Below are 144,179 nucleotides of genomic sequence, written 5' to 3' on the forward strand. Positions count from 1 at the left end.
TTTTTATTTTTGCCAAGTGGATGGACAAGAATGCCTAAGAACCTTCTCTAGCTATCTATGCTTTTCTCGTCTCAAACTCTATTCATGCTACATCACAAAATTTGATCAAGTCAGATTCGAACTACTCTGTGTGAGGAGCACTCGGAGTCCCCGATTCGTCATAGACTTAAACTTCCAAACTTCTTTGTGATTCTCGGTCTGACCGATTCCTCCATTTCGGTCCTACCGAGATCACTAAGTCGATCTAGGTTTTCAATCTCGGTGCAACCGATTTGAACTTTTTGGTCACACCGAGTTGCTGTAACTGTACACAGTTATGCATCTCGGTGCCACCGAGTTGTTCCACTCGGTCACACCGACAGGGTCGGGCTATATTTAGTCACAGGCAAAAATTTGGAAATTTCTCCGAACCTCTTCGCCCGTGCAATAGCTCGCTCTGCCATCAGGGTCTCTGGATCGTCTCCTCATCGCCAGCCGCCTCCTGTCGCTGGTCCCCGCCGCCGTCAACGGATTTCACCCCCGTCGTTGCCGCCGTAGCGAGTTCATCGCCAAGCTAGGGTATGGACTCGATCACTGTGCTATCCTCGTCCGATTCCTAGCACATTGTGTTCTTATTGATTCTTGCCACGATTGAAATGATCCTATCCAGTCAATGCAATCCTTAGATTAGATGAGATTCAAAATTTTAGGGTTAGGTTTCCGCCGAAACCATCTCGGACCCACCGAGTTGAAAAACTCGGTCCCACCGATTTGGCTAACGCCATTGCACTAGTGACTCTCGGTCTGACCGAGAATTGCTAATCGGTGACACCGATTTTAGGACTTTGTGAAACCCTAGCAGTCTCGGTGCCACCGAACTATGACTCGGTCCAACCGAGTTCATCAGTTTAGGTTCCAAAACTGCTTCGGTATCACCGAGTTTGAAAATCGGTTGATCCGAAATGCTTTCTTTGGAAAACTAAAACTGAATTTTTGAATCATTCTTTTGCAAAAATATCTGCATTTTGTGATGCTCATCCACTCTATCTCATCTATAACTCTTCACAGGGTCAGCAGTCAGTGTTTGCAGCATGTCAGACCAAAGTGATAGCCAGAATGGAGAAGAAGAGCAGATTCACATGAGTGAGGGCACTAGTCCCTCTAGCACTTCAGATGAAGGCAGCAGGAGCACCCCAAGCAATCTGCCTAAAGCTGCCACTAGGACAAGGAAGAAGAGAACCTCAGATTCTAAGGATGAGGATTATAGAGCAGAAGAGGATGAGGCTACCTCCAAGAAGGTAGTGCTCAAAAATGAGTATGCCTCAGCACAAAACACTAAACCGGGACTCAATAGGAAGGTTCCTGCCAAGAGGACACCTATGCTGAAGGTCACAGGATCTACTCAAGTGCCTGAAAAGTCTGAACCCAAAGAGGCACCTACAAAGAGAGTCACAACTTCCAAACCCAAGAAAGTTCCCACTGGAGAAACTATGAAGTTTACCATTGAATCAGAAGATGAAGCTGCTCAGGATAAGAAGAAGAAGAGAGCCAGAACCACTACTGCCCAGGTTCTTGGAAATCCCTCAATGAAGAGAGACTCTGAAGAGGAAGAAGAGGTTGCTGCACCAGCACCCAAGGCACAAAAGCTTATGGGTGATGTGAGATCAGGGGCTGCAACATCAAAGCCCAAGGAAGCACCCAAAGCTGCCCCCAAGCCCAAGCTTGCACCAAAGAGGAATACCAGGAGTATTCCAGCTGCTGAGAATAACAAGGCCCCAGTGCCTGAAGTTGCTGATGAGGAAGATGAAGAAGGACAAGTTCTGAGGAAGCTCAAGCCCAAGATACCAGACCACAATGATGCCCATCATGTGGCTGAGGACATGAAAATCAGAAGAGACTCAGGGTTGAGGCTATGGAGGATGACAGATCCATATGCCACAAGGAGAAGAACTGCTGTTGATTACAGGTTCCATACAAAGGAATAGAAGGACTTCTATGAGACAATCTTGTTGGAAAAGAAGCCCATAGTGTGTGATATGAGGTGGGTCGACTGGACCTACATGAAAGACAATGAAGAACACTATCCTAGAGTGCAAGACAGTTTTGTTGCTTGTGGAGTTGCAGATTTTGTTGGGCAAAAGCTCACCAACTAGAATGATGAACTCATTATGCAATTCTACTCCACAGCACACTTCTATCCAGATGGGAGGATAGTTTGGATGTCTAAAGGTACAAGGTACCAGTCAACAGTTGAGGAATGGGCAAAACTGATCAATGCCCCAAAGGAGAGTGAAGATGACTTGGATATCTATGCCAAGAAGAAGATGGACCACAATTCCATGGCACACATGTACAAGGAGATCCCAGACAAAGCTGTAGAGACACATAAGTTTGGGTCAGTCCACTTTCTTCTGTCGGGGCTGCCAACAATCAACTGTATCCTAAGGCACACTCTTTTGCCTAAGTCTGGTGACCACAACATGATTAGAGGGCATGCAATCAACATGTTGCATTTTTTGATGTGCCACGGAAATTCAAGGTCATGAGCCTTATGGTAGAGACCATTAAGAGGACTGCAGCAGACCAGAAAAGAAGTTGTGGATATGCCCCTCAGATTCGGGAATTGATTAACTCAAAGATGGGCACATGCAAATATCAATTGGATAAGGAACATTTTACTCTCTATCCAGACTTTGAGGACAATTAGGTTGTCATGAATGAGAATGAACCATCATCAGTACAAGCTCAAGAGAAGAAGGAGAAAGCAAGGAAAGAGAAGGCTGCCAAGATGCCAACTCAAGAGGAGGCATCTGAGTACTTTTTGAAGAACAAACAGGAGCAGCTTGGTTACTTGATAGCATCAACACTGAGGATTGAGAAGGGATTGGCCACCCTCACTCAAAATCAGCAGAGCTTGGAAAGAATCATGGAACTAAAATTCCATGATCTAGATGTCAAAGTAACTGAGATTTAGTCAGTTGTGGAGCAGCTACAAGATGACATGCAGGAGAGGTAGGGCAAGACTACCACTAATGTATTTGCCAAAGTGCCTAGAGCTCAGAGGTCAGCTACAGTGCCTGTGACAGACACCAGGGCCACATCATCTGCACCAGCTACAGCTCCAGTGCAACCAGCTCCAGCACCAACTCCTCCAGCTCCATCCACTTCAACTGAAGCCTTCGTTCTTGGAGTTATCCGGACACCACCACCTGAAGATCAAGCCTGAGAGTCGATCTAGCACTATGCATTTTCTATGAACTTTTTGGTAACTTGTTGCCAAAGGGGGAGAAAATGTATAGATCATAGGCTTCGAGAGAGAGAGTGTTGCTTTTGTTCTCTCTTGCTTTGTTAGTTAAACTTGTTTGCTTTTGATTGCTTGAGATACTATGATGTTTTTGTGAGACATTGATGATCATGTGTTTGATCATAAGCTACACTTATGCATGTTTGATGATATTATCTTATCTATCCATATGTGATCATTCACTTTGCTTGGTGATGAGTGCATGTATTCAATCTTTTATCATTTTGAGCGATCCACCAAGATGTTTGTGACATGGAAGACTAACCCATGAGCCTAATTCCTTGTGCATTTGCAGTCCAAAGCAAATCTTAAACTATGCACAAATTTAGGGGGAGCTCTTGCTTATCACATACTTCTCAAAGCGACGAGTTGTTCAATATTATTATCATTTGTCGAAGCTTTGATCTATATGTTGTCATCAATTACCAAAAAGGGGGAGATTGAAAGTGCAAGTATCCCTAGGTGGTTTTGGTAATTCATAACAACATATAGCTCATTGAGCTAATGTTATTCCAAGACTATTATTTCAGGAAAGCTCAATGAATGGCATGGCATGGATGATGAAAGTGGATCCCTCAAAATACTAATGACAAAGGATTGGCTCAAGCTCAAAAGCTCAAGACTCTTCATTTTACATTTTAGTGATCCAAGATCACATTGAGTCTATAGGAAAAGCCAATACTATCAAGGAGGGATGAGGTGTTGCTTAATGATCCTCTTGCTTCATGTGCTTGGTGATATGCTCCAAAAACCCTCAGCTACTTTCTCACATCCACAAATGACCTAAACCTAAAGCCAAAATCGGTCACACTGATTCTTTCTATCCGGCGCCACCGAGTTCAAATGTCATACCCACTGCCACAAACCCTAGGCAAATCGGTCTCATCGATAGGGATCTCGGTCTCACCGAGATGGGATTGTAATCTCTCCGTTTCCCTTCATAACGTTTTGGTCTAACCGAAGTGAGCGATCGGTCCCACCGAGATAGCAATGTAAACTCCCTGTTTCCTTTTTGTAACATTTCGGTCTCACTGAAAAGAGCAAACCGGTCCCACCGAGTTTACCTGACCAACTCTCTGGAAAGCCTATTACCAAAATCGGTCTCACCGAGTTTGCGTGATCGGTCTTACCGAGATTACATTATGCCCTAACCCTAACCGAATCGGTCCTACCGAGTTGCATGTCAGTCCCACCGAAAATCCTAACGGTCACTAGGTTTACTAAATCGGTCTGACCGAGTCTGTTGAATTGGTCCCACCGAGTTTGGTAAATTGTGTGTAACAGTTAGATTTTGTGTGGAGGCTATATATACCCCTCCACCTCCTCTTCATTCGTGGAGAGAGCCATCAAAACAAACCTACACTTCCAACTTACCATTTCTGAGAGAGAACCACCTACTCATGTGTTGAGGCCAAAATATTCCATTCCTACCATATGAATCTTGATCTCTAGCCTTCCCCAAGTTGCTTTCCACTCAAATCTTCTTTCCACCAGATCCAAATCCTATGAGAGAGAGTTGAGTGTTGGGGAGACTATCATTTGAAGCACAAGAGCAAGGAGTTCATCATCAACGCACCATTTGTTACTTCTTGGAGAGTGGTGTCTCCTAGATTGGCTAGGTGTCACTTGGGAGCCTCCGACAAGATTGTGGAGTTGAACCAAGGAGTTTGTAAGGGCATGGAGATCGCCTACTTCGTGAAGATCTACCGCTAGTGAGGCAAGTCCTTCGTGGGCGACGGCCATGGTGGGATAGACAAGGTTGCTTCTTCGTGGACCCTTCATGGTTGGAGCCCTCCGTGGACTCGCGCAACCGTTACCCTTCGTGGGTCAAAGTCTCCATCAACGTGGATGTACGATAGCACCACCTATCGGAACCACGCCAAAAACATCCATGTCTCAAATTGTGTTTGAATCCTCCAAACCCTTCCCTTTACTTTCTTGCAAGTTGCATGCTTTAATTTCCGCTGCCTATATACTCTTTGCATGCTTGCTTGAATTGTATGATGATTGCTTGACTTGTCCTAAGATAGCTAAAATCTGCCAAACTCTAAAATTGGGAAAAGGTTAAGTTTTTAATTGGTCAAGTAGTCTAATCACCCCCCCCCCTCTAGACATACTTCAAGGTCCTACACAACTGGCGAAAAGTTTACAGCGGTTAATCTCTACTACGCGTGCCCGCGCACAGCTTTGGGCCTGGCCCTTCTACGCTTTGCACTTATGTGTGGCCCAGGCCTGGGGGCTCCTGTTGGTGTACAAAAGTATGGGCCTTTCTATACCCCTTACTTGTGCACAGCAGTCATAGCCATGCCCGCAGCAAGGCTTGGCAGGGCAGAAGAAGGCAAAACACAAGACTACCAAGACAACATTCAAGCCAGTAAACAAAGAGTAGAAGACTAGCTGGACCTCCCCTGGCAACACCTTTGCCGGGGAGGCTTGCGTAGCCCCGGCAAGGACCTCGCCGGGGCAGCTTGCGAAGCACCAGCAAGGCCATCGCCCCTGAGGCTGAGAACTCTAACATCATCGACGATGTCGAGTCCAAGACTTAGGGGGTGCGTGCGTAGTAGTATGCAGATCTTTGTGAAGACTGGTGGCCTGCCAGTCTACATGGAGACCAGAGAGCGAAGACTCCCGGCAAGATCCTTGCCGGGGGCGACAGGGAGGCCCCGGCAAGACCCTTGCCGGGAACAATTGCGGGGCCACAGCCAGGCCTGCACCCGACGAGGTTTCGCCACCTCGCTACAATCCCGGCGCGACGACCAGCTTGCCAACTACGCAGGCGCGCATGGCAGCATGCAGATTCTAGGTCAACTAAACAAGCACCTGCGTGGTGGCATGCATATCTTCGTGAAGGCCCTGCCACCGTGCCAGCATAGCAGCTAGCCAGCCAGCCTGGCACTACATGCCTCGTCAGCCTGGACACGTGTCAAGACGGGGAGAGGCGGCGACGGACAAGACGGTTTCTGTTGCCATCCTCGATAAAGTTGGAGGGCATGTAGGCATCGCATTAGATGTGTTTGTCCTATGACGCCAGGCATAAACTTGTACACTATAGATACTTTCCATCTCCTGTGTACCACTGTGGCGACCCCTTTGACATATAAAAGGAGGCCCGAAGCATACTGGAGAAAGATTCAGACTTTTTGGACTGGACATGCACTGCAGCTAGTCTAAGGACTCAAGAACACGAAATATACACCAAAAAGCAGGACTAGAGTTTTACGCACCATTGTGGCACGAACCTGGGTAAAAGCCCCTCACGCTGATCACCAGACCTGCTCTTTGCACAACTCTTCTCCCCACCAACCGTAGAAGGGATCCTCGTGGTCCCATAGGTGTTGTTTCCCAATAGTGATCAAAGCATATGGTTTTATACAGACTTATGTTAAAGCCTGTATTTACAAGAAAGTGAGTGGCAGCTCTATTACATTTCTAATATTATATGTGAATGATATATTATTGATTGGAAATGATATAAAATTTCTAGATAGCATAAAACGATACTTGAATAAGAATTTTTCAATAAAAGACCTCGGTGAAGCTGCTTACATATTAGTCATCAAGATCTATGGAGATAGATCAAGACGCTTGATAAGATTTTCAATGAGTACATACCTTGCCAAGATTTTGAAGGAGTTCAAAATGGATCGGTTAAAGAAGGAGTTCTAGCCTGTATTGTAAGGTGTGAAGTTCAGACTCAAAACATGACCACGACAGAAGATAGAGAGGGAATGAAAATCATTCCCTATGCCTCAGCCATAGGTTCTATAAGTGACATGTTGTGTACCAAACCTGTTATGTGCCTTGCCATGAGTCTGGCAAGAGGGTACAATAGTGATCCAGGAGTGGACCACTGGACAGCGGTCAAAATTATCCTTAGAGAACTAAGGAAATGTTTCTCGATTATGGAGGTGATGAAGAGTTCATCGTAAAGAATTACGTCGATGCAAGCTTTAAACACTAATCCGGATGACTCCGAATCTCAATTTGGATATGTATTGAATGTGGGAGCAATTAGCTAGAGTAGCTCCATGCAGAGCATTGTAGACATAGAGATTTGCAAAATACATATGGATCTGAATGTGGCAGGCCCGTTGACTAAACCTCTCTCACAAGGAAAACGTGATCATATCTTAGTACTCTTTGGGTGTTAATCACATGGCGATGTGAACTAGATTATTGACTCTAGTAAACTCTTTGGGTGTTAATCACATGGCGATGTGAACTATGGGTGTTAATCACATGGCGATGTGAACTAGATTATTAACTCTAGTGCAAGTGGGAGACTGAAGGAAATATGCTCTAGAGGCAATAATAAAGTTGTTATTTTATATTTCCTTATTCATGATAAATATTTATTATTCATGCTAGAATTGTATTGATCGAAAACTTAAATACATGTGTGAATACATAAACAAATACCATGTCCCTAGTACGCCTTTACTAGACTAGCTCGTTGATCAAAAGATGGTTAATGTTTTCTAACCATAGACATGTGTTGTCATTTGATAACGGGATCACATCATTAGGAGAATGATGTGATGGACAAGACCCATCTGTTAGCTTGGCATATTCATTGTTCAGTTTATTGTTATAGCTTTCTTCATGTCAGATACATATTCCTTCGACTATAAGATTATGCAACTCCCGGATACCGGAGGAATACCTTGTGTGCTATCAAACATCACAACGTAACTGGGTGATCATAAAGATGCTCTACAGGTATCTTCGAAGGTGTTTGTTGAGTTGGCATAGATCAGGATTAGGATTTGTCACTCTGAGTATCAAAGGGTATCTCTGGGCCCTCTCAGTAATACACATCATAAGCTACAAGCAAATGACTAGGGAGTTAGTTACGATATGACGTATTACGGAACAAGTAAAGTGACTTGCCAGTAACGAGATTGAACTAGGTATGAAGATACCGACGATCGAATCTCGGGCAAGTAACATACCGATGGACAAAGGGAATTACGTATGTTGTCAGAATGGTTCGACCAATAAAGATCTTCGTATAATATGTAGGAGCCAATATGAGCATCCAGGTTCCGCTATTAGTTACTGACCGGAGAGGTGTCTCGGTCATGTCTACATAGTTCTCGAACCCGTAGGGTCCGCACGCTTAACGTTTGTTGACGATATAGTGTTATATGAGTTATATGATTTGGTGGCCGAATGTTGTTCGGAGTCCCGGATGAGATAACGGACATGATGAGGAGTCTCGAAATGGTCGAGAGGTAAAGATTGATATATAGGATGATGGTATTCGGAAATCGGAAGAGTTTCGGGATGCACCGGGTAGTCATCGGGTCACCGGAAGGGGTTCTGGACACACCCCCAGTAGGTGTATGGGCTTAATGGGCTAAGGAGGGGACTAACCAGCCCATAAGGGGCTGGTACGCCCCTCTCCCTGGCCGACCAGCCCTAGGGAAGAATAGCGGGGAGGGCTAGCCCCTCCTGATTTCCCCTTCTCATGCGAGAAAGAAAAAGGGGGCGCCTCCCTCCCCTGCCTTTCCCCCACACCTATACATGGCAGGGGGCGCCACTTGGGAGGAGACCCCAAGTAGGATTCGGCCTACTTGGGGCGCCCTCCTAGCTGCTCCCTCCTCCCTCCCACCTATATATATGTGGGAGGGGGGAGCCTAGCACAACACAACATTGTCTTAGCCATGTGCGGCGCCCCCTGCACCATTTGCACCCCCGGTCATTTTTTTGTACTGCTTAGGCGAAGCCCAACGGAGATCACTTCACCATCATCGTCACCACGCCGTTGTGCTGCCGGAACTAGGCCTAGGCATTCGGTTAAACCGAACCAATCGGTTCGGTTTATTCGGGTAATATAAAAATCGGTTTTCCATTTTTGTTGACCGATCAGTTTTCTGAAATATCAATAACCGAGTGTTCGGTCCAACAAGATTTCGGTTCGGTTTACTGTTTAACCGAACAAGACCGAAGCTATGTTTGCAAGTAGCAGGCATCGCTAGAGATCTCTGGAAATTGAAGCAACCCCTTCCCGAATTGAACAAGAAATGAAACAAACAGAAAAGTGAACTCTCGCGAAGGGGCCAGTGTAATTTTATAAAATCATATTCCGAACAAACCAATCTTGCGGAGTTTGACAAAAGGAGACAGAGAAAGACAAGGATTTACAGTGTAATTGGAAGGGAGGGACAAACAGAAAAGAGACTGGAGCGAGCGCCGCCGCCGCCGCCGCTGACGGCCAGCGAAGGGAGAACGCCTGGGGCTGGGGCTGTAGCAGAGAGGCGGCTACGTCAAGGAATCGGGTGGTTCACGTGGTGCTGCTGGATCGAGGATATTAGTTGTTAGTTGGGTTGGGGCCTTGGGGGATCGAGGGAGTGGATGGGTGCTTCACGTGGTGCTGCTGGCCTGCACACATAAATGGGCCTAATGCGAAGAAGCCACTTACATGTAATGGGCTGGGTTCTTCTCAGATTTTGGGCCACGTGCATAACATCTTGATTTTATAGGTTATTTCGGGTTACTGAGTGCCACGACCGAAACATCCGAAGTAAATTCGGGTTTTGAGAAGTGGCGACCGAACTAACAATCGAAATAATCGGTTTCGGTCTGTTCGGTGCCGGTCCCGGTTCTTTCGGTCCGGTACTTCGGTCCTCGGTTTATATGCCCACCCCTAGCCAGAACTCATCTACTACCTCGCCATCTTGTTGGATCAAGAAGGTAGAGGACATCACCAAGCTAAAAGTGTGCTGAACGCGGAGGTGTCGTACGTTTGGTAGTTGATCGGTTGGAGCGCGAAGAAGTTCGACTACATCAATCGCGTTGTTAAATGCTTCCGCTTACAATCTACGAGGGTACATAGACACACTCTCCCTTCTCGTTGCTATGCATCTCCATGGATAGATCTTGCGTGTGCGTAGAATTTTTTTTGTTTTCCATGCAATGTTTCCCAATAGTCAGCGTTCACACGACACCACTAGAGGAAGAACAATATAACACATTATCAAAACATTGAACAAAAACCAACTTCACATGATTACTTACAATAAAATTTCTCCCATGTCCTCAAGAACAAACGGAACTACTCACAAATAATACTCATGTTCATGATCAGAGGAGATAAATATATGATTAACAATCTGAACATATGATCTTCCGCCAAATAAACCAACTAGCATCAACTACAAGATGTAATCAACACTACTAGCAACCCACATGTACCAATCCGAGGTTTTGAGACAAAGATTGAATACAAGAGATGAACTAGGATTTGGAGATGAGAAGGTACTAGTGAAGATATTGATGAATATGAGTCCTCCCATGATGTGAGGAATGTTGGCGATGACAATAGATTCGATTTTCCCCTCCTAGAGGGAAGTCGCTTTGCCAGAGAGCAAAAGTGCTCCTACCTAGGTTCCGCCTCAAGGTGGCAGCTCTTTGTTTCGAAAGTATTCTCTTGATTTTTTTTCTAGGGAAATGGCTTCATATAGGAGAAGATGGGCCTTAGAGGCCTACTGTGGGCCCCACAAGATCAGAGGGTGCACCCGGGGGCGCCACCTGAGCTTGTGGCTCACTAGTGGGTCCCCTGTAGATTTTTCATCCAATATTTTTTATATATTCCAAAGTAAATCCCCATAAATTTTCAGGTCATTTGAAGCACAGGAGAATGGCTATCTCTGTTGTTGCTCTTTTCAGGTCCAGAATTCCAGCTATCGGCAATCTCCCTCTTGTGATGTAACTTGCAATTTAAGAGAGAAAAGGCATTGGAATGGCACCTAAAAGTCAAATATAACTTTAAAACAATGAATATAATAGCAAGAAACTGTGATGCAAAATGGACATATCATTGGTCCCTGCAACCAAGACTTCTTAGGAAAAGACCCTCTTTAGATTAAAGACCCCTTAGGGGAATATCCATCCATGGATGCAAGCCCATCTCTCCTAGAGATTTGGGAAGACAACCCTGTGACGCCCCCAATTCAATCGTACACTAATCATGCACGGAAATGTGTACGATCAAGATCAGGGACTCACGGGAAGATATCACAACACAACTCTAAAAATAAAATAAGTCATACAAGCATCATAATATAAGCCAGGGGCCTCGAGGGCTCGAATACAAGTGCTCGATCATAGACGAGTTAGTGGAACAAGTTGGGATACAGATCGAAAGAGGTGCAAGCCTCTTGCCTGGGATCCTCCTAACTACTCCTGGTCGTCGTCAGCAGCCTGCATGTAGTACTAGGCACCTCCAGTGTAGTAAGAGTCGTCGTCGACGGTGGCGTCTGGCTCCTGGGCTTCGGCATCTGGTTGCGACAACCAAGTAGAAGGGAAAGGGGAAAAAGAGGGAGAAAAGCAACCGTGAGTACTCATCCAAAGTACTCACAAGCAAGGATCTACACTACATATGCATGGGTACATGTGTATGGAGGCCATATCAGTGGACTGAACTGCAGAATGCCAGAATAAGAGGGGGGGTAGCTAGTCCTATCGAAGACTACGCTTCTGGCAGCCTCCGTCTTGCAGCATGTAGAAGAGAGTAGATTGAAGTCCTCCAAGTAGCATCGCATAGCATAATCCTACCCGGTGATCCTCCCCTCGTCGCCCTGTGGAAAAGCGATCACCATGTTGTATCTGGCACTTGGAAGGGTGTGTTTTATTAAATATCCGGTTCTAGTTGTCATAAGGTCAAGGTACAACTCCAAGTTGTCCTGTTACCGAAGATCACGGCTATTCGAATAGATAAACTTCCCTGCAGGGGTGCACCACATAACCCAACACGCTCGATCCCATTTGGCCGGACACACTTTCCAGGGTCATGCCCGGCCTCGGAAGATCAACACGCTGCAGCCCCACCTAGGCACAACAGAGAGGTCAACACGCCGGTCTAAATCCTATGCGCGCAGGGGTCTGGGCCCATCGCCCATTGCACACCTGCACGTTGCTTACGCGGCCGGAAGCAGACCTAGCCCCCATAATACAAGAGCAGGCTTACGGTCCAATCCGGCGTGCGCCGCTCAGCCGCTGACGTCAAGAAGGCTTCGACTGATACCACGACGTCGAGTGCCCATAACTGTTCCCGCGTAGTTGGTTAGTGCGTATAGGCCAGTGGCCAGACTCAGATCAAATACCAAGATCTCATTAAGTGTGTTATTATGAAGCAACCACGGACGCCGACCAGGGCCAGGCCCACCTCTCGCCTAGGTGGTCTCAACCTGCCATATCGCTCCGCCATAAAGATCCACACACAGGGCCGTCAGGACAAACGTCCTTTCAGCCCCCAATCCGTGAATCACTCGCGGGTACTCAACGAGCCGACCCGACTTTAGTCACCATCTGTATAGTATGTATATATGTATAGTATATACCCGTGATCACCTCCCAAGTGATCACGGCCCAATAGTATAGCAAGGCAGACTGACAAGAATGTAGGGCCAATGATGATAAACTAGCATCCTATACTAAGCATTTAGGATTGCGAGTAAGGTATCAATGACTGTAGCAACAATGACAGGCTATGCAACAGAATAGGATTGCGAGTAAGGTATCAAACAGTAACATGCTACACTACTCTAATGCAAGCAGTATAGAGAAGAATAGGCGATATCTGGTGATCAGGGGGTTTGCCTGGTTGCTCTGGCAAGGAGGGGTCGTCAACTCCGTATTCGAACTGGGCAGCAGCAGCGTCGGTCTCGTAGTCTACCGGAGAGAAGAGGGGGAAGAAACAATGAATACAATGCAAATAGATGCATATCGATGCATGACATTACAAGTAATGATTCTAGGTGTGCCCAATCGCGGTAGTAGGTGATACGACGAAGGGGGGAAACATCCGGGAAAGTTTTCCCGGTGTTCCGCGTTTTCGGACAAATGAACCAGAGGAGGGAAAGTTGGGTGTTTGCTATGCTAGGGATGTGTGGCGGATGAACAGGCTGCGTATCCAGATTCGTCTCGTCGTTCTGAGCAACTTTCATGTAGAAAGTATTCTCATCCGAGTTACAGGTTATTTTATATGATTTTCTAAAGATTTAATCATTTTCTGGAATTTATTTAATTAATTTAAATCAACATTATCCAGAATAGTATGGGATGACGTCAGCATGATGTATGTGTGATGTCAGTAGTCAACAATGCGGTTGACTGGAGTCAAAACTCACTTGTGGGTCCACTGGGACCCACCTGTCATTGAGCCAGAGTTGAAACAGGCTTTGTTTTAAATTAATTATGATTAACTAATTGTGGGCCCCATTAGTCAGTGACTAATTAGCCTAGATTAGTTAACTTATCTAATTTAATTGGCTTATGAGGTGGGGGCCACTGGTCAGCTGCTGGGACCAGCCCAGTCAGCAAGTTGACCATGGTCAACAGGGCCAGCCGGGCCCTTGGAGCCACCAGGTAGTGACCCAGATGGACCCCAGCGGCATGCCACGTTGGCGGGCGGCGGAGGTTCACCGCCGGCGACCGAAAATGTGGCGGAGGGGCGCGGACCTCGCTGGAATCACGCCACGGTGGCCCGTTTGGGGCGTGCTTAGGCTCGCTCGGTCGAGCGCGAAGAGACGCATCTAGTGGTGGCGGTGGCTCGACCGGAGGAGGGCCGCAGCGTCATCGGCGATGGGCGGGGCGGACGCCGAGGCTCGGCGAGTGCGAAGGTGAGGCTGCGGGGTTGGGTTCATCGCGGGGCTGGGTTCGTTCGAACGCAGAGACAAAGCCGCGTCGAACGGTAGGGATACCGCGGCCAGAGTTGCCGTGTAGCGACGGCGGCGAGTGGCGCGGCGGATGCCGGTGTTCGGCTGTGAGAGGAAACGGCGCTGCGGCACGTTATTCGGCAAACTGAAGGGCGGGGCGAGGCCTATGTGTGTGCGCGAGCACAACTGCACGAGCCCGGGACCAAATGGTCACCGGAGACTCGTCGGCGACGAGCTCCGCGGTGCGGCGTTCGGGTGTTCGGCGACAACTAGGTAGGGCGCGAAAGAGAGAGAGGAGGGCTCACCGAGCGGCACACACGGTGGCCCTTGGTGGGTTTAGTAGCTGCAGGGGCGTCGCCGGAGTTGGAGAAGAGCGGCGGCGTAGCTTGTCGAAGCAGAGGAGGAAGACGGCGGCGTCGTGGGTGCTACGGTGGCTCCGAGCTCCAACTGCGGCCACCGATCGATGAGGAGGACGAAGGCGGAGACGAACGACACGCAAACGAGGCGAGGCGAGGGCTGTGACCGCGCGTTTCATGGTGGCGGGTCCATGGCGGCGTCGGATGTGGTGGGGGAACGAGGAGGGAGCGAGGTGGATCTGAGGGGAGAGGGAGAGGCGCAGGGACCGAGGGCGAGAGTGGGGGCGAGTGGGAGGCGGGATCGAGGAGGCGGGGGCGTGGCGACCTTATCCCCTCCTAGACATCGGCGAGGGGGTCCAGTGGCGACGCGCCCCTGTTCCGACCCTGGTCGGGGGAACAGGGAAGGGGAGGGAGCGACCGAGGGAGGCGGGCCAGGCCGGCTGGGCCGGTCGGGCTGGCTGTTGGCTAGTTGGGCCCTTTGGCCCAGGGGGAAGGGGTTTCTTCTTTTCCTTTTCTTTTTCTTTTTTTCTTTGTTTTGTTTTTTGTTCTATTTATTTTAGGGCAATTAAGTATTTTATAAAATTGTTTCTTCTACACCTTAATTACCTATGTCATACTTGGCACTGCCCGAACATTTTTGTTTCCACTTTTGAAACTTTGGGCGTTTGTCACTAATTCATTTTTTGAATTTGAAATGTTTTGAACTAACATTTGATTAGCAACAGTAACAGAGATGACATGGCATCATTAGGAGAGTTTTACTGTAGCCTAATTATCCGGGTGTTACAAATCTCCTCCACTACAAGAAATCTCGTCCCGAGATTTAGGAGGTAGATGGAAATAGTGCGGGGTATTCTTCGCGCAGATGATCCTCATGTTCCCATGTGGCTTCATCTTCAGAATGGTGCGACCACTGAACTTTGAGGAACTTGATCGCCTTCTGATGTGTGAGGCGTTCAGCTTGGTCGAGAATGCAGACTGGATGCTCTTTATAGGAGAGGTCCTGTTGCAATTCGAGCACTTCATGATCCACTGCTCGCATTGGGTCCTTGAAGCAAACGCGAAGCTATGACACATGGAACACATCGTGAACCTGAGAAAGGTTCGGCGGAAGCTCCAGTTGATATGCCACTTTTCCACGACTTTCCAGAATAGTGAATGGACCAATATAGCGAGGAGCTAGCTTGCCCTTGATCCCAAAGCGGTGAGCACCCTTCATTGGTGTAACTCGAAGGTAAGCCTTTTCGCCAGGTTGATAGACCATGTCTTTATGATGACGGTCATACTGACTCTTCTGACGTGACTGAGCAGTCTTGAGATTCTCGCGAATAATGTGAACTTGTTCTTCGGCATGTTGGATAATATCCGGACCGAAGAGTGGATGTTCCGCAGTTTCTGACCAGTTCAGAGGGGTTCGGCACTTTCGTCCATATAACACTTCGAAGGGGGCCATCTTCAGACTAGCTTGATAGCTATTATTATAAGAGAACTCAGCATACGGGAGAGATTCCTCCCATTTCTTGCCGAAGGAAATAACACAAGCTTGAAGCATGTCTTCGAGAACTTGGTTGACACGTTCAACTTGCCCTTGCGACTGAGGATGAAAAGCAGTGCTGAAAGACAGATGAGTGCCCATAGCTCCTTGGAAACTTGCCCAGAATCTTGAAGTGAATAAGCTGCCACGGTCTAAACTGATTACCAATGGAATACCGTGAAGCGAGACAATTCTGGACATGTAGAGGTTTGCCAGCTGACTAGCAGTGATCGTTTCCTTGACAGCCAGAAAATGTGCAACTTTAGAAAGTCGGTCAATGACGACAAGAATAGCATCGTTACCTTTCTGCGATTTGGGGAATCCAGTGACGAAGTCCATTTCAACATGGTCCCATTTCCATTCAGGAATAGAGATAGGTTGCAGAGTTCCAGCAGGCCTTTGATGCTCTGCTTTGATACGACGGCAAACATCACATTCAGCAACATAACGAGCAATGTCTTGCTTCATATTAGACCACCAGAATCTCTGACGAATGTATTGGTACATCTTGGTGCTACTGGGATGAATAGACAAAGGCATATCATGAGCTTCTTTCATAACCCTTGGAGTCAGATTCAGGTTTTCCCTCGCACATGGCACCACTAGGAGGCCTTTGAAGTACAAGGCGCCATCATCGGCAATAGTGAAGAATGAGGGCTTTCCTTCTGAGAGATAGCGTTTAATCTTCTCGACTTCAGAGTCATAATGTTGAATAGTCTTGATATCGCCCACGAGATCTGGCTCGACAGCGAGGGTATTTAGAGAACCCTGAGGAACAACACGAAGATTCATCTTTTCAAACTCTGGGGGAGGGGGAGCGAGTGCACTAGGAGGAACAATATGGAGGTTCAGCTTTCTGAATTCTTCAACAAGCGAGGGCTGAACTTTGTGAACCTGGAGGTGGTTGCAGTAAGACTTGCGGCTCAAGGCATCAGCCATTACATTAGCCTTGCCTGGGGTATATGAAATACCCAGGTTAAAATCTGCAACAATCTCCATCCATCTCTGCTGACGGAGGTTCAGATCTGGTTGAGTAAACAGATACTTCAGACTTTGGTGGTCGGTGAAGATCTCGCAACGATTACCAAGAAGGTAATGTCGCCACTGTTTTAGTGCGTGTATAACAGCAGCAAGCTCGAGGTCGTGAACTGGGTAGTTCTCTTCGTGAGGGCGCAATTGCCGAGAGGCATAAGCAATCACTTTACACTCCTGCATTAGGATAGCTCCTAGGCCTTAACGTGAAGCATCACAAGAAATGACGAAGTCCTTCTTAGTATCTAGAGGAGCAAGCACTGGGGCAGAGGTCAACTTGTCTTTGAGCGCCTGGAAACTTTCCTGACACTTTTCTGTCCACTCAAACTTGACGCCCTTATGAAGCAGGTTAGTCAGAGGTCTAGCGATCTTGGAGAAGTTCTCGATGAATCGACAGCAATAGCTGGCGAGTCTGAGAAAACTTCGGACTTGCTTGACATTCTTCGGAGGAGTCCAATCGAGAATAGCCTGAACTCGTTCAGGGTTGATGGCAATACCATCCTTAGAGATGACATGCCCAAGATAGGTTACTTCGGGAAGCCAGAATTCACACTTGGAGAACTTGGCATAGACTTGATGCTCTCGTAGCTTTTCCAGAACAAGACGAAGATGTTCAGCATGTTCTTCTTCATTCTTGGAATATACAAGGATATCATCCAGATAAACCACGACAAATTTGTCGAGGTATTCCATAAAGATATAGTTGATCAGACGAGAGAAGGTGGCTGGAGCATTGGTTAATCCAAAAGACATGACGGTGTACTCGTATGATCCATAGCGAGTCACATGCGGTCTTCGGGGTATCTTCTTCACGAACACGGATCTGGTGGTAACCCAACATCAAGTCGAGTTTAGAGAACACTGACGAACCAGCCAGTTGATCATATAGATCATTGATCCGAGGAAGAGGATATTTGTTCTGAATGGTTGTCTGGTTAATAGGGCGGTAGTCTTGGACCAATCGGTTTGTCCCATCCTTCTTCTTGACAAAGAGAGAAGGTGCTCCCCAAGGAGAGCAACTTGGGCGAATGAAACCACTTCGAAGAGATTTGACGATTTCCTCCTTAAGCTCAATGAGTTCATGCGGCGGCATCTTGTAAGGTCGTTTGGCTATAGGAGTGGTGCTTAGTTTTAAGTCAATGATGAATTCGACAGCTCTAGTAGGAGGAATCCTTGGAAGTTCTTCAGGAAAGACGTCTTGGAATTCGCGAAAGACAAGAATGTTTTCAATGCCCTCAAGTGGTGTAGCGTTCAATGCATTCAACGCATAAAGCCTTGCCTCGGCATTGTGAACCAGACGAGCATTGTAGCTAATTATTTCATCATAAGGGTGGAGCAGATGGACGGTCTTAGTGGCGCAAACTATAGAAGCAGTATGCGCTTTCAACCAATCCATACCCAGAATGAGGTCGATGTTAGACAACTTCAGGATAATGGGAGAGGCATAGAATTCCAGCCCTTCGATTTCAACAGGAATGTCGTGACTAACCATAGAGGTTTGACACTGGCCGGCGGGGTTTTTTACCACTAGTGGAGTGTTTATGACCTCACATTTAAGGTCGTGCTTGTATGCAAAATCTTCTGACATGAATGAATGCGATGCACCAGTATCAAATAAAACGGATGCTGGTACTGAATTTACGAGGAGTGTACCCATCACAGTAGCAGGCTGGTCTTGAGCTTCATTGAGGTCAACGTGGTTGGCATGAACACGACCATAAGACTTGGCATTGTTGTTGCGGGGTTGATTGCTTCCACGGCCAGCTGCGGGAAGGGCCAGTTGGTTCTGATTCTGATTGCATGTAATGCCCCGGATTCGATGTGCCAGGTGTCTGCCAGTTATTCGCCGTAGTTGCCTTGTCATTTGCTTGCGTGTTGCATTTTATCATGTCATCATCTGCATTTCATATCATGTCATCATGTGCATCTCATTTTGCATACATGTTCGTCTCATGCATCCGAGCATTTTCCCCGTTGTCCGTTTTGCAATCCGACACTCCTATGTCCTCCGGCGTTCCCCTTTTGTCTCCTGTTGTGAGCGGGTGTTATACTTTCTCGGAATTGACCGAGTCTTGCCAAGTGGCCTTGGTACACCACCGGTAGACCGCCTGTCAAGTTTCGTGCCATTTCGAGGTCGTTTGATACTCCAACGGCTAACCGGGTAACCGTAAAAGCCCTCTTTGTCTTGCAGCCCAACAACCCTCCAAAGTGGCCCATAATCCATCCTAACCCCCTCCATGCTCTCGGTCGTTCGATCACAATCGTGTGGGCGAAAACCACTCCTCATTTGGAGTCTCCTAGCTCCCTCTACCTATAAATATGTGATCCCCTCCATTTTTCATGCAGTCCAAACCGTAGCCCTGCTTCCCTCGCACCACCGGACAAAAACCCCGCCGCCGAACGTGTTCGCGCCGCCGTCCCCGACGAATCCGCCGCCGCCACGTCACCCCGCCGGCCTCCTCTCTCTCATCCCACCGCCGCGGCCCACCCAGCCCACGGCCGGCCCGCCCCGGGCCGCGCCGGGCCCGACCGCGCCCCCCCACCGCGCCGCCCGCTCCCTGCCGCGTGCCCCACCGCCGCCCGCGCGCTCTGCCCGCCGGACCTCGCCGCCCGCGCTGCCGCGCCTCGCCGCCCCGCCGCCGTACCTGATCGCCGCTGCCGCCGCCCGCGAGTTCCTTTTGGATAGGGTCGCATATTGGGCGTGACAAGTTGGTATCAGAGCATCGACCGACCCTTGGAGCCCCCTTGATTGATCGTGTAGTTTGGCCGTTGTTGAGTCTAGAAGAAAACTAATTTTCAGAGTCTAGTTATATCAGAGAGTAGGAATTCTTTTTACTCCTCATCCCCTTCGTCGCTCTGGTGAGGAATCTTGATGTAGGTGTTTTGAATTACTCCTCTTCCCCTTCAATTTTTTTCTTTAGGATCACGTGGTTAGTTTCGCGAGTTGTCCAGCCTCTTTTGTCCGGTGCATCTCTCGTCAAGTCGACTCGAACCTCTTTGTCTTTCGCGAGATCAATCCTCAGTTCTTCCTCCGACGTCATTGTTTTTCCCTGTCTGAAGTTGTCTTTGTTTTTCCCACCCGCCCTCCCTTCTTCTTCTCGGAACAGGAGTCCGTAATCGAGTATCCATCCTACTCATGCGAAGTTGTTGCTTTTTTCCTCAATGATTTCAACCGGTGTCTTCTCTTCAAGTTATTCAATGGTTTTTCTCCTTCCAAGTTACCTTTGTTTTCCCGCCCTCCCATGCTTTTCTTCCCGGAGCCTGAGTCTTTTTCGACCATCAATTTCATTCGTGTGGAGCCTCTTCAGTCCTCCCTCAATTATTTCAACTGGTGAATTCTCGCCTAGTTCGTCATTGTTCGTTTTGGTTTCTTTTCCGATGGATTCAATTCAAGTTTTTCGTTGTCGATCGTATTCTTTCCCTCAGCTCAAATATTTCCCTTTGCTCGTTCGCCTCTCGCCAGTTTATCCTTCCGGAGTGTTCAAGACAGCTCAGGAGATTCGTCTGTATTCAAATTAATTCGAGGTTGTCACCTCATTCAAATATTTCAATTGTTCTGGTGCATCATCTATTTGTTCAACAATCCTTTCCAACGATGTTTTTCTTTTAGTGGGCCCTAACCCACAGGTATTTTCCCAGGATCTTACCTGACTCTACTAATTTCCCCGGGGTTATTCTCAATTCTTTTCAAGTATGACGTAAGTATGAATTACATCAGTCACATGCCTTCTCCAAGATCGCTTTCAAATCATTTTCATTGTTGACTCAACCTTTTCGGTTTTTCATTCTCCTGGAGTATCTCAGTAATTTTGGTGGTGTTTCTCATCATCATTTGAAGATTGAAGAAGAGTTCCTCTTAAATCTTGCCCGTTCTCTCGAAGATTCGTGGTTCTAACTTCATATTATCCTCTCGATTTATTCCGTTTTTCAAATATTCTTTCTTACCCATCCAGAGTATGTCGGGAGTTCTTTTTCTATTTCTTTTCATCGGAGGCCATCATTCTAGTTATCGTTCTCTATTTATCCCGGTGCTTCGTTCAAGTGTTCTTTAATCAGCTCATGATCTCTTCGTTCTTTTGCATCTAAATCCCCTCAATCATATTTGTTCTTGTAATTCTTCCCGGTGATTCATTCTCTTTCATCAGTCATTTTGAATTCTTACGGTGGTTCGTTCAAGATTCTTTTTCCTTCATTATCATTTTTAATCCATTCGTTCTTTTCAATCCTACCGGTGGTTCATGAAGACCTTCTATTGAAGTGGAGTTTTGCATTTCTTTGTTCTTCTAAGCTATTCAATCTTTTCCATTTGTGGCCGGTTATCACCTTATGATCTTGAGATGTTATCTATAAGACCACAACAAGCTTATTCTTTTCGTTGTTGATTTTCTCAACAACTCCGTTTAAACCTTCCTTCCAAAGATGCTTTCAATTTCATTCATGGCACAAGTTGTCATCTTCTTCTCCGTTCTTTTCATTCAACTCTTTCAATTCTTTCCGGAGGTTTTGTGTCACGTCTTCATCAAGTATCATTCCATCCTCTCAAGCTCGTGTTCTATTCCTCCATGTTCTAGCCGGAGTGCTGCCTAAATCCTTTCAATCTTAGTCGTCACTTATCTCGTTCTAACCGGAGTGGTTTCATAGTCTATCTGATTCTGTGAGCTTTCGATTCTCGTCAGTCTCGTCATTCCTCTCTTCCTCTCGAGTGCTCTCGATTCTTTGCTTATTCTCTAGAGTTTTTAGTTTCACGTCATCCTTTCCCTTCCGTCTCGGTCCTAAGATCTCTGGACGAGATATCTTGTTAGTGGAGGAGAGTTGTAACGCCCCGGATTCGATGCGCCAGGTGTCTGCCAGTTATTCGCCTTAGTTGCCTTGTCATTTGCTTGCGTGTTGCATTTTATCATGTCATCATCTGCATTTCATATCATGTCATCATGTGCATCTCATTTTGCATACATGTTCGTCTCATGCATCCGAGCATTTTCCCCGTTGTCCGTTTTGCAATCCAACACTCCTATGTCCTCCGGCGTTCCCCTTTTGTCTGCTGTTGTGAGAGGGTGTTATACTTTCTCGGAATGGACCGAGTCTTGCCAAGTGGCCTTGGTACACCATCGATAGACTGCCTGTCAAGTTTAGTGCCATTTGGAGGTCGTTTGATACTCCAACGGTTAACCGGGTAACCGTAAAAGCCCTCTTTGTCTTGCAGCCCAACAACCCTCCAAAGTGGCACATAACCCATCCTAACCCCCTCCATGCTCTCGATCATTCGATCACGATCATGTGGGCGAAAACCGCTCCTCATTTGGAGTCTCCTAGCTCCCTCTACCTATAAATATGTGATCCCCTCCATTTTTCATGCAGTCCAAACCCTAGCCCCGCTTCCCTCGCGCCGCCGAACAAAAACCCCGCCACCGGACGTGTCCGCGCCGCCGTCCCCGACGAATCCGCCGCCGCCACATCACCCCGCCGGCCTCCTCTCTCTCCTCCCACCGCCGCGGCCCGCCCGGCCCACGGCCGGCCCGCCCCGGGCCGCGCCGGGGCCGACCTCGCCCCCCCCCTTGCCGCGCCGCCCGCTCCCTGCCGCGCGCCCCACCACCGCCGGCGCGCTCTACCCGCCGGACCTCGCCGGCGCGCCTCGCCGCTCCGCCGCCGTACCTGATCGCCGCCGCCGCCGCCCGCGATCGACCCCGCCGCCTCTCCTCCACGCCGTCCAGTCGGCCGACCCCGCGCCCCGCCTCTCCAGCGCTGCCCCGCGTGTCCCCTTCACACCGCCGCGTCGCCTCCGGCCCGATCCGGCCAGGAGTCGCCGGATTCGGCTTCCTCCCGTCTTCCTCGCCCCTCGCTGGCCTCCTCCGCTCGCCGGAGTTCGCCGGAGCTCTTCTCCGGCCAGATCCGTGAAGGTGGACAAGATCCACCGGTCCATCCATCCAAACATGCCTCCCCACGCCCGGATCCTGCCGTCCCGTCCCGGGTTGACTTTTCGGAGGGTATATTTGTGTGTCCCTGTTTCAGCAACATTTTCATGCCATGTTCATCGCATCATAACTTGCTGCATACTGCTCCGTTTCATACGTGTAATATGTCAAATTGTTCGACTCAACGAGTACTTCATTTCATTCCATTGCATCATGTTCATTTGAGTCCATCTTGATGCCTGAATCATCGTTGCAAGAGTGTTATATGATGTTAACCTGCTGAAACTGTTATGACTTGGTGATTTGTCATTTTTGTTGCATTTGATGTATGCATCCTATGAGCATGAGCTCTACATGAGTTTTGTACTATGATATGCCATCTTTACTGTGGTGTCATCCATGTATTTTTGTGAGTCATGTACTGAGTGCATCAAGCTTGTTAAGTAGGATACTTGATGTTGCTGTTTTGCTAGGTTGTTTCTATTATATTTTGTTGCGATGTAAACTTGCTGCTTCAAGTTATTCCATGCATAATCTGGAGATGTTCACTAAGAATGTTTTGTTATACATGTCGTGCTCCATCCATTCATTCCCCTGGTTGCATTTATAGCCTGCTGTAACATGTTGTTATCTTGCCCTCAAAACTGCTAAATAATGTTGTTGTCTGCCTGTTAACATTAAGTTCAATGTTGCCATGATTGTTGCTAGTGATCCATACACCCTATGAACTTTCTCTTGCCATGCTTAGCTTCATAAACATGTATTCTTACTGTTGGTTGCCTTGCCATGCCATGTATTGCTCTTTGGTGAGTGGATCAAGCTCACCAACATGCCTACTTATTGTTGTTCCTGCCATGTATGAATCTGTCATATAACTTGCCATGTTTACATGGGTGCCATCATATCTTCTATGCCCTTTTGGCTCATGATCAGTAAGGGACTTTTGTTATATGCAATTAGTAGTTTCATGCCATGCCTTTGTTTGCCATGATAAGTTCCTGTAACATGTTGTTTAATAGCTCTAAACATTGCAACCTGATGTTATTTCTGCAAAGCCTGAAACTGTTAATATATGCTATCTTGACATGTCCTTTTGAGCATGTTCTAGTGAATTCTGGAGATAGCTCAATCATCATGTTTTGTCATGCCTTACATGTACATCAATCCATGCCTTTTGTTGTTATGTTGAGATGTTGTAGCATGTTGTTTTGGTGCTTGCAATATGCCTAGTTGCTGTTTTGGACAGCTTGTCTTTTAAACTTGTATAGAGTGTATGTGTTGAACCGTTGCTCCGTTTCTAGCGTGCTCTATATGAAACTTGCTTGATTTTGCATGAGGTTTCATATTATCATGCTGCATCCTTGTTTTGAGGTGTTTGCTTGATGTTTGTATGCATTTTGCATCAATGCCATGCTTAACTTGTTTTGCTCATATCTTCTAGGCCATAGCTCCGAACTAAATGAACTTTATATGTAACTTGACTAGAATTTCGTGTAGATCCTCTTGGTGCTCTTTAACTTGCTGTTTAACAACTTAAACTTAATGTTTGCTCAGATCTGGACCAACTTTGAAACTTGCATATGAGGACTTACCGGAATTGTTATATGTTGTTTCCGGCCTCATTTAAACTTGCCTTGATGTGTTGTTCTTGTTTGCATCATCTCTTGCCATGAGTAGCCTCATCTACCTTTCTCATGCATCATGTCTTGTCTATGTGTGGCGTGTTTACCATGTTGTGTGCTTCTTCTCGATAGTTCCCGTTTCATTGCGATCGTGAGGATTCGTTCGTCTACGCTTGGTTCGTCTTCGTGGCTTCATCTTCTTCATGGACTCGTTCTTCTTCCTTGCGGGATTTTAGGCAAGATGACTGCTACCCTGGATCTCACTACTATCATTGCTATGCTAGTTGCTTTGTTCTATTGCTTTGCTGCGCTACCTATCTTTTGCTCTTCAAGCCTCCCAATTTGCCATGTCAGCCTCTAACCTTTGTCACCCTTCCTAGCAAACCGTTGCTTGGCTATGTTACCGCTTTTGCTCAGCCCATCTTATTGCGTTGTTAGTTGCAGGTGAAGTTGAAGATTGCTCCATGGTGGACAGGATTTTGTTGGGATATCACAATATCTCTTATTTAATTAATGCATCTATATATTTGGTAAAGGGTGGAAGGCTCAGCCTTATGCCTAGTGTTTTGTTCCACTCTTGCCGCCCTAGTTTCCGTCATGTCGGTGTTATGTTCCCAGATTTTGCGTTCCTTACACGGTCGGGTGATTTATGGGACCCCCTTGACAGTTCGCTTTGAATAAAACTCCTCCAGCAAGGCCCAACCTTGGTTTTACCATTTGCCTCACCACCACCTACTTTTCCCTTGGGAGTAATTAACCCAAGGGTCATCTTTATTATAGCCCCCCCCCCCCGGGCCAATGCTTGTCTAAGTGTTGGTCCAAACTAGAGCACCATGCGGGACCATCCCTTGGCAACTTGGGTTACGTCGGTACCTGTATGCTTAGCTTATCCGGTGTTGCCCTGAGAACGAGATATGTGCAGCTCCTATTGGGATTGTCGGCGCATCGGGCGGTCTTGCTGGTCTTGTTTTACCATTGTCGAAATGTCTTGTAAACCGGGATTCCGAGACTGATCGGGTCTTCCTGGGAGAAGGAATATCCTTCGTTGATCGCGAGAGCTTATCATGGGCTAAGTTGGGACACCCCTGCAGGGTATAAACTTTCGAGAGCCGTGCCCGCGGTTATGTGGCAGATGGGAATTTGTTAATGTCCGGTTGTAGATAACTTGACACCAGATCCGAATTAAAACGCATCAACCGTGTGTGTAGCCGTGATGGTCTCTTCTCGGCGGAGTCCGGGAAGTGAACACGGTCTTTGGGTTATGTTTGACGTAAGTAGGAGTTCAGGATCACCTCTTGATCATTGCTAGCTTCACGACCGTTTCGCTTGCTCTCTTCTCGCTCTTATTTGCGTATGTTAGCCACCATATATGCTTAGTCGCTGCTGCAACCTCACCACTTTACCCCTTCCTTTCCCATTAAGCTTTGCTAGTCTTGATACCCATGGTAATGGGATTGCTGAGTCCTCGTGGCTCACAGATTACTACAACAACAGTTGCAGGTACAGGTTATGCGATGATCATGACGCGAGAGCGATGTTTGCTTGTTTTGGAGTTCTTCTTCTGCTTCTTCTTCGATCAGGGGATAGGTTCCAGGTCGGCAGCCTGGGCTAGCAGGGTGGATGTCGTTTGAGTTTCTGTTTGTGTTTCATCCGTAGTCGGATGGTGATCTTTTGTAAGAAAATATTGTATTCGTGTGGCATTGTATGCCTTATGTATGTATCCCCATCTATTATGTAATGTTGATGTAATGATATCCACCTTGCAAAAGCGTTTCAATATGCAGGTCTATCCTTGGTGGGACCTTCGAGTTCCTTTTGGATAGGGTCGCATATTGGGCGTGACAAGTTGGTATCAGAGCCTCGACCGACCCTTGGAGCCCCCTTGATTGATCGTGTAGTTTGGCCGTTGTTGAGTCTAGAAGAAAACTAATTTTCAGAGTCTAGTTATATCAGAGAGTAGGAATTCTTTTTACTCCTCAGCCCCTTCGTCGCTCTGGTGAGGAATCTTGACGTAGGTGTTTTGAATTACTCCTCTTCCCCTTCAAATTTTTTCTTTAGGATCACGTGGTTAGTTTCGCGAGTTGTCCATCCTCTTTTGTCCGGTGCATCTCTCATCAAGTCGACTCAAACCTCTTTGTCTTTCGCGAGATCAATCCTCAGTTCTTCCTCCGACGTCATTGTTTTTTCCCTGTCTGAAGTTGTCTTTGTTTTTCCCACCCGCCCTCCCTTCTTCTTCTCGGAATCGAGTATCCATCCTACTCATGTGAAGTCGTTGCTTTCTTTCCTCAATGATTTCAACCGGTGTCTTCTCTTCAAGTTATTCATCGGTTTTTCTCCTTCCAAGTTACCTTTGTTTTCCCGCCCTCCCACGCTTTTCTTCCCGGAGCTTGAGTCTTTTTCGACCATCAATTTCATTCGTGTGGAGCCTCTTCAGTCCTCCGTCAATTATTTCAACCGGTGAATTCTCGCCTAGTTCGTCATTGTTCGTCTTGTTTTCTTTTCCGATGGATTCAATTCAAGTTTTTCGTCGTCGATCGTATTCTTTCCCTCAGCTCAAATATTTCCCTTTGCTCGTTTGCCTCTCACCAGTTTATCCTTCCGAAGTGTTCAAGACAGCTCAGGAGATTCGTCTGTATTCGAATTGATTCGAGGTTGTCACCTCATTCAAACATTTCAATTGTTCCGGTGCATCATCTATCTGTTCAACAATCCTTTCCAACGATGTTTTTCTTTTAGTGGGCCCTAACCCACAGGTATTTTCCCAGGATCTTACCTGACTCTACTAATTTCCCCGGGGTTATTCTCAATTCTTTTCAAGTATGACATAAGTATGAATTACATCAGTCACATGCCTTCTCCAAGATCGCTTTCAAATCATTTTCATTGTTGACTCAAACTTTTCGGTTTTTCATTCTCCTGGAGTATCTCAGTAATTTTGGTGGTGTTTCTCGTCATCATTTGAAGATTGAAGAAGAGTTCCTCTTAAATCTTGCCCATTCTCTCGAAGATTCGTGGTTCTAGCTTCATATTATCCTCTCGATTTATTCCGTTTGTCAAATATTCTTTCTTACCCATCCAGAGTATGTCAGGAGTTGTTTTTCTATTTCTTTTCATCGGAGGCCATCATTCCAGTTATCGTTCTCTGTTTATCCCGGTGCTTCGTTCAAGTGTTCTTTAATCAGCTCATGATCTCTTCGTTCTTTTGCATCTAAATCCCCTCAAGCATATTTGTTCTTCTAATTCTTCCCGGTGATTCATTCTCTTTCATCGGTCATTTTGAATTCTTACGGTGGTTCGTTCAAGATTCTTTTTCCTTCATTATCATTTTTAATCCATTCGTTCTTTTCAATCCTACCGGTGGTTCATGAAGACCTTCTCAAGTTTGCGATATGTCACTTCTCAATCCTTTTCAAGAGGAATAAGTAGTATGTAAAATCCATTGCTTGTCATCAATTTAATTTGATGAAGGATAAGCATACAATAAATCTTATTCTTATTTCATCCAAGTGAGTAATCCCTTTTCTTCAGAGTTTGTTCGTGAGGATTAAATTCTAGTTCTAAGCGTTTTCATCTTTTCTTTTCCGGAGTTCAAATTTCCTCGGTCATTTCGTCGGAACCTCCACCTAAATCACCGCAAGGCTTTAATCTTTTTCTTTTCATCCTTCATTCTATCTCATCATCCTTTTCGTTACCGGAGTTCTTCATGGTGGTTCATCATGATTTAATTCATTCTTCAAGAGCTCATCAAGATTCTTGTCGGTGGAGTTCAAGTATCTTTTCCTCTTGCGTCTCGAAGTGCAATTAATTCTCCGTATTCTATTGAAGTGGAGTTTTGCATTTCTTTGTTCTTCTAAGCTATTCAATATTTTCCGTTTGTGGCCGGTTATCACCTTATGATCTTGAGATGTTATCTATAAGACCACAACAAGTTTATTCTTTTCGTTGTTGATTTTCTCAACAACTCCGTTTAAACCTTCCTTCCAAAGATGCTTTCAGTTTCATTCATGGCACAAATTGTCATCTTCATCTCCGTTCTTTTCATTCAACTCTTTCAATTCTTTCCGGAGGTTTTGTGTCACGTCTTCATCAAGTATCATTCCATCCTCTCAAGCTCGTGTTCTATTCCTCCATGTTCTAGCCGGAGTGTTGCCTAAATCCTTTCAGTCTTAGTCGTCACTTATCTCGTTCTAACCGGAGTGGTTTCATAGTCTATCTGATTCTGTGAGCTTTTGATTCTCGTCAGTCTCGTCATTCCTCTCTTCCTCTCGAGTGCTTTCGATTCTTTGCTTCTTCTCTGGAGTTTTTAGTTTCACCTCATCCTTTTCCCTTCCGTCTCGGTCCTAAGATCTCGGGACGAGATCTCTTGTTAGTGGAGGAGAGTTGTAACGCCCCGGATTCGATGTGCCAGGTGTCTGCCAGTTATTCGCCGTAGTTGCCTTGTCATTTGCTTGCGTGTTGCATTTTATCATGTCATCATCTGCATTTCATATCATGTCATCATGTGCATCTCATTTTGCATACATGTTCGTCTCATGCATCCGAGCATTTTCCCCGTTGTCCGTTTTGCAATCCGACACTCTTCCTCCGGCGTTCCCCTTTTGTCTCCTGTTGTGAGCGGGTGTTATACTTTCTCGGAATGGACCGAGTCTTGCCAAGTGGCCTTGGTACACCACCGGTAGACCGCCTGTCAAGTTTCGTGCCATTTGGAGGTCGTTAGATACTCCAACGGTTAACCGGGTAACCGTAAAAGACATCTTTGTCTTGCAGCCCAACAACCCTCCAAAGGGCACATAACCCATCCTAACCCCCTCCATGCTCTCGGCCGTTCGATCACGATCGTGTGGGCGAAAACCGCTCCTCATTTGGAGTCTCCTAGCTCCCTCTACCTATAAATATGTGATCCCCTCCATTTTTCACGCAGTCCAAACCCTAGCCCCGCTTCCCTCGCGCCGCCGAACAAAAAACCCGCCGCCGGACGTGTCCGCGCCGCCGTCCCCAACGAATCCGCCGCCGCCACGTCACCCCGCCGGCCTCCTCTCTCTCCTCCCACCGCCGCGGCCCGCCCGGCCAACGGCCGGCCCGCCCCGGGCCGCACCGGGCCCGACCGCCCCCCCCCTCCCCCGCCGCGCCGCCCACTCCCTGCCGCGCGCCCCGCCGCCGCCAGCGCGCTCTGCCCGTCAGACCTCGCCACCCGCGCCGGCGCGCCTCGCTGCCCCGCCGCCGTACCTGATCGCTACCGCCGCCGCCCGCCTCGGGCGCCGCCCGCGACCGGCCCCGGCCCGGCGCCCCTCCGCCGGCCCCGCCGCCTGCGTCGTCCTCGCCGGCTCCGGCCGCGCCGCCCGCCGGTCCGCCATGGCTCCTCCACGCCGTCCAGCCGGCTAGCCCCGCGCCCCACCTCTCCAGCGCCGCCCCGCGTCTCCCCTTCACACCGCCGCGTCGCCTCCGGCCCGATCCAGCCAGGAGCCGCCGGATCCGGCTTCCTCCCGTCTTCCTCGCCCCTTGCCGGCCTCCTCCGCTCGCCGGAGTCCGCCGGAGCTCTTCTCCGGCCAGATTCGTGAAGGTGGACGAGATCCACCAGTCCATCCATCCAAACACGCCTCCCCGCGCCCGGATCCCACCGTCCCGTCCCGGGTTGACTTTTCGGAGGGTATATTTTCGTCTAAGTCCCTGTTTCAGCAACATTTTCATGTCATGTTCATCGCATCATAACTTGCTGCATATTGCTCCGTTTCGTGCGTGTAATATATCAAATTGTTCGACTCAATGAGTACTTCATTTCTTTCCATTGCATCATGTTCATTTGAGTCCATCTTGATGCCTGAATCTTCGTTGCAAGAGTGCTACATGATGTTAACCTGTTGAAACTATTATAACTTGGTGATTTGTCATTTTTGTTGCATTTGATGTATGCATCCTATGAGCATGAGTTTTGTACTATGATATGCCATCTTTACTGTGGTGCCATCCATGTATTTTTGTGAGTCATGTACTGAGTGCATCAAGCTTGTTAAGTAGGGTACTTGTTGTTGCTGTTTTGCTAGGCTGTTTCTGTTATATTTTGTTGCTATGTAAACCTGCTGCTATAAGTCATTCCATGCATAATCTGGAGATGTTCACTAAGGATGTTTTGTTATACATGTCGTTCTCTATCCATTCATGCCCCTGGTTGTATTTATAGCCTGATGTAACATGTTGTTATCTTGCCCTCAAAACTGCTAAATAATGTTGTTGTCTGCCTGTTAACATAAAGTTCAATGTTGCCATGATTGTTGCTAGTGATCCATGCATCCTATGAACTTGCTCTTGCCATGCTTAGCTTCATAAACATGTATTCTTACTGTTGGTTGCCTTGACATGCCATGTATTGCTCTGTGGTGAGTGGATCAAGCTCACCAACATGCCTACTTATTGTTGTTCCTGCCATGTATGAATCTGTCATATAACTTGCCATGTTTACATGGGTGCCATCATATCTTCTGTGCCCTTTTGGCTCATGGTCAGTAAGAGACTTTTGTTATATGCAATTAGTAGTTTAATGCCATGCCTTTGTTTGCCATGATAAGTTCCTGTAACATGTTGTTTGATAGCTCTAAACATTGCAACCTGATGTTATTTCTGCAAAGCCTGAAACTGTTAATATATGCTATCTTGCCATGTCCTTTTGAGCATGTTCTAGTGAATTCTGGAGATAGCTCAGTGTTCATGTTTTGTCATGCCTTACCTGTAAATCATGTCCATGCCTTTTGTTGTTATGTTGAGATGTTGTAGCATGTTGTTTTGGTGCTTGCAATATGCCTAGTTGCTGTTTTGGACAGCTTGTCTTTTAAACTTGTATAGAGTGTATGTGTTGAACCGTTGCTCCGTTTTGAGCGTGCTCTATATGAAACTTGTTTGATTTTGCATGAGGTTTCATATTATCATGTTGCATCCTTATTTTGAGGTGTTTGCTTGATGTTTGTATGCATTTTGCATCAATGCCATGCTTAACTTGTTTTGCTCATATCTTCTAGGCCGTAGCTCCGAACTAAATGAACTTTATATGTAACTTGACTAGAATTTCGTGTAGATCTTCTTGGTGCTCCTTAACTTGCTGTTTAACAACTTCAACTTAATGTTTGTTCAGATCTGGACCAACTTTGAAACTTGCATATGAGGACTTACCGGAATTGTTATATGTTGTTTTCGGCCTCATTTAAACTTGCCTTGATGTGTTGTTCTTGTTTGCATCATCTCTTGCCATGAGTAGCCTCATCTAGCTTTCTCATGCATCATGCTTGGTTGTGCATCATGTCTTGTCTATGTGTGGTGTGTTTACCATGTTGTGTGCTTCTTCTCGATAGTTCCCATTTTGTTGCGATCGTGAGGATTCGTTCGTCTACGCTTGGTTCGTCTTCGTGGCTTCATCTTCTTCATGGACTCGTTCTTCTTCCTTGCGGGATTTCAGGCAAGATGACTGCTATCCTGGATCTCACTACTATCGCTTTGCTGCGCTACCTATCTTTTGCTCTTCAAGCCTCCCAATTTGCCATGTCAGCCTCTAACCTTTTGCACCCTTCCTAGCAAACCATTGCTTGGCTATGTTACCGCTTTTGCTCAGCCCCTCTTATAGCGTTGTTAGTTGCAGGTGAAATTGAAGATTGCTCCATGGTGGACAGGATTTTGTTGGGATATCACAATATCTCTTATTTAATTAATGCATCTATATATTTGGTAAAGGGTGGAAGGCTCGGCCTTATGCCTAGTGTTTTGTTCCACTCTTGCCGCCCTAGTTTACGTCATACCGGTGTTATGTTCCCAGATTTTGCGTTCCTTACGCGGTCGGGTGATTTATGGGACCCCCTTGACAGTTCGCTTTGAATAAAACTCCTCCAGCAAGGCCCAACCTTGGTTTTACCATTTGCCTCACCACCACCTACTTTTCCCTTGGGAGTAATTAACCCAAGGGTCATCTTTATTATAGCCCCCCGGGCCAATGCTTGTCTAAGTGTTGGTCCAAACTAGAGCACCGTGCGGGACCATCCCTTGGCAACTTGGGTTACGTCGGTACCTGTACGCTTAGCTTATCCGGTGTTGCCCTGAGAACGAGATATGTGCAGCTCCTATCGGGATTGTCGGCGCATTGGGCGGTCTTGCTGGTCTTGTTTTACCATTGTGGAAATGTCTTGTAAACCGGGATTCCGAGACTGATCGGGTCTTCCTGGGAGAAGGAATATCCTTCGTTGATCGCGAGAGCTTATCATGGGCTAAGTTGGGACACCCCTGCAGGGTATAAACTTTCGAGAGCCGTGCCCGCAGTTATGTGGCAGATGGGAATTTGTTAATGTCCAGTTGTAGATAACTTGACACCAGATCCGAATTAAAACGCATCAACCGTGTGTGTAGCCGTGATGGTCTCTTCTCGGCGGAGTCCGGGAAGTGAACACGGTCTTTGGGTTATGTTTGACGTAAGTAGGAGTTCAGGATCACCTCTTGATCATTGCTAGCTTCACGACCGTTCCGCTTGCTCTCTTCTCGCTCTTATTTGCGTATGTTAGCCACCATATATGCTTAGTCGCTGCTGCAACCTCACCACTTTACCCCTTCCTTTCCCATTAAGCTTTGCTAGTCTTGATACCCATGGTAATGGGATTGCTGAGTCCTCGTGGCTCATAGATTACTACAACAACAGTTGCAGGTACAGGTTATGCAATGATCATGACGCGGGAGCGATGTTTGCTTCTTTTGGAGTTCTTCTTCTGCTTCTTCTTTGATCAGGGGATAGGTTCCAGGTCGGCAGCCTGGGCTAGCAGGGTGGATGTCGTTTGAGTTTCTGTTTGTGTTTCATCCGTAGACGGATGGTGATCTTTTGTAAGAGGATATTGTATTCGTGTGGCATTGTATGCCTTATGTATGTATCCCCATCTATTATGTAATGTTGATGTAATGATATCCACCTTGCAAAAGTGTTTCAATATGCGGGTCTATCCTTGGTGGGACCTTCGAGTTCCTTTTGGATAGGGTCGCATATTGGGCGTGACATTGCAGTCCCTGGCATGATGACCTGGTTGACCACACTTGTAGCACAGACCATTATTGGGAGTGGGAACAGGAGCTTGGGGTGGTGGAGCTGGAAGCCTTGGCTGCCTAGATGGTGGAGGAGGCAGACGAGGTGCAGCATAGGTCTGCCTTGGGGCAGGTGCATTTGGACGGTACATGCTGTTCGGGATCCATATCTTACGCTTCTGTGAGGGCGGTCCCGAAGATGAGCCTGTGTCACAGTTGCGCCTGTGAGAGCTCTGGTGTTCCTGCAGACCGGTCTTGACATTGATAGCCTTGTTCACCAAGGTGGCGAAATCGGCAAAGTCATGCACTAGAAGTGCGAGCTTGATGTTAGCTTGAAGGCCGTCATGGAACTTCTCCTGTCTGCGAGCATCAGTTGCAATGTCTTCTTCAGCATAGCGAGAAAAGTCCAGAAACTCCCGCTGATAAGCTTCCACAGTTTTGTTGCCCTGGGTGAGGTTGCGGAACTCACGCTTCTTCCTGTCCATGATCCCCTGAGGAATGAAGCGGGCACGGAAGGCAGCTTGAAAGTCTGGCCAGGTGATGATTGTCCCAACTGGCAGAGTACGCCTGTGGCTGTCCCACCATTGAGCTGCGGGTCCCTTCAGAAAGAAGGAAGCAAAGGTGACATAGCGGGCAGGGGCTACATCAGCAGACTCCATTTCATAGGTGATGTCACGGAGCCAGTCATCAGCATCCAGCGGCTGAGTTGAGCTGTGGTACACGGTTGGGTTGAGGCGCATGAAATCCTGCAGAGTCACTTGGGCTGGCTGCTCGTTCATATTGGGGCGAGGGAACTGAGCCATCATATTCTCCATGAATTGGCGATTCATCTCGAGCTATTGGACCATACCAGCCATGTACTCAGGCAGTGGTGGAGCATTGTCGCCACGACCACGACCAGCTGGTCTAACCATCCTGCTAATATATAACAGGGGTAGTTCGGCATTGAGAAATTTGTATAGACAAGAATCATTCATGATGAAACATGCATAATGAAAGGAGCACGACAGATACTACATAGTAGTCGGCATAACTTACAAAAGGGGTCGGACATAGAGTTCAGTACACAGAGTTCAGTACATAGACTAAGTCATCATAGGCGGCATGCAGGCTCGCGGCGAATGCATCTAATACTAATAAGCAAGACTACATCTGTCCCAGGAGGTACTGTGGAGGTAGTCGTAGCCTGACAACTAGTAGTGAGGCAACGGATAGTCCACGTCAACGGCCTGGTGGCCGCGGATACTCTGGTGTAGAACCCGACGCTCAGGCGGCAGAAGAGGACCAAGTGCGGGAGAGTAACCTCCCACCTCTGGCCAACCGACACCATGGGGCATCACGGTCCTAGCTGGGTAGATCACAGAACGCGACAGCTGTCTAGATAGAACAAAGGGGTGCAACAGCGTCAGAGCCCTGTAAAGGTGCTGACGAGTGGTGTACAACTCGTGGCGAAGAGCTCGGTTAGCTCGGTCCAACCCATCAGCATGCAGAACCAGGCTCTAATGGTGGAAGGGCTCTCGGGTGACTGTGGAGTAGGCAGCAGTGTAGTATCCCTCCGCACCGACGTCGGATGCGATAGCAATGTGCCTGAAAGGGGAAGTGTCCAACGCCCGATACTCCCCACGAAGACGTGTCAGAGCAACATAGGCAGCATCGTGAACTGCCATCTCGATGGTCACTCCAACACCATGAGCGATGTGCAGCACAGTAGTGGAGTCATACTCCCGAGAGTAGAGGTGGACGATGGCACAGTACTGCTCCTGGTTAAAGTCCTGGTACTCCTCGTAGACGGTGTACTCAGGGTGCCAGTGATAACCCAGATAGGTCATCATCTCAGCTAGCACAGCAGGTGATCCTGAGGTACCAATGGCCGCCGTGTGGCGCACGACCTGCCTCGTGGGTTCCATCTGAAAACAAAGATGTTTCAATGGAGTCAAATGACAATGTGGGTACTATTCAAAATTTTATCCTACAGAATAACTATGGCTTATCCAACTTTGGGGTGAACATGGTAACGGGATCCTAATGTTAGAGTTAGTAAATTTTTTAACCCGAGTAGGAGAGAGTTCAGAGCCCCAGATTAAAGGTCGAGAAGTAAAAGATCCTAATACCACCCAATGGCGACGTGGGCCCGTAAGGCACACAGCCATGTTAGTAAAAGTTTTGTAGTGACTAGACTCGACTTCGGCCAAGGAGTGTGGAAGGGGGATTCCTACAGGCAGTCAGCTCTGATACCAAGTTGTGACGCCCCCGATTCAATCATACACTAATCATGCACGCAAATATGTACGATCAAGATCAGGGACTCACGGGAAGATATCACAACACAACTCTAAAAATAAAATAAGCCATACAAGCCAGGGGCCTCGAGGGCTCGAATACAAGTGCTCGATTATAGACGAGTCAGCGGAAGCAACAATATCTGAGTATAGACATAAGTTAAACAAGTCGCCATAAGATGGCTAGCACAAACTGGGATACAGATCGAAAGAGGCGCAGGCCTCCTGTCTGGGATCCTACTAACTACTCCTGGTCGTCGTCAGCGGCCTGCACGTAGTAGTAGGCACCTCCAGTGTAGTAAGAGTCGTCGTCGACAGTGGCGTCTGGCTCCTGGGCAGGCCATATCAGCGGACTGAACTACAGAATGCTAAAATAAGAGGGGGATAGCTAGTCCTATCGAAGACTACGCTTCTGGCAGCCTCCGTCTTGCAGCATGTAGAAGAGAGTAGATTGAAGTCCTCCAAGTAGCATCGCATAGCATAATCCTACCCGGCGATCCTCCCCTCGTCGCCCTGTGGAAAAGCGATCACCGGGTTGTATCTGGCACTTGGAAGGGTGTGTTTTATTAAATATCCGATTCTAGTTGTCATAAGGTCAAGGTACAACTCCAAGTCGTCCTGTTATCGAAGATCACGGCTATTCGAATAGATAAACTTCCCTGCAGGGGTGCACCACATAACCCAACACACTCGATCCCATTTGGCCGGACACACTTTCCTGGGTCATGCCCGGCCTCGGAAGATCAACACGTCGCAGCCCCACCTAGGCACAACAGAGAGGTCAACACGCCGGTCTAAATCCTACGCGCGCAGGGGTCTGGGCCCATCGCCCATTGCACACCTGCACGTTGCTTACGCGGCCGGAAGCAGACCTGGCCCCCTTAATACAAGAGCAGGCTTACGGTCCAATCCGGCGCGCGCCGCTTAGTCGCTGACGTCAAGAAGGCTTCGACTGATACCACGACGTCGAGTGCCCATAACTGTTCCCGCGTAGTTGGTTAGTGCGTATAGGCCAGTGGCCAGACTCAGATCAAATACCAAGATCTCGTTAAGCGTGTTATTATGAAACAACCGCGGACGCCGACCAGGGCCAGGCCCACCTCTCGCCTAGGTGGTCTCAACCTGCCATATCGCTCCGCCACAAAGACCCACACAGAGGGCCGTCGGGACAAAGGTCCTTTCAGCCCCCAATCCGTGAATCACTCGCGGGTACTCAATGAGCCGACCCGACTTTAGTCACCATCTGTATAGTATGTATATATGTATAGTATATACCCGTGATCACCCCCCGAGTGATCACGGCCCAATAGTATAGCAAGGCAGACTGACAAGAATGTAGGGCCAATGATGATAAACTAGCATCCTATACTAAGCATTTAGGATTGCGGGCAAGGTATCAATGACTGTAGCAACAATGACAGGCTATGCAACAGAATAGGAGCAACCGAACAGTAACATGCTACACTACTTTAATGCAAGCAGTATAGAGAAGAATAGGCGATATCTGGTGATCAAGGGGGTGGCTTGCCTGGTTGCTCTGGCAAGAAGGAGGGGTCGTCAACTCCGTAGTCGAACTGGGCAGCAGCAGCGTCGGTCTCGTAGTCTACCGGAGAGAAGAGGGGGAAGAAACAATGAATACAATGCAAATAGATGCATATCAATGCATTACATGACAAGTAATGATGCTAGGTGTGCCCAATCGCGGTAGTAGGTGATACCGACGAAGGGGGGAAACATCCAGGAAAGTATTCCCGGTGTTTCGCGTTTTCGGACAGATGAACCGGAGAGGGGAAAGTTGCGTGTTCGCTATGCTAGGGATGTGTGGCGGACGAACGGGCTGCGTATCCGGATTCGTCTCGTCGTTCTGAGCAACTTTCATGTAGAAAGTATTTCCATCCGAGTTACGGATTATTTTATATGATTTTCTAAAGATTTAATCATTTTCTGGAATTTATTTAATTAATTTAAATCAACATTATCCAGAATAGTATGGGATGACGTCAGCATGACGTATGTGTGATGTCAATAGTCAACAGTGCGGTTGACTGGAGTCAAAACTGACTTGTGGGTCCAGTGGGACCCACCTGTCATTGAGCCAGAGTTGAAACAAGCTTTGTTTTAAACTAATTATGATTAACTAATTGTGGGCCCCATTAGTCAGTGACTAATTAGCCTAGATTAATTAAATTATCTAATTTAATTAGCTTACGAGGTGGGGGCCACTGGTCAGCTGCTGGGACCAGCCCAGTCAGCAAGTTGACCATGGTCAACAGGGCCAGCCGGGCCCTTGGGGCCACCAGGCATTGACCCAGATGGACCCCAACGGCATGCCACATCGGCGGGCGGCGGAGGTTCACCGCCGGCGACCGAAAACGCGGCGGAGGGGCGCGGACCTCGCCGGAATCACGCCACGGTGGCCCGTTTGGGGCGTGCTTAGGCTCGCTCGGTCGAGCGCGAAAAGGCGCATCTAGTGGTGGCGGTGGCTCGGCCGGAGGAGGGCCGCAGCGTCACCAGCGACATGCGGGGCGGACGCCGAGGCTCGGCGAGTGCGAAGGCCAGGATGCGGGGTTGGGTTCGTCGCGGGGCTAGGTTCGTTCGAACGCAGAGACGAAGCCGCGTCGAACGGTAGGGATACCGCGGCCGGAGTTGCCATGTAGAGATGGCGGCGAGCGGCGCGGCGGACGCCGGCGTTTGGCCGTGAGAGGAAACGGCGCTGCGGCGCATTATTCGGCAAACTGAAGGGCGGGGCGAGGCCTACGTGCGTGCACGAGCACAACTGCACGAGCCAGGGACCAAATGGTCACCGGAGACTCGTCGGCGACGAGCTCTGCGGTGCGGCATTCGGGTGTTCGGCGACAACTAGGTAGGGCGCGAAAGAGAGAGAGGAGGGCTCACCGAGCGGCACACATGGTGGCCCTTGGTGGGTTTAGTAGCTGCAGGGGCGTCGCCGGAGTTGGAGAAGAGCGGCGGCGTAGCTTGTCGAAGCAGAGGAGGAAGACGGCGGCATCGTGGGTGCTGCGGTGGCTCCGAGCTCCAACTGCGGCCACCGGTCGACGAGGAGGACAAAGGCGGAGACGAACGACGCGCAAACGAGGCGAGGCGAGGGCTGTGGCCGCGCGTTTCATGGCGGCGGGTCCATGGTGGCGTCGGATGTGGTGGGGGAACGAGGAGGGAGCGAGGTAGATCTGAGGGGAGAGGGAGAGGCGCAGGGACCGAGGGCGAGAGTGGGGGCGAGTGGGAGGCGGGATCGAGGAGGCGGGGGCGTGGCGACCTTATCTCCTCCTCGACGCCGACGAGGGGGTCCGGTGGCGACGCGCCCCTGTTCCGACCCTTGTCGGGGGAACAGGGAAGGGGAGGGAGCGACCGAGGGAGGCGGGCCAGGCCGGCTGGGCCGGTCGGGCTGGCTGTTGGCTAGTTGGGCCCTTTGGCCCAGGGGGAAGGGGGTTTCTTCTTTTCCTTTTCTTTTTCTTTTTTTTTCTTTGTTTTGTTTTCTGTTCTATTTATTTTAGGGCAATTAAGTATTTTATAAAATTGTTTCTTCTACACCTTAATTACCTATGCCATACTGGCACTGCCCGAACATTTTTGTTTCCACTTTTGAAACTTTGGGTGTTTGTCACTAATTCATTTTTTGAATTTGAAATGTTTTGAACTAATATTTGATTAGCAACAGTAACAGAGATGACATGGCATCATTAGGAGAGTTTTACTGTAGCCTAATTATCCGGGCGTTACAAACCCCATCAAGACCTCATATCCTTTGAATTTGGAAAGACTTTACCCTTGCAACTCTTTTCCCTTTGTTTTTTATGTACCTTTGGGGATTTTATATGTCTTTTTCCTTAATAGTGGATGTGTACTTGGATCTTGCACTAAGTATTTTCCTTTTCTTGAGTGTTCATCTTTCCCCCTCCATGTGTGAAAGATTGGGCCACCCTTGGGCCCTACCCCATATCAGAATCTCTGTCTGTGTGGTCGTGCGCCCACTCCCTTGTGTTGTGTGACTACCACCGGTGTGTCCTTGTGCACACAAGCATGCACGTGCGACATGGTCGCCGCTGCCAGCAAGTCCTACGTTGGCGTGTCTTCATTTGCACCACCACCGGACCGTCCCCATTTCACGGGTGCGTGCATCACAGCCGCCGCTACCGACACATGTGGCTGCGGGGTTGTCTGAGGGTGGCGAGAGGCAGGCGAGGGGCAACTGTCGTTACCGTCGCAGTTCTTATCGAGGAGGATGGGAACGATGAGTCGCCGATGTGTACAAGGCGGATCCGGTGGTTTCTTCATTTTCACCATCCAGCTTCAGCTCTGGTGTAGATGCTCCAATAAATCAAATATAGCGTGAGCAGCCCAACACGAGGCATGAATAAAAAAACATCACTATAACATAATTGAAACCCAAGGATAAAATCAACCTAAAGCAACAAACCACGATAAAAATTTTAGAGGAAAAAGAATTAGGGTCGGTTCTTTTGTGGCTTATTTAGGGCCGTGGAAATAAGGTACCCTCTGCCCAACTTACTTTAGAAGCTCAGCTTAAAAATTTATTTTAGAAGTCTACTAATTAAGGGTTAACTTTTTGTTTTTGGAAAGACCAAACTTTATTACTCAAAGTTTATATGAAATGGGACATAAACCGGGTCACAGGGCTGGCCTGGCCAAGAATGACGTCCTTGACCCCTAAAACGAGAGAATCTAGCTTATGTGTGTGCTTCATAGTTCGAAGCTCTTCCCTCAAAACAAAATGTGCAATTGAACTCTAATGATCTATGTTTTCAGAAATAACTTGTCCATAGCTTTCTCCACTCCCTTTTAGTATATTATGCGCCACCTACTTCGAATCTGTTGCGGTCACAATGTTATGTAGGAGAAGATCAAGCAAGACAAAGACCCTCCCCACACGCAATTGCTAATTAAGGGTTAACTAAATTGGGTTTCTCAAATAAGCTAGATAGAGTGCATCTTATTTCCACAGCCCCAGATAAGCCTGGCTAATCGGACACGGAGTAATTCAGCGCGAGCTCATATGAGGCCATTATCTAGGAATCCTGAAGGGCTTTTGGATCTGTGCCATTATTATATACGGCTGTGTGAGAAACTGAAGAAATCATGTCTTGTAGCGAATTACTGGATGTGACTGCGGATGGGTGGTGGGCCATTGCATGCCGCTTCAATGGGCGGATCTGGCGAAGGGGGACGGTTGTTGCCCGCAAACAAGGTGAGCGGTGGAACAGAGAACATGGCTTCCGTCTGTCTATGGCTCTGGAAGTTCACTTTCAGTGAGATGATTCCAAACGCGAATTGAATACAGTGCCGACAGTCTTCTCGGCTAGGGCATGTCATTCGTGGGCTGAGGACTGCTAGATAGAGGCAGCGAGCGCCGGCGGCGAGGCAACATGGAGTTTCTGATGCAATCGATCGGCAGGGTATGTGGATGTCGGGGTTTTTGATTTTTAGCCACCACTTTCTTTGCACTTTGATAATTTGCCACTCATTACATCGTAATTGATCTTTTGCCAATCTTTACTTTGCACTTTGATCTTTTGCTCTTTGTCGGGTAGGTCCCATGTAAAATGACAAGAATATCCCTGCCCTATAGATTGACTATGCGCACCCTCTCGCCGGCAACAACGCGGGGAGCCGGCGGCGACCCCGGTACCCGCCATTCCCAGCCAAGCCACGCTCTGCCCCTCCCTTCCTTGATCTGCGCCATGGCGGACGGCCCACAACCGTGAGTCATGGCCATGCAGGTGCAGGGCGAACACCAGACCACACGGGCGGGTGCCGCGCAGTGCTCCAGCGACTGAAGCGCGCCCATCAGCCGCTGTTGCCGCCGTGCTCGTCTCCCCATAGACCACGTCGCTGCTCGTCTGCTTCTTTTCCATGGGCCGTGGCGCCGCTCCCCTCCCCACTCAGCTCTGGCGAGCACAAGCAGCGGCATCAGCACCGGAGATGGCGAGCATGTACACGTTGTACATACGCAAGCTAGCCAAGGTAATCTAGCATGCTGCTTGATGGATTCTTTGGATGAAAAGGACGTACACGCTGCACGTAGACAGCTTAACTGATTTCGACGAGTTACACAACATGCAGGCAATGCATGAGGAAACATATCGATCCCACCGACACACGCCACGGACAGACCGGAGGAAAGCGGCGCCCACATCACCGACGACATCTGGTACTCCGGCAGCACGGACAGATTAAAGGAGCGCGGAACAAGGAGGAGGGGAATGCGGCCATCAGCAGAGGCGACGGCGGCAGGACAGCAGGGGCGGCGGCGGTGAACGAGTTCATCCCCTTTCACCATTCAATTTGACTTCAACTGGTGAATTGGCTGGATGATGGTCAAACTAGTTTTTTTTTCGAAAAGGGGGAATTCCCCGGCCTCTGCGTCAGAACGATGCATACGGCCATCTTATTAACCAAACAAAGATAGTGTCAACAAGGTTCCAAGGTCTCCAAAACAATAAAAAAGCAAAGCAAGCTCACACAGAGCCCAGGAAGGGCTAGAAACCACAACTAGTCAAGATAAGAGGCCACAACCGGCTGGCTATCAATGGATAAGTAAACTAGATGCCTATCCTATTACATGACCGCCATCCAAACCGGTTGAAGATATCCCGAGCTATCATCTCCCAACGGAAAGATCCAGTAACCAAATGCTCCCTGGCCTCCGTCGGAGTGAGTGGCGACTACAAACGGATCCGTGCCGTAGTTCGGAATATAACCTGCAAAAAGTGGATACATGATATTCTGTTAAAAACCAAATCATTTCTGCAAGTCCAGATAGTCCACAGCAACGCGCAAACCCCAACCCGAATGTGTATCGCTAAGTCAGGCTGAATCCCATTCAGCCATGTCCCAAATAAAGCATTAACAGAATTCGGTGGTTTGATATTAAAAGCAATGTGAACCGTTTGCCAAAGGACTTTGGCCAACGGACAATCAAAAAAGAGGTGTTTTATAGTCTCATCCCAATCACAGAAGCTACACCTAGTAGGTCCTGTCCAATTACGCTTTATTAAATTGTCCTTGGTTAAAATAACTTATTTGTGGACAAACCACATAAACATTTTTATTTTCAAAGGAACTTTGGCATCCCAAACATGCTTGGAAGTAGGAATGGAGCTCGAATTAATAACATCAATATACATTGATTTAACTGTGAATACTTCAGACTTAGTCAGTTTACAGCGTAATTCATCAGGTTGTTGGGAAAGCTGGACCTCCATCAGTCTCCTAACTAGACGGAGACATTCTTCCCAACGATTGCCCGCCAGCGTCCGTCGGAACTGAATATTAAGGGGGATAGATTGAAAAACCGAAGCTACGAACACCTCACGTCGTTGAACAATACGGTACAACGAAGGGTATTGGATGGCCAAGGGTGTCTCGCCGAGCCAAGTATCCTCCCAGAAAAGTGTGCAAGTACCGTTGCCAATAACAAACTTTGTCCTATTAAACATAAGTTGTTTGACTTTCATTAGTCCTTTCCAGAAGGGTGAATCAGTCGTCCTGACTGAAACCTGGGACATAGTTTTTGTCTCAAGATACTTGCTGCGAAGGATTTGAGCCCACGTGGCATCAGTCTCTGAATAGAGCTTCCACAGCCACTTGCTAAGAAGGCATCTATTCTTGACTTCAAGGTTTTCTATACCAAGACCCCCTTGGTCTTTCGGTCTATAAATGATATCCCATTTAGCAAGCCTGTATTTTCTTTTGGTCTCATCACTCTGCCAAAAGAACCGCGATTGATAGAAGTCCAGTCTCTTCCGAACACCAACTGGGACCTCAAAGAACGATAGGAGAAACATAGGCATACTCGTGAGCACCGAGTTAATCAGGATTAATCGGCCTCCGTATGACATGAGCTTACCCTCCAGCAACTCAGTTTCTTCTCAAATCGGTCCTCGATGCACTTCCATTCCTTGTTTGTCAGCCTACGATGGTGGATTGGAATACCTAAGTATGAGAAAGGTAACTCTCCCAACTCGCACCCAAACAATTGCCTATACGCCTCCTCTTCGTCTTTGGCTCTACCAAAACAGAACAGCTCGCTCTTATTAAAGTTAATCTTCAGCCCTGTCAATTGTTCAAATAGGCATAACACCAACTTCATATTTCTCGCATTGGCCAAGTCATGCTCCATAAAGAATGGAAACACCTCCATCAACAAGATGAGGTACCAATCCACCTACTTGACCACTTTCCTTAGCCCTACCTATCAAAATTGCTAACATATCCACGACAATGTTAAACAAGATAGGGGACATCGGATCTCCTTGTCTTAGGCCTTTATGTGTCTGGAAATAATGACCTACGTCGTCATTTACTTTAATTCCCACACTACCTTTTTGCGTAAATGATTCAACCTGTCTGCACCAGGCTTCATCAAAACCTTTCATACGTAATGAGTGTTGGAGAAATGGCCATTTGACCTTATCATACGCTTTCTCGAAATCCACCTTAAAAATTACTCCATCTAATTTTTTGGAATGGATTTCATGGAGCGTTTCATGTAGGACTACCACCCCTTCAAAGATATTTTTGTCCGGCATGAATGCAGTTTGGGACTGTTGCACCACAGTATGCGCAATCTGTGTAAGCCTATTAGTCCCGACCTTGGTAAAAATTTTGAAACTAACATTGAGGAGGCATATCGGTCTGAATTGTTCAATCCTCACAGCATCCGTTTTCTTAGGAAGCAATGTGATAGTTCCAAAATTCAAGTGAAATAATTGAAGCTGTCCCGAGAACAAATCATGGAACATAGGTAGCAAATCCCCCTTAATAATGTGCCAGCACTTTTTGTAGAACTCGGCCGGAAACCCATCCGGTCAGGGCGTCTTATTGTTTTGGCCCACTACTTTATGCATCTATTATGTCAATCATTTGCAAGTGTTGTTTTTGTGTGAAAATATGGTAAAATATCAAAGTGTAAAGTAAAGAGGGGCAATAGATCAATTACAATGTAAGGAGTGGCAAACTATCAAAGTACAGTGGTGGCAAAAAATCAAAAACCCCGTGGATTTCTAGCTTCTCGACGATGCCGCCTACATATTTGTCCCTCTGGTTTACCTGATCCAGTTTTTTGGTTCACCCGCTCCAAGTTTCAGATCCAATGTGCTACAGGAGGTTGGGGGAAAGCTTGGTGCCATCTCCGGTGACCATGGTTGTCACTCGGATCAGCGATTTGGAGGTGCCCCCGTGGTGGAGCGGGCGTCTGTGGAGGTGTCCCAGTAGGCGGAGCGCCAGGCTACGCTTGACAGCGGCAACGCACAAATCTTGACGATTAACGAACCGGCGGCGAACAAAAGGGCAGCTCCTCGCCAACGTCGAAGTTGTCAACTTGGAAGATGAATCCCTGAGCAGTAGGGTGGAACAAAAGGTATACGAGCTTGCATTCCATCATATTTTAGTGTTGTGGTGAAAAAAAGGGGTACAATTTCAGAGAATAAATCTTGAAGTAAGACGGATAGTCGATTGTTGTCTGCGTGCACAAGATTCATGGTTCTTGTTTCTGAAGTTGCAAGTAGATTTTGCTCTCTGGAAATTTAGGAACATGTTGAATGTGCATTTGTTTGCTTGCTTGTTGGCCTGTATAGTCAGAAATAATTGGTGAATATTATGCTGGTCTTTGAAATTTGATTGATCCCCAGAGTTAGATAATTCGGATTAACATGAGCTTGTGTTTGTAGGCTGGTAACTATGTTGAGCTAGGGAATTCATGTTGTATGTGCCTGTGGTTGCAGGCTTAGGATACGTGCAGCCACCCCCAGCTGAAGACCATGCCCAACCCATGTTAGTGCTTTCGAGAAAGCAGTAAGGTGTTTCACAGAGAACCTGACTGAAAATGTGATTACCCCGCTTGTTGGTACTACATTTGATTCTGTTGCCGAGGCAAACAATTTCTACAACTTGTATTCATGGAGAGAGATTTTGGCATCCGATATGGCAAGAGTAGACTAAATTAGACTAAATGTGGAGAGGACGAAGTGCATGCAGGAGACAGTGTGCGGCTGCTCGGTGAGTAGCTAATTTTCTTTTCCGATAGATTGTGATGGATAATTCATATCTGTTTCGCGGTACTACTTTGGTTGTTAAGTAAATCATAGCTATTTTTGACAGGGCAAAGACGGTGTTGAGAACACAAGGTCATGTCACTGCGAGTGTTCTGCTCTAATTAGACTTTTATGAGCATAGAGATAATCATAATCATTCACTTTCCCCAAACTTTGGTGAGACAATCCACTGGCCATCGCACAAACATATTGATGTGTATAGCAGGATCTGATGAAAGCACTTGAGGCAGAACAATGTGAACCTTGCAAAAGTGTACAACAAAAAAGGAGGCTTCTGTGGATCAATGGATAACATTCCGTTCACCAAGAGGTCTTTGCGCAATCTGTGTGGGAAGATAAATAGGGAGCAATCAGATGATGACGTGAGGAAGACGATAGAAGTGTTTGCAGTTGGTGCAAAAGGATCCCCACTTTGCATACGGAGTTCAAGCTGATGGCGATGGAAGGGTTAAGAACCTGATGTGGGCAAGTGGTACCATCAGGTTGCAGTATACCTTTTTGGAGGTGTGTTAACTTTTGACACGACATACAGGACAAACTTGTATGACATGCCTTTCGGGCTGTTCGTTGGAGTTAACGATCACTTCCAGAGTATCATTCTAGCTGGTGTGCTTGTTCGAGACGAGACAGTTGAGAGCTTTGAGTGGGTGTTCTCTGAATTTCTAAGAATGATGGGTGGATCACCACCAATGACCATACTTACAAGTAAGCTATATATCTGTTTTGTGCATGCCTTGAAGTTTAATTTATGGGTGCATATTAGTACTGAAGAAGTTCAATGTATGTGATATTTCAGACCAGAACCGTGCCATGGAGGTGGCAATCAAGAACATTATGCCAGACACTACATTGGTGGTGCAAGTGGCATGTGCTGAAGAGAGTAAAGGAGACGTTGGGTCCTCTGTACACAAAGAAGAGTGAATTCAGAGCAGAATTCTACAAAGTGTAACCACATGTTGTTGGGGGATGAATTTGAGAAGAGGTGGGAGATGGTGCTCAATAAATACAAGCTGATGTCACACGATTACCATTGGGTGGAGGAGCTCGACTCCGTATTATGGGGACTGCGCACCACCCCTAACCGGTCAACGGGATACACACCTTTCTTCACATTATACGGCACTGAAGCAGTCCTCCCTTGCGACCTTATTCATGACGCGCCTAGAGTGCGCATGTATGAAGAAAAGGAGGCTGAGTTAGATCGGCAGGACGACCTGGGCACCCTGGAAGGAGAGCACGGCGTAGGTCGGGCCCACTCTGCGTTTTACCAACAGCAGGCTCGATGCTACCAAAGCAGGGAAGTTTGGGCGAAGGCATACAACGTAGGCGAGCTCGTCCTTTGCCTCCCTGAGAAGCAGAAGAATAAGCTCTCGCCCAAATGGGGGGGTCCCTTCATAATCGATGAAGTACTAGTAGGAGGAGCCTATCGTCTCTGCAACCCAGCGGACAATCGCCTCAAACCGAACCCATGGAACGCAGCTCGGCTTCGGCTCTTCTACGGCTAGTCCGGTGTCACCACTCCAACTATACCACGTGTTTGTTTTCCTTTTCTATTTCCTTTTTGTACTTCTTCGGGTGGTTAGTCCCTCCCTAGGCTGTGTTTAGTTAGACCGAACTATGTTAAGTTCGTTAGGTATACATGTTCAAATGTAGTACCCGGATCTACTTGGGGGCTTCTCTAACGAAGCCAATCAATATACTTTGTGTGCACCTATTCACCTATGTCATGTTTACACCCTTCCCTTCTCATTTTTAAGCCATTATATGCATCATTTTGACTTAAGTTTTTGCCAAGCTAGGTTGCCTCGCTCCTATGCTTACCCCCTACGTTACCGACTGTTCATCTAGGCAGTAAAGGGAGCACCTCTGCGATTGCAACGACCGGGTCAGCTGCGTCCGTACCTCAGACGGGTGAAGCCGAAAGCTAACACTCTTAAAAAAATAATTGGTCACCCACGAGGGAAGTAAAAATACTTTGGTGATGCACCACCAAAACACTAGTGTTCTTTTCCCGAAGTAACACCTGCATACTACAGGTATCCGGCTAACACACCCATGGTCAACATGACAGCCCGAAGAAAGGAACCTATGGAGGAACTATTTTCTTCGAAAGATGTTTATTACATTAAACGGTAATATAACATAACTCCTCGCACATGATTGCCCGAAGAAAAGACTCAATGCCCGACCACTGCAGAAGATAGAGAGAAAATGAAAGTCATTCCCTATGCTTCAGCCATAGGTTCTATCATGTATGCAATGCTGTGTAGCAGACCTGATGTGTGCCTTGCTATAAGTATAGCAGGGAGGTACCAAGGAGTGGAGCACTGAACAGTGGTCAAGAACATCCTGAAATACCTGAAAAGGACTAAGTATATGTTTCTCATTTATGGAGTTGACAAAGAGCTTGTCATAAATGGTTACGTCGATGCAAGCTTTGACATTGATCCGGATGACTCTAAGTCACAATCCGGATACATATTTATATTGAATGGTGGAGATGTCAGTTGGTGCAGTTCCAAGCATAGCGTCGCGGCGGGATCTACGTGTGAAGTGGAGTACATAGCTGCTTCGGAAGCAGCAAATGAAGGAGTCTGGATGAAGGAGTTCATATCTGATCTAGGTGTTATACCTAGTGCATCGGGTCCAATGAAAATCTTTTGTGATAATACTGGTGCAATTGCCTTGGCGAAGGAATCCAGATTTCACAAGAGAACCAAACACATCAAGAGACGCGTCAATTCCATCTGGCATCAACTCGCGGAGGGAGATATAGAGATTTGCAAAATACATACGGATCTGAATGTTGCAGACCTGTTGACTAAGCCTCTTCCACGAGCAAAACATGATCAACACCAAGACTCCATGGGTGTTAGAATCATTACTTTGTAATCTAGGTTATTGACTCTAGTGCAAGCGGGAGACTGAAGGAAATATGCCCTAGAGGCTATAATAAAGTTGTCATTTATATTTCCTTATATCATGATAAATGTTTATTATTCATGTTAGAATTGTATTAATCGGAAACTTAGTACATGTGTGAATACATAGGCAAAACATAGTGTCCCTAGTATGCCTCTACTTGACTAGCTCATTAATCAAAGATGGTTATGTTTCCTAACCATAGACATGTGTTGTCATTTGATGTACGGGATCACATCATTAGGAGAATGATGTGATGGACAGGACCCATCCGTAGCTCAGCATTATGATACCGCTTTCTTCATGACTTGTACATGTTCCTCAGACCATGAGATTATGCAACTCCTGAATACCGGAGGAACACCTTGTGTGCTATCAAACGTCACAACGTAAATGGATGATTATAAAGATGCTCTACAAGTGTCTCTGAAGGTGTTTGTTGGGTTGGCATAGATCAAGATTAGGATTTGTCACTCCGTGTTTCGGAGAGGTATCTCTGGGCCCTCTCGGTAATGCTCATCACTATAAGCCTTGCAAGCAATATGACTAATGAGTTAGTTGTGGGATGAAGTATTATGGAACGAGTAAAGAGACTTGCTGATAAAGAGATTGAACTAGGTATGATGATACCGACGATCGAATCTCGGGTAAGTAACATACCGATGACAAAGGGAACAATGTATGTTGTTATGCGATTTGACCGATAAAGATCTTCGTAGAATATGTAGGAGCCAATATGAGCATCCAGGCTCCGCTATTGGTTATTGATCAGAGATGTGTCTCGATCATGTCTACATAGTTCTCGACCCCGTAGGGTCCGCACGCTTAACATTCGATGACGATTTGTATTATGAATTATGTGTTTTTGATGACCGAAGTTTGTTAGGAGTCCCAGATGAGATCACGAACATGACGGGGAGTCTCGAAATGGTCGAGACATAAAGATTGATATATTGTAAGGTTATGTTCGGACACCGGAAAGGTTTCAGAAAGGTTCCGGCATTTTTTGGAGTACCGGGAGGTTACCGGAACCCCCCGGGAGAAGTAGTGGGCCTTAATGGGTTTTAGTGGAAAGGAGAGGAGGGGAGGGTGGCCGTGCGCCCCCCATGGCAGGTGTGAATTGGACTAGGAGGGGGTGGCGCCCCCTATTTCCTTCTCCCTCTCCTACTCCTTCTCTCTCTCCCCCCCTCTTGGAAAGGAAGGGGACTCCAACTAGGATTGGGAATTCTATTTGGACTCCCCATGGCGCGCGCCCCTCCTGGCCGCCGGCCTTCTCCCTCCCTTCTTTATATACGGGGGCAGGGGGCACCCTAAAGGAGAACAATTATTCTCTTAGCCATGTGCGGTGCCCCCTGCACAATTTAACACCCCGGTCATATCGTCGTAGTGCTTAGGCGAAGCCCTACGCCAGTAACATCATCAACACCGTCACCACGCCGTCGTGCTGAGGGAACTCTCCCTCGATCCTCTACTGGATCAAGAGCTCGAGGGACGTCGTCGTGCTGAACGTGTGCTGAACACGGAGGTGTCGTACGTTTGGTACTTGGATCGGTTGGATCGTGAAGACGTTCGACTACATCAACCGCGTTACTAAACGCTTCCGCTTTCGGTCTACGAGGGTACGTGGACACACTCTCCCGTCTCGTTGCTATGCATCTCCTAGATAGATCTTGCGTAATCGTAGGATTTTTTTTGAATTACTACGTTCCCCAACAGGGGGGTGTTGTCCATGTAGCTCCCATGGATACCTTGCGCTTAGAAGCTCCGCTATTGGTTGGTGCCGACATGGTAGGCACCGCTCTCGTCAGAGTTCGGCGTGTGGTGCAGCGACCCTTGGGAGTAGATGTCAGTACACTCGGAATGGTGCGAGGCAAACACCCTTTTCGGGAAGAGGCCTTCTTGCTACTTACAGTGGAAGAAGTGAGGGGCCGGGGTGACCGGTTAGTACGGCCACCTTAGAGCCATCGAGGCTCTCCTGGTAAAAAAGTCTGTCCTCGAAATTAACTGACGTCTCTGGGTCATCATGGAACCCCGGGTCATCATCACGGGAATGATTCTCTAGTTGTGGAGCGGAGCAGCTGATGGTCTCAACCTAACACCTCCAATTCTGTTCAAAAGAATGAAAGATCCGATCAGTAGATGCAGAGGTCCGAACTATGCAAATGAAAGTTGAGCTTACCCATTCAATGGGGTTATAGATGGAATAGCCGTCCTTGTTCCTTAGACGGGCAAACTCTTCTTCCTCTCCCTTGAAGAGGTCGGCCAATATAGCTGCCATTGCTGCCTGGTTGTCAGACCCCTTCCCTTTGTAACGGGTCGCGTTGCTTGTCCCATTATAATGCCACGAGGGGTGCATCCTTTGTTGAAGAGGTTGCACGCATCGAGTAATGGTGGCGGCCATCACGTCTATGATGGTTAGCTTGCTATGAACTAGCAACCTCACCTTAGCGGCCAGATGTTGTACTTCGGCACCTCTCCCCTTGAGAAGGGTTTTTCGGCTGCCAATTAAACCGCTTCTTTAAAGGAACGTCCGAGTATTCGGGCAAACCCCTCTGAGCTGGCTCAAGTAAAGGGGACATCTTTGATATAAAACCACTCTGAGGTCCACTCGTCAAAGTCCTTGTTCGGGGTCCCCATGGGGTACCCTGTCCCGGCTATGTGCCATACCTTGACTCCGCCCACTTCAAAGATGGTCCCCTCCCCGGGTACGAGGGACGAGGCAGAAATGCTTTCTCCACAATTCGAAATGGGCCTCGTAGCCTAGAAACATCTCGCAAAGGGCAGCGAAGCCTGAGATGTGCAGGATTGACCCGAGGGTGAGGTGATGGAGTTGGATCCATAGAACTCTAGCAGACCCCTAAGGAAGGGGTGAATGGGAAAACCCAAGCCTCATAAGAGGAAGGATACGAAACATACCCTCTCTTCCTTGCGTGGAACGGGGAAGTTCTCTCTGAAGGCTTCACCGTTCGTGGAGGTTAGTCCCAGAAGGGTGGAAATGAGATCTGAAGCGGGGAGATATCCTTGTGTCATGAGTCTGCTAAGTTGTAGATGGGAGACGATGTAGCTCGCCCGGTCACCAGGAAGGAGGCCATGGGGGCGGGAGGAGGAGCTTCGACTCTCCCGAATTTTCTGGCGTCCCGACTTCTTGATTTGGGATAAGTTACCTATCAATCTCCTGGCCTATTTAATATGCCTTCACCCTGTCCCGTAAAGGGCATTTCTGTAAAAAGATTGTTGGACCGTCTGCCCCCTTTTGGCGCACCGGAACCGATGGGCTTCATTAATCCAGCGTGAGAATCGATGATGTGGGCCCCGCGCTGGCTCGATGGATTGAGAAAGTTATCGGGACCAAACTATGGTCAGCCGGACATAGAGAGGGGGGAAGAACTTGCCCCGCAAGCCTTGGACACATAAAGACTTTAGGGATCGTGAGCACCGGCATTGGAGGCTAGTTCGGGGGCTACCGAGGGAGTCCTGGACTGAGGGGTCCTCGGGCTGCCGGTTTATCTCTTATGGGCCCGACAGGTGGGCCGCATTGCAATTGCTAGAAGGCCGGACTATGAGGCGACTATCCGGACGGGAGATCTTTGATGCCTTGGTGTGTCCCCCAAGTCAAGATAAGAAGAATCAACATGATTATTCCTTCCTTGTAACCGACTATGTGTAACCCTAGTACCCCTGGTGCCTATATAAATCAGAGGATTTAGTCCGTAGAGGGCCTAGAGGCTAGAACAACAACCATCATCCTACACTTCAATATAATCAAGTAGGGCGCAGGGTTTTACCTCTTTGAGAGGGCTCGAACCAGGGTAAACATCATGTCATTCGTCCCTTGTTCTCCATTGATCCGAGACCCAGAGCTCGGGACCCCCTACCTGAGATCCGCTGGTTTTTACACCGACGTTGAGGGCGACCGATGCAACACTAAAGCAAAGGAGCTTAGGCTAGCCAATGGAATGTAGTGGCCGGTGGTTTATGTATAGTTTTCTTCTGCACTGGGGAGGTGTTAGCTAGGAGCTGTTGTCTCATGTGGAAGTTTATTATGCTTTAGGTGCTGGATATGTAAAGTAGGATCATATCTTTTATGTGAGTTTCAGTTGTTGTTGACGTGCTTGTGGTTACTATGCAATCTGTGAGACTACTGAGTAATGTAAAATATTTGTTTTGGATTGTTATGTATGCTTGTTTTAAGTTATTCTTGGGTTTTTGGACTGGTTAAGCTGATCCTAATGTGCATGTGTTAAAACCCGTGTCAGCTATTTCTAAATCTTTGAGGATGACTGGCGCATGGACGCATGGCCTTTGCTGATTGGCTTTAATTTGTGTTTGTGTATAACCTTCCGTGCCGAGGATTGGATTTGGCATGTGAGATAGAATTAGTCGCGATGTTTAAATTGTTTGACAACAGGGGAATGGTTCCTGAAGGAGTGGGATTGAATATGACGGAACAACCCAGAACCTTGCATAAAATATTTTGGAATTTGAACAGCTGGATACAATGGGATAGTGGCACAACAACATGCAGCCAGACTCGCTACCAAGCTTGTAGGGGAGTTTGCATAAAAGGAGGCCAGCTTGAGCTAACGACATTGTAGGTGGATCGTGGTTGCTACTTCCCTTTCTTCGTTACGTCTGTTTAATTTGAGTGGCGTGGTTTCAGAATTCTGGGGAGGGGCTTGCTTCCGAGGCTAGTGTCAACCAGTCCGCAGAGAACGGAGCGGAGTAGACTGATCGGGGGGTGGCCGGCTGTGCATGCAGCAGACACCAAGTAAATGTAGTAGTAGGTCTGTGATTGATGTCACTAGACATGAATAAAAGTATGTGGGGTTTAAAACTATTAGTTGTAGCATGAGTCGTGAAAATTATTTGAAGAAACAACTCCCATATGGAGGAACATAAATTTAATATGTATTATACAAAGATAACCATGATTACATTACGCTATCCTGACAAACAAGTAGAGAGGTTGCGATAGCACTACACAGGACAATAACATGCGAGCCTGCAGGAAACCATACTACATAATGCATTTAGTAAATGAGGCCGTCGCCATTACAGGATTATAGCACTAATTACTTCGCTACACGAAGATTAAGAAGTGCATAGTGGCAACCAGGAGCAGGTTAGTGAGTAGTGGCCGAGCAAGTCCTCGAGATGGTTGGATCTCTGCCTGGCCGTCGTCCACAAATTTATGCTCGCGCCTGGGTTTGTGGTGAAGAGAGGAAGATGGGCACACGGCTATAGGCTGCTGCAGTACGTGCGGAGACAAGCCGTACTTACTGAGCTCAGGCAGATACGTACCCGTGGATATAAAAACATGCATAACCCAACCCGCATGAATCATGTTCATGTTCAGAAAAGGGGATCTGGATGGCTAAAATGGACTTTTGCTTGCAATGAAAAACTTGTATCTTTTCGGACGCACTTGTAGAAGCGTTTCCCAGCACATGAAATGAAGGTGACCACCTTGTCGCCACAGGATGGGCAAGGAATCAACGGGAGTGTGCCGTCGGCCCGAGACGAAGAAGATGAAGTAGTCATGGTTCCTGATCTGGTTCTTGGTGGCGAGGTTGAAGAAAGAAAGGGAGGTTGTGGGGGAAAGAATCGTCCAAGGAAAGGTGATGGATTGGTTGCTGTGCACAAATAATGAAGCGGCGGGAGGCCCACCGTTTGGTATCCCACGTCTGAGCTGTAGCACAGGACGACTGCCCCCGTCTGAGCCGCCAAGCGGGCGGCCGTTGGTGTCGCCGGGCTTGGGTGGGCCATCGTCAGTGAGATATGGGAATATACAACTTCGAATACACACATGAATACCTGGCACGGTGCGAATCTTAGTGCTAGCTCACGATGGAGATAACGAGCTCATCTGAGCTCGAGCTTAGAATAGCATTTTGGTGGCTAATCTACTACCACTATAAAAGAAAGAGAGGGGCAGATCCAAACAATCAAATCCATCCATCATCAAAATCTAATGGCCCTTAATCATTCTGTGTTTAACGCTACCAACCACGCAACAAGCCACAATCGATCGCTAATCGCCCGCAGTAAAAATCGTCCCGCAGCAAAAAAAACGCCCCCCACCCCCGCACGACCTCCTCCTTCTCCCGCACGACCTCCTCCTCCTCCTCCCGCAGCCGCGTCGTTCGCCTCCCGCAGCCGCGCCCTTCACCGCTGCCTCGCGCCGCGGGTCGCCGGGAGCCTCCCAGCTGCGGGAGCCCGCCCCACCGCGGGTCGCCGCCTCCGCCCGCGCCCTTCACCGCTGCCTCGCGCCGCGGGTCGCCGGGAGCCTCCCAGCTGCGGGAGCCCGCCCCACCGCGGGTCGCCGCCTCCGCCCGCGCCCTTCACCGCTGCCTTGCGCCGCGGGTCGCCGGGAGCCTCCCAGCCGCGGGAGCCCGCCCCACCGCGGGTCGCCGCCTCCGCCCGCGCCCTTCACCGCTGCCTCGCGCCGCCAGAGCCACGGGAAGCGGCCGCGGGTCGTCGGGAGCCTCCCAGCCGCCGGAGCCGCCCCGCCGCGGGTCGCCGCCTCCGCCAAGCCGCCACTCCGCCACCGCCACGCAGCCACGCTGCCACTCCGCCGGAGTCGCAAGTAAGTTTCTATACTCAAGAGACCAAGCAAACCAATTTCATATTCTGCCAGCATATACTCAGAGACAAATAGCTACCATCAGGATTCCTGAAATTTATGAGGACATATTGAATTATTCAGGATTTCGGAAATTTGTAGTCCAAGCAACTCATATTTTGAAGTTTTGTTGCTTACATGTCTCCATTGGAGAAAAGGGACCGGGCTAATTGGAACTACAGATGGCCACCGATTTAAGAACTCATCTCCACAGAGGTAAACGTTTGTGTTTGCATTTCCTCGTAGTTTCCTTTTCAGTTTCTTGTATCATGTGATTTGAGGCAGATTTAAGAACTCATCTCCAAGCTGTAGTTTAAGAGGGCCTACAGATGGCCATCTAATTCTGTTCAGGTACAGATGGCCATATCATTTTGTTCAGGTACAGCTGGGTTGATGATTTGATTTTCTTATCATCCAATGTTACCTCAAAAACCATTTTTATTGAGGTAGTGTTTGTGAACAGATTAATTGCTCAAACCTTTTTGCTGTCTCTATTCAAGTTGATTGTTGTGTGAAAAGTTAGCTGCTTACATGTCCAGATTGGTACTGCAAAGATCATGTTGCTGGTATCCCATGAATGCCAGTTGTGTGATTGTTTCTAGCAATTTTCGGAGCCTTATGATCGTTATGCATTTTTGCCTGCAGTGCATACATAATATTTCCTATGTCCGCCTTTAGAAGGTTTGCTGCCATACTATCGATTGACAGTGCTTTTATGCGTTCTTCTTGACCGTTGGTGGACTCTATATGAATACTGCTCCAAAAAATCAATCCTACCGGCCATCGCCGCACTGATCGCTATGGCATTTTGGGGGCGCTTCCTGGTAATACTAGGCATCTATTCTGATATTATTGGCGACCATTATAGAATTTTGTTTGTGGTTTCTGCAATTTACACTGAAATTTAGCTAATCAGTATATCATGGTTTTACAGTTCGTATAATGAGTAAATAATATACATTCCAATGGGAGGACAAACTTTTGATGCTGGTGAATTCTTTACAATCATTCCAATGGCAGCACAAACTGAAGGTATTTATGTAGGCACAGATCATTGCTACATCAGAATAAATCAAGTATTGAGTAAATAATACCCCCAGTTTTATAATACAGTCTACCGGTGCTTTCATTGTGGTTTCACGGTAATACCACCATGCCCTCCTTCTGTTATGATTGACGCAAGGAGTGTCATTACTTGAAATTTGCAGAATGGTAAGCACTATAATTTATTGGAGATCTTGTGCTGTTGGCTGACCCAAACAAGGTACTGTTGAATTGAGGTGTTGTAACAGTTTTTTTAAACTCTCATGCATGAGTACAAGTTGAACTATTTGTAGTATATCTTCATCGTTTCTTACGAAGTGTATGGGAGAAAGTGATAACTGGTCACAGACATCATTTGGAATAATGTTGGACTCAGGCATAGTGGTCCCTGATCTAACACGGAGCAAAGGGAAACCATTTACGGATTTGGTTGTGTCGCAGATAGCCCGGCATGCTCTCATGTAATTCTTGATCTACGGCGGATTACCCTTTTCTATATTAATGGAACGCCGCATAGTTCTCTTGCGCATTCAGAAAAAATAGTTTTGCAACCTTTAAATTTTGATGAAGCCTTTGATAATTCTTTTTATCTTCTAATTTTCTTTTGACTGTGCTTAACGTATGACTTTACCTATTATGATTTTGCACCACAGTTTCCCTTCGCTGTTTATATATGTTGGGACTATTGATTTTTTTAAGTGATCTTCAGTTCCTCACAACAGATTTCTTTTGGAGATTTCACTGATCAGTATGTTGGAGATCTGCAGATGACACTTCTTTATATGCAAGTGCAAAAAGATTTCAGGTTCTGTCCTCTTTTCTTTGTTGGAACTATCAGGTCGCGTCCTCTTGCAATGTAAGATTATCCTTATTTTCAAGTCATTTTTGTTCTGACATCATTGTACCCTTTTCAAATAGATAGATGCCATGAGTAAACAATTATTGAATTGCAGGCAGGCATTGTTAAGGACTTGAGGCTCAGATTTCACATTTGGGTTTTTTCTTTTGAGGAAAAAATACTTAATATTGGTATATCCTAGACCTTTTCATTTGAACTTCATGATGCCCTGATAGATATAACAGTTATTTTGTTTCAGTAAGAAGGAAAAAATTGAATTTGTTTGTCTGACATTACATAATCTCTAAATATTGCGGTCGTATCTTATATCTTATCTTTTAGTTTCTCTTTGCCACTAGCACAACATTTTTTGTAGGCTACGAAGCACTAGCATACTACTTATAATCTTCCTATCTGGTTATGCAAAAGGTGAATCTGTACTCATTAAACTTTGTTAAATAGTAGGTCCTCCTAACAGTATGCCTAAAACTAATTGTTTCTCTGTGTCTATAGTATGTTAGTCCAGCACAATGGATGTTCTTGACTAACTGCTAGCTTTATTTGGTCTTATCTGATTCTCTGGTATTAATCCACTCGTACATTGCCAAACTCAGTATGATTATACATGGAGTATGCTATATACTTTGATGATATTTTCAGATTTTAAATACTCCCTCCGTCCCAAAATTCTTGTCTTAGATTTGTCTAAATACCGATGTATCAAGTCACATTTTAGTAGTATTAGATACATCCGTATCTAGACGAATCTAAGACAAGAATTTTGGGACGGAGGGAGTATATGACAAGCACAATCCCTGGTACTAATGCTTACTCTGTTTATTTTGGATGTTCAAGTGTAGCATCTATTGACCAATGCAAGCTCCATCAGGATGTGCGTAGTGTCCATAAGTTTCTTTTTGGCCAGTACAGGGAGAAAAATATATGGAATGTACAACAATCCTACATGAAACATTCTGAACAAAGTCATATCGAGCTACCCCTAGAAATTTCTATAGCTTCTATGAACTCAGGGCCAACTTGCATTTTCATGTCAAGCATGGCTGATTATCAGAGGGAAAGGAAAGATGGAGTAGCAGAATCATTGCCTACGATGAGTTCATCGGGTCGAAGTGCACATTAACAAGCATTGCCTGCTGTCTGCCTTCGCCTACTTTGACGAGGACGACAGCGGGTACATCACCGTTGACCCGCTGGAAGAGGTGTGCTGGGAGTACAATACAGGCTGACGTCGGTAACGCGACATCATTAGGGAGGTCGGCATGCGTATGTTTATTCTATGCATCTGGTGATAATAATAGACGTGCATTGCACGTACACGTTTACTAGTCTAATTAGGATCCGATGTCTCTTGTCCGTGATGATCTTGCTTGGAAAATATGGCTCCACCTGGCCCAGTCGCGCCTTTCCCTCATCCACACCAACCGGTCGCCCGAATCTCGAGCGCCACTCATGGCCTCCTCCGCCTTGTCCGGCACCCACCATCGCCTCCTCCCCTGTTTCCTGCGCCGCCTCCCCCGGCCCCGCACGCGCTCGTGCTCCCGCCTCCGCCTCGCCGCCTGCCATGCCGACACCCTCCTTTCCTCCTCCGGGACCCAGAGGCCTCCCGCCCCCGCGGCGTGCTCGTCCGCATCCTCCGCTGGCGGGTTCTCTGACTGGCTACTCACGAATGGGCTGCCGCCGGGCAAGGTGGCCATCCTGGAGCGCCCCGTCCCGTGCTCTCGCGGGGGCAAAGACCGGCCATTACACTTCGTCGCTGCTGGGCAGGACCTCGAGGTACTGAGCAAGCAGGGTTAGTTGTTGATTCGGCGGTGAACATGCGATCCTGATGCGGCTTTCTGCTTTGCACAGGCGGGGGATGTGGCGTTCGAGGTGCCCATGTCGCTCGTTGTCACGCTGGAGCGGGTTCTCGGCGACGAGTCGGTTGGTGAGTTGGCCTCTGGCTCTAGACCGGCTGAGTTCTGTCATTTGGTAATCTAATAAATGAATTTGGCATTTGCAATGGTATTATGCCGAAAGCGTTCCTGCCCTGAGTAGGTTACATATGAAAAGAATTTGTAGAAATATTGTGCAGGTCATTTCTTATGTAAGATGTTCTTTCCACTTCTATGTGTTGCAATACCACGTAGTTTCTTGGTAGTCTTGTTACCAGCAATACGTATGTGGTCTGGGGAATTTTCTTTGTAAGTTAGTAACTGTGCTGAGTATATCTGGAGTTCACTGACGTATGCTTTTATGAAGCATGATTCAATTGCAGCGACAGTTTGTGAATCCGCTTTATTCAGATATTTAACATTACCTTTCTCAACAGTGTCATGCTTACACATTTTTCGGTTAAGCTCATCTCTATGTCAAAAAGAGTAACAGTTGTCTCTTCTGAGTTAGGTGGTCCTAATTGATTTTTTGTCTTCCCACTCACAAGTGGAGAAAATGCAACATCCTATTTGTGGTGTAGGATTTGTGCAAATATAGCCCTTGCTGGAACTTGGGAACAAATTTTGTGTTCCAATTTCCAACCTTAACATGGGTGTTGATTATAAAGCTAAAAGAGCATTATCAGTTAGGAATTTGGACATAATCCCTATCTATTCTTCAATAGCTTCAATTGATTTGCATATTTATCTGTAGCATTCCCTTTGATGTTTATTTTGTGCTATGATTGTAACAACGAGTTTTTAGCTTTTAAACATTAATTACATGATACTAGTATAAGAGAAAGAACAGTATAAGTACAGTTTGGCTGGAAGTAGTTTAACCATGAAACACTTGGAAACTGATATAATATTTCTTCTATTCAAGTCACGTATTTTGCATATGTGATATGCAGAGTCTTCTCATTATCTGGATTAGTAATAATTTTTGGTGCTTATGTCTGTCATGTTTCTCCTAATAGCATTGGTTCTCCTAAAGTGAAACAACTACAGCTCCCAATGGCATAATGCTCTCATGTAGACACCAAGAAAAGAACATGTAAATGATGTAATGCTATGTTTTTTTTCTACCATGCAGCTGAATTGTTAACAACAAACAAATTGTCTGAGCTGGCATGCTTGGCATTGTATCTCATGTATGAGAAGAAGCAAGGAAGAGATTCACTTTGGTACCCGTATATTAAAGAACTTGATCGTCAGCGAGGCAGGGGGCAACTAGCTGTTGAATCACCTCTTTTATGGACTGAAAGTGAACTGGATTACCTGAATGGCAGCCCCATGAGGGTTAGTGTTTGTATCTACTAATGTTGACTTATCATCTAATTTCTTTAATCTGAGATTAATTAATATTTGAGAAGACCATAAACATCCCAGCTTTGATTTTCTCATGATTCAGGATGAAGTTGTTGTTAGAGATGAGGGAATAAGAAGAGAGTATAATGAGCTTGATACATTGTGGTTCATGGCAGGTTCATTGTTTAAGGTATTTTCTTGATCCTCCTTATCTTTTTTCCACGAGAGTTTGTTGCGTCGGTTCTTTATTCTCATGTGAATTTTATGCAGCAATACCCTTTTGATGTACCTACTGAGGCGTTTCCGTTTGAGATCTTCAAGCAGGCATTTGTTGCAGTACAGTCTTGTGTGGTTCATTTGCAGGTAATATGCCAAGCATTTATTTGTAGTTCTCCAACATGGCGCCTGCGCCATTTGATTTATCTCCATTTGTTTCAAGTCGGGGCTTAATATTTGTTTCGCAAGTAAGTAATGTATGGTGTCATATGAATTAAACAGTTTAGCTGTAAATATTTTTCATTTTAATTAGATCACATGTGATATGGGGCAAGCCATTAGGATGGCCCAATCTTCATGAATTGGAGGTGGATTTGAGGAAGAACACGGGGGAAATCACAAGGAAAACTAGCACAAATCGACACATAAGTTGCAACAAAAGGTGGATAAATAGTTGATCCAAATCATCCACAAGAGAGAGATGTAACATGCTAGGGTTCTTCCCCAAGTCCTAAGACATGGAGGTCTTGAATTCCATGGATGAATCTTCCCACAAGTGGAGGTCTTGTTACTCCTATGGAGTCTTCCCCTCAAGAGGCCTTGATCTCCACTAAGGGAGCAATCTCCATGTAAGAGTAATCCTACAAGGGAGGTACATGAGCTAAGCTCTAATGTCTAGTCATTTCTTGGCTAACCCTAGATCTGAGGCGGGGGAGTGGTACATATAGGTCCGCTCATGAAGGGTAAGTAGGAAAGGAAGACACACGGGTTGGGCCCATCTTAGTGCATGCATGCAAAGTCGGATAGTCCAACTTAAGCCTGATAGTCTGACATGTTGGAGGTTCTAACCCCATGTCCGACCCAAAGTCTGACATGGTCTAGAGAGCAATGCCAAGTCGGGCTATCTGACATGTTAGACACACGGTTGGACTGTCGGGCCTCACTGGCCTTCGGGCACCGTCTTTGCGTTCTGGGCCGCCGTATTCGTGGGTCCTTCTTCACTTCCATGCTTCCCTCGTTGATGGTGTAGGCGCTCTCTTGTGCTTGACCTCCTCCATTGCATGCTCGTCATTGGGCTCAAACCTATAGGCCCACAACATATGAGAGTCAAGTAGTATACTGTGAGGGCACTGGCCTATAAGATCGAACCCACCTCATCTAATAGTGGTCCCATGATCGGTGTGCCACTAAGTACAATGAACTGATATCACAAGCATACATCCATTACAACACGAATAAGTCTTACATAGAGATGACCATCATGGTCTAGTCTTACATAGATAAGCCATAAAGGCAACTCCAGAAGAAATACTGCAGCAGAAACATCGACGGTAGCTTGAACTCACGTAGTAAGCCATAACCTACAGGCAAGCTGACTGGGGAAGCGGCCTAGTTCGCAGGGGCGTCGTCGAAGAACTCATCTTCAAAGCCAGTGTCTTCCATTCCTGGCTAAGTTAATAGCCAGGGACAAGCCAGACGAGTACATTTGAATGTACTCGCAAGCAACCCAAAATATGTAATAGCAGAATATTCATGCAAGGTTTAGTACAACGAAAGCTCTACACTATTTTAGCAGTTTGCGGAAAGCTAACTTTCAAATGCTCATGACCTATGTTTTCAAAACAACAAGGCCTCATGGTCCGAAGAACCACGGTGATATAATAGCTTATGTTGAACATCAACTTGATCATCTCATCTCATAATTCTTGGTACCGCGTACCGTCATTTCCATCATCATCATCTTTCTCATATCATCACCATTCTCACCATCATCACCAACTTTTGTGGACATAGTCTAAGCATGGTCATTCCAACTGTCCTTAACCGAGGACAACGGCTATTCAAATAGTTTTGCACTCTACAGAGGTTGCACACTTTACCTACAAGAATCGGGGAACTTCCGTGTCTACCACGACATCTCACTGTACAAACTCACTTTGCACCTGAGATAAGCACCCGATCGTTACCTTTTCCCAGACGACACTAATAGAGTCCACTCGATTGGTACCTACCCCTTGTCCAACACTTCTCATCATATCATAGCCTTGGCTTCTGAGGTGCTACCTCAATTTTCAACATATCACACACACATGAGGGTACCAACGGTGTGCCCGATGCGAGTAAAAACCATGATAAGCCGCCTCAGTATGTTGAGAGCGACTCCGTATCGAGAGTGAGTACGTCCACTCCCGTCACTAGTAATGTGGGCACTCTACTAGTATCGAACAAGGTAACATCTGTCCCGTACCAGGGTATCGTGGTTGCGCTAAATGTTGGGCCGATGGTCACATGCTTAAATCTAATCCTTTATGAAAACCTTCATTTACTTACTCCCTCGGGCACCAATGTCATCCGACGGGGTTTTCATAAAACTCTTGAATAAGTTTGTTTTGTCCAACCTACATCTTGCTACCCATTTCGCATGGCTAAGCAACTACCATAGCATATAGCTATGCCCACCAAATGTTTCCCGGGTTGACAAGGACAGGTATTATCGGCAGCTAGGGTAACACCTATAACATGCAAGTAGGATCAACTAAACTAGCAATGCATTTAATCATAGTTTCCAATGCATGAAAATAGTTCTACTCAATGAGAAAAATATATGGGTGATCAACATGGTCAAAAGGTTGCTTGCCTGGCTCAGGAAAGTCTTTAAAAGCTTCTGGTCCTTGTCTGAGTCCTTCGTTTACATTGTTATCTAACGCCAAAACTTAACACATTAAGCAACACGACATAGGGCAGAAACGTAAAAGTGCTCTCAAAATATTGCTTCTACTTTTCTAGGACTTCTCTGGTTATATGAAAAATAACCAAGGTGAGCCTACTGATTTTAGAGCTATAGGGATTTTTGGGCAACTCACTAAAGTTGGATCAAAGGAAGAATGATTTGCTAAAGAGCTATACAGAAACACCTTTTGTAAAAATGAGTAGAGGCACTCATTAAATAGATTGAGATTTTAGACACATTTAGGAGTTGGTTTCACTGGATCTGGAGTTCAAATGATTTTCCTAGGATTTGCAAATGTGACTACATATGTAGAAATGGCCTAATAATTCCCGGTGTAGAAATAGTGCATGGCAAAAATGTTCACCAAATAGGTTATGAACTTAGAAGTAGCTAGGGATTTGAATCACCAAATTTGGTGTACAAATGATTATTCTGTTACAGTATATTTGGGTTGAACTAGCCCTTTCCATCGGTTGGGACTTATGGTTGCGTTGGCTAGTGCATGAAGCTTAACATATTCTAGGAACTTTTAAAGGTTGACTTTATATGAAAGAACATTAGGTTTGCTATATAACAGTACAGAAAAACCTACTGGAAAAATGTGCATGTTACTCCATTCGATAGAGCATGAATTTAGGAGCATCTAGGAATTTGAAGCATCAAATTTGGATTCCATTTGAATTCCTAGGATTTGAACAAGGTCTCTGGAATAAAGAAAAAGAAAAAGGGCATACCTAACTGGGCCAAAACTGGCCCGATCTGGAGCGGCAGAAGTGCGCATTGGGCGCGACTTAGCGGTGCAGTGAACTGGTTCTGGCCTAGCCGCTCGGCCACGCGAGAAAAGACCGTGACGTCGAAGGCGCATTCTTCGGAGTACGCTTCCGTCGCGGGGAGGCGGATCCAGTCAAAACCATTTCCACTTAATGGTTTGGCCCACCCATCAATTACTGGCAGCTCGCTGGCCGGCTGAATGGCGGGGCCCCTGGGTAGGTTCGTCTTCCTCCTCCCGCCATAATGGAGGAGACAGGGGCCTCGGTCGGCGGCCGATGGCAGGTGCTACCGGCCACCGTTGGAAGCGCCGGCGATATGTGCGAGCTCAAGGGAGCACATCGCATCGGATGGAGGTCGAGATGCCGGCTGGCGACGAAGAACCTAACGGCGGTGATGCTCCCGAGCGGTGGTGCTCGAGCTCGTCGACGAATGACTCGAATACGGTTGCGGTGCTAGAAAATAAAAGTCGCATGAGATTCCTAGCGATGAGATGAAGCTATAGGAAGAGGAAGGAGGTCGAATGGTGGTCTGTACCGCCCGATTTCACAGTGACCCGAGGCCGCGACGAGCTGCTCGAATTCGGGGTTTTCGACGTCAATCGAAAGGGCTTTTGGTTTTAAGGTTTGATTGGGTGATTTTGAGCTGATTGGAAAAGAGAGTTGGGCCTGATGCTCGCCCGAGAGCAAGTTTCGACCGGAGGGTCAAAACTTCAATCTGGAGCGCGCTCAAGCTCCGACCAAGGTGTTTGGGAGAGAATAAGAGCGAGAGGGGGAGAGTAAGCTTGTCTGGGGGTCTTGGGGGAGTGCCAGGAGAACGGTGCATGGCTTTGGAAGAGGGAGGGATCGACAGCTGGGGGCACGTGGAGTGTGCTCTCAGCTTCGGACACGAGTGTCCATCGATCACAGAAGAGGTGTGGGAGAGCTGGGGCTTTGCCCAACGCCCGTGGGAGTTCACAAGGAGGGCTGTGACATGATCCTTCTGCCAGGGGTGCACTGGAGCAATGCAGGGGGCTGAGCAGTGCCAATTAGTGCACTGTTGGGTCTGACTTGGTTTGTCCAGAGTGCCAGCGAGAGAAATAAGATGCCTAGGGTGTTGCCACGGTGCTGGAATTGATGTGGGTCAACCTGGGGGTGGCTAGGTGGCAAGGCTTTGGTCCAGGGTGAGAAAAAGACAGCATTTACAGTTTTACACACTGTCCAGAAGGTTAGGCAGGGGTGTTTGGACATTTCCGAGCTGAGCTGAGTGCTGGCACCTGCACTGGATGAGGATGAATGGATAAGAAACCTCTGGTAAAAATTTGAGGCAAAACAAAGTAACTTTGTTTCACAAAATTTTCAAAAGTTTCTGCATGAAATGTAAAAACAGATATTTCACTAAGCTAATGGATGATCTGGTTGCTGAAATTTGGTAGGATGGATATTTGACAACATTTATGGCTGCGTGAATTATTTGAGAATTTTTGGAGATAATTCTCTGTGTAGAAGTTTCAAACCCTAGAAATTGGCAGAGCTGAAATTGTAGATCTAGTCAAAATTTTAGTCATGACCATGGGTTGAAACTCATATATGTGGAAACTATATGTCTCCTGAGCCTCTCTAAATTTTCTCATATATTTTTGAAACAGGAGAATATTTTTAACGTATTAAGCACCATTTTTGGCCTTGAGAAAAAGCTGATAAAAAATACTACTCCCTCCGATCCGTATTAGATACATCCATTTGAACGACAAGTACTATGGATCAGAGGGAGTAGTATACTTTTGAAAATAATATTTTGGTGGTTTTGGGAAGTCCTAATCTAAAATGATCCAAATATAGCTTTGCAAAGTTTTTATTCCACCTAAATTAAGTACTTGTAGTTCAAGCCTTAAGTCGTTTTTTTTTGAAAACCTAAATTTGAAAAAATACTTTTTGTAAGAAAATGTTTTTATGAGCTTTCCCCATCGCATGATCAGTGGTAAAAGTTCGAGATGAAGTACTGTAGTAGAATAGCTATAGGATTTTTCCTAAGAGATAGAGCACCTTATGCAAGCAGAAGATCCAATTCAATTTCAATAAGAAGAAATTCAAAAGATCCAAATTAAGAAGCAAAAATTTAAATTCAAACAAATTCAAACACCACTAAGGGTCCTAACAACACTATTAGCTCTAAGTTATGAGGAGGCAAAACTCAGGGTGTTACATATACCATCCTCGAGAGACCCAAGTAGACATGTGCAAAGGAGAAGAAATGGGATCTTGTTCCTATTCCAGAAGGAAAAAGTCCAGTTACTTGCAAATGGGTGTATAACGTCAAGCAAACCCTAGAAGAGAAAGTAGAACCTTGGAAGGGAAAGTAGAACCTTGGAAGGGAAAGTAGAACGATACAAGGCGAGACTAGCGGCAAGGGGTTACAATTAAACCTACGGGATTGACTATGACCAGACCTTTGCACCAGTTGCAAATGTGAGTACAATAAGAAATCTTATTTCTTGTGATGCTAACTTTGGTTGGCTACTGCATCAATTGGATGTCAAGAATGGATTCTTGCATGGAGATCTTCAAGAAGAGGTTTATATGGAGATTCAACCTGGCTTCAGTAGCCCAAAATGATGTAGGGCAAAGCCCCAATTGTGCCAATTCTTCACAATTTGGAGGGATCAAGAGGAAGAACACACAAGAACTCAACAAACACAAGGGAAATTCACTAGAAGAACAAGGTCCACATCACACATGTGCTCTCCAAGCATCCAAGCTAAGAGGCTGTACTAGATCCGCAGTTAACAAAAGGAAACAAGTAGCTAGGTAAAGTTCTTCCCAAATCCCTAAGGGGAAGTGAGGTCTTGAGAGATAGATCTTCCCCAATCCTAAGGATATGGAGGTCTTGGAAAGCCCTTGGGATTCTTCTCCTAATGGAGGCCTTAGTCTCCAATGGAGAAGGGGTAGATCTGTAGATGAGCAAAGTTCTCTCAAGAAGGTCTAATATGCTTCTAACCCTAGAAAGCGAGAGACTTGGTTAATATAGTCTAGGGCCAAGATGGGGGAGGTAGGAGATGGGATACATGGCTTAGGAGATGGGATACATGGCTCTCGTCCAATCTGGAAGTAGGCAGGTCGGATGTCCGGTAAGAGGCCAGACCATTTGGGTGGCAAGCCGGACGTTTGGCGGCTATAGCCGGTGCTTGGACTGGGTTGGCTCCCGTGCTGCACGCTCCAGGGGTTGTGCATCTGGGTAGCTGGCAGGACGTTCGGCTTTGCGAAAAACCTTTTGATGTTGCATACGGGCTATCCAGAGAGCCTTTTCGTCCAGGCTTAACCTAGAGGCCCAAGTAGCCGACCGGACGTCCGGGTAGTTGGCCGGACGTCTGGTTGCTGTGTAGTAGCCGTGACTTTTGCCACCTTCCTTCTCTTCTGCTTTGACTTAGCCTTGTGTCCTCGCTTCTTCATGGTCAATCCCTTGGTGCCTGAGTTGCTTAGGGTATGCATTTGAGGTAGTAGCCATGTCTCATATGAATGTGTACAAAGTTCAAAGAGGAGTGAGTTCACCTCGATTTCAATGCCACGTTTGTGTGCTCTAGTTGTTGGCTCACTTGGCGCTTGGGATGTTGGCGTAGGCTCGATGGTGATGTCCATGGGGAAGATCCCTCCTCAAATCCAAAACTTCGTCACCATGGTAAGGGGCCAAGTCGGTGATGTTGAAGGTGTCGCTCACAGAGTACTTGTTAAAGGGGATCTTAATGTTGAAGGCGTCGCTCATGGAGTACTTTGTCACCATGGTAAGGGGCCACGCCAGGAGGCCCCGTAGGTCAGCGAGACAAGTATCATCTCGCTAGATGTTAGTAAGGGCTCCCTACCGCAGAAGCCATCAAGCCTTGTGCTTGGTGGGATTAGGAGGTGCCGTCGTAGACCTCATGTCACGGTTATCAATTCTGTCCCGACGTGCGCCGAAGATCTTTGTGACATCCTTGACGGCAAGAAGAGGACCGATGCCTTCGAGGACACTGGCGTATGGTGTGCCCTGAGCACCTCTTTGCTTGGCATGCTCTCGCGGATTGCAAAGACAGCCAAGCCCTCGCTGGTAACTGATGCCGAGCTTGCCGTGACATGGAGTGCCACACCTGACGCGGTAGCGCCATCTTTGCCACAGACGCAGTGGTGGTGAGGACCATGACTATCAAGATGGCATTTCGGCCCCCCTAGGATCCAGAGTTGCAGCATGCATCCATGGGAGCTCATCCACGTCCGCTCCGCGCCGACAGCTCAAGTTGTTGGAGCGAGAAGTCAATGCATTGCTTTCGAGTATCGAGGCATCCCCACCTCTCTGGTGATCAGAAACACTTATCCCGTTGCTGGTCTCTCCGACGATCGACAACATCCAGGTTACCAACATGTTGGTGGACGGGGGCGCATGCCTCTATCCTGTCACCCGCTGTCTTCGAGAAGATGCAAGTGCCCCCCATGGCGTTTGCAACCGACAAATCCATTTAGGGGTGGGTTACTGTACTAGTCGGACATGTGTCTTTGATGGTCACCTTCGGCACCAAAGATACCGAACTAAGAGCATGGTTTTCGACATCGTTGAGCTTGGTGAGCTAGTTCAAGGATGTGGGAATCCTATCACAGGAACTCCCGACCAGAAACCACCCTTGGTGAGCACGGACCTTCTGTTCTCAATCTCCGACGTTACCTGAAAGAAAATATCCTTCCCCAACATAATGCCACTGTAGAGAGGATCGCCCGACAAGCGAAGCGTTATGCTGTGATGGATGGAGATCTCTATCGGCGTAGTGCAAATCAGGTCCTCCTTGAGTGTATTTCTCAGGAAGAAGGCCGCGACCTGCTCGTGGATATCCTTGGAGGCGAGTGCGGTATCCACGCATCGTCACACACGCTGGTTTGAAGGCCTTCCGGCAAGGCTTCTACTGGCCAACCATCCTCCAAGATGCCATCGAGCTAGTTCAAAGCTACGAGGCTTGTCAGTTCCATGCAAAGCGGATTCGTCAACCCGCTCAGGCTTTTCAAAACACCCCCCTCTCATGGCCCTCCACAGTTTGGGGATTGGATATCTTGGGGCCATTCCCCCGAGCAGTTGGGGGCTACAAGTACCTTTACGTCGCCATTGACAAATTTACCAAGTGGACTGAAGTCGAGCCCGTCGCCAAGGTCACCACGAATACGGCGATCAAACTCTTCATAGGAATTGTGTGCTGCTTTGGGGTTCCCAACCATATCATTACTGATAACGACACCCAATTCACCAGCGCCACGTTCACTTAGTACTGTGAGGAGCTCGGGATCAGGCTGTGCTTTGTCTCCGTCGCTCATCCACGCAGCAACGGGCAGGCAGAATGAGCTAACACACTGATCCTTAAAGGGCTCAAGACTAGGACTTTTAACAAACTCAAGAAAAGAGGCAGGCGCTGGGTCGACGCGCTCCCTTCAGCGTTATGGTCGATTTGGACGACCTCGAGCAGAGCTACAGGCGCTGGGTCAATTAGCTAAGGTAACTACATAATTGCGGTGTTGGTAATTGTAACTTGGATGATGGGTAACTTTTTTTGAACAATAACTTGGATGATTGGTACTATACTAGTGCTATGATGGTTACTATACCATAAACAACTGGGTGGCTGTCGGTGCCATGTTGATACCTGGAAACCTAGGCAACTGGATAATCACATTCACTTGCCATGGTGTTGTAACTGCAACGGAAGTTGGGCATCTATATTTATATCAACGGAAGATAGGTGACAACTCTAACATGAACTACGGGTTAATTACACAATGCTTTGATGATAATTGTAACCCGAATAGGTGGGAGACTTAAATCAGTGCCATGGTGGTAATTATAATTATAGAGTTCAATAACTGTAATTTTATGATGATAACTCTGAAATGTAGATAACTACATCATTTTCATTGTGGTAAGGTAACATAGGTAATTGGTAACTATATCACAGGAACAATGGTAACTGAGGTGGGCTACATCAAAATGCAATGGTGGTAACTGGACCTATACATGCTGTGCCTACTATGGGGCTGGGGGATGGCACCCCATGAGATCGGAGATGGCGCCGGCTTGGCGAGGATGTGGGTGTGCGGTTTGAGCTCGATGGCGACACTGTGGCCCACCTGGATGGGGACGACAGCGGTGCGACGTGGATGGTGGCATGGGTATGGCCGTGGTCCGTTGGAGGACAGGAGGAGACGGTGCTACCGCGGACGGTTGCCGGATTTTGGGTAGATGACCGATGGTTGTGGTGCTGCGCGGCCCGGGAGAAGCGCTGGTTCGAGCTGACTCCGCCACGCTGTGTCGCGTCGGTGGCCACGCGGGATCAGTGCGGGGCAGCGCCTTGGCGGAGTTCGACTAAGCCGACCGCCGACATGGTGGTGATGGGGAATCAATATGACAGAGGGGGTTGAGCGAAAGTACGGTGCGCCTGTTGGGTCCTGGGTGGCTGGGTTAGCGAAGGGAGATGAAAGCGATAGGGAGATAGAATCGGGCGAGACACACTTACCACGATCGTGAACAAACGGTAGATGAAGTGTTTGAGCGTAACACTAGAAAAGTTTGTAAGTTACATATTTTGTTCTTTCGCAGTCAATGCTCAACTGTCTCTAGATTATCTTTCCATATTTAGTGCAGATTTTTTTTTTAAATCTGTCTTATTTGCTTAATTTTTTGTGTGAGAACAACATTGCATTGCTTGTGATTTCTCCATACCCAAACTGCATTCCATTGACTTTGTTGTACTTCTTATCTCAAGAGCAGAAGGTTAGTTTAGCTCGAAGATTTGCACTAGTTCCCTTGGGCCCACCACTGTTGACGTACAAGAGCAACTGCAAAGCAATGCTGACTGCTGTTGATGGTTCTGTTCGATTGCTGGTCGATCGGCCGTACAAAGCAGGAGAACCGATAATTGTTTGGTATTATGTTTGCTTCAGTGCATTGATCTTGTCCTCATTCATTATATTTGGCAATTAGGATGCTGATTTTAATTTATGTTGTAGACAGATCTCATGTACTGTTCTTGTATGCAATGATTTTAAATATATAAATATCCAGGTGTGGGCCTCAACCAAACTCCAGGTTGCTTCTCAATTATGGTTTTGTTGATGAAGACAATCCATATGATCGCATAGCAATCGAGGTGGGATTTCTAAAACTGTTTTACAGTCCTTATTTGGTTGTTGTAACCAAGCCTAAATTATTATCACAGGCATCCCTAAACACTGAAGATCCTCAATACCAAGAGAAGAGAATGGTCGCTCAAAGAAATGGAAAGCTTGCTATCCAAAAATTCCAAGTGGGACTTTCAATTCCTTTTTCCTATTTAGTTGAGAGTAGAATGTGTTGAATATTGATATGCCTCACTTTTCAGGTCTGTGTAGGCAAAGAGAAGGAAACTATTTCTGAAATGCTGCCATACTTGAGACTAGGATACATTTCAGATCCAGATGAAATGCAATGTATACTTTCGTCAGAAGGTGATACATGTCCAGTAAGCCGGCTTACCATCCTTGACGTTGCAACATATTGCATTTGATAAATTACTATTTGATCTCTAGATTGTCGTGAATGGTGTTTGACCTATATGGGGCAGTTCCTGTTATTTCATATCAAGCTTGACTTGTATCTCAGGTGGTTTACACATAGGCTTACTTTAGTTAACCGTAGCCGAGCAAAGTGAACACCCGCTTAGATGTTGTCAAATATCGTGAAAAATATAGGAGCAACATGATAACAATGCAACACCATGCACCAAACGATTTTAAAAAATACGACTCCACGTGGTCTCAGCAGATTTGCAATATATACAAAAGAACAAGGCTTTTTTGGCTTCTTGTTTGTAACCCTTTGAATTCACCTTCTGTTTGCTTAGGTTTATATGAGGCTTCTATTTGGATGGTTCGGTTTAGATTTTCAAGTTGAACAAAGTAGTATTCCCTAAAGTAACCAACCCGTTCATGACCTGCATAGTGGTTATAAGTCTTTAAACTGGTGCTAGGCTTAAGCCCTTGATGTAGAGAACTTGCTTGGTTTTGCAAAAAATTCAAAATACGTACTTTCCCTTTGGTTGAAATTTTAGCAAGAGATTGAAGACAGCACAACATGTAATCTGGAAATTGGTTTTACTTTTGAAGCCTTTTCTTGGCATGCTCAAGATCCTAGTCAAGTAAAGGTTTCCACCTGGTATTTTGTACTGGATTATATCTGGTTGACATTAACCATATATTCACTGAAACGAAATGAGCGGTGGCTGGGACACTAGCATCATTTATCTGCATTACAATGGGTGAAAACTAGGGATATATATATATATGTGTGTGTGTGTGTGTGTGTGTGTGTGTGTGTGTGTGTGTGTGTGTGTGTGACTTCTTATCAATGTAGAGAAAAACCGCCAACCAAGAGATTATGGCACGATAAAAAAAAGGGCAGCCCGGTGCATGTAGCTCCCGCTTGCGCAGGGTCGGGGAAGGGTCTGACCACTTTGGGTCTATAGTACGCAGCCTTTCCCTACATTTCTGTAAGAGGCTGTTTCCAGGACTTGAACCCGTGACCTCATGGTCACAAGGCAGCAGCTTTACCACTGCGCCAAGGCTCCCCTTCAGGATTATGGCACGATAGTTTGTATAAAACTAGATAATACCCCGCGCGTTGCTGCGGTAACATATGCTCATTACTAAGATCCGTACATGAATCATCGGTTGTAAAACTATTTGATTATGGTTGAAAGTCCATAAGATTGCAACATACAAACAGCCTTGTGTTGAATACAACACTCATGAATAATCTAGAGATAGATAAGCTTTTCAAACATTTTAAAAATGTTTTTCCAGTGAAATAAAAAGAATTTGTGAACCACAAAGTTACGCTTAAAAATGTGTTTAATCTGAACAACACAAATCACATGGTAACACATAGTAAGGTGATATAAATAGCATAATTTGTGAGCTGTTATACATAACAGTACTGTATGGCACACAAAATTAGAGTCAACAGTGAATTTGTAATACATATATAGTAGGAAGAGGCATTCCATATAAGGCACTTGAAATCTTGAAGAGACTATTTTTGCCTTCAGATGGTATTTTCATACCATGCTTTTCTTTTTTGCGGAGGTACTTCTTTCATCATGTTAAGATGTCGAACGGAGTAGACCTGATCAATTCATCAATAATCTGATTTTTCATACTAAAAATGTTATCATCACAAAGGGAAAGAAATAGTTCAACAGTTGACCAGGGCAATATATCTCAACAAAAATAAGTAATAGTGACCTTCAGCACCACAAATCAAATTACAACAAACAAAGGATGTACGAAAGTGCAGTAGCAGAAGAATGGACATCCACTGAAAGACGTGAAGAAACAAAGGCTATTATACATGAGATTCAATCCCATTGATATAAGCATGGGATAGAGATTGTACTACCTCTCACAAACTAACATAATTTGTGTTAAAAAATGCAAAAAAAAATCAATGTGTGAGAGAGAAGATAGAAAGGGAAATTGGCTGTTGGAGTGCAGATTCGGTTGGGAGAAGGAATGTTGCACAATAAAAAAGTATAAGCTGCACCAAAGAAAACATGACAGGACCGGGAAATCGATAGCATTAATGCAAAGAAATATATTCGATACATAATAACATGGAATTGTATGGTATACACCAGTGGGAATAAATAAGAGAGTCCATGTCGAGTGAGTAATCCATAATTAGGATTCAGGCAAGGTATAGAACCTGTTTATAGTTGTAATCTTATGTCTTTCTTCTCCTTTTATGCACTGGCAATGCTCTTGCTGTTTTCATCAAATAAGATGAAGGGGTATATTATTACGAACATGAAAATAGTACTTGTTTCGTCATGTGAATACAACACCAATAGGAAGCACGATCATTAATATGTGATGCCTTGACCTATAACTGAATTTTGACGAAAAACGTAGTGTAAATCTAAATCACATATGAACAGATAGTTAAATAAACCAAGAAAAGGAGATCTTGCCTATGAGTGCAATACATGAAAAATAGTGATGCTACTTCCAATACTGGATCACATTGCTCGTCTTCCTCTCAGTATTTGCAAAGGTTAGACATCAATTCAAAAACAAAATGAAAATCCCAAGTTTGGCACTGAGGGATGTGTAGCATACCAGGTACTTGAAGGCTGCATTTCTTGGATTGAGTGTGTTGTGATTGGATATCCACATGTATGGAGAGTACCGGTCATCTGTGCATTAAAATAAAACGAAGTTGTCACTAACTGCAGATCAGCTTGGTCGCCTCCGGAGGGAGACAAAGTTGTCACTAACTGCAGGAGGGAGATGAAGTTGTCAACGATCTAATAAAAGATTAGAAAAAAGTGGATAGTAAATGGAAGAAAATAATCTTGCATCAGATAATAATAACAATAAAAGGCTACAGAACTAAGCCCAAAATACTACCAGTGGTTTGGATCAAAATAAGTTACAGAAGCCCTATCTTAACTGTTGGAAAAGAACGTTGTGAGTTCTTGTGGCTTTGATATAACTGTAAAAAGTATGGATAAAAGTTCAGTAATTGTATAAAGATAGTTAGTTTTCGCAAAAAAAGCAAAGTAGTTAGTGTTACCCATATTCATGAATCAACCAAAATTGGACCAGCACAAAGATCATTGCACAATCTCTGAAGCCGATTTGGTAAAGCCGATGTGGATGGTTGAGAGTGTCAGTCCATAGATGGGTCTTCTTGAGGGCGAGCCTGCCTCTGCATACAAATAGACAACAACCATAGAGGGCTCATACATACTCCACTGCCAATTGGGGAAAAAGGAACACCATGTTCTCCTCTACCTGCACTTTCAGGAACGGAGACAGTAGTCAGTAGGGGAGGATGAAAAGAATAGGTGAGGTGCATCAGCGGTGCCGTCAAAGAAGGACCGGCGGCCAAAGCCATAGGAACCAACCTGGAACGGGACAATTCAATCTCGGAGAGTCGTGGGAGGCGAACCCGTGGTCATGGCGAAGCCGGAGAGCCTCGGACTGGCAGTCATGCCGGAGCCGAAGAGCCGTCGGAGGCGATCACCACACATCCCCCACACCAAATGATTGGTCTCTTTTCTAGAGGAGCCCGCCTAGGTCGGCGCCGCCCGCCAGGGAGTCGGTGCTGCCGCGGCGGAGGTAGCCCAGCACGCCGTCAACCAGGACGGCGAATCCGTAGGGGTGTGTGGAGCAGAAGCCGTACATCTCCGTTCTCCGAAGCGCCTCTCTAGATATCTCTCGGAGCTGAGATCTTGGAAAAAAAATCATTTTTTGTTCCCCTGTTTAAGTCGTTCACTTGTGTTTGTGCGCCGGTTGCTTTTCTTTCTGTGGTGGGGCCATGGGGGGAGGTGGGAAGGGGGAAGCTGACTGGATCGGTGGTTTAATGGCACGATGAAACGAACAGACAACACATTCAGCTGGAAACTGAATGCATGACCGGCCAATATGCATGCTATGATTTTTTTTGCTGAATAATTTTTTAGAGGGCATGATTGCTGATGTGTCAAGGCTGCTGAGGTGGATAGGCTGCATGTCAAGAGAAATATGTTAGTGGGGATGAACTATTTAGGTATTATAGATGCGACATGTCACCTAAAACTGCTATTCTTTAGGTTAGTCCATGCTCAGAGCGAGCTGTACTTGACCAACTTGTTGTCTACCTGAAATCAAGATTGGCTGGTTATCCGACTACTTTGGACGAGGACGAAGCAATGGTAACGAGCCGTGGGTTGTTGTGTATATATTTTCCTCATTTCTCTGTTACATTACTGAACTGCTTTTGTGTTTGCCAGTTGGCCGATGGCAGTTTGGAACCAAAGAAAGAAGTTGCTACTAGACTTGTAAGGTTAGAGAAGAAAATGCTGCATGGCTGTCTTCAGGCTGCTAACGAGTTCATAAGTGGCTTGCCTGATCATACCGTATCACCTTGCCCTGCTCTATATGCTCCTGAATTGAAATAAGGTATCATTGGCAACGCTCTATATGCTTTTATAAAGTTTGTTATATATCACCACAAATTATGTTGGATATATGTATACAATCTGGTTCATTTAAATACCTCCCAAAGTACCGGATCTTCCACAAGATCTTAGGCAGTGCGAATTTTGGCTTAGTTTTCTGCTGCAAAGAAAAAGTGTGAGTTTCTCATGTAAAACCTGGTGTAAGACCAGCTCGTCTGCTTCTTGCTCCCTCCTCTGTTCTCTGTATCACACTCCTAATGATTCTTCCTCTCATCACCGTGGCCATTCCCAGAAGACACTTCAATGATGGGCTTGTTCGTGCTGAATGCATCAAGACACAGATGTGCGATGGCGGAAAGCGTCTTGCCTCAACCAGAGGGGACGCCGTACGTGTTTATAGGCAGGGGCGCACCTCCCTGATAGCGCATACAGTTTAGATTACATCTTGGAGAAGAAGCTAAGTAGAGATAAGATTACAAAGAGGAGATAAACTCTAGCTAACCACCTAGCCGAACTACCAAGATATCTACCAGAGAAGATACGGCGCAGCCCCTTGTCACGTACACAAGAATGTTGTTTGACACCCTCCCTTAATCACAACTTCATCAAGTTGAGATTATACTTGAAGTTCTCAAAGCTTCGTATAGGCAAGGCTTTAGTAAACCCATCTGCAACCTGGTCTTGAGAATGTATAAACCGAATGTCTAGGAGTTTACTAGCAACTCTTTCTCTGACAAAATGGAAATCTATCTCAATGTGTTTCGTTCTTGCATGAAAAACTGGATTTGCTGAGAGATAAGTTGCACCCAAATTGTCACACCATAGACATGGAGCTTGAGTGATTTTCACACCAAGTTCCTTAAGAATGGATTGTACCCATATAATTTCTGCAGTAGCATTAGCTAGTGCCTTATACTCTGCTTCTGTGCTGGACCTTGAAACAGTAGCTTGTTTTCTGGCACACCAAGAGATCAGATTTGATCCAAGAAACACTGCAAAACCACCAGTGGAGCGTCTATCATCCAAACATCCTGCCCAATCTGAGTCAGAGAATGCACTAACAAGAGTGGAAGATGACTTGCTAAAATTGAGGCCAATACCCATAGTATCTTTCACATATCTTACTATTCGTTTTGCAGCAGTCAAATGAACTGTGGTTGGTGCATGAAGGAATTGACACACCTTGTTCACAGCAAAAGAAATATCAGGTCGAGTGAGGGTTAAATATTGAAGTGCACCCACCAGACTTCTATATCTTGTGCTATCTTCTGAGCTCAAGGGTGTTCCTTCTGTGAGAGACAATTTTTCTGTACTAGACAAAGGAGTGGTGGTAGGTTTACAGCCTTGCAACCCAGCTTTTCTTACCAAATCATTTGCATATTTTTCCTGAGAGAGATGAAGTCCATCCTTGTGCTTCTTCACTTCAATCCCTAGGAAATAGTGCAAGTCCCCAAGATCCTTTAGAGCAAACTCAGCACTTAAGTCCTTCAACAGTCCTGTTATTGCCTCATCAGATGAACTTGTGACAATAATATCATCAACATATATAAGAACAAATATTGATGTATTGGCCTTATTGTAAATAAACAATGAAGTGTCAGACTTTGAAGGAACAAATCCAAGCATTTGCATCTTCTTGCTGAGACGAGAATACCATGCTCTGGGGGCCTGCTTCAGTCCATACAGTGCTTTATCAAGCTTGCATACATAAGAGGGTGCATGTTTGTTTTCAAACCCAGGAGGTTGTTTCATGTAAACCTCCTCTTCCAGAACACCATGAAGAAACGCGTTCTGTACGTCTAACTGTTGAAGACTCCATCCCCTGGAAACAGCAATAGATAGGACAAGACGAATAGTTGCAGCTTTTACCACCGGACTAAATGTGTCCTCATAGTCTATGCCATATCTTTGTTTAAAACCCTTAGCAACTAGCCTTGCCTTGTAACGATCAACTGTTTCATCAGACTTTCGTTTGATTCTAAAAACCCATTTGCAATCAATGAGATTTTTACCTTGCCTTGGAGGAACTAAATGCCACGTTTTATTTTTGTGTAGTGCCACATATTCCTCATGCATTGCCTTTCTCCACTTCTCATCACCAAGGGCCTCCTCAAGCGTATTGGGCTCACCTGGTTCACCTGTGGAGCAGATCAAACCATATTTTGTTATGTGTTTATAATTAACGGGCTTAGTTACCCCTGACTGCAGCCGTGTGCGACGTTGTGGTGCAACAGCGCTGTTTTGCGCCACAGAAGATCCGGCAGATGAGTCCACCTGCGCCAGATCCGAGGCGGATCCGCCTGCGCCAGCAGTCTCGGCAGGTTCCGCTCCTGGATGATCTTCTGTGGCTCGCGGCTGGGGCGTTGAGGAGGAAACCGGCGCAGAAGATCCCACCCGACCAGCGACCACGGGCTGATCGAGACAGGCATCTGATCCCGCGCCTTCCGCAGCTGGGCCCGTGCCAGCCGATCGCCCTGCCTCGCGCCGCTTGTACACAGCCGGCTGAGCGCCAAACCGCGAGCCGATCGGGCCCGTGGGAGCCGGGCGCATGGCAGCCGCTGATTGGTGCGGGCTGGTGAAGCCGCCACCACCAACCACAGCAGGGCGCGTGGCCAACGCGGAGTCGGTCGCGGCTGGATCCGAGGCAGGTCCGCCTGCCGCTGCTGACGCGCCGGATCCCGAGGCGGATTCGCCTGTCGCAGCTGACGCGCCGGATCCCAAGGCGGATTCGCCTGCCGCACCTGGCGCGCCGGATCCCGAGGCGAATCTGCTCCCTCTGCCGTGACACACGCGATATGGACGGTGTGTTGCACTGTTTTCTTCATTTTCTCCACCATTTTCACCGCTATGATCTCCTGGAACATCACAAGACTCATGCAAATGGTTAGGAGGATTAGTCAACAAATGATCATCACATTTCTCGTGTCCCCCTTGATCATAACCAGAGAGTTGAGGTGGAAGGAGTAGGATTTCTTGACGGAGTAAGGCGTCGGCGTTGGGGTGAAGATCAGCAAAGGGGAACTTTGCCTCATCAAAAACAACATCTCTAGAGATGTAGACACGACCAGACGAGATGTCTAACCATTTGACACCTTTGTGCTGAGCGCTATACCCAAGGAACGCACACTGTTTGGAGCGAAACATAAGCTTGCGGTTGTTGTAAGGGCGGAGATTTGGCCAACATGCGCATCCAAACACACGAAGAGATTTATAGTCTGGTTTTACGTGGAGAAGTCGTTCTATGGGAGTTTCGTTGTTGATAACCCTACTAGGGAGCATGTTTATGATGTGTATGGCCGTGAGGAATGCTTCGTCCCAAAATTTTAGGGGCATAGAAGCTCCGGCCAAGAGAGCAAGGCCAACTTCAACAATGTGCCTATGCTTACGTTCTGCAGACCCATTCTGTTGATGAGCGTGAGGGCATGACACATGGTGAGAAATTCCTAATGTTTGGAAGAAGGAGTTGAGTTTTTCGTACTCCCCACCCCAGTCGGATTGGACAGCAAGAATCTTTCTATCAAATTGCCGTTCAACAAGAGCTTGGAAGTTTTTAAAGACTTGGAAAACTTCGGACCTTTTTTTAAGAAGGTAGAGCCAAGAGAACTTGCTGTAGTCATCAATGAAACTGACATAGTACGTGTGTCTACCAAAAGAGCTTGGGGCAGGACCCCATACATCGGAAAAAATTAATTGCAATGGTTAAGTAGAGACACTAGTGGAAACAGGGTAAGGGAGTTGATGACTTTTTGCTCTCTGACAAGAATCACAAATGGTTTCAATATTGCGTTCCCCAACAAACGGGAGTTTATTCTTTTTGAGTAAACGATCAACTAAGGAAAATGAAGCATGCCCTAAACGGTCATGCCATCGTGTGGCCGAAAGCTTGATAGCACCACAAGCTTGTTTATTGTATCTTTGAAGCTCCGGAATCAACGGGTAAAGACCTCGAACACATCTACCTCGATAAAGAGTTCTCCTCGTGACCTGATCCTTGATCAAGAAGAGAAAAGGATGAAATTCAATGTAAACATGATTATCAAGTGTGATATGATGAACAGATAGAAGGTTCTTGTTAGTGCTAGGGACATGCAAAATTTTCCGAAGATGAAATTTTCGAAGTGGGGTACGAAAAACTGAATGACCAATGTGACGTATCCTCATACCTGCACCACTTGCAGTGTGTATCTGGTCCTTGCCATGATACTTCTCCTTGAGTGTCACCTTTTCTAGTTCGCCGGTGAGATGGTTTGTTGCGCCGCTGTCAAGATACCAGTTGGTATCGACGCCATATGAACCGTCAGCAGCAGTGGCAACTTTTTCTTCATCTTCAGAGGAGGCCTCATCCTCATCGAACCGGTACCAGCAATCCTTTGCCGTGTGGCCCGGTTTGCCGCAGATTTGGCAGCGCACCGCGTCTGGGCGTGACCTGGAAGAACCACCGCGACGGCCCCTGGTGTTGGTGTAGTGGGGCCGTCCGCGGGAGTTGGACCCGCCGTTGCTGCCGCCGCTCCCCTGCTTGCCCTTGGAGCGAGGAGGACCACGGTGACGAGCGTAGCCGCCACGCCCGCGCGTCGCGGCGTTAGCCGACGACTTGAAGCCGCCCGATCCCTGGTACTGCGCCACCCTCTGATCAAAATTACTAAGCATTGAAAAAAGCTCATCGAGGGATACCGGGGTGATGCGGGCGTCGAGGGCAGAAACGAGTGGCTGGTAGTCCATGTCGAGGCCGTGCAGGATGTATGAGATGAGTTCATCATCCTGGAGAGGTTTTCCGGTGGCGGCCAGCTCATCGGCGAGGCCACGCATCTCGGCGAAGTAGGTGGCGACGGTCTTGTTGCCCTTCTGGGCGTTCACCAGAGAGGTTTTGATGTTGTTTACGCGACTCAGCGACTGCGAGGAGAACATCCTCGACAGCGCCGCCCAGAGCTCGCGCGCCGTGGTGATCGCGGTCACCTGCACGAGCACCTCCTTGGTGAGGTTATTTAGCAGGTACCCGAGCACCTGCTGGTCCTCTCGCACCCAGATGGAGTGGAGGGGATTCGGCTCGGTGGATTCCTTCCCTTCTTTGTCCTTGGTGTGGAGGATCCTGGCCGGCTCCGGTGTCGTGCCGTCGACGTAGCCGAAGACACCTGCGCCCCTCAGCTGCGGCACGATCTGCGCGCGCCAGAGGACGTAGTTGGTGCGGGAGAGCCTCTCCGTGACTTGGCCATTGGGGCCAGCCTGGGAGGCACCGGAGGAAGAGGAAGACGACATAGTTGCACTGGATGGAGTTCTAGGGTTTAGACGTGGAAGAGAATAGCTCAAAGCGTCTTGCCTCAACCAGAGGGGACGCCGTACGTGTTTATAGGCAGGGGCGCACCTCCCTGATAGCGCATACAGTTTAGATTACATCTTGGAGAAGAAGCTAAGTAGAGATAAGATTACAAAGAGGAGATAAACTCTAGCTAACCACCTAGCCGAACTACCAAGATATCTACCAGAGAAGATACGGCGCAGCCCCTTGTCACGTACACAAGAATGTTGTTTGACAACAAAAAGTTCTGGCACAAATGGCCTTGTGAAAATGCTGGACACACCCTCTGTAGCTCGGAGCATCTTGTGCACTGTGCTAGCCTGCACCGTCACCATCTTGTTCGTACAAATCAAATAAAGATTAGATCACCCAAGAAGGTAGATAATTTCTTATAAGACAAAGTACCGCAGGTCTGACCAAGAAATGGAGAACAAGAAACCATCAGGAATAACTCATATATCTATTGTGATTCCGAGTTGTGTAACCACGTATATCATGGTGGACGGGGTCTCCTCCCCATCAAACACTGCAACTGTTGGGTGGATGGCAACATGTCGTCATCACAGCAGATACACCTGTCACTCTCTCGTGACAGGAAAGGAGGCCAACACATAACCAGCTTACATCATGGAAGCATTGGTGTTGGAGAGGTTTGGGAACTAAAACGCTGCTCCTACCGTGCATCTAACACCCCATCACTCTCCCTCCCCAGCACCATTGTTCCCCTATGCTCCATTGCTTACGCAGGAGCAATGCCCTGCTCGGCATCCTCCCTTTCTTCCTCCTGAGCCGCAAACTTTCCATCGAGCACCTTGTGTGCATGAAACCGACGCCACTCAACCCTTTCTTTCCACCTCCACCTAGCGGTTTCTCGCACCAACGTGCTCCCACGTCTCAATGCCCGATGTGCGTCTCTCTATCTACTTCCTGTGCTACTCGCCGCTCTACCGCCAGAGCGCATGTATGCGGGCGAGCCTGTTCTCGGCACTCCCATCTCCACCTTGCCGGGCCAACAGTGAGCTTTCCTGCTGCCTCCCCTTCGCTTCCTTTGCGTATTCCGCAGCCCCTGAGTACGTCCACATCGCCGCAGCATGCTGCCTTTGTCGTTCATTACCATGCCGAGCTCCTCCAGTGATGGCCTCCCGGCGCTTGTTGCCAGCCCTCAAAAAGCACTCCGAAACTCTCCTTCTACCCTGCATTTATTCCTACTCCCTCTCTTAAGCTTCAAGCATGCACAATTTTGTCCGCGAGCCTCGTCATCTTCGGCTCCGTCTAGAATCGCCGCCACCAAACCGAGCAATATCCTGTCGCTACCATGGCTTCCCTCTCCAATTCCTCCTGTCCTTGCCGCCCTTTTAACCCCACTAGCATCTCGCCCAGCTCAATTTCAAAAGAAAAGGGTCGCGTATGTGATTCCGTCAAGCTCTACCGCGGGCGACAAGGATCCGTTGATCCTCGACGACCATCGACAACCTTCACGTGCTCGCGGTGTCAAGGTGGTTATGAATCGGTCCTCGTCACTTCCTGCCTCCCCTCCAATCGCATGCAGTGTAACTCCGGGAAGCCCTCGGCTGCCTCCCAGGTCTTTCGGTGCAACATATGCTGCCACATCATTGCTGACTGTGGGTCCCACTAGACAGGATTGCTGTCAAAACGTCATCAACCGGCCATCAGTGCCTTTGCATTACTCTGCCTCAGAGCCGGTACTGATTTGTAAAAGATAAATAAGAATGATACCAATTCATTAACCTAGCCCCAATTGTGGTATTTTTGTGCAATTAACTCTATATACCCAAAGCTGCAACCTCTAAGGTGGTATATACCCAAATATCTTGTATATTTCAACCCCCCCCCCCTCTCCCCCCAAAAAAACTATTGTAGCAAGCAATCTCTTCATTTAATTTGCTGTTTTACCAAAACTAAAGATTGAGGTTATGCAGCTGTGCTGATAGGCTACTGCCAAAAAATTCAATGTTCCACAGAGAAGCAAGTGTGCAGTGAGATTCAATTATTGCTAGATGGACATATCACTTCAGAACACGTTCTCTGTTAAGTGCATCATTAGAAGGTAAATTAGATAATTGATCATGAGTTTGAAATACCTTCAAGTTTCAGGATTTGATCTGATGTTAATATTTTTTACATATTCTTGCCAAATGTATGTCTATGATTTCTTGCCTAGATTCCAAACCTCAAATACTGAAAAACGAGTACTGGAACCCTGGCAGTTAAGGTGCGAAATTACTCAAAATGCAGTTATTTTAGTAAACTGCTCTTTAGGACACCTCTATTTTCCAGAGAAGTTATATTGCCACCAATCCTTATGGTGCTACCCTGCTGCTACTGAGGAATGGTGGCACCGCCAAAAAGCTATGAAAAGTTTGTTATTTTCTTGTATATATAGTGTGATATCCAAAATTACTCCCAGGGCCCGAACCAAGTCCTACATGCCACTCCACATAGACGGTCAACAAAAGTCATTGACAGTCAACACAAGTCAATAAAATTCCAAACAAGACACCTTGCTCAACAAAAGTCCAAGCAAGTCTTCATGGTCAACAAGTCAAAGGAAGGAGAGCCCATAAAAAATAAGTCAAACAAGAAGATAAAGGAGCAAAGAAGCCCAACTCAAGCCAAAAAGCCTTTCTACTCGGGGGGGGGGGGGGATCTCCCCTTCAGGTTAGCGAGAGGCGCATGGGCTAAAGGACTAAAGATTACATAGTTCTACTCTCCCATCTCCTCTTTTGAAGGGTAGTCTTGGTCATTTATCAAGGACCCCTAGTGATGTAGGACGGAACCCTAATGGCCGATCTTTCACGATTTGGAGGGGAATTCCCGAAGAACACGATGAACACAAGAGAGGAAAACACTCAAATCAACGAGATCCAATCACACATATGCTAAATCCACATACACAAAGGGGAGATACAAGATCCAAAGTCAACAAGGGAGGATACATGGTAACTAGTTCATCCCAATCCGTGAGGAAAGAGGTCTTGAATCCACTAGGGGGATCTTCCCTCAAGAGGGGTCTTGAATCCACTAGGGGGATCTTCCCTCAAGAGGGGTCTTGAATCCACTTGGGAGATCTTCTCCTTAGGAGGTCTCGGTCTCCAAAGGAGTAAGGGATAAGTGGATGAGCAAAGCTCTATCTCTAATAAGCTATCACATTGCTAACCCTAGATGAAGAGGGGAGAGGTCCATATATAGTGCTAGTACAAGTTGGGGCGAATTGGAGGGATACATGGGCCTTTGGCCCGTTCACTGTGCACAGACTGGGGTCGGATGTCCGGGCTGGCGGGAGCTGATTCCTGTTGCTCTCTGTACAGGAGGGGCCGGATTTTCGGGGTTGGCCGGGCCGGATGTTCGGTGACTGTAGGTCTCTTCGGCTGTGCTGCTACTGTGGTTGACATCTCCAGGGGCCGGATGCCCGGGGCCTGTAGCCTTTCTCCGGTTCCTCTCGTCATGCTCCTTCGGGACTTGTCCATCATCACGAGCATCTCCGGGAGAGTATTCTTGGTACCTAAGCACGCATAGCATTCCGTCTTTAGGTAGTAGCCATGTCTCATGTGGATCATACGTAATATCACTAAGGAGAGATGTCACCTCGGTCTAGAGAGCTCTTGCACGTGCTTGTGTCATCGGTCCACTTTGATATACTTGATGACATAAGGAAATGACTCAATGAACTCACTCCATTTGGCATGTCGCTTATTCAATTTTGTTTGACCTTTAAGGTATTTAAGCGTCTCATGATCCGTATGGATGACAAATTCACGAGGACGAAGATAATGCTCCCACACATGCAAGACTCTCACTAAAGCTATAACTCTTTGTCATAAATGGGATAGTTAAGTTGCGCTCTGGTAAGTTTCTCGCTAAAGCTATTGGGCACTTCTCTTGCATCAACACACCTCCTATGCCATTACCACTAGGGTCGCAATGCACTTCGAAAGTTTTATCAAAATTGGGCAATGCAAGCAATGGAGCATGTGTAAGCAAATTCTTAAGCTCATGAAATGCGGTATCTTGGGATGCTCCCCAAACAAATGCTGCATTCTTCTTACTCAATGCGTGTAATGGAGATGCAATAGTGCTAAAGTCCTTAATGAATCTACGATAGAAACCGGCTAGACCAAGGAAGCTACACACTTGTTGCAAGTTGGTTGGTTGCGGCCAAGTTTTAATAGCTTCAATTTTAGCTTCATCTACATGAACACCCTAAGAAGACACAACAAAACCCAAGAAAACAAGCTTGTCAACACCGAAAGTGCATTTCTCCATATTAGCATAAAGTCGCTCGATTCTAAGAGTATGCAAAACGACCCTAAGATGGGTGACATGATCTTTTAGAGATTCACTAAACACAAGTATATCATCAAAGTAGACCACAACAAATATGCCAATGTATTTGCGAAGAACATAATGCATCACATGCATGAAAGTGCTAGGTGCTTCGGATAAGCCCATAGGCATTACTAACCACTCATACAAGCCAAACTTGGTTTTGAAAGTGGTTTTCCATTCATCACCCTCTTGAATGCGAATTTGGTAATAGGCACTTTTAAGATCAATTTTTGAGAAAATGGTGGCTTCGGTAAGCTCATCTATTATATTGTCAAGGCGTGGAATGGGATGCTTATAGCGAACGGTGATAGTGTTGATGGGACAACAATCAGAACACATGTGAAAAGTTCATCCCTCTTAGGCACAAGAATAACCGGAACGGCACAAGGACTTAAGCTCTCATGTACATCCCATTGTCAATGAGATGTTGTACTTGCCTTTGTATTTCTTCGGGGTTGACGCGATATGGTGCCTTATTCGGTAGGGTTGCGTCGGGGACGAGGTCGATGCGGTGTTCGATGCCACGAAGTGGAGGTAGTCCGGGTGGTAGTCTTCGGGATCATTGCTTCCGGAGAACTTAGGCATGGTGAACTTGAGCTTGCCGTGGCGTTGTTCTTCAATGCGTGCGGGTCGATTGTGATGGCGCTCTTGCCTTGGTTGAGGGTCTTCGACCGCTTGTTCCTCGTGCTCCGCTTGATTAGCTTGATGTTGAGGTCATTGGATTCTTGCACGGTTTCTCATTTCTTGGCGCTCCTTGAGGCGTGTGGCTTCTTCTTGTCGCTCTCGTCGAATGGCCTCTTCTTGTTTCTGGTTGCGTGCGCGGACGGCTTGGGTTGCTTCATTTAGAGCACGTTTTGCTTCGAGGGCTTGTTTGTCACGGCGTTGTTGCTCTTGTCCAAGGGCGTCGCCATCTTGGTTTACTTGGCGATCTTGGCGTATTAGAGCTTGCTCTTGGTCCATCGCGACTTGTTCTTGTCGACGTTGTTGTTCGCGCTCTCGAAGGCGGCCTTGCAAACCATTACCATGGAATGGATTTTATGATTCTTGACGATCCTCATGAACTTGACGATGATGCGAACGAAGTCTTGAGTGACTTTAATCCGAAGATGTATCCGAAGAGTGTCGACTTGACTTGCGCCGTCTTGATGATGTTGATGACGTCGAGGAATTGATCAACAAGGCTCGGAAGTCGTCCATTTGTGTTGCCAATTTGGCGTCGAGCTCTTCCATGTGGTTGGAAAGCTTGTTGTCAAGGTAGTCTCTTGTTCGTTCTTTGGATTGTCGCATGTCGGTGGTGAGTTCGCTTAATGCTTCATTCTCTTGGTGCAAAGCTCTATGCGCGCTGAATAGTTGGTTCTTGGTGACGTAGTTGTTGGGCTCCTCTTCTTGCTCGATGAAGAGTGGGTTGGTAGAAGTACTTGGCCCATTTTCTCAAGCAAATATGTGAGTGGAAGAAAGCAAAGAACTAGACCAAATGTACCTTATCCAATGTTGAAGATGGGTCAAAGATCCCCCAATGTAGTATTATGGAAGTAGCACAATTGGTACCGGATCTTGTCGATTCTCGCACCTACACAAGTAAATCTTTTGGAGTAGCTTGGTGAGGATGGTGGCACAAAATTTATGCATTAGCAAGATTCAATAATGTTGAAAGGGATTCACAAATTCGAAAGTGAAACAAGTAGACCAATAGATAAATGGGGTCGTGCAGCCAAGGAACGAGCTCAAAATGTAGAATCGACGGAAAATGCTCTTGTTGCACAACTCTAGAGAGACGCTAGCACGATTGCTCAATAGGCGGATACGAGACTTATGCACAACCTATAAGAGACAAAGCGTATCGACTTTCTATCCCAAATATGCTATGTATGTATGGCTCCCGGTGGTTCTCTCACTATGGTCCAAGATGATCGAATATGACAATTTGATATGCAATGTGGTGTTGCTATGGCTATTGCTTACAAGCTTTTTGTTTTCTCTTTGCTTAAAAGCTTTTTGTTCTTTTGATATTGTCCTTTGGCCACTTATGCAAAATTTTCGAACCAATGTAGCAATGATGTATATGCGGGAACAATTGATAACACAAGAGATGATACAATTATATATGCACGCAATGGAAGGTGCGGATCGGTTGTCACTAAAGTGCACAAGTAATGTTGCCTGGTAATACTCAAATGGCTAGTCTCGATAGGAAAGTGACGCAAAAATGGGCTCGGGGTTAACAATGCAATGGCAAGGGAGAGTGTACGAAGATGTCGTCGAGGTTACTGACGTTGGTTTGTCATTTGTAAGCAATGGCGGATGATGATGAAGTGGTCGTTGTCGATGACGAATTCGTGGCAAAGATGAGCGGCGGTGATGTCGGTGTCGAACCGTCCCTAAGTGGCCGAAACATGTTAGGAAACGGAAACCGCAACTCAAATTCTCAAAACAAATGTGTCAAAATTGTCGGAGGTGGTAGTGGATAAGCGATGGTGGTATGCGGAAGTATAGGTGGAACCCCGGTCAAAATTGGTGAAGTTGGGGAAAAATGGTGGCGGTGGAGACGTTTGTTGCTGCCAGGGGCCAGATGTCCAAGTCCTCCGATCCATGGACGAACTCGATGAACTAGGTGGGAAAAAGAAAAATCAGGGCAAAAATTCGTGGAATTTCGTGGATGGAAATTGGGGAAAAGTGGAGGGAAGCTAGATCCACTAGTAACACAACAAATCCATGGATCAAATCCAACAAAACATCACACCAACAAATCAATTTTTTTTGGTAGGGCTATTTTTGTGAGGATTTTTGAAATTGGGACAAACAAAGCAAGATCAGGCTAAAAGTGGGGGTAGGGACTCCAAATTCGTGATCAACCATGGCTCATGATACCACCAGGATGATGTAGGGCGGAACCCTAATGGCCGATCTTCCATGATTTGGATGGGAATTCCTGAAGAACACGATGAACACAAGAGAGGAAAACACTCAAATCAACGAGATCCAATCACACATGTGCTAAATCCACATACACAAAGGGGAGATACAAGATCCAAAGTCAACAAGGGAGGATACATGGTAACTAGTTCATCCCAATCCGTGAGGAAAGAGGTCTTGAATCCACTAGGGGATCTTCCCTCAAGAGGGGTCTTGAATCCACTAGGGGATATTCCCTCAAGAGGGGTCTTGAATCCACTAGGGGGATCTTCCCTCAGGAGGGGTCTTGAATCCACTTGGGGGATCTTCTCCTTAGGAGGTCTCAGTCTCCAAAGCAGTAGGGGATAAGTGGATGAGCAAAGCTCTATCTCTAATGAGCTATCACATTGCTAACCCTAGATGGAGAGGGAGAGGTCTATATATAGTGCTAGTACAAGTTGGGGCGAGTTGGAGGGATCATGGGCCTTTGGCCCGTTCACTGTGCGCAGGCAGGGGCCGGTTGTTCGGCGGCTCGCGTCGGGCTGGATGTCCGGGCCGGCGGGGACCGATTCCGGTTGCTCTATGTACAGGAGGGGCCGGATTTTCGGGGCTGGTCGGGCCGGATGTCTGGTGCCTGTAGGTGCTCTTTGGCTAGGTTGTTGTTGTGGTTGACATCTCCAGGGGCCGGATGTCCGGGGCCTGTAGCCTTTCTCTGGTTCCTCTCGTCGTGCTCCTTCGTCCATGTACTTGGGGATTTGTCGATCATCATGAGCATCTCGGGGAGAGTATTCTTGGTACCTAAGCACGCATAGCATTCCGGCTTTAGGTAGTAGCCATGTCTCATGTGGATCATACGGAATATCACTAAGGAGAGATGTCACCTCGGTCTCGAGAGCTCTTGCACGTGCTCGTGTCATCGGTCCACTTAGCACTTGGGGAACCGTAGGTAGGTCCATGGGGATGACCGTAGGATGCTCCGCATCACCTAGGCTATATAAGGCCCCTAATAGGCATGTAAATCATTCACTCCCTACTTGAATAAACTCAAGAGAGTTACTCTCCCCCTTCCTAAGAGTTGAGGCTCGACTGGAGGCCGGGTATCGGAGGCCGAGGGGCCTAGTAAGGCTCGGACTAGTCTTGAGTCGTGGGACATCGGAAGCGGTAACACTCAAGTGTTCTGTGTGCTGAGCACCATGCTCGACGTCTCTCCTCATAGGACATAGGTCGTGCTCCGATGAGGCGACTGAACCTATTTTTAGAAAGATTGTTGTATGAGTGTATGACGACCTTTGCTACAAGTCTGTCGTACACACCCTCGCCTACTCATACTAACCACATTGCTAAGGGTACACCCCCTCCCCCTCGTTGAAAGTTGTTTTTGAACAACATATAGATTGTAGTATAATCTAGCATCCTATAAAATTTCATTTCAAAACACAATACATGTCAGGAGAATAAAAAAAGATTAATTGTGCAGTGAATATTAACATTGTTTCTCTCTAAGATACTATTCACAACAAAATTTTGTCTTTATTGTACCTCAGTCTGTACAAGTAAACGAAAATAAAAATTTGTTACATCCAGAGCATTAAGTAATACCATCCCTTTAAAGTAATTTAAGACGTTTTAGATCACTAAAGTAGTTATCTAAAACGTCTTATTTTACTTTACAGAGGGAGTAGTTTCAAATGCATGACTGTTACTGTACCAAGGAATGCCAGAAGCGGCAAATTTGACAAATTTGACCTATAGGCGAAATCAAATCATAGAATGAACTATATGTGAAACTATTTCACGCGGCTGACCTTTTTGTGTGACGCCCTGACACGACGGCGCCACACTACACTGTGCAACGCCTTAGAGATAGGCGCTACACGGCCAGCATCGCACCCGTGTGTTCAGAAAATTACTAAGTCAGTGTGCAGCGCCTGAGAGCTAGGCGCCACACTATACAGTGTAGCGCCTAGCTCCCGGGCGTTGTACTAGTGCAGCGCCTAGCTCCCGGGCGTTGCACTAGTGCAGCGCCTGAGAGCTAGGCGCCACGGGTCAGCCGCGTGAAATAGTTTCACGGACAGTTCATTCTGTGATTTGATTTCGTCTATAGGTCAAATCTGTTAAATTTGCCGCCAGAAGCAGTCTAAACCTGCTATTGATTTTACTGTTTATGCATGTGGTATGCTATCAGAAACTTCTGCGACTGAACATGTCTGTTGTGTTGCAGGAAACCTGTTCGAGTGTAACAAGGATATTGTCGATCTCCAGTAGATCTGCAAACAGTTTTATTGCACACAAGTGTGCATTGATTTGTTTCCCCAGCCGTGTAGATTCGTTCTGTGTGTTCATTTTCATGATTGAGAGTTAGCAATGGTATCTTGGACATGCTCACTTTCCATTTTGTGCATAGAAGAACATGCATGAAAATTGGCTTGGCTCAGCTATTCTTTTGTAACGGCTGGTTTAGAATTACGAATCTGTCGATCCAGAGCTGGTAACTGCATGACAGTAGTTATGCTCTGATGGCTGCATACCGCTATTTGTAGTTTGATTATCTTCTCGATGCTTTCCCAAAAATTCGTTTCTTTGCCCAAGGTCAGATGCTCTCGGTATGTCCTCTGACCGTTCGCTTCGAGATCGGTATCGCATCACGTACTTGTTGCTGTATTTCCGTACATATGCGTGTAAACATCGGCCTGCTTAGCTCATTTATTCTAGTTTTTTTCTAAGAAACGATTGTAATTTTATGGGCGCTGCTACGCATGGCCGAGCGCCAACCTCTATCATTGCAATAAAGGTCGTGATGCAGTATTTTTTTTTGAAAAAGGTGTGTATTATATTAAATAATCAACATAGGTTCATTACAATCATCATCGACCAATCGCAACACGCAGGCTGGAACTGAGCCGATCAACGCACCCTTACTCACACCACTCATACCAAAACTAGCGAGAGTGTGGGCAACCCTATTGCCATTTCTAGAGATCTTAGCAATAGTAAAATCAGGGAGTTAGGCCCAGTAAACTTTGAATTTCCCTACACAAGCTACCAATGGGAGATCTATTAAAGTCCTTTGAAGAAATTTGTTGGATGACATTCGCACAGTCGCTCTCAATAACTACTGGCCGGTCTACGAACTGCATGGTATCTCGGATTCCTTCAAGATAGGCTTTAGCTTCGGCCGCCTCAGCACTAGCGCAGTTACGGATTGTGTTCCAAGCAGATCCAATCACCGCCCCATTTGTATCTCGTAGAACCGCCCCCAAGCTCCATGGTTTGTCTCATGAATAAAGCTTGCATCAACATTCAGTTTGAGCCAACCTGAGTTAGGTCTGACCCATTGATAATCTGCAACTCTTTGTTTAGTCTCACGGAATGAAATGTCTGGCATCACTTTTCCTTTTCCTTTAAAGTCAGGAAGCGACTGTCCTGCTTTGATCGCCGCAAAGGAGCTAGCATAATTTTGTAGGAATTCTGCTGATGCCTTTATTGTATCTTTCCCGTCATCAAATATAATGTTATTTCTAAGGTGCCATGCTCGCCACCAGATGAAGAGGAGGTGTGTACGCTCCTCCTCATTCGCCTTATCAAGAGTTAGAAGGACTCACTCACGCCCCGTACATGTTGCTTTCCAAAGCACGCTCCAAATCTTTCTTTCTCCAGTTGGCGCCGTACTGCTTTGTCCCAAATCTCGATTCGCCTCCTTGTCATTCTGCGAACCGAAAAAACACCTGAGCGTTCTAAGTGCCATGCTATAAAATCCTATGAGGTAGACCGTGGGAGGCGAATTTTTAGCACTTCGTCAACATCATGAGGTAGTAATATTTTCCTAATCAGTTCCTCATTCCATGTCCTTGTCACTGGATCGATCAGCTCGGAGACCCACTTTATCCTAGTACAAGATTGTTTCCCAATGATTTTTAAATTTCCCCTTGGGATCCAATTATCTCTCCACACTCTGACTTTATCACCTTCACCAATCCTCCAAACGATGCCTTTTTTAAGGAGATCCAAACCATGACAGATTCCTTGCCAACACGGTGACGCGTTCTGGATAAAAGCAGTATCAGCAAGATTGCCATGTGGGTAATATTTTGCCTTTAACAGTCTCGCACACAAGCTGTCCGGAAATTGGATAAGTCGCCAAGCCTGCTTCGCTAGGAGAGCTTGATTAAATAAGCGGAGGTCCCGGAATTCCATACCTCCCTTCTCTTTTGGCATTAGCAACTTATCCCAGGCAAGCCAGTGTATCTTCCTTCTATCATTTTCGTCCCCCCACCAAAAGTTTCTGGTGATCTGTGACAGCTCCTCACACGGGCCTGCAGAAAATTTGAACACACTCATGGTATAGGTAGATAGTGCCTGGAGTACCAATTTTATGAGGCTCTCCTTAGCCGCACTGGATAAATATCTCTCACACCAATCCGTACATCTCTTCAATGAACGCTCTTTAATGGCCTGAAATTTACCATTCTTCATCCTTCCTTCAGGGACCGGCAGTCACAGATACTTTTCTTCAAAATCAATTTTCTGAACACCCAGGATCTATGCCACTCTCTTTCCTTCCTCCTGATTACAGGATTTGCCAAGCATGATAGAGCATTTACTAGGACTTAACAGTTGACCCGTAGCCTTTTCATACCTCGTTAGTACATTCTTAATTCTCGAGGCTTGGTCCTGATTCGCCTTAAAGAATAACATGCTATCATCCGCGAATAGTAAGTGAGAAATGCCAGGCGCCCCTCTGCAGATCTTGAACTCCTGAATATGACCGGTGTTGATCTCCGATTGTAGCAGAGTAGAGAGACCATCGGCGACGAGCAGGAATAGGTAAGGAGAATATGGGTCACCTTGACGCAGGCCCCGAGAAGGCGAAAAGGACTGGAGGATAGTTGCAATATTTTCTGCAATACATGGCTCATGTTGCAGTTTTTTTTGCAAAACATAGGTCAAATTGTAGATTTTATTTTGGACGGCTTAAAAATAAGCTGCTTCTCCTTAGATTAAAAAAATAAGACCTTCCCTAAATTTGTTATCCCATAACTAGCTTAAAAGTCTCGATGCATAGGAGAGACGGCTTAGGGAAAAGTTAGGGAGGCGGCTTATTTTTTAAGCTGCCAAAAAACCGACCCTTTGCGGTAGAGGCTTTGTTGATGTTATGGTTTTCTTTTTCAGTGGAATTCATGTTGTAATTTTTTTTGGCAATAGAAGTTTTGTTACAGTTTTTTCTTTTCGTTTTTTCTTGCCTTGCTGTGCCAAATCCACCACGTCACGTGGGGACGCGTGGAGTGCAACCAAGATGGCGGACGCAAGCGTGATAATCAGCGCGTTGAAACATATCATTTCTCTAATTTTATTCATATTCATACAAGTAAATTGATTTGGATCTACTCCCTCCGTTTCAAAATAGATGATCCAACTTTGTACTAACTTTGTACTAAACAGTACAGTACAAAGTTAGTACAAAGTTGGGTCATCTATTTTGGAACGGAGGGAGTATAATTCAAGAAAATACAAAGTAACTTTTATGACTAAGAATTACACTGAGATCTCTTGCCTAGAAGAAATACTCTCAAGACTTAGGTAAATAGGCTGCAATTACACGAGAGTAATGGTGAGAGAATTCACCTTCACAAAGAATCAAATCAACAAAAAGAAAAACTTGAAACACTAACATAAACCTATCAGACCAAATTAATCGGATGAAACAAAACTCTCTAACTTCATGACATCGGCAAAAAAGAATGAAAGTAATTTTATTCTCACAAAACTATGATCACCATTTACATTGCCGCATTTATTGTAGGTAGGTGTCGTCATGTCCTTCCCTTGTACAAGTCACTTCATGCCCCAAGATGAATCATATGCCTGCTCCCAAGCTATGCTCCTGTCGACCCCTCAAAGAAAGAGCTATGCTCCCTTTAGTTTAGTCTAGGGGAAATAAAGGCGGGTGCGACCAACTGTAGGTTCTCTGCTTCATCCGGTGCTCCTTTTAGAGCAACGATGTCGCTACCTTCATCGCCCGCAAAGGTCAGGAACCGGGGGCGAGGTCCGGTAGGTGCATTCGATTCAGCCTAACCACCCACTTTCTCTTCTCTGTATCATCTATTTGTGGCAGTTCACTTCACAATGCATCATCTATTTGATTCCTAGGCCCATTTGGCAGCCCCTTTAAGGACTTGCCTTTGGGCATCCCATGGCGCCCCCAACACTTCTAGGGGCTCCGTAAAAATCTCGGAGCCCTCCTATGGAAATTGGGGTAAATCATTTCTTCTTCAGAACTTTCCCGAACTGGGTTTTATCTCGTTCTCTCCGAAACTTTTTTGGTTCCTCCGAAACACTTCCGGTTCTCTCCCCGAAACACTTTGGCCATCTTCAAAACTTTTTTGGTGATTTTCTCTCATGCACCTAACCAATCTAGTACTTAATTGATCAATGAAACTTAAGCGTGTGACCCTGCAGGTTCGGTGGAAAATAGATCTAACCGGAACTCCTTCCATTTAATGATCAATAGCGGAATCCTTGACATCCATATTGACCCCTATACCCACATGAATAAATACCGAGTGAACTTGTAGGTAATGTATGCTATTCCTTTTGCTTCATGACCCATTAGAAAATCGGAGGTGAGATTTATCGGCATCGCTATGAACAACTTGACCACTATGCCAGTTCCCCCACTTTTGTTCTCTTTTTTTGTTCCTGTGTTCTGCCATCACTGTGATCAACTCACGATGTGTCTGTGCTACTCCCGTAGGAGTTGTTGGATTCCCTGGTACTTCTCGGACGTGTCTATAATTTTTGATTGTTTCATGCTATTATATTATCACTGTCATATGCTTTATATGACAATTTATATAATGTTTTGGACTAACCTTTTAATTTAGTGCCCAGTGCTAGTTCCTATTTCTGCATGTTTTTTGTTTCGCAGAAAAACCATTCCTACCGAAGTCCAAACATGATGAAACTTTATTATTATTTTTTCTGAAACATAAGAGACCCTAGAAGCTTCTGGGAGGGCAAGAAGACCCACGTGGGTCCCAAAAGCCATGCCGACACACCCAGGGGGATAGGCGCGCCATGACTTGTGGGCTTCACGTAGTTCCATTTTCCCTAATCCTGGCCCATAAATTCACATATATTCTGAAACCCTCTGAGTGAGACCCGAAATAATTCTTCCGCCTCCGCAAGCCTCTGTTCTTCCGCGATCCCATCTGGAGCCCTGTTTTGGTACTTGGCCGAAGGGGGAATCATTGGGAGGCTATCTTCATCAACTTTGATGCCTCCATGATGATGTGTGTGAGTAGTTCCTTTAGGACCTATGAGTCCATAGTAGTAGCTAGATTGCTCTCTCTCACTCTCTTTTGATGTTCAATACAATGATCTTCTCTAAGATCAATCCGATGTAATCTCTTGTGGTGTGTTTTTGGGGTCCGATGAATTGTGGGTTTATGATCAGATTATACATTGAAATTATTTGAGTCTCTTGAGATTTATCTACCACATAAATTTATAGGGTTGTATTTCCATGTACTTTGGCCAAGTTAGATTGATTTATCTTCAGCGGGAGAGGTGCTTTGTACTAGGTTCAATCTTGCGGTAATCTTGTCCTGTGACAGGAGGGGCAAAGACATGTATTTGTATTGCTGCTACTAAGGATAAAACGACTGGGTTCGATCATATTGATTGGTCTTACTTTGCCTACATTATGTCATCTTGCTTAAAGCGTCACTCTATTTATCATGAACTTAGTACTTTGAGATGCATGCTGGATAGCGGTCTTGGGGTGGAGTAATAGTAGTAGATGAAGTTGGATTAACGGTCCACCTGTCATAGACATAATGCCTATATATTGATTATGCCTTGGATGATCATCATAACTATGCCAATTATGTCAATTGCCCAATAATAATTTGTTTACCCACCATTGATATGCTTATGAGAGAGATTCGTCTAGTGGACCTATGGCCCCAGGGTCCATTCTCTAATAATCTAAGAATCCTACAATTGTTAATCTTGTAACTGGCAAGAACAAGGGGAGTGATGACCTCCTTGCCTTTGTTGGATGCAAGCTATTGTCGTGTCTGTGTGCAGGTACTGTTCATGTTGCTGGTATGGTGCCTCCTTCTGGTTCGAGAATCTTGGTTCTTAACTGAGGGAAATACTATATGCTACTATACTACTTCACCCTTACTCTTTGGGGAACCCAACAACCATCATGAGTAGCAGAAGAATTTTTAGCGCCGTTGCCGGGAAGAAATCACCTGACAAATCAGGTGCCTTTGCACAAAAAAAATTCTTTTTGCTTGTTTTTGTTTTCTTTCCTAGTTGCCACGTGCCTTCTATTTGTTTGTATCTTCGCTTGTGTAAGTGCATCTAGTGCCCCTTAGTGATTTTGGTGTATTGAAGACTTATAGGTTAAGGGACTAATGTGTTTGTGAGTGTACACAGGTTCTATAAGTGTATGAGGAGTTTGATGTTTATGATGAAAGTTGACCCCTAAAAATGAATGTCTTCACCTGAAGACTTTGAAAATGAGGAAATTGGTGTGACCTTAAAGACTTTGATATTGATGCGAGGATTATGAAGCATGAAGACTTTTGTTTTCGTAGTTTCATTTTCTCTTTCTTGAGTCATAGGAAACACTATACTGTTAAAGGGGGCCGAGGTAAAACTAAGGAAAAGTTTCCAAGTGATGCTCATCTCAAAGTCTACACATTCCCAATCCTTTAGAGTGAATCCATTGGAAATCTCATACAGTTCAGTCAATTTCTTCAGTGACAGAGACGAAGATCTTCTGTTCTCTGAGGAATTTGTTCTGACTGAGGAGTTAGGAATTTGCCAGTGCGGATTGCCTACAAGTGAGGAACATGACAGCCCTGAGGAATTTGAGAGCTCAAATTTCCGACCGTTGTTGTGCTATGTGCTAGCTGTCCAAAACATCCTATCCACCTAACGGGCATATCATTGAAGGGCCTTTATGTCTTATCATGTCGGGCTGCTCCCCGACTATAAATAGCCGCCCCCTACAACCACTAGCTGGTTGGCTGCTCCAAGAGAAACTGACACTTGTCATTGAGATCATCCCATCCTCCGAGGACTTTGAGTGAAAATCATCAAGTGAGGAAAACCCAAACCCAAACACCTACAACCCAAAGTGATTGAGCATCACTGAAGAGATTGTTCCTGTGTGGAACCGACGCTTGTTACCCTTGAGGACTGTGCATCCTCCAGATGGTTAGGCGTCATGGTCTAGAGCATCCAAGAGGAATTGTGGATCGCCGAGTGACCGAGTCTGTGAAGGTTTGGAAGTCACCTGAAGACTTACCACGAGTGATTGGCGAGGTCTGTGTGACTTTAGCTCAAGGAGAATACGGTGAGGACCGTGTGTCCTCAGGTTTAAATACCTAGCCGCTCCAACTAGACGTACAACTGTCACAACAGTTGAAACTGGTCTACCAAATCACCGTCTTCACCAAGCTACTGGTTCTATTTCCTCAACTCATTCATTTCCTCATTCATGTGTTGATGTACTTGATCGTTATTGTTTGAAGACTTTTACTGAAGACTTTGTCTATTTCCTCAATCCTAATTCTCCAGTCACTTTGTCTTCAGCCTACTTATCTTGTTTACACGCTACCTGTGCTTTGTGCTTGTTTCATTTCATCATGATGACTGTGTTACTGCCATGTTATGCTTGCACCTGAGTACTTATTCTGCTGTGAGTAGTTCGTTGCCTAGGAAATTCCTTACTTACAATTTCCTCAGTGACGAATTCGTAAAAAATTACCTATTCACCCCTGTCTAGTCTGTATAACGCACTTCCAATTGGTATCAGAGCAAGATACTCCCTTGTTCTGTGTGATTTTGGTTTAACCACCTGGAGTTTTAGTTATGTCGACCGGAGGTATGAATAAAGTGTCGTGCCCCATCTTTGACGGTCACGATTATCCCAAGTGGAAGGCCATGATGAGGAAGCGCCTCATGGCGAAGAACAGCGAGTTGTGGACCGTCACTGAGGTTGGCCTTAACGATCTATGCAAGATGGTGCATGCTAATGATATTCGCAAGTACACTCAGCTGGACACTATGGCGAAGGATATCATCTGCTCCTACCTATGCAGCGATGAATTCAGGTGCATTATGCATCTTTGCAATGCGAAGCTTATCTGGGACCGAATCTCTGACGTCTATGAAGGTCATCAAACTCATCATGATCCCTGGTTTGATGAGTTCAAGGAATCACTCAAAACGATGACTTTCAAACCTGAATCATCATCTTCAGCACCATGCCTCATGGCAAATGGCGCAAAGGTACCCAAATATCCCTCATCCGAATCTAGTGAGGATGAATCTGATGAAAATCTTAAACCTAGCTATTCCAAACTTGCTTGCCGTCAAATAACAAAAGGCTTTTGAAAAGGTTCAAAATCTGCTAGACAAAAGCGATGACCTGTTGGGTGAAGAAATGGATCAAACTCAAACTCTGACAGATAATCTTCATCGACTTCAGTCTAAGTTTGATAACCTTCAGAGTCATCATAGCACTCTCTTAGCCGATCATGAGAAGCTTTCTTATGAATTTCTTCAAAGAAAGCAAGATCTTGAGAAGCTAAGGATGAGTTATGAAGATCTTCAGAAAGAAAGTGATTCATTGCTTGCTCAACAGATCATTTCCGCTCAGGAAGAATTTATTCCACCATGTTTGAAATGCATTGAACGTGAATCTGCTAATTCTTGACCTGAAAGTTCAAATGCTTCTATTGCTCAAAATTCTTCAACTGTCTCTGTGGTCACAAATTCCTCATTGGAGGGTACCACAAGTATCACTGACGATAATGCAGGGTTGAAGGAGTTGTATGTGACAGGCATGTACAAAAGCCTCAAAGGGCACCAGGCTCTTTGTGATGTGCTTAAAAAGCATATCCTCCATAGAAACCCTAGGAAAGAGGGTATTGCATTTGAGAGGAAACTCAATGCTGATGGGACCTATTGGAAACCTGAACAGTATCCCAAAACCTCATGGGTTGCTTGGAAAGGACCTCCCATAGATCCATCCACTTTATCAGGCTTTACATGTGAATCTTCATATTCATCTGATGAGTCATTTAACTCCAACTATAAACTGTTCAAAAATCAGAATGGTGAAGTATTTGGTAGATATGTCGGTACTAACTGTAGGAACGGTCCCAATATGAAGAAAATCTGTGTTTCCAAAAGGTGCTTTGAAAGTCTTCAGGTGAATGTCATCATAACACCACTTGTGAAGAATAGGAACTCCACATCAAATTCTTCATATGGACCAAAGTCTTCATATGGATCCAAGTCCTCATGTGGACCAAATTCCTCACGTGGATCAAATTCCTCAAATGGATCCAAATCCTCATATGATCATTATTGTGCTAATGCTTCTGTTCCGTAGGGAAAAGCTAAAAGCTACGAATATGTGCATTATTCTTCAAATCATTGTGTTCATAAGTCCTCGAAGAATTTCTCTACTTACTCATATGCATACTCTAACCCCTTTTTTGTGAAACGAAGTGCACTGGCTTCAATGCCACCTTTCTCTTATGGAGCTCGTAGAATGATGAACTCTTTGCCAGCCCTCTAGATGTGGGTGGTGAAGAAAAATAACTAATCTCTTGTGCAGGGTCAGGTCTCTAGACAAACTTGAACGTCTGAAGAATTTGTTGGAGACCTGAATATGCTTGAAAGGACGCAAGCTAACCATGAAGAAATGAATACTCATTTCTCACGTCCTTATACTGTTATATCTGTTGTACTACTTGATGAAATTTAATCTGATGAATTTGATGTCATATTCTTCACTGATGAAGTATATGAGTTCGTAAGATGCACTAATTCATCTGCAGGATGATCAACCCAAAGCAACTGAGTGGGTCATCGACAGTGGATGTACAAATCACATGACCGATGACAAGAACTTATTGATGGACTCTGCTTTATCTCCATCGCATCTGAAGCATATCACCTACGCTGACAAAGGCAAAAACAAGGTATTGGGTCTAGGTAGGGTTGCGATCTCAAAGGATAGACACATGGACAAAGTCATGCTTGTCGAGTCCTTAGGATTCAACCTCATGTCTGTCTCAACGCTTTGTGATCTTGATTTTGTTGTCGTCTTTGGCAAATATCGTTGCATTATGCTAATGGAATATGACAATTCCAAAGTCTTCAAAGGCTTTAGGAGGGGAGACTTGTATATTGTTGATTTCTCTATAAGACCAAAACCTGCCACATGTCTACTTACAAAAGCTTCAGAAGGCTGGTTATGACATCGATAACTAGGTCATGTTGGCACGAGGTACTTACATACCACTACTGCAGGATGCTGCTAACGTGACAGTACGATCAGAGACCCTTCGACGAAACTGCGTGCAATGCAATAATCACAAACGGCGGTGTAAAAAAATCCGTCAAAAAGGTGCAAACGTTTGCGATGGCGGTCACATCAAACACGGTTCAGATTTTACTTGCGTGTGCGATGCTGGGCATACGGTTGATCCAGCAGAACTGTTTGCGATGAGGAAGAACAACAGAAATGGGCAGGCATATCAATGTGTGTGTGATATACGACATACAGTTTACTCTGATGAACTGTGTGCTATTAGGGAATGCAACATAAATGGTCAGCCAGATCAAGGTGTGTGTGATATAGAACATACGGTTCACTCGGACAAACTGTTTTCGATTAGGTAAGAGAACGGAAACGGTTCATCTTAACAAGTTGTGTGTGATATGCGACATTTGCGATCAGCCAAAAGAACACAAACGATTCGTGTAAACATGATGTGTGTGATAATAGCAAACAACTCACTCGGACGAACTGTTTGCAATGAGAAATTATAACACAGACAGTTACTATAGTAAGTTCATGCGCGATTCTGTTCGTACAAAAAACTTTGAAAAATGCAAACTAGTTGCTTGCGGTGGCTAGGAGTATCGCACACGATGCGTCTGCGAGTACTCGTGTGCGATGATTAGTAAGTTACACATACGTTTCCTTATGTTAACATGTGTGTGAATTTGCAATATGGATAGTTAATATGCAAATGCCTTGTGGACATCGGGCAGATGCTTAAACTCAAAGAACTGTGTACGATACTAATACTTTCCATGAAAATTTAAGAACTTGGCTAACATCATTTGAGTAACATATATATAGTGGTTACACTATTTGACAAAAGGAGGATCTTCGTAACACAGTTTTGACAACCATATGGTCCATATCTAGATACTTAACATAGTAAAAACTATCAAATTTTAAGAGGCTAACGACCAACAACCATATGGTCCATATCTACATACTTAACATAGTAACAGCTAGCACATTTTAAGAGGCTGAGGGCCAACAACCACAACTATCCGCTGGAAGCAGCTTGATCACGGCGACTCGGCATCTCGTCAGTGAAAGGGAAGAGCCCTCCTGTGCCTTGATAGAGCATGAGTAGAATAGTGTCTCCATTTTTCCAATATGGATGCATTGCCACGACAAGCGAGAACTTGTTAATTTGAATGGTTCCATTTCTGTGGGAAATGCAGTACCTTGCAATCACTTTGCGTTATTAGCAGGCACAAGTGTAATTCGACCACGCCGGGAAATCGAACCAGGAACTGCTACAGCGGGCAATTTCTGTTGAAATGTAGAATAAAAACCAATTGTAACATATTGTTGAAGATATATATAGTTTATGAGCATCAACATTAAAATAAGACTTTTTACCAGCGTTTTGTGCACACAATTGGTCTTGTTCAATGTGTGCACCATAGGTATAATTAATCCCATCCAAAATCCAGCGTTCATACGTTGTGCTATCTCTGTCAGATTATCAACAAAGTTTATGACATGCTTCAAGTCCTTCCAGTGAAATTTGGTATGCTTAGTAACATACTGATCATTCACTATGCATCCAACATATCCTGCTTAAAAGGTGGAAAGGTATTATTTATTCCGAACATGGCAGAAGAATATATAGTGCGCATAATTTGGTAAATAGAATTTGTTATTGCCTAGGAACGGAGTTAGAAAATGAAATCACAATTGGTTGCATAAATAGTGATCAATTAGTCGGAACAAATTCCTTGATTTTTCTAAGTAATATGACAGCATGGAGAAAGTTGAAAGGACACTAACCTCGATCAGAATTTGATTGGCTGATGAGTTGGGGAAGTAAACATCCATGTTAGTTAGACCAGGTTGTGGTGGACGCACTAGAATTTTATTGCCAGCTTTTAGTTCATAACACTTAGACATTTTTCTCCAAAGGTCCGCATTAAAATAGGAGTGACCATCTTTATCAAGTTTTATCCTAACCGTCACTGTATGTCCATGCAGTGTTGTCAATATGACATCCTGGGAGTCATCAACAAAGTAAAGCCCAAGATTCCTTCTACTCCTGTTCTTGCAAAGCAAGGGATGTACTGAATGAAATGAAAATTAAGCTCCTAAATTAGATATATTGAAATAACAGAGCAAGATGCAAATGTGGGAGTAACTGATAGAATAGATCAATATATAGATGAAAGCAAGTACAAAAATATATAATTAAAAATAGATAATGTAACAAAGATTTGATGCAAATATATAGATAATGTAGCAACAGACGGTATATCACATATTTAGGCCATGCCGACCGTGGTAGGTTGAGATTGAACATACCGAGCGCTCCCTGAAGTCATCTGGAATGGTGAGATAGAACTTCGTTTCCGACTGGCCGCGACCACACTTGCCCGATTTGTGCTTGCACTGTGGACACATGAATGAACACCCACGAATCAGCTAGAACAAAATGATTCCATGGCGATTTCCACTGGTTGATTAACAGCGACGGACGGACTGCGATAAGAGATGAGTGAATGTTTTGCTAAGTTGATTACCTTCTCCATGAGAAAAATCCCCGGGCAAATCCCGCAGAAAACCCGAGTCGACCAGAGTCTAGAATGTCGGTGCAGATAGGCGGCAGAAAGCGGTAGGGGCGAAATCCCCTGCCGTTTGGAGCGCGACCTCCGCCAGCCGACAATAGCGCCATCGAGCTTAAGGTGGCCACCGCGATAGAAGTTGATGAGGTGCAGAGTTGCGGAGGAGTCCGTGGCGAGTGGGTGGGGATGAAGGGGGCGAGGGTTTTCTTTTTTCCTTTTGCAACACACACGGTTCGCAGAGGCGACAGAGATGAATCGTGTGCGATAGTAAATCACCAAGACTGAATGGGAATCTGAATTTCCTTTGTCCTTTATCCATGAGGTTTTTTCTATGATGAACATAAACCCTGCTAATCACCGTGTTCAAATTTAGCACTTTTCCGGGTTCATTTACAATATTTAGGGGATTATGTGCATTTTCTAGGCATTAATGCACATAATTCAAATTCAAACAATCAAAAAAGGTGCACAAGAACGGTCTGGAAAACCATGATCATGCTATTTAGTAATTTCTCATGCCTTTTACAAGGAATTGGCAAATATTTCAAGGAAATGTGTGGCCTCACCATGCCGTGGTAAAAAAATGAGAATGTTTGTCTTATGTCGTCATGCATGCCATTCATAAATCGAACCATCACCTAGGAAATTTCATGGTTTCAAGGGGAATCAGCTAGATTGAAGGGGCCGGGAATCCAAATTTCCTTCCAAGCTTGTCATTCAGTTTTTTCTACAATCAACATACCCCCTCGAATGCAACGTGCTCAAATTTGGCATTTTTCCGGGCTCATTTACCATATTAGGGGATTATGTTCATTTTCTAGGCATTAATCCACATAATTCAAATTCAAACAACCGGTGAATGAAAAGGTGCACACAAATGGTCTGAAAAAACCATACTCATGGTATTTAGTAAATTCTGAATCCTTTTACAGGGAATGAGCAGAGATTTCAAGGGAATGCGTGGCAATAGTCAACCCAAACGCGTCATTTACTGGGTTAGCAACTATAGAAAAATGAAATACGTGCTTGAAAAACATGACGCCTAGCATGGTGCCATCATGGTATGGCCTCACCGTGCCCTGGTTAAAAGCTGAGAAGGTTTGACTAATGTCGTCATGCATGCCCTTCACAAATCGAACCATCACCAAGGAAGTTCCATGCTTTCGAGAGGGAAATCACCAAGATTGAAGGGGAATCCAAATTTCCATCCTAGTTTGTCGTTCAGTTTTTTCCAACGATCAACATACTGCTTCAGATGCAACGTGTTCAAGTTTGACATTTTTCTGGGCTCATTTACCATATTTAGGGGATTATTTGCATTTTCTAGGCATTAATGCACATAATTCAGATTCGAACAATCGGTGCATGAAAAGGTGCACAAGAATGGTCTGGAAAACCATCCTCGTACTATTTAGTACATTCTCATGCCTTTTAGAAGGAATGGGCAGATATTTCAAGGAAATGTGTGGCAATAGTCAACCATAAATGCATCGTTTACTGGGTTAACAACTATACAAAAATAAAATACGTGCTTGGAAAACATGACGCCCGGCATGGTGTCATGGTATGGCCTCACTGTGCCCTCGTAAAAATTTGAGAATGTTTTCCTTATGTCGTCATGCACGCCTTTCATAAATCGAACCATCACCGAGGAAGTTCCATGGTTTCGAGGGGGAAATCACCAAGATTGAAGGGGGATCCAAATTTCCTTTGTCCTTTGTCCATGAGTGTTTTTCTACGATGAACATACACCGTGCAAATCACCACGTTCAAATTTGACACTTTTTCGGGTTCATTTACCATATTTAGGGGATTATTTGCATTCTCTAGGCATTAATGCACATAATTCAAATTCGAACAATCGATGCATGAAAAGGTGCACAAGAATGGTCTGGAAAACCATCCTCGTGCCATTTAGTAAATTCTCATGCCTTTTACAAGGAATGGACATATATTTCAAAGAAATGTGTGGCAATAGTCAACCATAAATGCATCGTTTACTGGGTTAACATCTATACAAAAAATGAAATAAATGCTTGAAAAACATGACGCCTGGCATGGTGCCATGGTATGGTCTCACCATGCCCTGGTAAAAATTTGAGAATGCTTTTCTAATGTCATCATGCACGCCTTTCATAAATCGAACCATCACCGAGGAAGTTTCATGGTTTCAAGAGGGAAATCACCAAGATTGAAGGGGATCCAAATTTCCTTTGTCCTTTGTCCATGAGTTTTTTCTATGATGAACATACACCCTGCAAATCACCATGTTCAAATCTGACACTTTTCCGGGTTCATTTACCATATTTAGGGGATTATGTGCATTTTCTAGGCATTAATGCACATAATTCAAGTTCACACAATCGGTGCATGAAAGGGTGCACAAGAACCGTCTGGAAAATGATGCCCGTGCCATTTAGTAAATTCTCATGCCTTTTACAAGGAATGGATAGATATTTCGATGAAATGTGTGGTAATAGTCAACCACAAACGTTTGGGGCTCCATCATGAGCCGAGCGACGGCGCGATCGACTTCATCATCATCTATGCCGAGCACGGCCTCGGAGGCCATGGCGCGGGCTCAGCTACTGCTGAGGTTTCCACCAGCGGCCGAGCAGATGGATGAATGAGGTGCCACCATCCAAAGTCTGCTCAGTTTCGCGGAAGTTGAGGGCTCACGACGAGCTGCACCGCTGCGACCTCCCCAAGCGATGGCAACGGCCCATGCTGCTGCCCACACGAAGGGAGCCGTCCATACGATGCAGTCCCAACAGTGGCAGCCAGCACGGGCGCGACCAAATCAAGACCCCAATGACATCTCGATGGCCTCTTTTGATCCTCAAGCACGTCCAGGCCAACGGTGAACCCCGAAAGATAGGCAAAGAGGAGGCATGTGCATCATCGAGCAATGCCACGACAACCTCCTCTGAGTCGGCGGGTGCGACAGCCCCGACATTGACGAGCCCACTCTCGGTGTTGACGGGCCCCTGCCCTTCAAGGTTGGCTGCCCTGCCTTCACCCATGAGCTGCGACAAGTCTATTGGCCGTCCGTTCGCACATTCAAGCCAGAGATACCTGAGAAGTACGACGGGAGGCTGAACCCGACAGAGTTCCCGAGCATCTACACCATCGCTGTTTAGGCTGCCGGGGGAAGAGATGAGAAGGTGTTCGCCAACTACTTCCCATTGGCCCTCAAATCCAATGTGAGGTCTTGGTTGATGCACCTGCCGAAGAACTCTATTTCGTCATGGGCAGACTTGTGCCACGAGTTCATCGGCGCTTTCACCGGTGGCCACCAGGAGCCAGGCCGTCCCAGTAATCTGCAGCTTCTCCAACAGAAGGAAGGAGAAACCCTCCGTAAGTATTTACAGAGATTCAGCAAAGTTCATATAAATATTCCAAATATCCATCCGGCATCCGTGATAGCTGCCTTCCAGTCCAATGTGCACAACTGCCGGATCCGTTCTAAGATGAACGTGCGGTTGCCCAAGACTGTGACGGATGGAGGAAGGGAGGAAGTTGCCCAGAGAGGAAGATTGCATTGATGTTGATTCAGAGGATGATGATGAATCCACCAGTCAGAAGGAGGTTGAGAAGCGCAGTAAGAAGCGGAGGGATAAGGCAGTGTTGACTGTTGAAGGGTCAGGAACCCCAAGTACCGGCAAGATCGCAAAGACTGAGGCCCCCGGCAAGGAGGTTGCCATGTGCGCCGATTGTCGGGAAGCTGCAGCTGCCAAGAAGGCCGGGAAGGGCGATGGGCCGTACTGCAAGATCCACCAGACCAAAGGCCACGACCTTTAGGAGTGCTATCAGGTTGAGCAGTTGGTCAAGAGACAGAGAGCAAAATATGAGAAGCATGATAAGGAAAAGGGTCAGAACGTCGCTGCCAGTAAGGGCCGAGGTGATGGAGCAAATTTCCCCGGCAAGCCCTTTCGGAATAAAGAAAAACCCGCCAGGGACCAAGAGAAGGAAGTCTGTGATGATGTGAGTGATAAAGGGGATGAAGAGGAAACCAGTGAGCAAGAGTTTCAGAAGGCCACAGATGCCCTGTGCGTTGACGGGGGTGCATCTTTGCACACCTCCCACCGCCAACTCAAGCGATGGGCACGGGAAGTCAATGCCGTGGAACTAGCGTCAGAGGCCCGGAAGCCACTTAAATGGTCCCGTAAACCCATCATATTTGATGAAGAGGATCATCCTAGCCATACCACTGCGGTAGGATGCCTGCCTTTGTTGGTTTCTCCAACAATTCACAACCTCAAGGTCACAAAGATGCTCATGGACGGTGGGGCCGGACTGAATCTGATTTCCCCAGCAGTTATCAGCAAGCTTCAAATAGTAGAGGAAGAGCTAGAGGATACTGACGTGTTTCAAGGAGTCAACCCCGTCAGGAGTCATCCTAAGGGGAAGATTACGTTGCCAGTAACATTTGGGGGAGAGCTTAACTACCAGACCGAGAAGATTGTGTTTGACGTAGTTGATCTCCCCCTGCCGTACAATGGGATCCTTGGACGCCTGGCCTTGGCTGAATTCATGGCGGCATCCCACTATGCCTACAACACCCTGAAGATGCATGGGCCACTGGGAGTCCTCACCATCCCATTAGATGAGAAAGATGCCATCATTTGTGTGGACAAGATGTACCTGGACGCAGTCGTGGCAAAGGCGGCGGCGACAACGGTTCCCGCCAAGGAAAACAAAGGGAAGAAACATGATTTTAGGACCTCCAGCAAAGAGTCCGGGAAGCGTGCCCCCTCAGAGTGCACGACACCCATTGACGACGTGCCGGAGTGTTCCAACAGCAAGAGATCCAAGGTTGCTGCTCCGCAAGTGAAAAAGGTTCCGATAGGGCTGGCTGGCATTGATGGTACTTTCACCATCAGCGCCACCCTCGATGAAAAATAGGAAAACGCCCTCGTTGCCTTCTTGTGGGCGAATATTTATGTGTTTGCTTGGCAACCATCTGATATCCCCGGTGTTCCTAGGGATGTAACGGGGCACCACCTTGCTGTCTGCCCACACGCCAGACCTGTTAAACAAAAATTCCGGAAGCAGGCCTTGGAGAGGCATCAGTTTATTGCATAAGAAATTAAGAAGCTTGAGGCAGCTGGTTTGGTCAAAGCAGTGCTACATCCCACTTGACTAGCAAACCCAATGGTGGTCCAGAAGGCAAAGGGGAAGTGGAGGCTGTGCATCGATTTCACAGACCTCAACAAGGCTTGCCCAAAGGACATGTTCCCCTTGCAGCGTATTGATCAGATAGTGGACTCCACTTCAGGTTGTGATTTGCTCTCATTCCTGGATGCCTATTCGGGGTACCACCAAATCTTCATGTCCAAAGAAGACGAGTAGAAGACATCATTCACCACTCTATGTGGTACGTACTGCTTTGTCCGCATGCCATTCGGATTAAAGAGTGCCGGGTCCACTTTTGCAAGGGCGGTCCAGATTAGTTTTTAACCTTAGCTACACAGAAACATTGAGGCTTATATGGATGAAATTGTGGTCAAAACCAAGGGTAGAGCAACTCTCATTCAGGATTTGGAGGAGACGTTTGCAGATCTATGCAAGATCAACTTGAAGCTAAACCCAGAGAAGTGTGTGTTTGGCGTTCCCTCCGGCAAGCTGCTTGGATACTTTGTGTCCCACAGGGGAATCGAAGACAATCCCGACAAGATCAAGTCCATTGAGTAGATCCAAGCGCCAAGGACAGTCAAAGATGTGAGGCGCCTGATGGGATGTGTTGCCGCGCCAAGAAGATTCATCTCCAAGTCCGCGAGCGTGCCATGCCGTTCTTCAAGATTTTGAAGAAGGCAGGTCCCATGAAGTGGACCCCTGAAGCAGATGCAACTTTGCAAGAATTGAAGACCTACCTGTCCTCTGTGCCTGCCCTGGTTGTACCCAATCCCCAGGAGCCGTTGTTGCTATACTTAGCGGCAACCAACCAAGTGGTCAGTGCTGCCTTGGTAGCACAGCGAGAAGTGGATGAGAAAGAGAGTGATCAGAGGCCAGCAGGGACATATGAGGATCAAGATAGCAGCAAGCACCGCAACAATGACAACCCCAAGGACGCGACAAGGAAGAAAGTGGTGCAGCGCCTAGTGTACTTCGTCAGCTCCTTGTTACAGGGGGCTAGGTCGAGGTACTCTGGCGTGCAAAAGTTGATCTTTCGCCTCATCATGGCTTCAAGGAAACTGCACCACTACTTCCAAGCCCATGAGATCATGGTTGTTACTCATTTCCCGTTGCAACGGATACTCCGAAACCCAGAGGCTACCGGAAAAATAGTGGAATGGGCTTTGGAGCTATCCAGCTTCAGTTTGAGATTTGAGAGCACATCAACTGTCCAGAGCAGGGCGTTGGCAGAGTTTATTGCAGAATGGAAGCCAAACCCTGATGAGGAAGTGACAGAAATAGTTATCCCCGGCAAGGAATCCCCCCAAGAATGGATTATGTATTTTGATGGTGCTTTTTCCCTGCAAGGTGCGGGGGCTGGCGTGCTTCTTGTCGCCCCCTCTGAGGAGCACTTGAAGTACGTCGTCCAAATGCATTTTGCACGAGAAGAAGCAACCAACAATACATCAGAGTATGAAGGGCTCCTTGCCTGGCTCAAAATCGCAGCAGAGTTGGGAATTAAGAAGCTAATCATTCGAGGAGATTCACAGTTGGTGGTGAGGCAAGTTAACAAGTATTATCAAAGTACATTGATGGAGGCATACATCAAGGAAGTGAGAAGATTGGAGGAGCACTTTGACGGATTACAAACAAAGCACGTACCCCGTGCGGAAAACAACATTGCTGATTATCTCTCAAAGTGTGCTGCGCAGAAGCTTCCTATGGAACCAGGGACTTTTGTTCTCCGTCTTACTCAGCCCTCCGTATCCCCAGCAACAATGGCCCGGAAAAGGAAAAAGTTGGACACCGGAAAGCCTCTCCCGGTAGAGCCGTGTGCTCCTGGCAGAGACCCTACCGGAAACAACTCCTCGCAGCCTGCTGGACCCTCCCCTCCAGCCGGGTCCATGGACCTCGTGTATGAGGCTGGTGCTCCTGCAGCAGAGGAGGTGCCACTAGTCCTTGTTGCCGAGCCACATGCTCCAACTTGGGGAAGGCACATTGTCAGCTTCCTCCAAACCAGAGAGCTTCCCCCCAATCAAGACGAAGATGAAAGAGTAGCCCGGAGGGCCAGCATGTATCAGTTTGTTGATGACACTCTGTACAGAAGGAGGCCCAACAGTGTGAAATTTAAGTGTGTCTGCCGGGAAGAAGGAAAGGAACTGCTGGCTGAGATACACAACGGGATGTGCGGCTCCCACATTGGATCAAGGGAGTTAGTTGGGAATGCATTCTGGCAAGGATTCTATTGGCCCACAACACTCCAAGATGCGGTCAAGCTAGTTACTAAGTGTGAAGCCTGCCAGTTCCATTCCAAGAAAACCCACCTGCCTGCCCAAGCGCTTCAAACAATCCCTCTATCAAGGCCATTTTCAGTCTGGGGGCTCGATATCCTCGGCCCTTTCCCCCAAGCAATTGGGGGCTTTGAATTATTGTTTGTTGCCATCGACAAGTTTACAAAGTGGCCGGAAGTGACTGCCCTGAGAAAGGTGACTGCTCAGTCAGCTATCAAGTTCTTGAAAGATCTGGTGTGTCGTTTCGGGGTTCCGGCAAGGATCATCACCGACAACAACATCCACTTCACGAGTCGTTCCTTCATGCAATATGTTCATGCCCTCGGATGCAAGATCTCATTCGCCTCTGTGGAACACCCCCGGAGCAATGGACAAGCTGAGAGGGCGAACACTGAAGTGCTATGTGGACTCAAGACAAGAACCTTTGATACACTGCAGAAGCACGACGGCCGGTGGATCGAGGAGCTGCCGGTAGTTCTCTGGTCCCTCAGAACGACACCAAAATGAGCTACCGGGCAGACTCCCTTCTCCCTGGTTTATGGGGTAGAAGCAGCTATCCCCACGGAACTCATTTACGGGTCGCCTCGAGTACTTGCTTACGATGAAATCGTACAAGATCTGCACCGGCGTGATGACGCTGTGCTACTCAAGGAGAACTGTCTCCGGGCTGCTACACATGCTGCATGCTATCAGCAAGCCCTGTGTCGCTATCATAGCTGCAGGGTTCATGCCTGATGTTTTGAGGAAGGTGACCTTGTCCTTAGGCGCATTCAGTCCGCCAAGGGTACACACAAGTTGTCACCAAAGTGGAAAGGCCCTTAGCAGGTAGTACGAGTCACCAGGCCCGGCGCAGCTCGCCTGGAGACTGGAGATGGCACTCTGTTGCAAAACTCATGGAATATTGAGCATCTCCGCAAGTTCTACCCATAAGGCACGAGGCTGGCAACCTCCCATTTGTACATGCCTTGCCTCAGTTGCATGTAACCCCTTGTACAAAGCCGGGGCGATGACCCCGTGCAAGAGAAAATAAAGAAGCGCTATAGGGGCCCCCAACCTAGATTACATGCATGCATGAGCATTCTAGATGACTGCATAAGAATTTTCATGAGCATCTGCATATGCAAATAGATAGGATCACATCCTGCATTCATTCTCATCTGCATGAAGCTGCAGGTTCTTTCTATGGACTTGGCTTCGACAAGGAGTTGAGAAGGTTGCCCGACACTGTGATCCCAGCAAGCCAAACAGATAAGTACCACCTCTTGTCCATTCGTGTTCTGTAAGCTATAACTTGTGCATTGGAAAACCTCGCCGCTCCTTCTAGACTTAGGTGCTCCCATTCCTGACCTGAATGCTACTTTGGTCAGGATGGTCGTAGTTGCCTTTGATAAAAGGAAGTTGGCGGGGGGCTGGCCCCTCCGCCTGTAACCTGGCAGATGATGTTCTCCGGCAGACAAAAAAGGGGGCCGACATGATAGCCTGCCGGGACAAACTCGTTTATTTACACTAAAGAGGTATCTCACCTCTACATGGACATATAAATGCACGAGTTCCCGACAAGGTTCATCTTTTTCATTAATATGCTGATACAAGTACAAGCATTACAGAACACAAACATGGACATGAGAGATTACATTATTTGAATTAAAATTTGGCAAGTGCCTACAGATTTAAGAATTGAAAAAAGATAAGTGCCCCGTGATCTCCTCTTTTCGTTTTCCCTCCCCCAGGCACTGCGGCGGAAGCAGGAAAAGACGAGAAAAGAACCCAGGCGGGAACCCACCCCGGTCCCGCCACGGCCCGCTCGGAAGTGGCCGAACGAGACCGGGGCTGGCGTAGGTTTGGAGGATAAGCGTAGGAGCGGGGCGGAGTGATACGTCTCCAATGTATCTATAATTTTTGATTGTTCCATGCTATTATATTACCCCTTTTGGATGTTTATGGGCTTTATTTTACACATTTATATCATTTTTGGGACTAACCTACTAACCGGAGGCCCAGCCCATATTGCTGTTTTTTTGCCCATTTTAGTATTACGAAGAAAGGGAATATCAAATGGAGTCCAAACGGAATGAAACCTTCGGGAGCATGATTTTTGGAACGAACATGATATAGAGGACTTGGAGTGCAAGCCAAGAAGCAGCCGAGGCGGCCACGAGATAGGAGGGCGCGCCCACCCCTATAGGGCACGCCCCCTGTCTCGTGGGCCCCTCGGGCGGCCACCGACCTACTTCTTCCTCCTATATATACCCACGTACCCCGAAAACATCCAGGGAGCCAACGAAAAACAATTTCCATCGCCGTAACCTTCTGTATCCGCGAGATCCCATCTTGGAGCCTTCGCCGGCGCCCCGTCAGAGTGGGGATCGACCATGGAGGGCTTCTACATCAACACCATAGCCCCTCCGATGAGTTTTGAGTAGTTTACCACAGACCTTCGGGTCCATAGTTATTAGCTAGATGGCTTCTTCTCTCTTTTTGGATCTCAATACCATGTTCTCCCCCTCTCTTGTGGAGATCTATTCGATGTAACTCTTTTTGCGGTGTGTTTGTCGAGATCCGATGAATTGTGGGTTTATGATCAAGTTTATCTATAAGAAATATTTGAATCTCCTATGAATTCTTTTATGTATGATTGAGTTTTCTTTGCAAGTATCTTCGAATTATCAGTTTGGTTTGGCCTACTAGATTGATCTTTCTTGCCATGGGAGAAGTGCTTAGCTTTGGGTTCAATCTTGCGGTGTCCTTACCCAGTGACAGCAGGGGTTGCAAGGCACGTATTGTATTGTTGCCATCGAGGATAAAAAGATGGGGTTTATATCATATTGCTTGAGTTTATCCCTCTACATCATGTCATCTTTCTTAATGCGTTACTCTGTTCTTATGAACTTAATACTCTATGCATGCTAGATAGCGGTCGATGTGTGGAGTAATAGTAGTAGATGCAGGCAGGAGTCGGTCTACTTGTCACGGACGTGATGCCTATATACATGATCATGCCTAGATAATCTCATAGTTATTCGCTTATCTATCAATTGCTCGACAGTAATTTGTTCACCCACTGTAATACTTATGCTATCTTGAGAGAAGCCACTAGTGAAACCTATGGCCCCCGGGTCTATCTTTTATCATATAAGCTTTCAATCTACTTTTACTTGCATCTTTACTTTTCCAATCTATATTATAAGATACCAAAAATATATTTATCTTATCATACTATCTCTATCAGATCTCACTTTCGCAAGTGGCCGTGAAGGGATTGACAACCCCTTTATTGCGTTGGTTGCGAGTTCTTTGTTTGTTTGTGTATGTGCATGGGACTTTTCAGGAGCCTCCTGCTAGATTGATACCTTGGTTCTCAAAAACTGAGGGAAATGATTACGCTACTATTGCTGCATCACCCTTTCCTCTTCAAGGAAAACCAATGCAAGCTCAAGACGTAGCAAGAAGGATTTCTGGCGCCATTGCCGGGGAGGTCTTCGCTCAAGTCAAGACATACCAAGTACCCATCACAAACTCATCTCGCTCGCATTTACATTATTTGCCATTTGCCTCTCGTTTTCTTCTCCCCCACTTCACCCTTGCCGTTTTATTCGCCCTCTCTTTCCCAATCTTCTCCTCTCTCTTTTCCGTTTGCCTTCCCGTTGCCATGGCCGAATCAAAAAGAACTAAGGGTCCTTTCCAGGGTTCTAGTACCTTGGATAACCCCTCTATCCTCTCTAAGCTCATAAATAAAGATGTTATGGAAAGACCCACCGAGGTCACCAATGAGAGCTTAAATAATTTTGATGAAGATGACTCCGGAATTTTTTGCTATTTGCTTGATGAGTCTTTGAAAGATGCTTGGGATAGGTTATTAAGGATTTGGGCTAGCTATGTGCCACAATATCAAATTGAAGTTTACTTAAAAAGTTTCTATGTTGGCCTACCCGCTTCTTTCAAGCAAGTTCTAGATTCTATTTTTTAAGAATGTTTTCTTGAAGGGGATGCTATAGATACCTATGAAAGAATGAAAACTATATTTGGGCACCCCATGAATGATAAGTTTGAATCTACCACCCTCTTATGCTTTTATCAAAACGAAATTATCAAAGAAATGAAGTCTAGTTTAGATGCAAATTTCCGTAACGTGCTTAATATTACCTCCTCCATTGATGGCAATGTGCTTTCCCAAAATAGAAGGATGAATGCCATAGAAAGGAAATTTTCTCTTTTGTTTCCGAGTGCCAAAGATGGCACTACTTAGATCTATCTTCGCTTTTATGCCTAGCTAGGGGCGTTAAATGATAGCACTAGTTGGGAGGCAACCCAATTTTATTTGTGTTTTTTGTTTTTGTTTCTGTTTAGTAATAAATTTTGCATCTACCTTCTGTTTAGATGTGTTTTTATGTTTTAATTAGTGTTTGTGCCAAGTAGAACTTATAGGATAACCTATGGTGATAGTTAATTTGATTCTGCTGAAAAAACAGAAACTTTGTGCGCACGAAATTAGTTTTGGTAAATCACAGAAACGAGATTTTGCGTTTATTCCTTTTGCTTCTGATCAATAGATAAATTTCCCAGGACTTCCTATTTTGGTAGTATTTTTAGAGTTCCAGAAGTTTGCGTTAGTTACGGATTGCTACAGACTGTTCTGTTTTTAACATATTCTGTTTTTCGTGTGTTGTTTGCTTATTTTGATGCATCTATGGCTAGTATTAAGTGGTATGAACCATAGAGAACTTGGAATACAGTAGGTTTAACACCAATGTAAATAAAGAATGAGTTCATTACAGTACCTTATGTGGTGGTTTTGTTTTCTTTCACGAACGGAGCTTATGAGATTTCCTGTTGAGTTTTGTGTTGTGAAGTTTTCAAGTTTTGGGTAAAGATTTGATGGACTATGGAATAAGGAGTGGCAAAATCCTAAGCTTGGGGATTCCCATGGCACCCCAAGACATTCAAGAATAGCAAAAAATCCTAAGCTTGGGGATGCCCCGGGAAGGCATCCCCTCTTTCGTCTTCGTTCATTGGTAACTTTACTTGGAGCTATATTTTTATTCGCCACATGATATGTGTTTTGCTTGGAGTGTCATGTATGATATTAGTCTTTGCTTTTTTGTTTACCACAATCATCCTTGCTGTACACACCTTTTGGGAGAAGCCTACCTGATTGAAATTTATTAGAATACTCTATGTGCTTCACTTATATCTTTTGAGCTAGATAGTTTTTGCTCTAGTGCTTCACTTATATCTTTTAGAGCACGGTGGTGGCTTAATTTTTTTAGAAATTGCTAGTCTCTCATGCTTCACTTATATTATTTTGGGAGTCTTTTAGAACAGCATGGTATTTTCTATGGTTATAAAATTGGTCCTAGAATGGTAGGCATCCAAGTTGGGTATAATAAAAACTATCATAGGAAGTGAATTGGATGCTATGATCAATTTGATACTTGATAATTGTTTTGAGATATGGAGGTAGTGATATCAAAGTCATGCTAGTTGGGTGATTATGAATTTAAAGAATGCTTGTGTTGAAGTTTGTGATTCCCGTAGCATGCACGTATGGTGAACCGCTTTGTGATGAAGTTGGAGCACAATTTTATTTATTGATTGCCTTCCTTATGAGTGGCGGTCGGGGACGAGCGATGGTCTTTTCCTACCAATCTATCCCCCTGGGAGCATGCGCATAATGCTTTGTTTTTGATGACTTGTAGATTTTTGCAATAAGTATATGAGTTCTTTTGACTAATGTTGAGTCCATGGATTATACGCACTCTCACCCTTCCACCATTGCTAGCCTCTCTTGTGCCGCGCAACTTTCGCCGGTACCATACACCCACCATATACCTTCCTCAAAACAGCCACCATACCTACCTATTATGGCATTTCCATAGCCATTCCGAGATATATTGCCATGCAACTTTCTATCGTTCCGTTTATATGACACGCATCATCATTGTCATATTGCTCTTTGCATGATCATGTAGTTGACATCGTATTTGCGGCAAGGCCACCTTCATAATTTTCATACATGTCACTCTTGATTCATTGCATATCCCGGTACACCGCCGGAGGCATTCATGTAGAGTCATATCTTGTTCTAAGTATTGAGTTGTAATCTTGAGTTGTAAGTAAATAAACGTGTGATGATCTTCATTATTAGAGCATTGTCCAAGTGAGGAAAGGATGATGGAGACTATGATTCCCCCACAAGTTGGGATGAGACTTCGAACTTTACAAAAGAAAAAAAGGGAGAAAGGACAAAAAAAAGAGAAAGGCCAAAAGAAAAAAAAGAAAAAAAAGGATTGAAAAAAAGAAGAAAAAAAAGAGAGAAAAAGAGAGAAGGTACAATGCTACTATCCTTTTACCACACTTGTGCCTCAAAGTAGCACCATGATCTTCATGATAGAGAGTCTCCTATGTTGTCACTTTCATATACTAGTGGGAATTTTTCATTATAGAACTTGGCTTGTATATTCCAATGATGGGCTTCCTCAAAATGCCCTAGGTCTTCGTGAGCAAGCGAGTTGGATGCACACCCACTTAGTTTCTTTTGTTGAGCTTTCATACACTTATAGCTCTAGTGCATCCGTTGCATGGCAATCCCTACTCACTCACATTGATATCTATTAATGGGCATCTCCATAGCCCGTTGATACGCTTAGTTGATGTGAGACTATCTTCTCCTTTTTTGTCTTCTCCACAACCACCATTCTATTCCACATATAGTGCTATGTCCATGGCTCACGCTCATGTATTGCGTGAAAGTTGAAAAAGTTTGAGATTACTAAAGTATGAAACAATTGCTTGGCTTGTCATCGGGGTTGTGCATGATTAAATACTTTGTGTGATGAAGATAGAGCAACAACCAGACTATATGATTTTGTAGGGATAACTTCCCTTAGCCATGTTATTTTGAGAAGACATGATTGCTTTTATTAGTATGCTTGAAGTATTACTATTTCTTATGTCAATATGAACTTTTATTCTGAATCATTTGGATCTGGACATTCATGCCACAATAAAGAAAATTACACTGAGAATTATGCTAGGTAGCATTCGACATCAAAAATTCTGTTTTTATCATTTACCTACTCGAGGACGAGCAGGAATTAAGCTTGGGGATGCTTGATACGTCTCCAACGTATCTATAATTTTTGATTGTTACATGCTATTATATTACCCCTTTTGGATGTTTATGGGCTTTATTTTACACATTTATATCATTTTTGGGACTAACCTACTAACCGGAGGCCCAGCCCGTATTGCTGTTTTTTTTGCCTATTTCAGTATTTCGAAGAAAAGGAATATCAAACGGAGTCCAAACGGAATGAAACCTTCGGGAGCGTGATTTTTGGAACGAACGTGATCCAAAGGACTTGGAGTGCAAGCCAAGAAGCAGCCGAGGCGGTCACGAGATAGGAGGGCGCGCCCCCTGTCTCGTGGGCCCCTCGGGCGGCCACCGACCTACTTCTTCCTCCTATATATACCCATGTACCCCGAAAACATCCAGGGAGCTAATGAAAAACAATTTCCATCGCCGTAACCTTCTGTATCCGCGAGATCCCATCTTGGAGCCTTCACCGGCGCTCCGTCGGAGTGGGGATCGACCATGGAGGGCTTCTACATCAATACCATAGCCCCTCCGATGAGTTTTGAGTAGTTTACCACAGACCTTCGGGTCCATAGTTATTAGCTAGATGACTTCTTCTCTCTTTTTGGATCTCAATACCATGTTCTCCCCCTCTCTTGTGGAGATCTATTTGATGTAACTCTTTTTGCGGTGTGTTTGTCGAGATCCGATGAATTGTGGGTTTATGATCAAGTTTATCTATGAGAAATATTTGAATCTCCTCTGAATTCTTTTATGTATGATTGAGTTATCTTTGCAAGTCTCTTCGAATTATAAGTTTGGTTTGGCCTACTAGATTGATCTTTCTTGCCATGGGAGAAGTGCTTAGCTTTGGGTTCAATCTTGCGGTGTCCTTACCCAGTGACAGCAGGGGTTGCAAGGCACGTATTGTATTGTTGCCATCGAGGATAAAAAGATGGGGTTTATATCATATTGCTTGAGTTTATCCCTCTACATCATGTCATCTTTCTTAATGCATTACTCTGTTCTTATGAACTTAATACTCTAGATGCATGCTGGATAGCGGTCGATGTGTGGAGTAATAGTAGTAGATGCAAGCAGGAGTCGGTCTACTTGTCACGGACGTGATGCCTATATACATGATCATGCCTAGATAATCTCATAATTATTCGCTTATCTATCAATTGCTCGACAGTAATTTGTTCACCCATCGTAATACTTATGATATCTTGAGAGAAGCCACTAGTGAAACCTATGGCCCCCGGGTCTATCTTTTATCATATAAGCTTTCAATCTACTTTTACTTGCATCTTTACTTTTCCAATCTATATTATAAAATACCAAAAATATATTTATCTTATCATACTATCTCTATCAGATCTCACTTTCGCAAGTGGCCGTGAAGGGATTGACAACCCCTTTATTGCGTTGGTTGCGAGTTCTTTGTTTGTTTGTGTAGGTGCGTGGGATTTTGAGGAGCCTCCTACTGGATTGATACCATGGTTCTCAAAAACTGAGGGAAATACTTACGCTACTATTGCTACATCACCCTTTCCTCTTCAAGGAAAATCAATGCAAGCTCAAGACGTAGCACGGAGCACCCCGGGCCGCCTCCACCAGCGAGAAGGCAACGCTCGAGCCCTGGAGGGACCATTCGCAGGGGCTCAGTCGAGAGATCACTAGAGGAAATGTGGAGGCACCGAGGAGATGTCCCTCCCCGGATATAGCCCAAAGAGGCCGGTGATGATGGTGTCGGGGAGGGAAGGGAGGGACAAAAGACGAGGTGGCAGGTCGCCGGTCGGAGGCGAAGGTATCCACACCATCATACTCCAACCTAGACCCTCGCCACTCGCCACCCTCCGCCTTCCCTCATTTTCTCTCCATCACCGTCATTCCCGGGAAGCACCAAGACTCCTGTCCGGCGCCCCCTTCGGAGAGACGGTGAACAGCCAAGGCACGCCCCTCATCAACATCAACCCCAGCTCCGAGGAGAGGGGCCGTACTGGGATTTCCAGCGGTCCCAAACCTTTTACCTTGGACTAGGACCAAGCTCATTCCCCGAGCGCTGACACCCTCGTTCGGCATCATCAACTCGAAGCTAAAGCCCGGAGGCCATCCCCAGGCTCCCCTTTCCGGCATATTCAAGATGGAGCAAGACAGAAGAGGAGGAGGATGCAGTTGGATGCCTCCACTCCTCCCCCGCTCTTCCTTTTATAGGTGAATGGGGGACTGGGGGCTGGATCCGCAACAAGCAACCACCGCCCTCCTCCAGCAGTTCAAGGAATCCGGGCCCTCACCATTATGCTCTCCCATGCCACGCGCCTCCATTACCTACCCCGCACGATGCATGTGGCGTACGTGGCTAAGGATTAGGGCATGGTGGGAAGAGTGAATTGGCAGTTTCTATCCCGTGCATTAAAGTCGTTCACATGCCATTACTGGAGCGGCCCCACCACTATTGGCTTCGCACGACGTGCGGGAAAATCGGGAACTGGCCTGAAATCAAGACTAATGAAGAAGCAAAGAAGATCTCAAGAGACCATCCTTTTCAGCAGCGCAGCCTATGCACTTCTTAGGCCCTACCTCGACGACACTCGACAGCGCGTTCGGGGCAGGCCCGGGGGCTTCTGTCGGTGCAACAAACCCGAGGCCTGTTGCCTTGATTGTGCACATGCACAAGATTAGAATTGAAGCATAAGAACAAGATGAACAAGATACCAAGAAACTCGAAGAACCAACCAACAGATCGAAAGGACCCAAGGCCAAGACAGAGGAGCCAGATATCATCAAGAGAGAAGCCCCCATTGCTGGGCAGGCGGGTCCGGCAAGGGGCGAGGCCACCCCCAGAGGGAGATGACCAAGACGTCCAGGCAGGGCCTCCCAGGACTCGCGGAGACCAGATTACCTCACCGATTACTCCACCTCAACCCACGTTGTCGATCAGTGCGGTGTCAAACTGCAAAGTGATTAAGTGGCAACCATTCGCCACATGGCAGAGACTTCCTACCAAGGAAACCCACAGATGACACCCGTCCAACGACGTGTCAAGCGAGCAGGCGTGGAGCTGGCGAATTAGCCCGGCAAGGCTTGCCGGGCAACCAACAACGTGACACTAAGAGGCGCATTAAATGCGCACTTGCCGGGCAACCAACAACGTGACACTAAGCGGCACATTAAATGCGCACTGTCAGCCTGCAGAGTTAGGTATGATAGCACTATTTGCTATCATATCAGTGTCTAATGACTAATTTGCGACTGTGGTGACCCCTTAACTTATAAAGGGAGGCCCATGGCAACCATAGAAGGGGTTTGCGAGGTGGGAAAGCTAGACCACTCGCACCCTCCATACACGCGTAGTCGTTGTCGCCCCGAGGCAACCCTTGTCGGGCAAGTGTACTACGCACTACCACCACCTTTCCACCATCAATCCACCAAAGCAGGAGTAGGGTTTTACGCCTCACAGTGGCCTGAACCTGGGTAAAACTACCCGTGTGACCTCTCCCGTGCTGTTTCACGTTGTTCTGCTCTTTGTGCAGCGCGACTCCCCCTGCCGAACCTGCAAGGGGCCTAGTCCCATAGGTGGCCGTGGTTTCTCGCGACACGATCTCAAAGGATCGACACATGGACAAAGTCATGCTTGTCGAGTCCTTAGGATTCAACCTCATGTTTGTCTCAATGCTTTGTGATCTTGATATGGTTGTCGTCTTTGGCAAATATCACTACATTGTGCTAATGGAATCTGACAGTTCCAAAGTCTTCGGAGGATTTAAGAGAGGAGACTTGTATATTGTTGATTTCTCTGTAGGACCACAGCCTGCCACATGTCTACTTGCAAAAGCTTCAGAAGGCTGGTTATGGCATCGACGACTAGGGCATGCTGGCATGAGAAACTTACATACTCTCGCGAAGAAGAAGCACGTCATCTGCATCGAGGGTGTCAAATTCCTCAAAGATCATCTTTGTGGGGCTTGTGAGGCTGGAAAGATGACCAGAGCCAAGCACCCCTCGAAGACTGTCATGACTACCAGTCGTCCTTTTGAATTGCTTCACGTGGATCTCTTTGGCCCTACTTACTATGCCACACTAACAAATGCAACATCTCTATATGGCTTTGTTATTGTTGATGACTATTCTCGTTACACGGTGCATATCATCACTTACAAAACTGAAGTGCAGGAAGTCTGCAAACGATTTTCCTCAAGGGCCTCGACTAACTTCGCTGTGAAGATCAAGCACATTAGGAGTGACAATGGGACCGAGTTCAAGAATACTGGTCTTGATGACTATCTTGATGAACTTGGTATTACTCACGAGTTATCTGCCCCTTACACTCCTCAGCTGAATGGCGTCGTGGAGTGCAAGAACACGACTCTTGTTGAGATGGCTTGGACTATGTTTGCCGAATACAATACACCTCCTCGTTTCTAGCCTGAGGTTATTGATACTGTGTGCCACATCATCAACAGGGTATATCTTCACAAATTCTTCAAGAAGACTCATATGAACTCCTCATTGACAAGACGCCCAATGTGATTTATTTCAAAGTCTTCGGTGCTAAATTTTGGATTAGAGATCCTCATCACAATACTAAATTTGCACCAAAAGCATATGAAGGTTTTATGCTTGGTTACGGAAAGGACTCACACACCTACAAAGTCTTCAACACCTATCACCACAAGGTTGTTGAAACTGTAGATGTGCGGTTTGATGAAACTAACGGCTCGCAAAGAGAGCGCCTACCTCCTGTGCTAGATGAAATGTCACATGAGGAATCCATCAAGTTCAAGGTTACTGAGGATGTCATATCCACTGAAGAATCTGCTGAGGAAGTCATTCCAGAATGTGAAGAAAATCATGCTGGTGCATCTAAGGAAATGGCACTGAAGAAAATGCTGAGCCCAATCAAAGTCGTCATCCCGCTCATCCTCTTGTGGCAAATGAAGTGCAGATTGGGAGAATCATCGATGACATCAATGCACCAGGTCCTCTCACACACTCAAAAGCTTCACATTTGTCTAACTTTTGTGGGAACTTTGTTTTTGTCTCTATCACAAAGCCCACCAAAGTTGATGAGGCATTTCTGGAGCCTAAGTGGATTCAAGCGATGCAAGAGGAATTACATCAATTCGAGCTCAATAATGTTTGGGAACTTGATACGTCTCCAACGTATCTACTTTTCCAAACACTTTTGCCATTGTTTTGAACTCTAACTTGCATGATTTGAATGAAACTAACCCGGAATGACGCTGTTTCCAGCAGAACTGCCATGGTGTTGTTTATTGTGCAGAAAAAAAACATTCTCGGAATGACCTAAAAATCCACGGAGATAACTTTTGGAAAATATAAAAAATATTGATGAAAGAATCAAGGCCAGGGGGCCCACACCCTGTCCACGAGGGTGGGGGGCGCGCCCCCTCCCCCTGGGCACGCCCCTGTCTCGTGGGCCCCCCGATGCTCCACCGACCTCAACTCCAACTCTATATATTCCGTTTCACGGAGAAAAAAAATCAGAGATAAAGTTTCATCGCGTTTTACGATACGGAGCCGCCGGCAAGCCCTAATCTCTCTCGGGAGGGCTGATCTGGAGTCCGTTCGGGGCTCTGGAGAGGGGGATTCATGGTCGTCGTCATCATCAACCATCCTCCATCACCAATTTCATGATGCTCACCGCCGTGCGTGAGTAATTCCATCGTAGGCTTGCAGGACGGTGATGGGTTGGATGAGATTTACCATGTAATCAAGTTAGTTTTGTTAGGGTTTGATCCCTAGTATCCACTATGTTCTGAGATTGATGTTGCTATGACTTTGCTATGCTTAATGCTTGTCACTAGGGCCCGAGTGCCATGATTTCAGATCTGAACCTATTATGTTTTCATGAATATATGTGAGTTCTTGATCCTATCTTGCAAGTCTATAGTCACCTATTATGTGTTATGATCCGACAACCCCGAAGTGACAATAATCGGGATACTTCTTAGTGATGACCGTAGTTTGAGGAGTTCATGTATTCACTAAGTGCTAATGCTTTGGTCCAGTTCTCTATTAAAAGGAGGCCTTAATATCCCTTAGTTTCCACTAGGACCCCGCTGCCACGGGAGGGTAGGACAAAAGATGTCATGCAAGTTCTTTTCCATAAGCACGTATGACTATATTCGGAATACATGCCTACATTATATTGATGAACTGGAGCTAGTTCTGTGTCACTCTATGTTATAGCTATTACATGAGGAATCGCATCCGACATAATTATCCATCACTGATCCAATGCCTACGAGCTTTTCACATATTGTGCTTCGCTTATTTACTTTTCCGTTGCTACTGTTACAATTACTACAAAACTGCTATCGTTACTTTTGCCACTGTTACCATTACTATCATACTACTTTGCTACTAAATACTTTGCTGCAGATACTAAGTTATCCAGGTGCGGTTGAATTGACAACTCAACTGCTAACACTTGAGAATATTCTTTGGCTCCCCTTGTGTCGAATCAATAAATTTGGGTTGAATACTCTACCCTCGAAAGCTGTTGCGATCCCCTATACTTGTGGGTTATCAAGACTAATTTCTGGCGCCGTTGCCGGGGAGCATAGCGATATTCTTTGAGTCACTTGGGATTTATATCTGCTGGTCACTATGAGGAACTTGAAAGACGAAAGAACTAAGATTTTTCCCTCAACTACGAGGGGAGGTAAGGAACTGCCATCTAGCTCTGCACTAGATTCTCCTTTTGTTTTGAGTAAGCTTGCGACACCTAAACCTGCTACTGCTATGAATCCTGATATGTCGCATGTTATTGATGATGCCACTTCTGCTATGCATGATACTTATGATGAAACTACTTCTGTGCTTGATACTACTTTGCCATTAGGTGAATTTCTTGATGAACAACTTGCTAGGGTTAGAGAGACTGAAATTATTGATGATAGTGATGATGAAGGTTCTCCCCCTAATTATGAATTTCCTGTTGTTCCTGAGGGTTATGTTGTCGATGAAGAAGCTGCTAGAGCTATTTTTGCTTGCAATGATAGATATGATCTTAATTATTAGCCAAATGGAAGCAGCAATCTCTTAATGCTAGAATGAAACCCGACCCCGCTTTTGCTGCTTCACCTATCTGTGTTACTGATAAGGATTATGAATTCTCTGTTGATCATGAGATTATTACTTTGGTTGATTCTGATCCTTTTTATGGCAATGAATCTGAAACTGTTGTGGCACATCTTACCAAGTTAAATGATATAGCCACCCTGTTTACTAATGATGAGAAGTCTCGATATTATTATATCCTTAAGATATTTCCGTTCTCATTAAAGGGTGATGCTAAAACTTGGTTTAATTCTCTTGATCCTGGTTGTGTGCGTAGTCCCCGGGATATGATTTATTACTTCTCTGCTAAATATTTCCCTGCTCATAAGAAACAAGATGCCTTGCGGGAAACATATAATTTTGTGCAAATCGAAGAAGAGAGTCTCCCACAAGCTTGGGGGAGGCTTCTCCGATCACTTAATGCTTTGCATGATCATCCTCTTAAGAAAAATGAAATACTTGATATCTTTTATAATGGACTAATCGATGCTTCCAAGGACTACTTGGATAGTTGTCCTGGTTGTGTTTTCAGGGAAAGAACAGTCGACCAAGCTGAATTACTATTAAATAATATGTTGACTAACAAAAATAATTGGACTCTTCCTGAGCCAATTCCTGAGGCAATTCCTGAGCCAATTGAGCCAACTCTTGAGCCTATTCCCAAACCAACTCTGAAGAAGAGGGGTGTTCTATTTCTCAGTCCTGAAGATATGCAAGAGGCAAAGAAATCAATGAAAGAAAAAGGTATTAAAGCTGAAGATGTTAAGAATTTACCTCCTATTGAAGAAATACATGGTCTTAACATACCGCCTGTCGAAGAAACACATTGTCTTGATAACCCGACACAGGTAGTAAAGGTAAATTCTCTCTATAGATTGATAAAGTTGAAATCCCGTCTACTAAATTTCATAGCCCATGCTTAGATGAATTTGATGACTTTATGGCGAGACAAGAAAGTTTTAATGCTTATGTTGGTAGAGAATTAAAGAATAATGCTTTCGAGATAGGATGCTTGAGCGATTATATGGCTAGAGTTAAAGGTGAACTTAAACTCATTAGCAAATATGCTTCTATGGTTACCACTCAAGCTGAGCAAGTACTTAAAGCTCAAAGTGACTTGCTTGATGAATTAAATAATAAACATGATTTTGCTGTTAGAGTGGCTCTAGAACCGGTAGAATGACTCAGGAACGTTTGTATCCTGAAGGCCACCCTAAGAGGATCGAGCAAGATTCTCAGAGAAATGATTTAGAGGCACCGAGTTCTTCTAAAAAGAAGAAGAAGAAAAATGATAGGACTTTGCATGCTTCTAGTGAACCTGTTATAGACACACCTGAGAATCCCAATGACATTTCTATTTCTGATGCTGAAACACAATCAGGTGATGAACATGAACCTAGTACTAATGATAATGTTCATGTTGATGCTCAACCTAGCAATAATACTGATGTAGAGATTGAACCTACTGTTGATCTTGATAACCCACAATCAAAGAATCAACATTATGATAAGAGAGATTTTGTTGCTAGGAAGCACGGTAAAGAAAGAGAACCATGGGTTCAAAAACCCATGCCCTTTCCTCCTAAACCATCCAAGACAAAGGATGATGAGGATTTTGAGCGTTTTGCTGAAATGATTAGGCCTATCTTCTTACGTATGCGCTTAACTGATATGCTTAAAGTAAACCCTTATGCTCAATACATGAAGGATATCATTACAAATAAAAGAAAGATACCAGAAGCTGAAATTTCCACCATGCTTGCTAATTACACTTTTAAGGGTGGAATACCAAAGAAACTTGGAGATCCAGGGGTACCAACTATACCATGCTCCATTAAAAGAAACTATGTTAAAACTGCTTTATGTGATCTTGGAGCCGGTGTTAGTGTTATGCCTCTTTCTTTATATCATAGACTTGAATTGAATAAGTTGACACCTACTGAAATATCTTTGCAAATGGCTGATAAATCAACTGCTATACCTGTCGGTATTTGTGAGGATGTGCTAGTTGTGGTTGCAAATGTCACTATCTTAACGGACTTTGTTATTCTTGATATTCCCGAGGACGATAGTATGTCGATTATCCTTGGTAGACCCTTTTTGAATACTGCAGGGGCTGTTATTGATTGCAACAAAGGCAATGTGACTTTTCATGTTAATGGTAATGAGCATACGGTACACTTTCTGAGGAAACAACCTCAAGTTCATAGTATCAATTCTATTGGAAAAGTTCCAACTATCATCATTGGAGGTTTTAAATTCCCTCTTCCTACTTTCAAGAAAAAGTATGATATTCTTAGTGTTGGGGATGTTCATATCCCCTTTGAGGTAACCTAGTGCTATTCGAAATTTCTCCGGTTCCGTGTTATTCAGAATGAGTTTGTTAACAAGACTTGATCAACCTTGTTAGTGGATTCATTTTGATGACCATGAGATGGATGAAACTAGAAGGCACAACCTTCTGTACCCACTTTTTACTTTTTGTTATTTGAAATAAATAAAGCAAAAATAGTATTATATGTCTGTTTTCTGAATTATCCGCGTAATAAAAAATACCCCGAAAATAAAAGTGCTCCAAATGCACTACAAATTTAGTATGATTTTTTATGGATTATTTGAGGACTTTAGGCATTGAGAACACTGCGGGGGGGGGGGGGGGGGCAAGCACCTGGCCACAAGGGTGGAGGGCGCGCCCACACCCCCTGGGCGTGCCCCCCTGTCTCGTGGGCCCACGGTGGCCCCCCTCGACTTATTCTTGCACCCACACACTCCATCTTCCTCCCAAAAAAATCCCCATCCAGCTCAAGCACGAGTTCTAGCTCACTTTGCTGCGATTTTTGATCTCCTTGCTCAAAGCTCCATTCACAAAACTGCTTTGGGAGATTGTTTCTTGGTATGTGACTCCTCCATTGGTCCAATTAGTTTTTGTTCTAGTGCTTTATTCATTGCAAATTTTTGCTGCATAGGTGACCCTGTTCTTGAGCTTGCATGTCAAATTTATGAGGTCCCAAGTAATTCTAGTGCATGATATAGGCTCTAGGCACTTGTGGGAGTAGTTGCTACCAATCTTGTTTAGTTTGTGACACTTTTATTTTGAAGTTACTAAAAATTTCAGAAATTTTTCAGAGGAGAGAAATATGTCCAGGAGAATGTACGAAGGTGGTTCCTCAACAAAGAGAGGACCTAGGCGTGCTATGTGTGAGCAAGACGATGAACCACCAAGGGACACAGAAGTGCGGGCTTGTGAATGGCCATCAGAAGAGTTTATGGTTAATGCCGACATCAAGGATAAATTTGACGCGTATGTGCGTAACGCCGATCTTGAGGACTTCATACAAGATAAGTGTCCTCATTACTACCAATTGACTGATTCATTTGTGAGAAGATTTAAATATACATCTTCGCGTAATTATTAGAATGTCCTGTTTGATATTTATGATCAATCTTATACCATGGACTTAGAAGATTTTACAACTGCTTGCAAACTCCCACAGTGGGGCAATATTCATGAACACCACAGATCTGAATATAAAGACTTTCTTGCTAGTATTATTGTGGGAGAATCTAGGGATATAGCACAAGCTACCATAGGGAGCATTCACTTTCCTGCTATACATTATTTTGCTCTCTTCATTAGTAGATGCATTAACGGTAAAGAAGAAGCATGTCACATGTGTGTTCCTGATCTTTGTGTCCTCAAGAGTGCTGTGTTAGGTAATAAATATTGCAACTTGGGGGCAATAGTTGCACATAGGTTGCATAATAATGGTATATCTAGAGATTTATTTGGAGGGATTTATGCGACCCGTGTTGCTAATTATCTTGGTATATCCCCACGAGAGGAGGATATGGAGTTGCCTCCTACTTATTTAGATTATGACGCGATGGTCAAACATCATTTTCTTTTGAGGAATGAACAATTCCTCTAGTATCGACTGATCTTTGACAAACATAGTGTTGTCCATGTTACCCTCCTTGCTCCTTTCCTTTTTGATTACCAGGCAAAACGAAGATATGTTGTTACCAGGGAGGAGGCAGCCGAACACGAGGGGAGAGCGGAGGCAGCTCACCAACATGCCGCAGCTCAGGATGCATTGGCTGCTGCATCTCAGTACGACCCCAGTTATAACTTCGGATATCAGCCAGCCTACCCTTGGCATTAGACCAACTTAGGCCAAAAGCCTAAGCTTGGGGGAGTACGTATTTCCCACCAACTTTACATTCATGTTCACACACTATTCTAGTTGTCGGTGCTCATACTCTTTCATTGTATTATCCATGCTAGTTTAATTTCTTTTTCTAGCTATCTTCTTGTGTGTTCGATAAACCTTAAGAAAAAACTAAAAAAATTAGTTAGTTTAATTTCCATGCTTGTAGTAGTAATTAAAATGAAAACCCAAAAAGATTTCTCGTCCTTCTTTTACTTGTTGGGAGCTTTCCCGTGTAAATAGTTTTATTTTCTTTTCTTTCCTTTGGGGGTCGAGAGTAGAAGACCATATTGAAAATGCCTAGTGGCTCTCATATGCATGATTGTTGATTTAGCTTAGAGCCCATATTACCTTGTCTTCTCTCTTGATTTGAATGCTTGCAGATTCCAGCTTAGTCCAATGCACTTGCACTATTATTATTATACACATCGTTCGGTCGTGCAAGTGAAAGGCAATAATGATGATATATGATGGACTGATTGAGATGAGAGAAGCTGGTATGAACTCGACCTCTCTTGTTTTTGTAAATATGATGAGTTCATCGTTCCTGATTTAGCTTATTATGAATAAACATGTTTGCAATGACATTTAGAGATTATAGTTGTTTATACCATGCTTCATTAGCTGGGAGCTTATAATGATTTACCTTGCGTGCCAACATGCTATTAAAATGGTTGTGATGTGGTATGATTGGATGGTATCCTCCTTTGAATGATTCGAGTGACTTGACTTGGCACATGTTCACGCATGTAGTTGAAACAAATCAACATAGCCTTCACGATATTTATGTTCATGGTGGATTATATCCTACTCATGCTTGCACTCAGTGTTGATTAATTTTAATGCATGTTCATGAGTGTTGTCACTCTCTCAGTTGGTCGCTTCCCAGTCTTTTGCTAGCCTTCACCTGTACTAAGAGGGAATACTGCTTGTGCATCCAAACTCCATAAACCCCAAAGTTATTCCATATGAGTCCACCATACCTTCCTATATGCGGTATCTACCTGCCGTTCGAAGTAAATTTTTATGTGCCAAACTCCAAACCTTCAAATGAAATTCTGTTTTGTATGCTCGAGCAGCTCATGTTTCTACTAAGGTTGTCTGTATCTTCCATGCTAGGTGGGTCATTCTCAAGAAGAGTGGACTCCACTCCTCATTCACGAGAAAATGCCTGGTAACTGGGATGCCCAGTCCCATGATCAAAAAGATCAAAGCAAATCAAAATAATTAAACAAAACTCCCCCAGGACTGTTGTTGGTATGGACGGTACCCCATTGTTTCAGATGGCCGTGGAGTGTGCTTGTTGGTGGTGGGGGAGTATAAACTTTACAATTCTGTTTGGGAACCGCCTATAATGTATGTAGCATGGAAGATATCGAGATCTCATAGTTGTTGTGTTGACAGTGAAAGTATGCCACTCAAAATGTTATTCATCTCTATTTCAAAATCGAGCTCTAGCACCTCTACAAATCCCTGCTTCCCTCTACGAAGGGCCTATCTATTTACTTTTATGTTGAGTCATAATCCTTCTTATTAAAAAGCACCGCTGGAGAGCACACTGTCATTTGCATTCATTACTATTAGTTTATATTGGGTATGACTTGACTGGATCTCTTTTACCATGAATTACAATGTTTAGTCAGTCCTTGATCTTTAAAGGTGGTCTCCATTTATGCTTTGCGGTCTCAGAAAGGGCTAGCGAGATACCATCTTGTTATATCATATTATGATTGTTTTGAGAAAGTGTTGTCATCCGAGTTTTATTATTATTGCTCGCTAGTTGATTATGCCATTGATATGAGTAAATATGAGACCTAAGTGTTATTGTGAATATGGTTAGTTCATAATCTTTGCTGAAAACTTGAATGCTAGCTTTACATATTTACAACAACAAGAGCAAATAGAGTTTGTAAAAGTTTTTCTTTATCACTTTCAGTTTATCAACTGAATTGCTTGAGGACAAGCAAAGGTTTAAGCTTGGGTGAGTTGATACGTCTCCAACGTATCTACTTTTCCAAAAACTTTTGCCCTTGTTTTGGACTCTAACTTGCATGATTTGAATGAAACTAACCCGGATTGGCGCTGTTTTTAGCAGAACTGCCATGGTGTTGTTTATTGTGCGGAAAACAAAAGTTCTCGGAATGACCTGGAAATCCACGGAGATAACTTTTGGAAAATATAAAAAATACTTGTGAAAGAATCAAGGCCACGGGGCCCACACCCTGTCCACGAGGGTGGGGGGGCGCCCCCGTGTCTCGTGGGCCCTTGATGCTCCACCGACCTCAACTCCAACTCTATATATTCCGTTTCACAGAGAAAAAATCAGAGAGAAAGTTTCATCATGTTTTACGATACGGAGCCGCCGCCATTCCCTAATCTCTCTCGGGAGGGCTGATCTGGAGTTCATTCGGGGCTCCGGAGAGGGGGATTCGTTGCCGTCGTCATCATCAACCATCCTCCATCACCAATTTCATGATGCTCACCGCTGTGCGTGAGTAATTCCATCGCAGGCTTGCTGTACGGTGATGGGTTGGATGAGATTTACCATGTAATCAAGTTAGTTTTGTTAGGATTTGATCCCTAGTATCCACTATGTTCTGAGATTGATGTTGCTATGACTTTGCTATGCTTAATGCTTGTCACTAGGGCCCGAGTGCCATGATTTCAGATTTGAACTGTCACACCCTGCATTCTGTAACATTTCATTTGCATTATTAAAGCATGAAAATTTGGACCAACAAAAACTTTTGCATTATTTGGCTTTTAATTTTTGGAGTTGGATTTCTCTGTGTGGTTTTTCAAGTGCTCTTTAAAGTCAACTACTCCACCTTCTGTACTTCATCTCCTTGCCCCAAACTTCTGCCCAATGATCATGCCATGTGTATAGTACAACATAGTATTTTCTTACAAAAATAATTTGGCCAAAAAGTATTTTCAAAAATTAGTTTTCCAAAAACCCCTAAATTGAGGATAACTACTTGGGTCAAGTCAAAGGACTTGACGTGATTGAGATGGGTTGGTGCCCACTCTATTTATGTTGATACCTGTAACCTGTCCTCATGGTTACTTGAATTCTCTTGATGCATGTCTTACAAGTTGTTGAACATGTCATTGCACTCAAAACTAGCTTTCTGCAAAAATTTATCTATATCATGTATTGTTACATCTTGGACCAAAACATGGGTTGCTTGCGAGTACATTCAAAGTACTCATTGGCTTGCCACTGGTTATTTAATTGGCCAGGCATGGAAGAACCGGAGTTTGAAGAAGAATTTTTTGGAGACGAACATGCGAACTAGGACGTTTCCCAGTCAGAATGCATGTAGGGTTAAGGCAGATGGCATGGGTTCTACTTATCAACGAAGATTTCCACTACTTGTGTTTCATTTGATGTTCAGCCCTTAAGGCTTTATCAATGTAAGACTTGACCATAATGGTCATAATTTGTGTAAGACGGTATGTAAGGATGTAAGACTCTTGTTATTCAGCTTCTGTGTGTTCAGTGAGCATTGATCTCTGGGATCACTGTACACGTGCATTCGGTGATCTCGACTTATGAGTCGGGGTCCCCACAGAGCTGGTATCAGAGCCATCCTGACTGTAGGAAGCCTTAGTTAGCATGGACGTTAGTTAGCTTGAGACCATCTAAACTTCTCTTCTTTTCTAAAGCTTACCCAACCCAAGATATATTTCCCTTATTGACCTCTCCCATTAAACCTTTGTAGATGGCAACACTAGTTCTTGCCGTCGATACGGCAACCCTCAAGGCACTCACCCGCCTCTGAGACCTTCTTCCAGAGATGGCAGACGAATTGGCAACCCGCTTCTTGCCTTATCGGAAGGAAGGTGAGGATGAGAGCAGTGCACCAGCTCCACCATTAGAAGAAGGAATTCCACTCCGATTCCAGACCTACTTCAGCCTTTGTGCCCATAGTTTGGCACAACACTTGGCCTCGGAATCAATGGAACTCCGAAAGGAACTTCATGAGACCAAGGCACTTCTTCTTCAAGCACAAGGGAAGATGGATAGGATCAAGAAGGAAGGTGCTCCCCCTGGACAACCCACAATCGCATACAGAGGCGGAAGACCCCCAAAGGATGGAGAACCACCACAGCAACACCGCATGAGCGCAAAGGAATACCGCAAGCTCTTCGCACCACTGGAAAAGCAACGCCGTGTTTAACTCCTCCACTCCCCCACCCCTTCAAGTGAAGAGGAAAGTCAGGAAGTTGATGATGAGGAGGAAGACCCAGAAGAGCCAGACTACGCGACCGAGCATTCCACCACTTAGGCATCATTCACAACTTGGATATGCCCGTTAGTAACCCTACAGTAGGATAGGTCGTGTACCCCTATGCGAAGTCGAGTCCATGTAATGGTTCATATGAAACCATGTAGTGTTGTGTTTGTTTTTGATGTGTTTGATGGATGTCGTGCTTTCCTTAGGGAACTTGTAAGCGACTACATCACCCATTTGGACTTTAATGAATGTGTTTGGCCCTTTTGGCCCTTGCATGAAAACAATTAGTGCCATACCAACCCCCTTACTAGGCGTCCCATCTATATTGCTTTCCTCATCTTTCCCAATCATGAGACCTTGACCACTCCAACAGGATGCCTGTTGTAACACGTACTGGTATCTCTACCCAGCAGCAAGAAGCCGGAGGTTCTGCCGAAGCAGGAGTCAGCCAGGACCAAGCCCGAGGACAGACTCCACCCCCACCACCTCCTCCAAACATGGACATGGCTCAGCTTCTCCAAGCCTTCCGAGAGGAACGCCAAGCCAACACTGCAGCCCTCCAAGTGATTGCTCAAGCTGTCAGTCGCCAGCCGGCGGGACACGACAATGGACGTTCCACGTTGGTGGAGTTCAAGAAGCATGCACCACCCACCTTCATCGAGACTGCTGAACCCCTGGATGCAGACGACTGGGTCCGCACCACTGAGGACTTGTTGGAACTAGTCGGCTGCACTGAAGACCGTGAGAGGGTGGCATATGCTGCCCACCGTCTCGGGGGAACTGCTAGAGCTTGGTGGGATGGATTCAAGGCCATGCATGCTAAGCAAAACATCACTTGGAATGACTTCAAGGCAGAATTCCGCAAGGCCCACATTCCTTCTGGAATCATGGCCATCAAGAAGCGTGAGTTGCGAGCCCTGAAGCAAGGAAGTAGCACTGTCAAGGAGTACATGCAGAAGTTCAGTGTTCTCTCAAGGTATGCCCCTGAGGATGTCAGCACTGATGCTGCCAAAAAAGAGCGCTTCATGGAAGGCCTTAACCAGACTCTGCATTACTCGCTTGTTGTGTGTGACTGCCCGACCTTTCCTGATCTGGTGAACAAGGCACTCATGCTTAAGGACAAGCTACGTGCTTTGGATGATACCCATAAGCGCAAGATGATCAGCAAGGGTAGCTCCAGCAACCAGAAGCCTCGCCCGTGGCAGCCAGCCCCGGTCAAGCCAACCTATCAGCAGCCAAGAGCTCCTGCACCCCGCACCAACTATCCACCTCAGCAGTATGCCAACCCCAGGCCAGCTTACAACAACCCCAATAACAATGCTGGCAAGAGCAGCAACCCCAACCAAGTCACTTGCTTTGGATGTGGTCAACCAGGACATTACTCCAAGAATTGCCCCAACAAGAAGCCCGACGCCTCACGCCCCAATGCGCAGAACCCAGGACAAGGCCGTGGAATGCCACCAAGGAACCAAGCTCCCCGCAACCTGCCCAACAACGGCAAGGGTCGTGTGAATCATGTCACTGCAGAAGAAGCCCAAGAAGACCCGGACGTCGTGCTGGGTACGTTCCTTGTCAATTCAGCACCTGCAACTGTCTTGTTTGATTCTGGAGCCACGCATTCATTTGTCACCCAAAAGTTTGCATTAAAAAGTGGCATGACCCCTACACCCCTGAATAACCCTATGGTGGTACAAACCCCCGGAGCAGAGATGAGAGCCAAGATAGGATGTAAAGGAGTCGGGATTGTCATTAATGGGGTAGACTTCCTAGCAGACCTTATCATCTTAAGATCGCAAGGCTTGGATGTGATCTTAGGAATGGATTGGCTCATCAAGCACCAAGGCTTGTTAGATTGTGCCAACCGGACTGTCACTGTGACCAATGACCAAGGAGTCGAAGTTAAATTTGCCCCCAACCCCTCCTCTGCTCAAGCCAACCAAGTCAACTGTCTGACTGAAGTTGAATTGGAGCAAGTGCCGGTAGTATGCGAATACCCCGATGTCTTTCCTGATGAGCTACCGGGAATGCCTCCTGACCGAGACATTGAGTTCATCATCGAGCTCATACCCGGAGCAGGACCCATCTATAAGAAGCCTTATAGAATGGGATCGGAAGAGTTAGCAGAATTGAAGAAGCAACTGGAAGAGCAGTTGAGGAAGGGATTTATCCGCCCTAGTGCCTCCCCTTGGGGATCACCTGTTCTGTTTGTGGCAAAGAAGGACGGTACCATCCGCTTGTGCATTGACTACCGCTCCCTCAATGAAGTTACAATCAAGAACAAGTATCCACTTCCCAAGATTGAAGATCTGTTTGATCAACTCAATGGGGCCGAGGTGTTCTCCAAGATCGACCTCAGATCTAGGTACTACCAACTGAAAATCAGACCCCAAGATATTCCGAAGATGGCATTTGTAACCAGATATGGCCTGTATGAGTGCACGGTCATGTCCTTTGGATTGAGCAATGCCCCAGCTTACTTCATGTATCTCATGAATAAGGTCTTCATGGAATATTTGGACAAGTTTGTCGTTGTCTTCATTGATGACATTCTTGTCTTCTCGAAGACGGAAGAAGAGCACGAGCAACACTTGAGGACGGTCCTAGACAAGCTTCGAGAGCACCAACTATATGCCAAGTTCAGCAAGTGCGAATTTTGGCTGCGTGAAGTTGGATTCTTGGGTCATGTTTTGACCGAAGAAGGATTGTCGGTCGATCCTGCTAAGATTGAAGCCGTGACTGAATGGCAATCCCCAAGCAATGTGAAGGAAGTCAGAAGCTTCCTCGGACTCGCAGGATATTACCGCAAGTTCGTTGAAGGATTCTCAAGCATTGCCCGACCAATGACTCAGCTCTTGAAGAAGGACAAGAAGTTTGAATGGACGCCGAAGTGCGAAGAGAGCTTCCAGGAGCTGAAGAAGAGACTGACCACCGCCCCAGTTCTGGCCACACCAGATATACACAAGGAGTTTGTGATATATTGTGATGCGTCAAGAACCGGACTGGGAGGTGTTCTGATGCAAGAAGGCAGAGTCGTAGCTTACCTTTCAAGGCAACTACGGCCTCATGAAGAGAACTATGCTACTCATGATCTTGAGTTAGCAGCAGTGGTTCATGCCCTGAAGACATGGCGACATTACCTCCTAGGGAAGCGGTGTGAGATATACACGGATCACAAAAGTCTGAAGTATATTTTCACTCAGAAGGAATTGAACATGAGGCAGAGAAGGTGGCTAGAGTTGATCAAGGATTATGACCTCAGTGTTCAATACCACCCTGGGAAGGCTAATGTGGTAGCAGATGCATTAAGCAGGAAGGCTTGTTCCTTGAATGCTATGCTTAAGGACAAGCTACCCGCCTTGTATGAAGAACTTGAAAGCTTCGGGTTGGAACTGGTTGCACCAGGATTCTTGGCCAACCTCGAAGTTAGGCCTACCTTGATGGATGATATTAAGGAAGCTCAGAAGGGACACGAAAGTATTGAAGGCATCAAGAGGAAGATCAAGGCAGGCAAGGCCCCAGGATTCTCAGAGGATGAGAAAGGAATTGTGTGGTTTGGGAATCGCATTTGCGTGCCCAACAAGGTTGAGCTCAAGAATCTGATCTTGCAAGAAGCTCATGACACCCCGTATTCCATCCATCCTGGAGGAACCAAGATGTATCAAGACCTGAAGGAAAGATTTTGGTGGCACGGGATGAAAAGGGAGATTGCCACCTATGTTGCAAAGTGTGATGTATGCCAAAGAGTCAAGGCTGAATATCAGCGACCTGCTGGATTGCTCCAACCACTCAAGGTTCCTGAGTGGAAATGGGATAAAGTCGGAATGGATTTCATCACTGGACTAACTAGGTCAAACAAGGGACATGACTCCATATGGGCATAGTCGATCATTTGACCAAAGTAGCCCATTTCATTCCTGTTAAGACTACCCATGATGGCAACCAGCTAGCAACTCTATACATCAACAGGATCGTAAGCCTTCATGGTGTTCCCAAGGAGATTGTGTCAGATCGAGGAACCCAGTTTACCTCAAGGTTCTGGAAGAAGTTCCAAGAAGCCATGGGGACCAAGTTGTCCTTCAGCACTGCTTTCCACCCACAGACCGGAGGTCAGACAGAACGAGTGAATCAGACACTCGAAGACATGCTCCGAGCCTATGTCTTAGCATATGGAGCTAAGTGGGAAGATTGCCTTCCTTTTGCGGAGTTCTCCTACAACAACAGTTATCAGTCAAGCCTTCAGATGGCACCATTTGAGGTGTTATACGGACGGAAATGCCGCACACCCCTCAATTGGTCAGAAACCGGAGAAGGACTAGTATTTGGGCCCAATATCCTCTGTAAAGCAGAAGAGCAAGTCCAGCTTGTCAGAGAGCGTTTGAAGACCGCCAAGTCAAGGCAGAAGAGCTACGCTGACTCACGTCGTAGAGACATGAACTTCTGAGTTGGAGACCATGTCTACCTCCGGGTCACACCTCTCAAGGGAACCCAGCGTTTCCATGTTAAAGGGAAGCTCGCACCAAGATACATCGGCCCCTTCAAGATCACTGAATGACGAGGAGAAGTGGCTTACCAGTTGGAACTGCCACCTGAACTATCCAATGTGCACAACGTATTCCACGTGTCACAACTCCGGAAGTGCCTCCAAGTTCCAGACAAGCCTGATCTTTACAAGGACGTCAATCACCAAGCCATTGACCTTCAGCCTGATTTGACTTACCGTGAGAGGCCCATCTGCATTCTGGATGAGGCTGAGCGACACACTCGAAGCTGCACCATCAAGTACTTCAAGGTCTAGTGAAGCAACCACACTGAAGCAGAAGCAACCTCGGAACGTGAAGACTACCTTAGATCCGAGTTTCCGTATCTCTTTAAAGCCTAGTTTAGGACTCTCGAGGACGAGATTCTTGTAAGGGGGGTAGGTCTGTCACACCCTGCATTTTGTAACATTTCATTTGCATTATTAAAGCATGAAAATTTGGACCAACAAAAACTTTTGCATTATTTGGCTTTTAATTTTGGAGTTGGATTTCTCTCTGTGGTTTTTCAAGTGCTCTTTAAAGTCAACTACTCCACCTTCTGTACTTCATCTCCTTGCCCCAAACTTCTGCCCAATGATCATGCCATGTGTATAGTACAATATAGTATTTTCTTACAAAAATAATTTGGCCAAAAGTATTTTCAAAAATTAGTTTTCCAAAAACCCCTAAATTGAGGTTTGCACTGCAAGTACTTGATTTGGGGTATGAAAAATATTTCAAAAGTATATTTGAGACCTATTAGATATAGGACTCCCATAAACCACAAAAATATAATTTTAAAACTATTTTCCTATTTTATTTAAAAGCTTTTTCTTAAGGCCAGAAATGGTCTTTAATAGGGAAAAATTATTTTATTGTTTCAAAAATATTTGACAAAAATCAGGGAAACTCAGTGGACATATATTTTCCATATATAAGAGCTTCAACACATGGTCATGTTCAAAATATTGGACAAAACCCTCAAAAACCAATTCTGCCCATTTCAAGGATTTGAAATATTTCTACAGGAAATATTTTCACAAAAATCCAAGAAAAATCCAGCAAGTCACAAATGCATATTGTGATCACCTTGCAAAGCCTCATGTCAATTAAAGTCCTTTTTGTTCACCAAAATGACCCAAAACCCTCTCTGACCAGAATCATATTTAATCAACTTTGTACTACCAACTTTCTCTCCTTGACCCCAACTTCGGTGAGCATGTTCACATGACCAAATGAGGCCACTACAGCAAGTGGTGCATCAAGGAGAAGTGATGTGCTCAACTAGATCTACACAAGTCTATTTCTGCTCATTTCTAGGGTTTACAAAAGTTGCATTGGCAACTTTGCCCAAATAAGCTCCAAATTGGTGGAGGGCCCTAATTATATGTGTCATTTCACCCTGTGGAGTCTCATGGTTGAAATCATTTGCTTGCCAAAACCTTTATCAAACACCTTCTGCCACTTTTCAAAAATCACCATTTTGACCACTAAAACTATTCTCCTTGAGCTCAACTTTTTACCACAGCTCCTCCTAGACCCCTTTCACCTCCAGTAACAATTTCAAGTCCACATCTCAATTATTGGATGGGTAAAACCCCACTTTCCCTCTCTGGACAACCCCTTTCTCCCTCTTCCTCACCTCTCTCCTCACCCCAGCAGCCATCCAGAGCATCCAATGCCTCCCCCTACTTCTTTGCTCCACCCTTGAGCTACTGGACACGGTTGGCCGCGCCCACAAGGCATAGAAAATGCCATGCCGGCCATTTGGGCGCTCTGGAGCGCGCTACGGTGCGCTCCCGTACTGTAGCCGCCCTCTGCCCGACGCCTCCGACCACCTCGAGCCTCCCCCGCACGCCTGCCGATGCGCCTCGGCGTCCGCAACACGCTACGCGGTCGGCCCCCTCCTCTCTCCTCCTCCCCGCGCCTCCGCGCTAGCAAACACCGGCCGCCCGAGCGCGCCAATGGCTCGGCTCACACGCGCGCACCTCTGACCTCTCCCCACTCCCTCTCTCTATCTCACCCGACGTAGTCGACGTCCAGGAACACCCCAGACACCACGCCTGCTTCCCCCGTGCCCTGCAGCGATGAGCATGAGCTCACCGGTGCACGAGTCTACGGGACCTCGCCGTTCGCCTATTTAAAGGCCTCCCCGAGCCCTCCTCTCCTCATCACTCGCTCTCTGCACCACCAAACCCTCCCCCTGCACCCCCAGTTCCTCTCCAGAGCCGCCCGAGCTTGAGATCAAGCTCGAGCTCCACCGCTTCGGCTCGCCGGAGTTTGCGAGGTATAGGCCTCCCCCGCTCCTCCTCTGCCTCGATCTGGAACCCCTGCAGCCCTCTAATCCTTTCCCCTTGTTTCCCCTCTCTGTAGCTGCCGGAAACGGCCGGTACCGTCAACGCTCGAAGCTTCTTCGCCGCGAGACCTCGTCATCGACGAACCAGGCAACTTCGGTGACGTCCACCACCTCCACCCGAACGGCGACACGACATTGAGTCCGTCCCTGCCCTTGTCCATTCTTGTTGTGCCCCGCATCATCGCCGGTGAGCTCGCCGCCCTCTCTGACCCAGGGTTGACGACGACGATCGTGGGGCCCGTCCGTAAGCCTCACGTCCTGACGCCTGGGCCCCGCCCGTCAGGTTTAAACCTGGCGCGCGCACGTGCACCAGTGCGCTGGGCCGCCTCTCTGGCTGGGCCTGCTGCCCTGCGGCTGTTCTGGCCTAGCACGCACAGAGCCCTTTTATTTTTATTTTTCTGTCACCCTTCCAAAAATCCCACAGGATAAAATATTTATCCAAATGAAATAATTCCAGTTCCTAAATTCATGTAAAAATCCCACCTATTTAATGGTGCAACTTTCATTCAAATCCAACAACCTTTTCTTCACTGTAAATATTTAAATGTGATTTAAGCATTTAAATATACCTTTGTAAATCCATTTCTCCTATTCTACTACTCCAAATCCAAAACTAGAAATTTTCGCCTTCTTAGTTTTCACCCTAGTATCTAACAAAAATGAGTTGACATTTTTCTGAGCACTTTGGTTTTTCTGTTTTATTATTGCCTTATTTTTCTCGTTATTATTTTGCGATGATAGATTGCGTTGCTGACGAAGGAGTTGGACCAGAAGACTTTGAAGACCCAGAAGACTTTGTTGAGCCAGGCAAGCAGCCCTTTGACCATGTCTATGAAACCCTTTTTATGCATGTCATATAGCACTTTATTGCTTGCATCGGAAACACGGTACTGTGATGACCACATGGGGTGGTTTGCCACCGTTACTTCCTCGTTGATACTTGCATTGTGTATGACCCTACCTTCTTATGAGGGTTATGCCGGTGGGAGTAGATAGGATGCTAAAGTAGATGCTACGCAAAAAGGGACGGGTATATGCATGATGAAGGAGGCAAAGTATTTTCAAAAGACTTTTCAAAAACCTCGTCGGGTGCCACTTATGCCCGAGAGAGATGATGAGATGGGTAACCACTTGATGACGAAGTGGTGTACTGAGGCAAGTGTGTGTGTTGTTTTCGAAAACGGATTAGATTTAAGATTTGATGACTGTCCCAACCTTACATGCGCAACCACTCTACCCTTATATGGGAAAGGGCATTATTGATTACCTAGGCCGATGCTAGCTTGGAGCCCGCATTACTAGTGATGGGGGAGAGTTGGTGCTCTCTCTCAGGACGGGGTCCTGCCAGGTAGGGCGGCCATGACTGTTTTCACAGGGCACCGGATACACCGTTGTGTCCCCTTGTCGGGGAAACTGATCCACGAACACCTATGGGACCGGCGGACCGAGCCCCTTTCGGTTCGGCGGGGGGCGGAGATCGCACAAAGAGCAGATCGAGGCGAAGCACACGAGCAGTTTACCCAGCTTCGGAGCTCTCCGGAGAGATAATACTCCTACTCCAAGCAGCAGCAGCAGCGAGCCTGAGGAGGAGCGGCTGCTGCGGAAGCTGTTGTCGCTCTACCGCGCCCGACAAGCCAAGCTGGAATCGCGAGAAGCGCTTGTCGCGAAGGCGGGAGTGGACATCGAGAAGCGTGCGGAGGAGCTCCGGGGTCTGAGGCAGGAAGCTCTCCGGTCCCTGGCAGAGGAGCGGGAGCAACTCGCCGAGGAGCGGAAAGCCTTCCTCCTCGAGAAGGCGGAAGCTGAAGAGCAACAGCGGCTTGCTGCCAAGAAGCTATTTGCGCAGGAAGGCGAGCTGGCGCAGCGCAAGGTTAATCTTGACAGCCACGAGGAGGAGCTTGCCGTGCGCGAGCAAACAGTTGGCAGGGCTCTAAAGGAAGCAAAGGATGCTGCCGCAGCTGCCGAGGCCGCCAAGAAGGAGCTGGAGACGAAGGTGGCGCAGCTGGAGGCCGATCTCAAGGCGAGCGGTGAGGAGCTTGCCGCGCTCAAGCTTGAGCGCGAGAAGGATGCCGCCGCTCATGGCGAGCTGCAGGGTCTTCTTGCCGAGAGGAGCAAAGAGCTAAGCGCCGCCAAGGACTCCAAGGCTGATCTTGAGCTGAAGCTGGCCACCTTGACGCAGACGCTGGACGGCGCCAGGGAGCGGGAGGCGGCCTTGACGGAGAAGATCAAGGCCGACGAGGCGCTGCTGGCAAGTGCCGCCGCCGCCCAGAACACCTTTAGGGAGAATGTGGAGCACTGGACGGAGGGTCTTGTGGATGTTGCCGCCGCCAACGACGGGGAGCTGGCGCAGCTGGGGATGGAGGATCTCGGGTACTCCTCCGATGAGCGCCTCCAACCCAGCGCCAAGCTCAGCTTGTTCTTCAAAGGCGTGGCGACGGCGCTCCAGCGACTCCGGGAGAGGATCCCAAAGCAGCTGGCCGACGAGTCGTGCAAGATCTGCGCGGGAGCTCTACAGAAGGTGCTGGTGAAGGTGGCCTTCCGCAACCCAGGCCTGAACCTCACCAACGTCCTCAGGTCCTTGCCGCCAGATGCTGATCTGGAAGCTCTCAAGGCCCTTGTCGCACCCATTGTGGACAAGGTGAGCGGGATCAAGAGGGTTGAGGGTGATCGCGTAGATTAGGCCACCCGTTTTCTCTTTTCCTTGTCGCTGTTGGTCATGTCATGAGAACACTCTGTTAGAGCTGTGACAAGCTATCTTGTAATATAACTCTATTTCGGATATCGATTGTTGTGTTATTTCTTCTACTTAATTCCTTCCTTTGTATGTTTTTGCCCTACGCTTTTAGGGAACTTGTCGGCGCAGGCACCTTAGCCTCGAGCGCTGAGTGCGGGACATCAACAGCCTGCTGGCGGTGCCGCTACCGACAAGAAACCTTGTCGCAACTAGTCGCAGCTCACTTAAGTTGTTGAGCGGACTTGAAACAAAGTAAGGGCGCAACTAGCTACGAGTTGTTTCCTCCGCGCACAGGTTTTCCATACAAAGCATGGTCGTTCGAGGAGGATAACTTAAAAAAATTTAAAACTGATTGCTCAAACTTTGGCAACTTAGCTTTTCTGTCGTTTTCTTCTCGGTAAGGCGAAACTTCTTGAACGACGCCTGGTCCACACCATTATCTTCTCCTTTCCCCCCGGCAAACTTGTGGGCGAGGGAACCTTCCTTCCTTTGAGAAAGAGAAAGAAGAGAAAATAAAAATATGGAGCCTTACGGCTCGTTATTGCTTACCGGGGTAGGTGCTACACAAAGTGTCAGATAACACATGCAAAAAAGAAAAAAGCATGAAATTGACAAGATGCGCGGAGCACATGAGCTTTATTTATGCACGGGGTCTGCGCCCGGCTTTGTACGAAGGATTACATGCAACATCGGCAAGACTTGTACAAAAGGTGGTTGCCGGAATAGCTTCCGGCAACCGCGCCCTACGGGTAAAACTTACGAAGATGCTCAATGTTCTAGGAGTTGCTCACCGGAATGCCATCTTCGGTCTCAAGGCGAATAGCGCCAGGCCTAGTGACTCGTTTCACCCGGTAAGGGCCTTCCCACTTTGGCGTCAACTTGTTGGAATTCTTGGCGGACTGAACGCGCCAAAGAACAAGGTCGCCTTCCTCAAAA

The 144,179-nt window shown here is 46.1% G+C and overlaps 2 protein-coding genes across 6 annotated transcripts; both read left to right on the top strand.

Annotated features, from left to right (window-relative positions):
- The first annotated feature begins 46,093 nt into the window (after positions 1-46,093).
- On the top strand, positions 46,094-56,112 carry LOC123114714 (uncharacterized). The gene is made up of 6 exons (XM_044536146.1): positions 46,094-46,198; positions 46,292-46,514; positions 46,606-46,689; positions 54,777-55,317; positions 55,438-55,569; positions 55,999-56,112. The coding sequence occupies exons 1-6, from the start codon at positions 46,094-46,096 to the stop codon at positions 56,081-56,083; spliced, it is 1,170 nt and encodes a 389-aa protein (XP_044392081.1). The 3' UTR covers positions 56,084-56,112.
- Positions 56,113-58,023: 1,911 nt separating this feature from the next.
- Positions 58,024-91,274, top strand: LOC123110921 (fructose-bisphosphate aldolase-lysine N-methyltransferase, chloroplastic). Of its 5 annotated transcripts, XR_006453828.1 has the most exons (13): positions 58,032-59,029; positions 59,105-59,180; positions 60,263-60,468; positions 60,581-60,667; positions 60,748-60,840; positions 70,946-71,100; positions 71,240-71,324; positions 71,394-71,480; positions 71,556-71,675; positions 75,807-75,908; positions 75,987-76,155; positions 83,430-83,515; positions 90,908-91,274. XR_006453828.1 is itself a non-coding variant. In XM_044531562.1 (12 exons), exons 1-11 carry the CDS (start codon positions 58,598-58,600, stop codon positions 76,152-76,154), a joined length of 1,611 nt encoding a protein of 536 aa, XP_044387497.1. In that variant the 5' UTR covers positions 58,031-58,597; the 3' UTR covers position 76,155; positions 90,908-91,274. The 5 variants fall into 5 exon arrangements, 3 of the variants coding, with proteins under 3 accessions (XP_044387498.1, XP_044387499.1, XP_044387497.1); XM_044531562.1 differs by lacking the exon at positions 83,430-83,515 and having other exon boundaries at positions 58,031-59,029; XR_006453829.1 differs by lacking the exons at positions 83,430-83,515; positions 90,908-91,274 and having other exon boundaries at positions 58,026-59,029; positions 71,556-71,661; positions 75,987-76,012.
- The last annotated feature ends 52,905 nt before the right edge of the window (positions 91,275-144,179 follow it).

The sequence above is a fragment of the Triticum aestivum genome, chromosome 5B (assembly GCF_018294505.1).
Source record: "Triticum aestivum cultivar Chinese Spring chromosome 5B, IWGSC CS RefSeq v2.1, whole genome shotgun sequence".
Lineage (NCBI taxonomy): Eukaryota > Viridiplantae > Streptophyta > Magnoliopsida > Poales > Poaceae > Triticum > Triticum aestivum.

What these genes read in the sequence shown, in the direction of transcription:
- LOC123114714 (XM_044536146.1), top strand. Translation starts at nt 46,094, where the DNA reads ATGGATAACATTCCGTTCACCAAGAGGTCTTTGCGCAATCTGTGTGGG. An exon ending in AGACGATAGAAGTGTTTGCA is followed by an intron (nt 46,199 to 46,291) that starts GTTGGTGCAAAA and finishes TGGTACCATCAG; the next exon opens with GTTGCAGTATACCTTTTTGG. An exon ending in AAGAACTCATCTCCACAGAG is followed by an intron (nt 55,570 to 55,998) that starts GTAAACGTTTGT and finishes TTTTGCCTGCAG; the next exon opens with TGCATACATAATATTTCCTA.
- LOC123110921 (XM_044531562.1), top strand. Translation starts at nt 58,598, where the DNA reads ATGTCTCTTGTCCGTGATGATCTTGCTTGGAAAATATGGCTCCACCTG. An exon ending in CTGCTGGGCAGGACCTCGAG is followed by an intron (nt 59,030 to 59,104) that starts GTACTGAGCAAG and finishes TGCTTTGCACAG; the next exon opens with GCGGGGGATGTGGCGTTCGA. An exon ending in CTTGTGTGGTTCATTTGCAG is followed by an intron (nt 60,841 to 70,945) that starts GTAATATGCCAA and finishes TCTCAAGAGCAG; the next exon opens with AAGGTTAGTTTAGCTCGAAG.